This window comes from Ixodes scapularis, unplaced genomic scaffold, assembly GCF_016920785.2.
Source record: "Ixodes scapularis isolate PalLabHiFi unplaced genomic scaffold, ASM1692078v2 PGA_scaffold6__148_contigs__length_123643588, whole genome shotgun sequence".
Taxonomy (NCBI): Eukaryota; Metazoa; Arthropoda; class Arachnida; order Ixodida; family Ixodidae; genus Ixodes; species Ixodes scapularis.
In genome coordinates, this window is record NW_024609881.1 from 75,590,195 (window position 1) to 75,734,373 (window position 144,179).

General features: G+C 46.9%; 1 protein-coding gene across 1 annotated transcript; it reads left to right on the forward strand.

The window, feature by feature from the left end:
• The first annotated feature begins 22,430 nt into the window (after positions 1-22,430).
• Positions 22,431-114,635, forward strand: LOC120849885 (cytochrome P450 3A43). Its single transcript, XM_040222159.1, has 11 exons — positions 22,431-22,505; positions 24,472-24,597; positions 25,486-25,735; positions 57,168-57,298; positions 64,316-64,415; positions 66,446-66,524; positions 72,371-72,479; positions 95,873-95,961; positions 113,071-113,211; positions 113,858-114,023; positions 114,549-114,635. The coding sequence occupies exons 1-11, from the start codon at positions 22,431-22,433 to the stop codon at positions 114,633-114,635; spliced, it is 1,353 nt and encodes a 450-aa protein (XP_040078093.1).
• Positions 114,636-144,179: the final 29,544 nt, after the last annotated feature.

Sequence of the window (144,179 nt, forward strand, 5' to 3'; positions counted from 1 at the left end):
GCCCGCCTTTGAACCATTTCCAGTTTCGAAATGTACTTTTTTGTAAAGGGATCCCAGACAAGGCTGGCGTATTCAAGTATCAATCGCACAAAAGTGTTATAAGCTAAAAGTCTGACACTAGATGGTGTTTTCATTAGTTTGCGCCTAAGGAAACCAAGTTTACGGAATGCAGATGAGCAGGTGTTATCGATATGTGCATCCCATGATAGAGTCTTAGAAATCGTCAATCCTAGATACTTATACTCTGAAACTTCGCGCACAGGGGAGCTACATATATTGTAAATAAAATCAAGTCAGATTTTTTGTTGGTAACCCGTAATAAAACAGTTTTTTTTTTCTGAATTTAATTTCATTTGCCACTCGGCACACCAATCTGCAATTTTTGAAAGTGAAGAGTTTAATGCATACTGGTCGGATGAGCTTGTTATATACTTGAACAGAACACAATAATCCGCAAAAAGTCTAATGCTTACACTTTCATGGATGACTGATACAATATCATTAATGTATATTAGAAATAACAAGGGCCCCAGAACGCTGCCCTGGGGTACACCTGAAGATACACGCAACTCATTTGAAAATTCCCCACCAATATCAACGAACTGTTTACGCCCTTGTAGGTATGATTTAATTCATTTAACAAAAGGAATCGGAAGACCAATATTTTCTAATTTAAATACTAATTTTCCATGAGGGACCCTGTCAAAGGCTCTACTGAAATCCAAAAAAATTACGTCTACCTGACCAGATTTATCGAGACTAGTGGCGAAGTCGTGGACCGTGGTTAAAAGCTGAGTTGTGGTTGGAAAACCCCTTTCTGAAACCATGTTGGAAGGGAGATAAAATGTTGCGATCCTCTAAGAAGGAGGAAATGAAGTTTGAAATAATATGCTCCATGAGTTTGCAACATGTACATGTGAGAGAGATGGGACGATAGTTGGTTAGCGATAATGGGTCTCCTTTCTTGAATACAGGGACGACACGTGCTAAGAGCCAGTCATTCGGAAGCAGACTGGTGATAAACGAAGTTTGAAAGATTATTGTCAAAAAACGTGCCAGTGACTCTGCGTACCGTCGAAGAAAAATATTTGGAATCTTATCGGGGCCTACACCAGTCTTCGTTTTTAGGTTTAACAGCATTGACAAAACACCTTGATAAGAAATAAAATCAGCATTCATGGGTGACAAAGAACCGCGACATTCATACTCGTCTTTTTCTCCAAAAACTGACTGAAAATAAGAGTTGAAATGCTGAGCAATATCTTTTTTATCTGAAACAAGACTGTTATTTGTCATAATTTTTTCAACAGGACTATTCTTGTCGGCCAGGTATCTCCAAACATTTTCAGGGTCATCCCTCAGAAAAACTGACAAATAATTTACAAAGTAGCATTCTCTAGCCTGCACAATCCTGCTGGTTAACTCAGTCTGTAACTGACGTACTCTTTCAGGATTACCTTTACTTTTTCTCATTCTTTTTAGTCTACGTTTGAGATGAATGATGTTTCTATCAATCCACGGATTGGTTAGTTTTGGTGACCTCTGTTTATTAGGAATGAAGTTGTCTAAACAAATAGAGCACATTAGCTTAAATCTTTGCCAAAGAGCCGATACATCGGAATCATTTATTTGGAAGTCAGCAATCGCCGAATCTAAATATTAAAGAACACTGTCATCATCAGCACGACTGAAATCTTTGACAGTCGTCACTGTGGGTTTTTTATTGGCTGGAAGCGCAACCAAAGAGCAGCAAAAGTATAGTAACTTGTAATCCGACACACCATCTTCAACACTAACATGGCAGTCAGAAAATGCATTCGTTACGAAAATAAGGTCTAAAAGCGAACTACTTAGGCCTTATACCTCAATCTCCGGCTTTAATTCCACGGTTACATCGCCCCACTTCAAACACACACTTCCATACACGTTACGTGTCCGGTGCCAAATTCGTTCAATAGCTGAAACGACAGCCTTCTCTCTTGACGTCCATTCCTTTTTGTGAATATCAGCTGACCCATTGATATCTTTTTTTTTTATTATTTACACGCGTGAAAATGTTTGTTCAAAATGAAAAAAAAATTGTTTACAGATCTTTGTAATGCAAAATAAGAGCGCAGCTCTCGAGGAGGAGTACGGGAGGGTCGGGGGGGGGGGGGGGGGGGTATGCCCCTCCTCCTCTTCCGTACCCTCCCCTCCTCCTTCTCTTCTCCTCTCCTCCTCCTCCTTCCCTTCTCCTCCTCTTCTCCTCCTTTTCCTCCCTCCCTTCTCCTTCTCCCCTCCTCCTCATTTTCCCCTCTTTTCATACTTTCCTCTTTCTTCCCCTCTTTCTTCCTCCTCATCCATACCCTCCCCTCCTTTAATAGTTTCTCCGCTAAATTTAGCTGGAAAATTGACGCCACGTGACCTCAACACTAATTCAGTTTCCCCGCTATATTTAGCTAAGGAAACGACGTCACATGACTTCGTGTCACGTCACCCATGAACAAATTCAGTTTCTCCGAGAGATTGAGCCGTAAAATCGACGTCACATGACCTCAATACCAATTCGAATTCCGGCTAATTATAGCGGGGCTGTTACGCCGACGGCGACGGCGACGCCGCGAAACGCGGAAACGGGCTGCTAAGAGCTGCACTCTAAAACACACTAATTTTGAAGGTAATGGGCCTTTTTCAGAGTTCGGGCACAAGCGTGGCGCGCCCTCGCGGGAATCGCTCGAAACACTTTTGGAGGCTCCGCGATTGTGGCTCCGTCGTCTACGCCAGTGCGGGCGTGTCTCCTGGCCCGTGTGTTTAGGTGTGTTTTCTGGTGGCGTTGTTCCGTCTTTCGTTATGTGTCTTTCTGTAGTCGTTTCGCGTGTATCTTTGCTTCCAAATGACTGAAGACGACCCTGGACGATTAACGCAAGTAACTGTAAGGATCGCCGGGGGAGTTTATCGTATCATGGAAAGTGGGGTGGTCGACCTGCAACCGTTCAGTGAGGGGTGCCCCGACAGCTCGCTTTGAGGAGAGGACGATGAGCAGCTAGAGACCCTTCAATCTTTGGCCCGGAAAGGAGACAGAGACATTCTTCCCTGTGGCCGCGAGATGGCGGCGCCCTTCCCGACTTTGTCGTCCTGACGCGTTCTCAGTGACGGCTTGTCCAATCGGGAGGCTGCTACAATGGGGTTTTAACGATGAGAGGCGCCAGTCTGGGTCCAATTGGACTCGATGCCGCTTTACTCGCTGGCTTCGAAGGACACGGCGTTGACTTGCTTCGACGCCGCGAAATGGGGGTGTTTTCCCCGTAAAGTATCGCCCAGATGAGAAAGTTCCCCAAGGGTGTCATGATTGACGACACCAAACTCGAGTCTTAGTGCCGAATTCCAGCAGCAACTGCTGCCGCGCGTTTATTTATCAGGGTGTGCGGCGGCGCCCTCTACGAGGTCAACGGCTACAACACTTCTTCCCCTCTTATAAAGAGTCGTCCATTATACAAAACTAGCAGTAAAAAAATTAACAACATGCTGGAACAACGCAAGGTAACTGTTCATCACACTCTTCAAGGCGAGAACCGAACCACCGGCTTCCTTATCCATGTTCCTCGACGAACTGGAGTCTCCGGATGTATCGCTGGCTCTGGACGAACAGTGACCCGAGTCCAGTCCTTGTACTGGAATGGGCACCTTGGTGCCTGTTGTCTCCAGAAACAGTAGTCAACTCGGCGCCCACCTCCGGAGAACACGCAGCTGGAGCAGCTGTGGCGTCAGCAGCAGGTTCACTGGTGTCCACAGCAGATGATTCGACACTGGCCGTGCTTGGGCAAGTGGTGAGTGAGGGTCCCGGGCCACCAGACAAGCTGTCGGGTTGTGGTGCTCCACGGATGTGATTATGGTGCATTGCCCACACTCGGCCATCCGGTAGCCGCAGCGAGGACGCAAAACCCTGGTCGGACTCCACAGTAGCCGGCACCCAACTCGAGCCTGGTCGGAAATTACGGGTGTACACTGGCATCTCGGGCTGGATATCCACGAGTCTTGGTGTTTCGTTGTTCCGTACGTTCTGCTGGAGCTGCTTCAGATTCACTGCAGTTCGAAGATCTGGTCGCAGCAAGTTCCGTGCGGTCTTGAGCTTCCGGCGCAGCGTAAGTTCAGCAGGACTACAACCAGTCACTTCATGCGGCGTTATCCTGTATGAGAGCAACAGTCTTGCTATCTGTGTATGAAGATCTCCAGATCCGGCCTTCTTCAACTTCTGCTTGATAGTCTGCACCGCACGTTCGGCGGCCCCATTGGGCGCAGGATGGTACGGGGGCACCAGCACCTGTCTGACACCATTCCTCCGCAAAAACGCCTTGAATTCCTCGCTGACGAATGCCGGACCATTGTCCGATACAACCACATCTGGCAGACCTTGAATATCGAACATCCCCCGCAGAAAATTGACAGTCGCGGACGCCGAAGGTGTCTTCACTGGGAACACCTCAATCGGTATGAAAAATGCGTCGACCGCAATAAATAGATAGGTGTCCCTCAAAGGTCTGGCAAAGTCTACATGTAGCCGAGACCACGGCCTCTCCGGAAATGGCCATGGCCTGACTGGTACCGGCCTTGGCGCTCGCTGATTTTTTTGACAGGTACCGCATGCCTCCACTGCTGCCACGATGCCCTCATCGAGAGCTGGCCACCAAACGTGGCTCCGGGCCACTGCCTTCATCTTCGAGACTCCCGGGTGACTTTCATGTAGCAGCTGGAGAACCTCCTTCTGCAACGCTTGGGGGACAACCACTCTGCTTCCCAGCAAAATGCAGTCACTCTGAACGCTCATCTCCATGAACCGAGCCTCGTATGGCTTCCACGGCTGGTCGCGGGGTGCCCCCTGCCCCGTCCACAATGCAGCTCGCAGTAGTGACAAGAACGGGTCTCTGCTGGTAGCTGCAGCGACAGCCTGCGCTGACAACACTCTTGGGTAGCATCCTTGGAGCATGAACACCTCTGGAGAGCACTTGACCTGGACCTCGCTTGCAGGTAAGGGCAGCCGACTCAGCCCGTCTGCGTGAGGGATCTGTCCGCCAGGCCTGTACTTCAAAGTGTAGTCGTTACCCAGAAAAGAACAATGCCCAACGTAAGACACGTGGCGAACATGACTCGGGAATCGGTTTGTCAGCTGCCAGGAGCCCGAGCAGTGGTTTATAATCGGTGGCAGCCTCAAATGAACGACCCCAGAGATATTGCTTGAAACGTGTCACTCCAAACACCAGAGCCAGTGCCTCTTTGTCCAGCTGACTGTAATTCCGCTCGGCAACAACCAAGCTCCGTGCTGCAAATCCGATAGGCCGCTCTTATCCGGACTCCTCTCCTGAGCCAGAACCGCACCGAGACCATACGGCGATGCATCTGTGACCAGGACTGTCCTCTTCTTGGGATCAAATGAGCCAAAGCTTCTGCTGATGCCAGTAGTGCCTTGCTTTGGCAGAAAGCCTCCTCTTCAGGTGACGTCCAGGTCAAACGCACGTCCGGAACCAGCAGACGATTCAGCGGGTGCAGTACTGCCGACAGTCTGGGAATAAACTTGCGATAAAAATTAATAAGCCCCAGGTAGCTCTGAAGGGTCTTAACGTCCTGCGGCCTTGGAGCCAAGAGGACGGCTTCGGCATTCTTGGGGCTAATATGCAATTCTTTGCTCGTGATAACATGTCCCAAGTACTCTACGCGCTCCTTCATTTACTCGCACTTGGCTAGCTTCAGACGAAGGCCGGCCTCCTGAAGGCGCCCGAGAACCCGACAAACATTTCCCCCAATGATCTTCGTCACTTGCACCGGTGACGAGTATATCATCGAAGTAGACTGCCACGTGTAGCAGGTTGCCCAGATGGTTATCCATTTCTCGCTGAAACAATGCAGGGGCAGACACAACGCCAAATGGGAGCCTCCATTTGGACCTGTTGATAGGCGTCCTTTAAGTCAAGCTTGGTGAAATTTACACCGGTGCTCAGTTTTGCGAACAGTCCCTCAATCCTAGGAATCGGACAGCTTTCGCTGACCGTCGCTGGATTAATGGTTATCTTAAGATCGCCACAAAGGCGCATGCGGCCATCCTGTTTCACGATTGGAACCACTGGTGCGGCCCACTGCGATGTCTTGACGGGGCGTAAGATCCCTTCACGCTGCATGCGCTGCAGTTCCTCCACGACTTTGTCTCGGAGTGCAAATGGCACTGGTCTTGCTTTACAAATTTTGGGTTTTGACCCTTCCTTCAGAACAATCTTTGCAGACACACCCTCCAACGTTCCGAGCGTTTCGGCAAAAACTTCACCGAACTGTTCGACTAAGCTTGTGACAGAGCTGACCGCATTCACCCCCTCTGGCTTCGAAATGGTAATCTTGAATGCTTCCATCCAGTCTCTGCCCAGGAGCGTCGGGCATGTGCCTTTCACAACGAACAACGGCAGCGTCGACTCACGCGTCCCCAACTTGATCTGCGGTAATCTTTCTCAGGACCGTTGAGAGTTCGCCCGAATAGCTCTTCAGTCTCACTTCAGAGGGTTCCAACGACGTTCCCGGAAAGATTGCATTGAACTTCGTCTCACCGATTATTGAGACGCTGGCGCCGGTGTCCACCTCTATCACCAGCGGCACGTCGTTCACGATGGCTTCTATCTTCATGGTGCTCGGGTCCCGCTGTTCGCAGCGACCACAAAGTGTACTCGTCGACGTCGGGCTGTGTTTCCGGGAGGTCGTCCAATTGGTGCACGGAACGACAGTCCGCTCGATTCTTTGGGCCAGTCGCTGTCGCTCTGCATGCCCTTGCGATAAGTCCCTGCCGTCCACACTTGAAGCAGGTGCTCGCACGATGTCGGCATCGGGACGTCTGGTGTTTATCTCCGCACCGGACACAGCCCGCTCAGCTACGTGGGCAGCATGCCGTCTGGGTGGTTCGACGAAGTTTGCGGCTTCCACCGTGCTCGCTGACGTCACCTGCGGACACAGGGCGTGAGCTTCTTTAATTGCGGCATGCATTGCGATGACCACCTGCTTGGCGGACTCCAGGTTCAGGCTTGACGATTCCAATAACCGTGTCTGCATTCCCGTGTCGTTAATGCCGGACACTATCTGGTCCCTCATCATGCGGTCACGTGTAATGCCGAAGTTGCAGTCATCGACCAACTTGTTCAGCGCCGCTACGTAGTCGCTGACGGACTTGCCTTCCTTCCTTCGCCTTGAAAAGAACTTAAAGCTTGCGACGACTTCTGATACCCTTGGTTTGAATAGGGCGTTAAGAACTGTGAAGATTTCGGGGAGCGTCGCCTTTCCTGGTTTTCTTGGCGCAAGCAAACTTCGCAGCAGGGAGTACGTTGTCGTCCCGCGGCTTGTCAGAAATACGGCAGGCTGCTTTGCCGCGCCCACATCGTTGGCCAGGAAATACAGCAGAACTCGCTCCTGGTACTCCGCCCATTCAGTTGTGCTTGCATCGAACGCTTTAAGCTTCCCAACGGACGGCATCTCGCCAGCCCCAACCGCTCCGCGCTATCTCGCCGCGGCACCAGGCACCGCGTGACAGCGTGCTTTATTTCTCGTCGCCAGTTGTCATAATTGACGACACCCAACTCGAGTCTCAGTGCAAAATCCCTGCAGCAACTGCTGCCGCACGTTCATTTATCAGGGGCGCTGCGGCGCCCCCTACCGGGTCAACGGTTACAACAAAGGGGTTTAGCGTTGTTTTTTCTTCGTAGAAAAGGGAAAGAACGAGTTCCGTGGCGTCATTGTGATTCGGGAAGGACCCGCTGGCAGTGGGGCCGATACAATTGTATAATTGTCCTGATTGGACAGGCCCCTGTGTCAGCGGGGGGTTTTGTCGACCGTGCTGGAGGGAAAACGTTGAGTTGAACAGTCCCGAGCGCGGAGCAAGTTATCCCCCACGGTCCGCCGGTCCGTGTAGCTTTGCCGCGAGCGACAAGCAGTTACTTTGAGCCTCACCATGCGCGGTAGGCACTTTGTGCCGAGGCGCGTTTTTCGTCTTACTACTGCCGTGAGCGAACAGTGCAGTCTTGTTACCAAGCTTAATGTCGTCGTTCACTCAGTCCATTTGTGCGGAGCCACTACATACAGCTGATTTTGCTCTTTGAGCGCCCAAGTCATTGAAGCCTTTTCCGAGAGGACAGCTTTGCGTTCCGTCACTTCGCCGTCCCCTTGTACCGCGCGAGTGCACGGGTCGTCGCCGTACTCGGGGCAGTGTAAACAAACTCGGACTGGGTCAAAATCTGGGGTGTCTTGATATCACGAAGGCTCGCCTGCACCGCCAGAAAGTATGGGAAACGATTAGTCAGAAGCAATTCTATCTGAATTCAGCACGTCTGCGAGCCTCCGACAAAAGTGGGCACCGCAAACAGGAGAGTTTACGGTTGGTTGCCAAGGCGTTCCGTCAGGGCTCGTCGCCGTAGGGCTTGAATCCATTCCTAGGCTTTAAGTGTTTTGCCAGTGACTAATATTTTTTGTTTGTTTTCGTTTAACGTGCAAGACGTCAAGCGCCGTTCACACATGTGCAACCGAGTAACACCGAAAGAGACCAGACCGGTTCTTAAGCCTTCTGCGACGTCTTAGGACCTGCTCCGTTGCAGCTTAAGCCTTCTGCGACGTCTTAGGACCTGCTTCGTTGTAGCGTATCCAGTCCTAAGACGTCGTAAGAAGCTTAAAAACCGGTCTCGTCTCTCTCGGGCTTACTCGGTTGCATATGTGTGAACGGCGCTTAAAGCGCCGTTAACACATTTACAACAGAGTACGACCGAGAGAGACAAAATCTTGCGACGTCTTAAGACCAGCTCCGCAGCAGCGCATCCGGTCCTAAAACGTCGCAAGAGGCTTAAAAACCGGTCTCGTGTCTGTCGGTCGTACTTGGTTACAAGTGTGTGAACGAGCCTTAAATGGGTATAGTCCACACCTGAAGAACGGAAAGCTTTATCCAGTTATTCTTCAGTACCGGACGCGGCATGATTACGTTACACAAGGCAAAGGCAAATCCTGCCAATCACATCGAGGCGACGTCAAGTCCTGCTAATCGCGGCGAGGCAAAGGCAAATCCTGCCAATCGCGGCGAGCCAAAGGCAAATCCTGCCAATCACTTTGAGGCAAAAGAAATCCTGCCAATCACGGCGAGGCGAAGAAACATTCTGCCAATCGCGGTGAGGCAAAGGCAAATCTTGTCAATCACGGCGAGGCAAAGGCAAATCCTGCCAATCACGGCGAGGCAAGGGCAAATCCTGCCAATGACGGCGAGGCAAAGGAAAGTTCTGCCAATCACGGCGAGGCGAAGGCAAATCCTGCTAATCATGCGAGGCAAAAGCAAATCCTACCAATCACGGTAAGGGAAATAAAAATCTTGCCAATCACGTCGTCGAGAGGGCAAGTCCTGCTAGTCGCGGCGAGGTAAAGACAAATCCTGCCAATCACGGGGAGGCAAAGACAAATCCGGCTAATCACGGCGAGGCAAAGGCAAATCCTGCCAATCACGGCGAAGCAAAGGAAAGTCCTGCCAATCACGGCGTTGCAAATGCAAATCCTACCAATCATATTGAGGCAAGGCCAAATCCTGCCAAACACGGCGAGGCAAGGGCAAATCCTGCCAATAGCAAAGGCAAATCCTGCCAATCACGCCGAGGCAAGTCAATTCTTGTCAATCAGGCCGAGGCAAAGGCAAAGGAAAATTGTGCCAATCATGGTGAGGAAAATGTTAATCTTGCCAATCACGGCGTGGCAAGGGAAGGTCCTGCTAATTCCGGCGAGGCTAAGTCAAATCCTGCCAATCACGGCGAGGCAAAGACAAGTCCTGCCAATCACGGCGGGACAAAGGCAAATCCTGCCAATCACGGCGAGGCAAAGGAAAATTCTGCCAATCACGGCGAGGCAAATGCAAATCCTACCAGTCATATCGAGGCAAGGCCAAATCCTGCCAAACACGTCGAGGCAAGGGCAAATCCTGCCAATAGCAAAGGCAAATCCTGTCAATCACGCCGAGGCAAATCAATTCTTGTAAATCAGGGCGAGGCGAAGGCAAATCGTGCCAAAGATGGTGAGGAAAATGTAAATCTTGCCGATCACGGCGTGGCAAAGACAAGTCCTGCCAATCACGGCGAGGCAAAGGCAAATCCTGCCAATCACGGCGAGGCAAAGGCGAAATCCTGACAATCACGGTGAGGCAAAGGCAAATCCTGCCAATCATGGCGAGGCAAAGACAATCCTGCCAATCACGGTGAGGCAACGGCAAATCCGGCAAATCACTGCGAGGCGAAGGCAAATCTACCAATCACGGCGAGGCAAAGGCCAATCCTGCCAATCACGGCGAGGCGAAAGCACATCCTGCCAATCACGGCGAGGCAAATCCGTGTCATGACGTCGGGACCGGAAACTATCAGAGGGTGCCACCGAAGCTCGTCGCCAGGACCGGGAGACGGTGCAGGGTGCACGTGTCCGCCGCCCGGATGTTGTAGTTGGATGTTGACCGCGAAAGCGATGGGGTGCAGCTGTTCTCATTTTTCACACCGTATGCAGACCTTCTCACCCTTCGTCGCATTGGGCGCTGCCGTTTTGGAATCATGTGACGCGGCTGCCATAAGGTGGCTTCAAACACTTCAAATCGTCGCCACTCTCCCCTCCACGCCTTGGCGGAGGCGTTGTATTCTTTCATTTTTCGTCGCGTTTTCCGAAATTTTGTCTCTTTCTTTGTAAAGTTTCGTCTCCATAGTTATTTCTACTACCTAAATGCATTCCGTTGTTATGGGCCCAACTTCTGCGCTTTATTTTATAAGAGGTCATGACTATTCGCACCGTCGGATTATACCGGATACGTGCGAGGAAAGGAATCAAACAGTCGTGTTGCCATCGAGGAATTCGTGTGCCCGCATTTTCGAGCGGCGAGGCCTACACTCTTACAAAAATGGTCTAAATTGTCTTCTGTAAAGTGAGAGACGCTTTTGATACCTATGTTCTTTTAAAGAGGCTCTGCAAGGACTTTTTTACTGGTTTTTAATTGGCACCGAACCTGAGCGCACTGAACGTGAGAACTTAATGAAACATTTCTTTTCTCGATCTCGCTTTATTTTAAAAGTTATAGGCAAATCAAAATTACAAAAGCAAGCAAAAAATAGCCTCCTTCATGACGTCTTAGGCCGCTTGAGTGGCCGTGAACTAGAGGAGACGCAGTGACCTCAGCGAGCGCTCACGGTTGCCGCACTCCTTGTCAACGGCTCGAGAGGGCGCCACTAAAGCATGTTCTGGATAGGCTGCATGAAGCGGGCAGCCAGGGTGGCTCCCATTGCATTTGCTGCGCGATTAAACACTAATTAGGCATGACAATCCATTGGCCAGAAACGACAGCAGACACGGGGTAAAGATCAGTTAAGAACGGGAGGCACTTTGCGCTGCCACGCCACCAAAAGAACAAACAGCAAGCCACACCTGCGCCGGAGGCCTTTGGAACGCTCGGAACCGGCCGGGTCCTCAAGTCTGTAACCGACCGCAGCGTCGCCGCGTACATCCGGGACCTTTGTACGCTCGCCGCTCGTCGGTGCCTGATGCCACTACCCCTTTCTAGTATGCGCCGCCTTTTTTACCGCTTGGTGGCGGGTATGTCGACGGGTCATTTCTGGTTTCCGGACATTATAAGCTGCATTTGTTTCTGTTCTAATCTAAAATCCTGAACAAAAACTACTTTCATAAATAACTGAAACAGTTCGCGCGACTTATATTTTGTATTTAGACTAAAAAGAAGCTTTTAGCGACACTGACCAGTAGTAAGCCCAGGACCAAAGACCTCATGATTCGCGCGCTTCCGGCACCGTGGGTCGCCCCCGTAGCTGGAGGAGGTTTCCGCGCCCGTCCTGTGTTAAAATATGACGCACTGATATTTAGTTACTCCCTCCGTGCCCGCTTTCTTGCCCGAACCCCAAGAGAAGTGGAAACTGCAAAAAGGGCAGACGCTTAAATATGATTGCAGGGTTCCTTTCAAAAGTGGAAAATTTTCGTCCCTTAAAGCTCCTCCGTCGTCCCTGAAAGCTCCCCCGAATAGAGCGAATCGAGCTCAATAAGGCTTAACGATGACGATTGTACGGGACCAGAGAAGCAGCAAATAAAAGTGTAACACGGGCTTTGAGCGAACGTTATTTATTTTCGAAGCCAGCTTACCCCGCAAGTAAAGAAACTTGAGTTTCGAAAGAAGTCATTCAATCTGCTAGTCGTCAGGACTGCCTTGTTAAACGGAGGCAACAGATACCCAAGTACTTCGCGCGCTTTACGTCTCACCTTGGCTAAATCCTTGAGCCACGATTGCTTCGTGAGCACCGTATCACGTAGGAGTGGGAAACCATTCGCGAAACCAAAAGTCGCTCTCAAAAGAGATTCGAGGGAGCCTACTGGGCTCATTGTTGCAAGGCAACCAGAAAATATTTCAAAGCGTCAAAGAAGGTTAAATCGCTCGCCAGGAGATGGCAGGGTCAAGCAGAGTAGTTGCACGTTTAGCTAGTCTTGGTGGCGTCAAGTACCGACAAATTCATGCGTTAAAAATATATATTTATTTGCTCACGCCGCCATTACGCTTCCAGCACCTTTATTATAAATAAGCAGATACATTACGCGTAGCACAAGCATCAGCTGAACATGTACAACGAGCGCATACATATACACGTTACATACAAACATCAATACATCAGCACATTAACCTGATTACTACTTCCTAGCTCAGAGTTTCCGCCTTTTATACTCGTCGCTTTGAAGGTACGCATTTTCTCGGTGAAGATCTAAGCAATAACTAATACTTTGAGCATGGTATGGTATGGTATTCGCGTGGCAAATGGTATGGTATTCGCGTGGCTCCCAAAGAGCTGTGCTGCGCAAGCGCGAGGAGCAGTGACGTCACACGGCGCACAGCTGGCGCGCCGGAGACGCCGCCAGCTGTGCGCCAGCGGAGACGCCACCCCTCGAGCGGGCCTTTCCATGTTGCGCCACGTGACTAGCTTAGTTTCCTTTCCACGAATGCCACCAGTCTAGCGCTCCCCGGAGAAAGCCGCACGCTCGCGCGTTATAGACATATGCGCCGTCCGGAACACATTCCGAACAAAGAAGGGTGTACTTGAGTACGGCATCGTGCAACAGCACGAGTCAGTTGGTTCGGTGCCACACGAGAATTCCGCAGACCCCTGAACAAGCAAGAAAACAATCAACACAACAGGTGATTGAGTCAATAGCCTGACTGGTCAACGGATAAAAGCTAGCGGTATGCAGCAGCCAAACGACGACGGCTCGGAAAGTGAGTAGAGCAACCCACGAGGGAAGCGGCCAGCCGCTGCGGGGTCCCCCAGCCGGACCTTTTGTGACGTCAGTTGACCGGCTTCCTCCTCTCTCCCCTTTCCCTCTGCTTCGAAAGGGCGTGGCTTCAGCGCTACTTTGAAGGCGCTTTTCCGGTTAATCCGCGCAGAAAATGACCAAATGATTACGATATTTGTGATGGCTGAGGTCTAATTAACTAGGCTGAAGTGTTTTTTCTCACGTTTAAAACCGCTTCAGCTTCCCTTTAAACAACGCCAGCGACGCGCTCGGAAAACGAAAACGAAGAAGGCGGGAGGGCGGAAATTTTCTCCCGTCTGCATGGAGAAAGTGAAAAACGTCTCGTTCCTCCCTTCTTCTCGTGTCCACTTGGGGTGCGCGTCAGTAGAAGAGAGGAAAACGCACCGCTGCTACCTTTTTTCTCCATTTCTTTTATAGAGTACTGGAGCACATTGGGAGTATCTAGATGACTGTTATACGCTATTTACACCGCCGCTGACCATAAAGGCCCTTTAGCTGAAGATAGCTTTAGATAACCTTAAGATCGTATGAAGGGAGCATAAGACCGACGTGACCTGAGAGGCCAGTTATTTATGACGGCGGAAACTTTTTTAAGTAATGGTGGCTAAGTGTTAGTAGCGCAATAAGCAAGGTATATCCATGGTCACGCATTTATGAACTTAAAGAAGGTGTATATATTCAACGGAAATAGTCAATATGTGTGTTTCTAGAAATCATCGTGCTCTGCCTTCATAGCCAATGCAAAACAGTTGATTTTGATCATACAGGGGAATCATTTTGGCGGCATAAACATTCGCTTGATCTGCTTATTTATTCATTTAAAGAAACTGTAGATTGTGCTCGGTCTCATGTCATGCAGGCATTGAAGTTTCTCAAAATATCCAATTAAATTATTTATTTAGACACATAGGGTTGGCTCCCCTGGTGAAGACCATGTCAAAGACAAGTTGTGAGTACCTGAGAAAAGCGCCTGAGTCACGCAACATGTAACGCGGAAAAGAAGCAGTCCGCGTTAAAATCACTCGAGCACAGCGCAGTCGACGCCGAATTCACTCTTAATGGCGCTGAAAGTAAAAAAGCGTATCTGTTCAAACAAGTATATATCTGTCTGCCAAAATTCATGAAGTGGTGCCTTGCATTTTACTCGAGCCAAGCTTGCTAGAAGACAATTCTATCGCGCTATTTAATTTTATTTCACAAATTATATGAAAGGCAGGCGTCAGATTTCAATTTACGGGTTTGTCTCTTATCTCGTATTTTCAGTACGTTGTAAGGAAAAGTTCGTATAACAAAGAGTTTCCTAATATTAACACTGTGAAATGCTGCTAATGAATACTTTCGCAGCGCTGATCGATGAACAAATTTCTACTTGGCCTCTATGATGGACCATCAAAACGTCTCACGAGTACTTACTTTTTTTTAAAATCCGGTGGAGACAATATCGCTTTTTTTAGTGTTTTATGCCTTATTACAGGGTAGTTTCCCAGTCGACAATTTTCACAAAATGTTGGTGAAAACCGAACAGTGAGCACTAAACTTGCAAGTTCATCTGTTCTCTTCGATTCGTCGACCTGCTTTTTCACTGTGCCTCCATGCTTTAGTCCCTTCTTTTGTTTAATTTTATGAAAACTAGTACCAGCGGGAACGTCCAGTAGGGCCGTAGACATCCGTAATCCTCACCCACCATCATTTCAACCGTTTCGCCGCCGAACCTCACCGAACGAAGGACAAGATTAGATGACATCCGTAATCCTCACCCACCATCATTTCAACCGTTTCGCCGCCGAACCTCACCGAACGAAGGACAAGATTAGATGAAGGGCTTCTTAAAAATGTCCACAATTTAGGCTCGTGACTACGTCATAGTTCACAAGGTGACCCATTACCGCTGCATCATAGGCTCTGTACCACAAGGGATACATTTATATCACAAAACTAAGCGAAAACCACATAACACACGAACACAGTCGGGAGCCCGCAGAAACCGAAACCAACTAAATTCAAGCCCCTTATGGTGCCGCATGTGTCAGCGCCCTGTGTCCACCGGTCAGGTAACCACTCAGATGAAAATGTCTATATTGTTCAGGCCAGCGAATCAAATGTATTGCAAGCCTTCTTCAGCCATGATCTGCTATATTTTTGTTTCGGCCTTACAACCGACTCTGGTTGCAAGGACTTCTGTAGCGAGGAGAATGTTTTGTCGCCAAACGTTGCGACATTCTCACTGACGTATAAACTGTTTAGCATACTCTCAATTGATATGGATATGTCACGGTATATGATTCAGCTATATTCTAGTACTAAAAACAATTCCAAGGTACGTCGCACGAACCTATGACAGGGATTCTAAATAACTGTTCTTTTTCGGAAGCTAATCGAACGTTGCTGACATGATAACCCAGGGGAGGGAAAAAAAAGGACAGAAAACGCAAGGCTACTGGTTTACCGTGGCAGTATTGAACCAGCTGGCCTGCGCCCTTCCTTTAGTTTTCAACGTTGCGCTGGTATCGCTGTTACGCCAATTCTATAGGTGCCGAATCGTAACCAGTCCTTTCGCTCCTTCGCAATCATTGTCGCTTTCAAACAAACTAACTTCGGACATTGAGAAAAACGTATTCTATTGATGATGACACCCGGAATCACTGCCATTTGTCGCATTTTTAAACGGGACAACCCTCAATTCTTACGAAGGTTTCTCGCCTAATTGCTCTTCATGGAGATGAAGGCGGCACCGAATTCAGTCAGGGAATGTCCCCCCGCGAACTCGTAACACTTATGTTGCAACGATGGACCATATAATTATTATAATGTACACAAGGTTCAGCCGGTGCTAGTGTGCTGTTGCGAAATGAAGCAGACAAAAACCAATCTAAAAGTGACTTCTGGTAATGCATTCGTATGGGGGAAAGCGGATTAATTTTCTTTTCGCTTCAAGTGGTTGATTATAAGAGCAAGTATTACGACAACGCAATAATATACGTACTACATAGCTTGAAGCGATTGTCAATCACGTATTTGAAAATATTGTTTAGTTACAGTATTTTTGTTTTTGGAATTTATGGCATTAAGTACAGTGCTAAAGCTGCTTTATATATGCATATGCGCACTGTCGAACAATTTTAGCGCAAACACGGCGTCGGCGCTTTCCTGCAGAGGGGATTTTCGTGCCAAACGAACGAAGGACATTTAGCAAACCAAGAGAGACGGCAAGAACTACGTATTAACCCTAGATCACTAGCCCAGTGTGCTTAAGACGATCAAAGTAAAGTGAAAGGCAAGTAATTAAAGTCAAATTTGCAATATTTAGGTATTGCTTTATCCTCTCCGTTCATGGCATATGTGAGAAGGTGGTTGTATTGCGTCAAAAACACCATCCGCACGCTCGAAATTAAAAAAAAAAAATATGAAGTGCCAGAAAATAGACGCCCGGTGAAAGCTGCTCGGGATAGGAAACACAAACGTACACGCACGCACACGCACACACACACGCACACGGACACACACACAAACACAAACACCTTTCAAAGCCTACGTACTTCGTTCTTTACGTTTTTCATGCTTCTAACTCTACTTAAAAATGCTCGACGGGGTCGTATTCATAGAACTGACATATTAGCAATATATAAGCGTCATCTGAACGCTGCAAACCTTAAACACACGATACCTTCCTTGAAAATTATTAACGTGAAACTCTCTTTGGCTAGGTGCTCGGAATGTCGTGAATCCTGATAAGTGAAGCCCGAGAAGCGTGGCAGCAAAGCTCGATGCCGATTGGTTAACGGGGGAGGTCACGTGACCAGAGGGATAGGCGAGGAGGAGCTCCACCGCCTCTGCTCACTGGGGGAGAGGAGCCCCAGGGTATTGAAGGCTCTGGAAGGTCGCCGTGTTTATCGCCAGGTAGTTTCGCTTTATTCTAGGAACAACTTTCAAGGATATTGTGTTACGTACGTGAAACTCTGACTATTACTAAACGTTTATGATTCTAGAATGTTTCACGCATGCAGAACAATTGCGTAGCAACTTGCCACATTTTTTTTTGCGCTTAAAGTCGTCCCATGTTTCTACACACCTGCTGTGGAACATATGTTTGGTCCTGATATATTAAAAAGTTTAGCATGGTTCTCTGATAAATAAACACACAGTAATTCAACCAATTACACTTTTACAAAGATTATAAAGCTACAAACTATTCGGTACGACGCACTAAAAAGAGGGGTTCACATTAGTCTCCGCCGAAGAGACAAAATTCACTCTTGTTTTTCTATAAGAATGCACAGGAGCATCAGAATGGTTGCTGTCTGCTTCAGTTTGCATCACGGAAATTCCGTAGACACTAGCCACAGTTGAACCCCTAGCGTACATCATAATAACTCTCTGCGCTGGAAAACCCACACGGCAAGGTTTTTTTTCACGAAGACGCCCAGGCACCGATAACAGAAACCAAACCATTTTTCCTATTGGGAGCCGCCTTATGGAACAGTAAGCTAACCCGTCGATTATTTGGGTGTGCCGCCGTGCACCTCACATGCCCACACGGGTGCCGTGCCCGCCGCAAATAGAAATAGGTTAGTGCGGCTTCCATGGTGGCGTACGTCTCAATAGAGGATGCAGTAGATATTCGGTGCTCACAGAATGCGCACCCGTGGACTCAACGGAGAACGCTATATGGATGTACACCTTCTGCACACTCTTAAGGGTGACGGTTGTTTCTATTGCGGAAGGTAGCATGACCTTACCACATTGTTGTTGTTGTTATTGCTGTTTCATTATGAATATTTTGTTTTTGTTTTTTTATCAAACTCAGGTGGCGGAAACGAAAGTTCTCGCTCTTCGAGACTCTTGGAATTCCTGGACCACCACCAAACATTATCAGCGGAAATTTGCCCGAACTACTGGAGAAGGTACGATTGATTGCGAAGACCGATTGTCTAGAGACCCACCTAATTTTTTTATTTTTTTTCAATGACGGTTCTCGTTTTTTTTTTTTTGTTTTTTTTTTAATATTTACTATGCTCCGAAAAACTGAGGGAGAAAAGGAGACAAGAGCGGGCGGAGAGGTCAGCAGAACGCCGAGCTCTTGTTGGAATGATTCGTGGGTAGACCAAAAACTAGCTGCCTTCGCCTCCACCGCAGCGAGTGATAACTCGGAACGGGGGCGTCCAGCGTTTGCCTCTCGCATTCGAACGCGTTCGGCGAGTAGAGTGGAGAGAAAGGTAGCGTTAGCTTGAGGCCTACCCACTAATCATCCCAACCAGAGCTCGGCGTTCTGAAGTCCGTCTCGTGTCTTCCTCTTCCCTAGTTTTTAGGTCCGACCACAACCAACGACGCTAAGATCCATTTAGACAAATCAAGCACCTCCACAATTGCATTCTCACGGTGCTTGGAGAGCAAGTTTGTCTGCTTTTTCTGCAGGGGTCGTGTGGTGACGTCAGAACGCCGAGCTCTGATTGGCTCTGATTGGAAGGACGGTAAGTAGAACTCGAAGCAAGCTGCCTTGAGGGCTTTTTACTACCCTTCCAGTCAGAGCATATCAGGGCTCGGCTTTCTGGCATCACCAGACAACCCCTTCAAACCTTCAAAGGAAGCAGACGAACTTGCGCTCCTTGTATCTTTGTGCGTTTGCTTTTCCACACTAATCCAATTAAGCACTTTGAATACACAGCGATACCGCGCTTTTTCTTTCAGCGTGGGATTTGCTTAGCGTGGGACAAGGAACGCCGTGACGATGCACTTTAGACGTTGCTAGACTGAGTTTATCGGATCGTGGTGTTGGCTATGGTGGAACTTCATAGGAAGCGGAGTACGAGTCGGTTAAAATCTTTTTTGGCAAGTGTTCATGCCTCTAGGGAAACAAAAATGAGCAGCACAATAAAAGGCGTATAGAGCAATTGAAAAAGAAGCGAATGAAGGTAGCACTGACTCGCAACTAGTAATTCTTGGAAATATTTTTATATGTGTCAGCCCTCCTGTTACAGCCGGAAAACGGTAAATGTACACCACGTTATGCGCATACCTGAGTGCTTATTCGCGAGAATTCCTGAGCTCGGAAGACAAAGTGCAACATAACGTGCCATCCCGACTATAGGTTTTGCATGACTCTAATGCCGAAAAACACGGTGTCTTCGGCTTATATATATATTTTGTTTTCGTCTAGGTAAGTTTGAAATTTATGTGGTTACGCGATTACGCGCTTCTTTCAATACTGTGCAGGCTTCTTCTAGCTCCGATTCCCTCAGACCCTGTCTCCGGATGAATATGACACTTCAATGCTTCGCTCTCGGCAAAAGGGTCTATTCACTCACTCATTGCCTTGGGGGGTTTCGGGATCGGGGGACGGTCATCAGCGAGGCCGGGGGGAAGTCCGCTGCCACAGCAGCTTCTCCGAGTCCCAGCGGTGGTCGTCCACACCGCGTCATGGGGACATCGTCGTCCAGGGTCGCTGTCCGGCCCGCTCGTCGAGTCCGCCACTCGACGTAGTGCCCGCACTCCCTGCGCCAGCGTCCGGCGCCGTCCGAGCTCGCCTCCATGACCGGTCCCTTGTCTAGTCGGCCGCCCAAGCCCTCTTCCTTTGTCTCCGTTCCCCTCTTAAAGACCTTCCCAAGTCCTTGTCCCGCCGACCGTCCAATCGGGAACCTTGCTGCGAGCCGATCCTCCGACGTCAGCGCTGGGTGAGGGGGCGCTTGCCCCGTTCCTCCCGGAGAGCTCGGACGTTCCGCGACAGGACGGCGACGGGAAACGGGAAGGTCACGGGGAACGAAGGAGCGCCCGACAGAACTGCGGCGGGGACCGGCAAGGTCACGGAGAGCGGAGGAGCCAGGGAGAGGGTCCCCACAACTGGGACACCAAAGAATTTGCAAAAGCAGGATCACAGGGCAACTATAACTGCAAAAGTCATCGTAACTCCGCTGGCGCAGACCAGCTGGCGCAGCAAATGCAGCATGTAGGACTACTCAGAGGGGCTGGGTGGTTTGATTTCCTGACTCTGTTGCAAAGATTGTGACTTTTGTAAAAACTGAGGCTCGTTCAAAGACTGGATTTTGTATATAGCGTTTGTAAAGACCGTGGTGTTTGGAGAAGATCAATGTTTCTTCTTCGTTTTTGTTTTTTGTGCAAAACTGTGGCTTCTTTACATGGATTTTGCAGAGACGGCAGCTTTTGCAATTGCCGCGGGTATGACAAAGACGGTGGGTTTGGCAAAGGCTGTGGTTTTTGCGAAGACTCTGTATTTTACAAAGACTATGCATTTTGCAAAAACTGTAGATTTTGTAAAGACTTTCTTTTTAAAGACTGTGGTTTTTGCAAAAGCTGCAGTTCTTTCAGGCGTCTTTTTCAAAAGCTGGGGCTTGTGCAGTGGTTGTGAATTTTGCAAAGACTGGCTTTTCCAAAGACTAGATTTTGCCAGGGCTATCACTTTATCAACGGTTGGCTTTTGCGAAAACTGTCTAACATTTCGTGGCACTGTAGACTTGGAAGCCGACCCTAAAACAGGCATTGTTTACAGCGCCTACTAAAAAAAGTAACGACACTTCGCTCTAATCAAAATGTGTCCCTAAATACCATCGCCTTCTTGTGTAGATCAAAAATGTTTGACTGTTGCATTTCCATTTTCGGGTTCTTTCCTCCAATAAACGCTCACTGAAAGTCATCACTCGTCTGTTTTTTCCCCTTCGTGTAAAACTGTCTTTTCTCCCGCGCTGTACATTTGGTACCTGCATTATGACAACTGAACTTCTTTGAAACGCAAATGCATTTTATGTATTAAATATGGACCTACTGAAGCTGAGATGACGCTCCAGAACAACTGCCAGTGAGATTTTTAATGCAAACTAATTATTCATTCTTAAGTCACACCTGTGAACTGAATATTTCTTTAACGTTTATTAAGTTTGTAACAAGATATTGCTTCGTGTTTTGCTTATCGTACTTCACGCCATGAGGCTCCAACTTACGCATCTTGAGTATAGAAGGTACAACCAAAGAAAAAAAAATCAACGAAAGAAGGGACGAAGGGAATGCACTCTATATCACATTGTTTGCTATAAGGAAATATTGAAGCTTGATTTTTATTTTTATTTTACCTTTAGGGAATTGTGGTAACATTCAGACAATGGACCCAGAAGTACGGATCTGTCGTAGGGTATGTGAACGCTCTCACTATTATTTATAAAATTACAGCAGGCCTCTTCCCAGTTGCAAGCCCACAGATCGCGCAGTTAAACGTGCGGTTATTGCATTAAAAAATATTGCGTCCACCTAATAGCGATTTTCGTCTTTCGATCAGTGGTATTAGAGCCAGGTACGTGTGTACAATGGATATACATTCCAGGCAACTCTGTTTACGAACTTCACAAAATCTGAACGATATTATAGTTTCTAAGTAGAACTCTGTGGTATCGGTAAGTACCATTGGATTTCGAAAATAAACCATCAAGGTGGTTTTATCAATTTCGAAAAAAAACAAAATATTATCAGAGACCTTTATCTCCGAAGTCCCATAATTAATCAAATGTATTATGCAAAGAGCAATCGTTTAAGACTGCTTAGAATCCAATATTCAGACATTTTTTTAACAATATTTTCACTAAATTTACTAGGAAATTTTAATTTATGCATAGGTCACGTTATGCCAGGTAACGTGACATACATTTCCCTGCCACACTTAGCAGGTGAACTGAGCGAGTTTTTCGATCACGTTACGTTCATTTCCCCGCTATATTTAACTGGGAAACTGATTTGGTATTTAGGTCATCTGGCGTCAATTTCCCCGCTATAATTAGCGGGGAATGCTCAAACGGACGGACGGATGGGCCAAATCTTGAGATTGGGGGTTCCGTCAAAAAGCATTTCATGTTTAAAAAATTACGAATGTACGTTCTTCCTGAACAAGAAAAAACCCAAGCTGACGGGCAGAACATCTTTATCTATGCAGTTTAACATTTTGGTGACTGGGAACACAGCCCGGCTGGGGGTTTGCTTTCCGACTTTATTCGGTATATGCCGAAAACCGGGAACCCCATTATGAACCAAGTCTTAAAAAAACTTTTAAAATCAATCTTTATTTATTTTTTACTTTTTTTGCTTCTGGCGTTTTTTTTAGATTTTACAATGGAAGAGTACCCATGGTGCTGATCAAGGACCTCGACGCTATTAAACAAATTCAAATCGCCAAGTTTAAAGACTGCAGTGCCCGTGGGGTAAGGAGGTTTCCCGTTGTGGACGCTTCACTATTTTCATCACTCATATTGTTAGCCACTATTGATTGACAGCTCTTCAAAAAAGGAGGGCGCCCAGGCAGCACAGGGTTCTGGGCCGAAATTTGGCTTTTGTCAAGGAGCTTAGGGCATTTAAAAGCCCACAGAGGCCAAAGTTGAGCCAAACCTGACCTCGCTTGGTAACGGTTTGGGTATTTTGGCCCTAATTCGCCAAACAAGTGCCAAACTTAGGCTTCACTGCCTGGTAGTTCGGCTGTCATCTGGCATCTTTGGTCCTAAATCGCCTAACAAATGCCAGAGTTAGGCTTACTGCCGGTAGTTTGGCTGATATTTGGCATTATTGGGCCAAAATCGCCAAACAAATGTCAAAGTTAGGCTTCACTTTTTCATAGTTCGGCTGTCATCTGGAACCTTCAAGCCGAAATCGCAACATATGTGCCAGAGGTAGGCTTACTGCCTTGTAGTTTAGCTTACATCTGGCATCTTTCGGCCCAAGTCGCCAAACAAGTACCAAAGTTAGGCTTCGCTTCCCGATAGTTTGGCTGTCATCTGGCAGCTACGGGGCAAAGTCACCAAACAAGTGCCAGAACTAGGCTTATTGCCTTGGAGTTCGGCTGATGAGGTGTTTGATGTACGCGGGTGGTCTTCATCTTAATTAAATAAAAGTAAAAATTTATACGACTGGCCATTTTTTTATTTTGGGTTTTGTCTTGATTTTTTCAGTCCAAAGGTGGGCTGAATGTTTTTCCACGGCTGGACCAGGCTTTGTAAACGCAAATCATGCCGGGTACTGTACTCGCGCGTAGGTACACACGCCAATACCGGGACGCGCCGTGAGACTGGTTGGACGTTAAAAGTGCTGCCATCGAGCTAGCGCTGCGCGAGGCTGATGTGCGCACGTCTCCTCACCAGCTATAATTAGTAGGCGGCACATTGCAAAAGCGAGCTTGGCTCTGTACGTGTCTTGCATTGTGATTGAGTACTGTCAAATGTTAGCGATACCAAAAAGCGGAAACAACCGGGGCTCCGTGGCGCCGCTCCCGCATCACACTTGGAAGCGACGATTTCTTAAAGGTTGTTTTGAAACTTTTGAGAGCAATAACCTAGGCACACTTTTCTCTCATATTCTTTCAATTCCCCCGTAAACAAAGGTGACATTCCAAGCCTCAGCTAACCACGCAGTACAGCTACAGCTACAGGGGAGAGAGTGTATGCCAACCAGTTCAAAAGGAGGGAAAGGGGGAACGAAACAGAAGGGCTGGGATTCCCCCGTCCCACTGCCTTATCTGCCTCCTCTTGAACAGATCGGCTCAAGTCTGGCACTTACTTTGGCACAACTGTGGCGGACCAGAGAAAGGCTAAACTTGGCATGTCCGAAATACCAAAATTAGGCGTTGCTTTGGCAGTTATGGTTCAAGTCTGGCACTGACCTTGGAACAACTGTGGCGGACCAGAGAAAGGCTAAACTTGGCATGTCCGAAATACTAAAATTAGAAGTTGCCTTGGTAGTTATGGCTCAAGTCTGGCACTTACTTTGGCAGAACTGTAGCTGACCAGTTGAAGCCCAAACTTGGCAAGTCTAAAATATCTAAATTCGGCGTCGCTTTGGCAGTTATGGCTCAAGTATGGCACTACTTCGGCACTCCTTTGGCGCACCAGAGAAGAGCCAAACTTTGGCACGCCCTAGTATCGCCCAACTTGTGCTATAGTTAGGCAACGTACTTTGGCACTGATGAACGCCATGGTGGAAAACCTAACTGAGCCAAAGTTGGGCCCTTACGTTTGCCAGACCTTTGCCCAAGTTGGGCATTTCTCTGGCGTGCTACCTTGGAGTGGTTAGACTTATGCACAGCATTTTTGTATCTGTAGTCTGTAAGACTACGACATTAGCTGGTAAGAAAGCCGAAGGTCTCAGAACATCTTTTAAAGTAACCTTTATTTTTTTCAGATCATGTCCATGCTTTCTCTTCATCACCCTTTCCGAAAGTTCCACATCTTCAACGCTTCGGTTCAGAGATGGCGGACCATCCGTGGAGTGTGCACCAAAACATACAATTCCATCTACCTAAGAAAGGTAATAGACCTATAGGAAGTATTTACTGGCGGCCATAACCCTGTGCTCAACTGCTGAGAACGTGCTGACGGCGAGCTTCCACAGTTCTTTTGCAACTTGAATTCCGCACCATCAAGCTTGCCGGTCTTAGTGTCCTACTAATGTGAGCTCGTTCTGAGTATGCGCTCTAAACAGCGCCCTCAAATATGGCGTTCAGTGAATACCCCTAGTGCTAAATTACCGTAGCATCAAGGAGAATGCTAGGAATGTAAGTCTCCGGGCCACACACGCTCGCCTTCCCCGTATAAAAAAGTTCGAAGTCAATAACCAAAATAAGGCGTTGGTGAACGCGCGCGCAAGGCATCATTTGTTTCCTTTTCCTTTGGAACAGTTACTGCTGCAGACGTCAGTACTTTCGGCTCATAGACCTACATTCTCTGCGTTCTCCTTGTTGTTTGGGCAATTTAGCAATATGTCTATTTGTCTCCTGAGTAAAGTTCTGGCCGTGAACTCACTAAACGGATTGGGCTTCTGTGTGAACACCAACTAAGGCTGGTTCACGCACTTGCGTCAGCTTATGACCATAAAACCTCTTAAAACATCTTACGACGAAATAACACGCTGACGCCATCTATGGGGTAGCCGTGTAACATTTGGCATTTCCGTATATTTCCTTTTCTCTCGCGCACCATTCTTTTTTATTTGACTCGAAAAACTTTCGACATTCTTATAAACTACCGTTTCTCATAAATAGTACGTACATTTGATCCCGTAAACACTGCAAAACCTTCGCCCCAGTGAAGTGCAGTGTCGTGGCCACCTCATATATGGCGCGAGATTGCCAATGCGTTCACTAGTCGTAACAAATCTCAAGAAATCAGTCGACAGGGTATTATGCTTTCCTTACAGATGTCGCACCTCTTGGAGCACTGCACGGACGAATTCTTGGAAGTCCTCGATACGGCGTGCACTCAAGACGTGCCCATCAACACCATAGCCGTGTGCAGGACCTTTGCGGCGAATACGATGCTTCGGACGGGATTAAGCTTCAGGATGGACGAGCGAGACAAGACTGGAAGGGATGTCCGGGACAGCGTCAAGAAGCTCACGCTAGCGAACATCAGGGTCTTCCAGGGAGGACTCCTGCACTTGCTTTCAAGTACGCATTCGTTTTCTTTTCTCTCTCTCTCTCTTAAAAACCCGCCACAGTCACGGACAGCTGAGATGAAACCAGACTTGTACACGTTACTGAAAAATAGTAAAAAATTACATTTACAATCACTCAAAGCTAAATTGTAATTAATTACAATTACAATTACCCTCCAATAAAAGAAAGCGACCGTTACCCCCAAAAGAAATCTTTTACTTTCGTGGCGTTACTTTCAACATTATTCTCCTCAAGTAAGAAACAAAGGGAAGAGGGTTATTCAAGTTCTTATTGTTGCCACCTGTTCCATTCATTGCCCTTGAGTATTTTCAGCAACAGCTGGCTCCCAAAAGTCTCGTCAGACATTTTGCGTTATTTCTTACTAAAGATGTAGACTGCTACGCTGAACACCCTTTGGACTGAGGCCCTCGATGGGAGTGCCATATTGTGCCTCACTAATGTTTTATGCTCTGCATTGAGCTTCTTCAGCGAAGCAATGGAAGTACTGTTTACCTCGAAGATAGAGCAAAGCTTCATCGTTGAAGCCGTTGCCTGATATTTTAAAGTTTTAGTCGATCATTCCGATACCTCCAATACCCGCGATAACGGTACCTGAAAACGATATAATGCAAGCGCAAAGGCGGCTGTGGAGTATTGGATATTGTTATCGGAGCAATGGGAATGATCTACTAAAACTCTCCTATTGTCTAAGTCGTCATACGACTAGCCAAAACTGAAATAAGAATTGATTTGTGTACATCTTACTATACCGGCTAATATTGCCAGACAAAAGCAAAACATAGTTGTAACAATACGGTGATAAATACATAATAAGTAAGGTTGGGCTCGATATTTTTCTCCCTTTGCTTCTGAACAAGTCGAGCTTCGATTCAGACGTTAGCAAATAAGAAAACGTTTTCAATATATAAATATAAGGAAAAGAAAAAAAATGAAACACCAGGACATTTATAACAACAATAAATTAGAACTTTCGGTTAAAACAAGGAAATGTAAACGCACGTTTGCCTGTGTACCTTTCTTGATGCCGTTCAAAAACGCACGGAGCACGGACCGGATTGCAATTTACTCCGGTGTTCTCCAGATAGACGCCGCTGATGCCACGGGCAGCGAAGGGCGGAGAAGTAAGCCATACTATGGCCTTACTCATGAGTTTCAATCTCCCCTCAAGCACAGAATCTCAAGTCTACGTCAGTCACCATTATGTTTTACTTGTAAAAAAAACAAAAAAAACTGCAAAGATAAAAAAAAGTAAATCTAATACCATTTTTGAAGTGCTTGCAAAAAGCTGAAAAGGGTAACTGCGACGGAGATAGCCTGGCTGGAATTCACAAATAAAGTGGGCCAACCCTAGAAGTTGGACCCCAAAAAAGTAAGCAGCTTTTAAAGGGGCACTCAAGTGGTTTTTGGGTTCGTGTTTTGATGATCAAAACTGAATCTAGACGCCCTAAGTTATTCTAAAAAACAAAAAAGTATAGTCCTAAGGGGATTATTTTTTAAATAAAAATGTGATTAAAGGCCGCCGAACCTCGGATCCATCCGAAAACGAAACCACTCTCATTGGTCACCGCTCGCATATCAAAACTATCTCGGGCCAATGGCGTTGGACGATGTTCCGTCGCGCAGTGATCCCGAGGTAGCCGCACCGGCCGAACGTTTTTGTCATTCGAGCTTCGATCATGGCGGAGTTCTCTACGCTCGAGGACCTGACGCCGTTAGAGGTTGAAATTCTTCGGCGGACAGCCGACCTGGGGATGATTTCCTATGACGCCACTCCGACGTGCGATGTGGACGATAGCAGCGGTTCGGAGTCGTGTTCGGGTTCCGAGGACGACGAAACCCACACCTTTACGTGCGTTCTTCGATTTGCGGTTGGGGCAAGTCGTAACCAAACCAACGTTTGGCATACCAGCGTAACCTCTGGTACGTGATGTCAAACGATGTCGCCACGTTGACTTTCGCCTCGGGAGACCGGGAAAGGCTGGTTCAGACATGTGCAACGAGCTTACCTACGACTGCGTCCGTTGCAACCGGAGCGACCGACCGCTCTGCGCCGCGCGTACACACACCTGCAACCACTGCAACAGGCGCGTGGAGGGTCGTCAACAAGGCGACCGCTTTTACGCCACCGTCAGCTGTTTCAGCGGCGCCTCTAAAAAGGGGACGCACTGCCACTCAATGCCGAAACATAATATAGACAGTTTTCTATAGCCTAAAGCTTTATTATTTTTTTTTTCATGATAGGCTTGCAGGGTACAGTGGATGAAAAAAAAGGAAAGAAAAAGATGCAGTACGCCGTCTTGGACGATCACGACTCTAACCGCTACTTCACACTGGAAGCCGATCCGCGTTCGCAGAGCGGTTATGAACGCGATTGTATAAAGAAGCAGTACAATTGCAAGCGCACTCGATGTCATCGAGTCCGCGTGCAATTGTACTGGATCTTTATACAACCGCGTTCGCAACCGCTTTGCGAACGCGGATCCGCTTACAGTGTGATTGAGCGGTAATACACGACTTTGCCAGTATACTCCGTTCCACCTTCAGTCCGAGCGCAGTGGACGCCACGAGCCGTCCCAGCCGATCCAGCGCCGGGAGAAAGTCGCGTGACCTGCCGGTAAGGCGGGGCGACGCAGGGAGCTCAAGGTCGCATGACACTCCCTCAACGCCGCATTGGCTGGGATGGTTCCTGGCGTCCGCTGTGCTCGGACGGAGGGTGAAACGGTACAAATCTCGCCACACACCTTTTCTACGATTATAAAAGACGATGTAATCTTAGCAGCAGTATAGCAAAGTAGAAATATGATTTGGTGATCAGATAGACGTCGCGAGCGTTCAGGATTGCTAACACTAATCACTTTTTTCCGGTGATGAAAACGCGTGAAAATTCGCATCCTTTATACGGTACGCGCCAGTAATACCTTCAACTTGAGCGCACGCATAAAATGCGCCAAATAAGAAATCCGGGCTATGTTCGAGGACACAAATGCTTAGAAAGCACCACTGTAGTCGAAGTAAACAAACACGACGGCACGGGCGTTTCTGCTGTCTTGAGAGTGCCGCCACGACATCGCCGCACGAGTAGGTGGATCCTCCATTCTAGTACGTGCTGGGTTCTTATGTTACGTGCATAGCGACACACGACGAAAATTCACAGTAAAGGATAGCGCATTTACACGGATGAACGGGCCTGGAGACATGAACGCACTTCCCGAAAATCCGGAGAGAAAGAGTTCATGATACGTGCGCTTCCGCGTATCCCGAGTGAAGGGGAAATTCACCCCCCGCAGGGGAAGGCGAGGAGAAAACGTAGTCCCATGTTTGTGAAACGATAATTGGAGTATCGCGTATTCTAAACGGGAACAATTTTACGTCTTGTGAAATTATCATGCACAACATATCTAAGGGCCGGTTGCACCAACGCCGCTTACCTTAACCCAAAGCGGCGCTTTCCTAAGCCGGCTTAGCGCCCTAAACCGAGCTTAGGTAAGCACGGGTTTAAATTCCGGTTGCACCAACGTTAAGCCGGCTTTACAGACGCGCCCCTAGCTAAACGCTGGATTTGCGTAGGGAATGTAGGGACAAACAGAGCAAACTAGGGAACGCTAAGAGGGACGAATATGATTGGCGGAGAGGAATCACGTGATGTAAGCAAAAAAACTGCTGCTGTAGGCGTCGTAGGCGTCTGCTTTTCGCTGTATTTCTTCGGTGAGTAACGAATTTAAGGTCTCAAATATAATAATTTTCTCGCTTAACTTTTAAAAACAGGAGTCAGAGCTTTAAATAAACATGTACGCTCTTTACATCTGTGATTGTGTGTTTAATATCGGTTGATAACAGAATATCTTGACAGTAACAGTAGTTTTCGTGCTTACATTTTGATCGGGGGCCCCAAATCTCACTGAACGTGAGAAGGACGCTCCACTCGCTATGTCGCTGAAGACAAAACATCGTCGAGAATAAGTTGGCAGTTAAGATGAATACTAAAATCAAGTCATGCCTGAGACCGATGAAGTTCAAAACAGTGACGAACTCGCCACGGCAGCTGCGAAAATGCCTAGAAATCGTCGAATAGAAGTCGTCAAGAGATCGCCGCGAGGTCCTTGCAACGACCGTACTCGTTTCTATCAGAAAGGTGACAGAACGGCACTGTACCGTCGTTGAACATCCGCTGCAGCCTCAAACAGACTTCAGTTTCACTGTCGAGTTCACAAAAAAACAAGAAGTGAATTTTTTACTCGATGTGTCCCGCCGCGGGCACAGATTACTTGTCAACTTTATAAATGCCCCAGTACGCCAATATCCTGAAAACGGCAACTACGGTGACCGGTTTGAGCAGCCTTGGGATTCTTAAACCAATAACTCAAACCCTAGTTGTTTGGTTAGGGTATAATCGAAGGATGCACTAGACATATTACACAATACTTTCCCTGTAACTTCTTTGTGACCTTGACTGCATTTATTGCAAATTGCAAAAGGTTGAGAGGCGGTAGCTAGGCTGTTGACGTACACGAAACAAGCTAATACATTCACAATCGGGAAAATTTTGAGCTTTCTCGGTCACTGAAGCTCTTATATTATGAACTTGAAACTCTCCAATGTATGTCATCTCAAAAGGTGGCTTGAACTAGTCGGAATAAAGTTCTTGTTGTTGCTTATTCTTATGGCTTTATACATAAAGAATCGCCCTTTATTGAAAGCTTCATGCTGTGTGTTTTTTTTTATTTTCATATTTGTCTTTCTCACTGTTGTCTTTATTTGTGAATTACCAAATAACTCAAGTTACCATTTCATAAAAAACACATTTGTTGAACTATGCGAATATGTGCATGTGTAGTGTATATGTAATTAAAGAGATCTGATTGTCCATAAAAGTTACACACACTTATATAAACAATTATGTAAGCTTCCTTTGATGGTTTGTCTTATTGCACACTCTTGAAGTGAATTATACGAACTACACAATTGCAATTCTACTTATCAGGCTATTTTCTAGATAACACTGAAGGTCTCGCTTACAACATATTGCTTGGTCAGTCAGTCACCCAAAGTATTGAAATATAAGCTAACAACCCCCCAACACTTTCTTCAACACAGTTTTTGTTTAACAGCTATCGTTGAATAGCTTCACGAGTTTATTTTTCCACGGCCCAGGTTAGCGGTCTCTAAGCTTTGTTCACTTGATTTTTACCGTGATGTAGCAAGTCTTGAAGAGAATGCAGTTCGTACAAATTCAGTATAGTTTCATTACGGGAAAGGGAAATTCAGGCTAAGCCACCAAATATCAGAAACACCTAAGCACAGTGAGATATTACCCAGAAACTTAATGTGCTTAATGTCAGTGTTGCATCCGTAATATCAATTGAAGTAACCTCTCTCTTTTCAGTAAATTTTACATGATCTAGTTCCGTAAGCATCTATATGTTTGCACCATGTTAGGATTACATTTTCGAATGTAAATAATTATGAATAATTTTAAGTGATCACACTTTTTATTTTAAAAGTGAATCTACAATCTGTGGTCGATGACCATTCCATAATGGTTCTCAGCACTTCAGTGTAGTCTGGAGGCAAGTTGGGTCATCAGATAGAAAACTTTGTTGTAAAAGTACCGTCTAAGACCAATGAGTGACTACAATCTGAGGATGACAACCATCCCGTGGTAATTCTCAGCACTTCAGTGCCGTCTGGAGGCCAGTTGGGTCATCAGATAGAAAACTTTGTTGTAAAAGTACTGTCCAAGACCAATGACTCACTACAATCGGAGCATGACAACCATCCCTTGGTAATTCTCAGCACTTCAGTGCCGTCTGGAGGCAAGTTGGGTCACCAGATAGAAAACTTTGTTGTAAAAGTACTGTCTAAGACCAATGACTGACTACAATCAAAGCATGACAACCATCCCGTGGTAATTCTCAGCACGTCAGTGGCGTCTGGAGGCAAGTTGGGTCACCAGATAGAAAACTTTGTTGTAAAAGTACCGTCTAAGACCAATGACTGACTACAATCGGAGCATGACAACCATCCCGTGGTAATTCTCAGCACTTCAGTGCCATTTGGAGGCAAGTTAGGTCATCAGATAGAAACCTTTGTTGTAAAAGTACCGTCTAAGACCAATGACTGACTACAATTGGAGCATGACAACCATCCCGTGGTAATTCTCAGCACTTCAGTGCCGTCTGGAGGCCAGTTGGGTCACCAGATAGAAAAATTTGTTGTAAAAGTACCGTCTAAGACCAATGAGTAACTACAATCTGAGGATGACAACCATCCCGTGGTAATTCTCAGCACTTCAGTGCCGTCTGGAGGCAAGTTGGGTCACCAGATAGAAAACTTTGTTGTAAACGTACCGTCTAAGACCAATGACTGACTACAATCGGAGCATGACAATCATCCCGTGGTAGTTCTCAGCACTTTAGTGCCATCTGGAAGCAAGTTGGGTCACCAGATAGAAAACTTTGTTGTAAAAGTACTGTCTAAGACGAATGACTGACTACAATCGGAGCATGACAACCATCCCTTGTTAATTCTCAGCAATTCAGTGCCGTCTGGAGGCAAGTTGGGTCACCAGATAGAAAACTTTGTTGTAAACGTACCGTCTAAGACCAATGACTGACTACAATCGGAGCATGACAATCATCCCGTGGTAGTTCTCAGCACTTCAGTGCCATCTGGAGGCAAGTTGGGTCACCAGATAGAAAACTTTGTTATAAAAGTACCATCTAAGACCAATGATAGACTACAACCTGAGGATAACGACCATCCCGTGGTAGTTTTTATCCCTTCAGTGCTGTCTGGAGGGACGTTGGGTCACCAGATAGAAATCTTTGTCGTAACAGCATTGTCGAAGACCAACGATTGACTATGATTTGGGGACGACGACGATCACGTGATAGTCCTCAGCATTTTAGTGCCCTCTGGAGGTCCCTTAATGCCCTGCGGATGTGTCTCAGCACCTTGCAAAATGAGGCTACAAGAATGGTTCAAGCATGTCCAGCCTCTAGAGGCACTTAACACGACTATACTGATCCTTTCTCTCACTGTGGCAGTTGCAACTATCTATAGGGAAGAGGTTGCAGGTTCCGAAAATCACTGGCCTAAAACAAAAACCTGACTCATTGAAAGAGAACACCATTCAGAAATGGCAAAGCACAATCTAGCATCCATGCTCTCTGGTGGGAGCAGTAAATCTGTCAATAATAAACTGAAGAAAAAAAGAGGAAAAATCTTAAATACAAGGGTGATTAAGAATGATTCATGCCTGTAGATTTTATTTAGGTAAAAATGTTTAAAAACCCAAGCCTGCCATGAATTATGACATGCAAAAACCCTTGGCTGATTCGCAAATTATTTATCATCTTTTACTGCCACTCGTCTATCAGGCAGAATGAGCTCACAAGCACGCTCACTGTCGTCATCAGTCGTCGACATGCACGGGCATAAGCTCCGTTATGGCTGACACTTGTGGATCCTTCATATAACTTCTTTACCCATTCAAACACACTTCTTTTCAACAAAACATTTCCATGATATAGTGTGCACAAAGGTTTTGATAGATATCAACTACCACACAGTCACAACTGCCTTCACAGCAGTGACCGTAGAGACAGCAACCTTGTACGAAAAGGGCTGACAAGACAGAGTGACCAACTCTAGGTTCAAGATAACAGAAGTGCTAATAATTTTTTAATCACTGTCGTATAACATGAATCCTTTTTAGCACCTATATTCTGGCTCTGACCATACATATCTCTCGATTTCTTTATTTCATGAGCCAATTTTGGTAACTGAATATATATAGAATTTATACCAAGGCATCCTTGTATGGTCCTATCCACTACATATACATTTTATATCTTTCTATAGATTCAAACTTCTCTACTTTGACTTTATTATGATCATAAACGTCAAAATCAAATTGGATGTTTAATCTTCAGAGAATGTTGAGTCACTCAGCTATGAAATTAGATGGTTTCTGTCACCACTGTAGAGGCCAAACCTTCCATATGCAGCACGACTGCTAACTTGGGGTTTTTACATGCAACTTTCAAACGTGACCTTCCGATCTTCTGTGTACTAGATGAGTGATTATCGTTCTGCTAGCCCGTGGGCCACAGGTTGCCGACCCCTTACCTAGTAAATTATTTTCCCAAATATATAATTAAGATGCCCAAATCAGCCTTCGTGAACATTTTGTGTTTTTGCTAATTATGCAAATCACTTCCGTAAGCAATTTGACGATCAAAAGTTTGAATAAGCAAGGCATGACTCGGGCTAGTGCCGAGCTATTAGCCAAGAGTAATTTAAGCACAAATATCTATTGAAATGCGAACTGCAGCCAAAATACTAAAATACAGTACTCTCTCTGTCTGTCTGAAAAACTTTATTACAGGTATATGAGGGAGGTAGTTTGAGGTGGCCCGGAGCGGGCCACCTCTCACAAGCACTAGGTCGGCTCCTTAGATTAGGTAATCACGTCCTTCACTATATTCCATTTCATTATAAATATTAAATCGAATTTTTATCTCTGGGGCATGCTTTGTTGCAATGCGCGAGTGTTGTGTGGTGAAGTAGGTATCATGAAAACACTCTATACTCGGCGACAACTTTTCTTGGCAATGCAGTGAAGAGGAGGAGAGCCCGCGCACAGCTTTATTCAGCGCTCAAAATGGGAGAGGGAACGCGTGCCTGTACCCTCCACTGCATTGCCAAAAAACGTTGTGGGCCAATGTAGGGTATTTTCTTTATGCCTACTTCACCACACAACACTTGTGCATTGCAACAAAGCACATTCCATTGGTGAAAATTATATTTAATTTTAATAATGAAATGGAATATATTGAAGGACCTGATTACCTAACGATTGTTAGCTTCTACGATACTGAACAGCGTGTGGTAACATGTGTACCGAGGGGGCCATGGCATATATGCTGTGGCACAGTACACTGACCACAGGGTGAATATGATTCCGATACGGTGTGGTTCTAGGTACACATATGAATGCTGAATTCATTATTGTACCATTCAAGATGGTATCCTACATTAGCATATTCCCCACACTCGTCACTTTTACTAGAGGCTTGTAGGTATGAGTAAAATACTGTGACTATAGGTTTGGGCTGTGCCACATTGGACTTTGTATATGCAGTTTGGCCTTCATGCCATCACCTATTGATAACAATCTTATGTGCTTCTAAGCTCAGTATGAACCCAATTTTCACTTTCACAGCTTTCAGATATTTCCTAGTTCCAATAAACTAATGGATTCTCCTAACAGTTGCTGACTACTCCGTTGAAAATAAAAAGAAAAACCTATGGTATTTCTAACATTATTTTTACTATATGGTTAGGGAATTATTAACAGCTACAGGAAGAGACCGAGACAAACAACTGATAGCCTAGAGACAAGCAAAACACCAGCAATAGGTGAAACACCAAGAAAAACTGAAGCAAGCACTTACAACGTTGACAATCTAGTGCTCCATCCCAGTTGCTTCCTGTTTTTCTTTAAAGTTCCGATCTCCAATGAAAAACTTATCAATATTTTGTTTGTTTGTTTATTTTATTTTTGACACAACTGTCAGGGAGGTTGGGACAAAAGGCGAAAACGAATCACCTGACTAGGTCCCCAACCCCCGTTACAGCACTCAGCAGCAGGGCACAGGAAATGAATCAAAAACAGCATAAATAAAGAATAAAACAATATCTGAGAAGATAAAAATATGACACTCAAAAAATGTACAATCTATTTTGATGTGAACTATACTAGGAATACACACTAGGCACATTGAAGTACACCGTAAGGTATTTTTTGAAAAGAAACACGGACGCTATTGTCTGGGCTAATTCGAATACACAATAATTTCTGTTAAGAAGATCGGGTATCTGGTAGGATATTTTTTGTGTACCGTAATTAGTTCTTATTTTAGGTTTTGAAAACTGCTGGTGTCTCAAATTGTAATTTGTTTGCTTAAATAAATATGTTTCGTAAAATATTGCGCGATTCGTGTTTATTTGAGTATGAACTGAAATTGCGACCTTTAGGCAAAAAAGATTGTCTAACGTTAATATTCCATGTTTAATAAAGCTAGGGGAAGTCGATTCAGTCCAAGGCAAATTATCAATTAACCTAACTGCGCGTTTTTGCAATGTAAATAATTGCTTAATATTACTTGCTGTAGTCGTCCCCCAGACCAATAAACAGTAATGCAGCCTCGAGTGAATCAGAGATATATACCGTTTTTTTTTAACCAGGCTGGAAGAAGGTATTTTAGCTTACAAATTAAACCAATTGATCTAGAAATATCCCTTCGGAGTTCGTTCACTTGACAAGTCCAGTATAGATTTTCGTGAAAACGAACACCAAGAAATTTAAAGGATTCCACGCGTTCAATATTCGAGTTTTGAAAAGATATACTAATTTCGCTAGTTATGGGCTTATTTTTTGCTCTAAAAATAATGTACTTAGTCTTTGCCGTATTCAGCTCTAACTGGTTTGAGCCTAACCATAAATGAAGTTGCTCCAGCCAATTATTTGTTTCTCTTTCTATGCTATCCAAACAGCTACCAGTAAAGAATACATTCGTATCATCTGCATATAAAATTATGTTAGGTGTTTGTGGGATGTTTACTATATCATTGATGTAAAGAAGGAAAAGTAATGGCCCGAGAATCGACCCCTGCGGCACACCGTATCGAATTTTTGCTAAAGGAGAGTGCATATCATTGAGGACGGTATATTGAAAACGTGAGGTCATGTAACTGCTTATCAAGTTTAGCGCACTGCCTCTTATTCCATACAGCGGTAACTTTCGAAGTAGGATGTCGTGTTTTATAGAATCGAAGGCCTTCCTGAAATCTAAAAAAACACCCAGAGTATAGCACTGATTTTCAATATTGTCTATGATTTTGTTTTTGATATTTAGCAGTGCCATTCCAGTTGATTTACCTGGAAACCATACTGGTTGTTTGTAATAATATTATGTTTATTACAGAAATCACTTAAACGTTTGTAAATAACGCGTTCCACTACTTTAGAAAAGACTGGAAGTACTGATATTGGTCTATAGTTATTCATATTATTCTGGGGACCACCTTTATGGATCACAAAGACTTTCGCTATTTTCATTTTTTCTGGAAAGATACCGGTACTTAAAATAAGGTTGCAGATATGCGAAAGCGGAGTAGATACGAAAGAGGAAACTGCTTTGATTGGCTTAGAACATAGCCCATCTTCTCCACAGGCACCGCTATTCCCTAAGGATTTAATGATAGTAGTTATTTCTAGTTCAGTGGTAGGTGCCAGAAATGCTGAGTTATGTAAAGGGTATCCAACATAAGACTAACATGTAGGCGTTCTCGCTGAGGGCATAGTAGAAGAACCGGATTCTAGAAAGTGGGAATTAAATTTATCTACAAGAGACTGACCCGAGTAAGTAACCCGCTCGATTGTAAGTTCTTTTGGAGCATGTGCACAAGGCCTAGAAGAAAGTTCATTTACGGCTTGCCAGACTTTCCGCGGATTGTTATATATTGCATTAAACTTATTTTTGTAGTATTGAGCCTTAGCTTTCTTGATATCAGCATTGAGTTTGTTCCTCACTTTCCTAAATTCCTGTAATATTGAGATATCTCTTGTCTTGACGAACTTATCATATAATTTATTGCGCTCTTTTATACGCTTATATAACTGACTTGAGATCCAAGGTTTTTTGGACTTTATATATTTTTTAAACTCTTGCCATGGAAATGACTCCTCATAACACTTTTGTAGGAGGTCCAAAAATATACCTTATGATTTATTTGGTTCCCTTTCAGCTACTACCGACTCCCAGTTTATATTCGATACCTTAGAATGAAACAGCTCAATTGAACTATTATCAATTCTTCTAAATGTATCAGCCGCATTATTAGAGCTCAAAGCATGCAAAGTAAGTAGTTGTTTACGGCAGCAGTTTAGGTAGAAGCGGGTGGGTGCCAAGTTTTGAAGAGTGGCTCTAGGCAAGTATGTGATTCAGATATACGAAACTTCATGTAATCAAAGGAACACGGATCCAGAAGAAAAACCCAGAGAATGGAGAAGACACTGACCAATGATTACTAGAAGATATTGATAGGAGTAGACGCCTTCATAAAGAGAATTGTCGACTTCATCCTGACTGATATGTTTTGTGCTGCTCTGCTTGTCTGTGGGGTACTGCACCAACAAACAATTTTCATTGTGCTTGAAATGCATCAAAAATTACTTTACTACAACCAAGTTCAAACTTTTGTGCATCTCATCGTTAGTCGGCATTGTAGACCATAGTAACTTCAACCTTATACAAGTTGTTACAGAGGGGCTGTTGGTAACCACCATCAGGAATACCCTAGAACTGGGGTGAAACAATCTGTGCGCATGTATGTCTATGCGAGTGTAGGGGGAGGCGGCACTTTTAGACTGCCTAGGGTGGCAAAGTGTTAAGTCCACCACTTCCTTGTTGCAAATATGAGACTAGCCCAGCTTGGGCTTCTGGTCTATCAATTACAAAATGAGATTAGGGACAGTGACAACAGTGCAAATGATGTACCAGACCACTCGCACAAATGAATTGTAGGAGAATACGACTGCAGAAGCTGCCCCATTATACATGAATACAGTAAAATGTATTACTTATAAAAAAGCTAGTTGTGAAATTAATAAAAACTAAAGGTAAACATGATTCTCTACAATACAGAGCATCCACTTGTTGACCAGAAAACTTGTCAAAGGATGGTGTTGCTCATGATACCCAGTCAGCATTTTGAAGCAATGCCTAGGAGCACTTAGGCTTGTTGTAAACACACAGTTGATGAGAATGGTCTTAGTGTTGCTCTTATCAGAGCGTGCAAGGTGACTGTTCGCTTGGCATAGCTAGGAAAACACAACAATGCCTTACAGCTTCAGATCCACAGGATGTACTGCTTCGATTAGTTCAAGCACCATGTTATGAAGAATTGTTGTTGCCACAATGCCAGAAAGTGCAGTGTCCAGTTGTCAGGCTGAACTTGAAATCAGGAAAACAGCCATTTCTCTACATCCTACTTCCCTTCCATAAGGTGGATATGTCTATGTATGCATACACACAGCCACTGGTGTAGCAGGAATTATATTTGGGGGGGGGGGGCTTTCTTTCATATTTGCGTATAGTAGTCAATGTACTGTACGACTGACGGATACAGGCACAGCCGTCCCAAACCTTCGGGTGGTAGTCCTTTAATATGTGTCTTGCTTTACTAACAAAAAAAAAGAAAAAGTGATGATTTCAGAGAGGGAGTTTGGGGGGGGGGGCAGGTTTGACCTTTCAAACTACCCCCCTGCCTGTGCCACTGCACACAGCATTTTAAGCATACAAAATGGGAGCACATAGTTGAAGGGATGTTGAACAAAACTTTAATGCATGTGATAGTCACAGCATGCAACTGTTTTCAAGGGGGGTCTTAACCACCAACATTAAGATGCAAACATGAGCCCTGTCTTTCCTCCCTAAGGCAATCGTCTCTGGTGCTGCAACTAGTGTCATGATGTCGTGTAAGCAAACGAAGCCTTCATCTCACAGGAAAAGACCAAACCTGATCTCTTTCAACATCTGCCTTAAACGCCCATTTGTTAAAAACAATGCTGCTATCCAGTGATTTGGATACTGTACCAGAATGCTTCCGATCAACAGCTGGTGGTCCAACTTTTTCTGCACAGTGCGCCTACCGCAACTGAGATCGGCATGTTCTACCGTTGGTGACTGAATAGAAAGGGGTGTGCAGTCACCACAGAAATGACACCTTTAAATGGCTTGATTGTGTCAAACCCTTTGGTAATGGAACTACGTATATTTTGTTTCAGTGAAGGGAAAAGAAGGTATAACTACCAATACACCAAAGCGATACTACTGGTAGATAGATCCCTTGATGACCATACAAACTGTCAATTTTCGAACATCCAAAGGTCACCCAGAACCGTTTTTCTTTCTTTAATTTTCTGCTGATAGAGAACCAGAAGCTCGTTCGCGAGTGATATAGGCAGATCTGGAGTTCATACAAATAGACGGCGGCAGACTTCGAAGTACGAAAACTCCCACTAGTACATCACATCATGCCGATGAGAACGGTCGTCTCTTCGCATCACCGGCCCCAGCCTGCCCCATTACAGCGCTGAACGAATCTCGTATTGTAGTCGTTACGGTTTGTCGTCGCCAAAATATTCCTAAAAAGCGCGATCACCAGAAAAGTTACGGTTATGAAACGATACAGTTTTCTGAAGCCAAGATTCTACTCGCGAGACAAGGAACATTCACTGAAGATTGTTTCGAAACTCAGAAAACGACAAAAATTTAATTTTTGCTATTTCATTATTTAAAAGCGCCGCAATTTGATGCAAACGGCAGAGGTGTCGAGAATCAGCTGATCGCCGAGATCATGTACTGCCACTATTCAACGCGCTGATCGGATTGAAGGATATGCGTTGCAAGCAGAAATAAACAAAGTGGTAAATAACAATACGTTACAGTTATGCGAAAATCAGAAAGTACATACGAATAAGCTCGTTGACAGAATCAATAGAGTTGGTCGTGGACAGAATAACCAACGCGAAGACAGACGTGAGCCCCACACAGAGCCCCACAGCTCCGTACGTATCTCGGTTGGGGCTAACACGCACTGAAAGTGGAGAGCCAACTTGAAAACAGGGGTCGATAAACACTTCACGCGACGATATTTTGCATCCTTGTCACAATCGAAGGTCATTCTGTCGAAACTCTCACGCTGTTGTAGCCTAAAACACTTTGTACAACCAATTTCGTTCACCGCGTCGACAGCCACAAACCAGCCGCCATGTTTTTAATCCAGGATTAAGCAACAACCAAAAACTAAGCGCCCAATGTTGAGCGCTTAAGTTAAGCGTAGTTTAGTGCTGGGTTTAGCGATAAGCGAGTTTGGTGCAACCGAACAAAACCAAAACTTAGCTTAAGTTCCCGGCTAAGCTCCGCTTTGCGCTAAGCGGCGTTGGTGCAACCGGCCCTAAATGAACTGAAAATTGTTTCTCTAGCGAAACTTTACAAAGGCCGCCAAAATTTTCAAACAAACGATAATTTGATTGGTCGGCGCAGGAACAGAAGAGTCCGCACGTATTTTATTCCAGCGTGATCAATATGCGGTTCTGCCTTCTAAAACTGAAGATACTCATTCACTGACACTTCCTTAACGCCATCACACTAAAACGTAGCTTCACCAAAAACCACTTGAGTGCCCCTTAAGACAGGGTCAAATAAGGCGGAAGAAGCAAAAAAAAAATGCATCCGGTTTTTTGAGAGACGATGATAAGTGTGGGCATCAACGAACAAGGAGGCTTGTGGCAATAACACCTTCTCGTATTATCACATCTCTTTTAGTGGATTTTAGGGTAGACGGAGCGTCCTCTCCTGTTGTGACATTATTAAAATTGTCGTAGTCACTATAAACAAGAAGGACATTGTTTCTCGAAGAGGCACACAATCAGTTGGTGTCCTCCTCTCCACGTCCTCGATCGCAAAGAAAAAACAAAAAGCGTTAAAAAACACGGATATAGCTTGCCCTCTATCTTTTTCTTTTCTTCTTTTTTTTTTTAGAAATACCTATTTGAGTTTTCTGACATTGTTGTTAGTGTCTAGAAGATAGATTCAGGGGCTTGGTGTTGTAAAGAAAGGCTTTGGGGAACTGAGGAGTGCCAAGCCCCCCTTTGCGCTGGTCAATGGCGTGACAGTGTCACTGCCGTCGACTTCACGAAAATTAAAACAACCTTTCCTTAGAACGGGGGAAGGGGGGGAGGGGGGGTTCGTGAACAAAATGTAACGAATTGCAAGTAATCCGTTACGTACATATGTACGGGAATTACTTCAGAATTACTCTAGAAACTATGTAATTATTCCGTTACTAAATTACCGATAAAAGTAAGGGATTACAAGTAATTTCGTTGCTTGTAACGGATTACGTACAACTCTGGATGAAACGTGGGGTTCGGTCAATTGTTAGTACTAGAGCCACTGCATGGGTTCCCAGAATAACGAAACTCCGAAGGTTCGTTCTAGAACCGCGGCACGGCGCTGAAGCCGAAACCATGCGCCGCCATCTTGGGTCCACGCGTCGACGGGGGTATGAAGACAATAGTGACATGCATTGGAGCGTATTGAAGGAGCTGGTTCATTCTGCGATACGCGGAATGAACTAGCTGTAATCGGCCCTCACCTCACAAAGCTTGCTTGTTGCGGTGGGCTCATAATCTTTCGGTCTTACTATGGCCAGCCAAGCCTTCTCCCTCCGTCTTGCAGTTGCGTTCTTTCCAAGCAGGATCCGGAAGAGTCTCTTTCCATTTTCCGACCTCCTGCTACACCCGAAAGCGCAACAAGCAGGCACTGTGCCACTAACTACACAGCCTCGTTGTTTTTGACGTCGGTAACCGCGTGGAAAAGACGGCGCGTAAACGCTTGTTCAATGAGCAGTTGTTTGCTGGACCGAAGATGGTGGCGATTAGAGCCGCTTGAAGCGCTGATGTAGATGAGTCTAGCGGTACTTGTGTCACGTGATCGCTACCGTCCACTTATGCTCCTGATGCTCACCAAGCCAAAACATGATCGGCTAGAGTGAGTATGTTGTCGGCAAAACGCAAAAAGAAAGCTCGGCCGCAGCGTACGGCAGCACCATGTTGACAAAGTTTAACTTCGCCTCGATCCGAAGCGAAGATTTCGAGCTCAAACCCCGGCTCTGGCAAAGTTCGGGAACGTCACTTTGGCGTCAGCGATAACTTTGAAAAAGAGGTTTTTAATCACTTTTTTTTTACACAAACTTTGGAGGGATTTGGAGTGTCAACAGGTCGCCTAGGCACAATCTGCAATGCATTAATTTTAGCTTGGCGTAGGCATGTAGGGACAAACGGGCGCTACGTCATCAGCGAAGCCGTTCAATCAGCGGGCTCCTCGCGCCCCTCACGCGCTGCACGCGCGCCCCGATGAACTTTGCTACATTCTGCCGCTCTCAAAGAAATGAGTGTTCTAATGATTGACACCTTGTTCGGCGCGACGTCAGCATCGCGAGAGTCCAATTTGCGCGTTCTGCAAACTTCGGGCACAAAGTTGTGCTCGACGAGTTTAGCGACGTCGTTGTCGAGAAGTGGGTTGATTGAATGTTTTGATCTCAAAACGAGCCTCGATCAAAAAGAAAGCTGTTATTCCATAACCTTAAAGGGAAACAATGGTTTGCCCATGCCGCCTCTTTTAACCAAAAAACTCGCTTTTTTATTAAAAAAATTTGGTATAGGTCAGCCTTTGGAAGGCCGTCCCGTAGAGGAAGAGATGTTCGATAAAGAGGTTCAGATCGACCTGACAAGGATTAAACACGTCATGATAAGGAACAAATTGAGATCCTCGAAGGCTTTCACGAATCGGTAGAACACCTCCTTGACGTGGTAAACAAAGCATACCAATCTACACTCAAACTCCCTTGCTCAAAAATCCTGCTTCGTCGTAGCCCTTATACAAAACTCAGTGTTGCAGTTGGATCACAGTGGATATATAGTGATCAATCAGCACTTGTCACACGTGCTCAGATTTGGTGAAACGACCGTGAATACCTCCTTTATCTTGGCACACCGTGAAGTCATATTACATCCCAATTATTACATTTTTACATATTCCGATAGCATAGAACCAGAACACGTTGGTGATGTGAAGGCCCAACTTTTGAAAGTCCTAGCTTTCGTGGTTACCAAGCGAAATGGGATGATATTGCCGCGCGCACAGCTGATCAAGTACGCAGCGCCACACGTGGCCTGATTCTTCTTCCGGCACTCGAAGTGAGCGGACGGCGAATCATGAACTCCTCCGGAGTGGCGATAGCGGCCCATCCGGGCCGTGGTGATAGGCATGACCCTGACACATCGGACTATCAGATGATCCTGCCTCCACTGCCAACTGGCTCTGCGGTATTGAACCTCGATTTACTGCATGCCGACGTCCGTGGGCGCCCGTACCGTATCGAGGACTTCCGCGACACCCTGGGCCAACTGGTATTGCATCCCGAGGTTCTCGCCTTGGGGGCGTACCAGATAAACCACGTCTGGGCCGTGACTTTCAAGTCATCGGAGGGCAAGCGGAGAGCTCTCGCGGAGGGTGACCTTGTCAAGAAGGGAACGCGCTGCCTAGTCATCGACCCGTGGGAACGGGGACGTCCGGCTCAAGCTGCACTGGCTGCTTTTCCACGTTCCCGACGATGAGGTGAGGGTCGCTCTTTCACCTTATGGCAAGGTCATCAAGGTCGGGACTGAGAAGTGGGGGGTGCTGGGCATTACGGGCTGCGGGTCGATGACGCGTACTGCCGTCATTCGGCTCAAGCCCGGTGTCAGCCTAGATGACCTGCCGCATCAGCTGAAGATCGCCGGACATTTGGCGCTAGTTGTGGCTCAGGGCAGGGCACCGCTCTGCTTGCGTTGCAAGCGAATCGGTCAAATCCGCCGGGAGTGCCGGCTGCCGAAGTGTGAAACCTGCAAGCGGTTCGGTCACGACGCAGACCACTGTGTGAGGACGTATGCAACGGCCACAGGCCCCGGTGGAGGCGAAGCTGACGCCGAGCTCGTCAAGGACGAGGCAGTTGCGGAGGTGGCGAACGAGGGGGCGGCTCGCGCCAGCGAGGCATCGGATGGCATGGCAAAGAGTGACGCTGTCCGACCCGTGTCAGCGTCCACTGACGTTGACTAGCACTGCGCCGTTCAACGTGACCGAAACGACACCTAAAGAGGCGACTTCGAGCAAGGACGAGGTGACAGTGCCGCCAAGCAAAACGACGCAGACGGAGGAAACCGAGGCGCAGCACACCAACGAGGTCCACATGGCTGACGCCAGCGCGCTGAACATAAAGCGGCCACTAGAGCAGGACCCGGATTTGTTCAAGGGCAGCAATGTCTCGAGCTTCTCGGAGCCGCCAGCGAAGACGGTGCCGCACAGACGGAAACCGACGCTAAAGCTATCACCAAGCCCTGCGCCCGATCCCAGAGGCCCAGAGAAGCCGACCGGCTGACGCGGCACTGAATCATCATATGGTGAGGTTCTCTAGACCAGGGTGTTGGAACGAAATGTTTTTCGTTCCGTTTTCATTTTCGTTCCATACAAAAAAGTTCCGTTCCGTTTCCGCTCCGGAACGAAAAAATAATGCTCCGTAACGGTTCGTAACGGTTTCTTTCTATATAAAAAAAAAAAAAAAAAAAAAATCGCAACAAAAATTAAAAGGAACGTAACGTTTATTTTTACACAAAAATAGATAACTCAGGCGCTCCAGAGGAATCCGCGGAAACGACATTGCTTCTGAGATCATGTTCATTGCCTTGAGAATGAGATCATGATCAAGGCACCGAGCATGATCTCAGAAGCAGCGCGTCATCAAGTGTGCTCGGTGAAAGGCAGGACCTCTGGTCCGATAAAATAAATTTCAGCGCCGAAAAGGCCCTGAAGGCCCATAGGGATGAAGAAGTACACTTTTGCAACAGAGTCTCAGACTGCCGTATCCGTAGAAAAACAAAAGATGGACTTCTACAACGCCGGCGACGCCGGGTCACAAACTTCCCGCGCTTGCCGTGATCTGTTGTCTGTCTGTGTCGTCCGAAGAAAGCATGGAGGGAGAGGGCGCATGTGCCAAGGAGAGCATTGCGAGCGTGTGGAGGCGTCGCGTCACCGCGCTCTCATTGGTGGGAAGCAATGGCGCCTTGCGTCATGTTTTTTGTTTCTCGTTGTATTTTTTGTCTTTGTTTTTGCTATGCTTGTTCGCCCGGAGTTTAGACGCGGGGGCGATGGCTTGCTTGTCTTCTCTTTAATTATGGTACAAACCAACGGCAGTCTTTTCGCTGCGTGAAACGAATTACTGAAATACCTGATACTTTCCCTTGAACCGAAAACCGATAAGAAAATTTTTCGGTTTCACTCCGGAACAAAATAATAAATAACGTTTCGATTACGTTTCCGTTCCGCCAAAAAATATCGTTTTTTTCGTTTTTCGTTTTTGGTTTTCGTTTTGTTCCGATACCCTGCTCTAGACTAGGCAAGAACATGACCCGCGAGGACGCCTAACCTTGTCGATATGCTGAAGGTAGATACGCTCAACGTCCGAGGCTTTGCCTCGCGACGTAAACGATACCAGGTGAAAAGGCTCCTAATCCACAATGGCATTGACGCCCTCGCGATTCAGGAGACCAAGGTAGAAAGCGAGGAGGAGACCGCACTTCTGGCGGCGTCATTTTTGCAGTTTCGAAGTTTGTGTGTCACATGCAAACGGCGTATCCGGAGGTTGTATGTTGTTTTTAAGGAAACCTTTAAATGCACATGTCAAATCAGTGATAGTTACAGTGATGGTCGGTTCGTTATTTCTGATTGCAGTATCAACAATGTTTAGTATAGAATAATAAATCTGTGCGCGCCGAACGAAACAAATGCAAGGAGAAGGTTTTTTGAGCGCATTTATCCATTTTTAGACTGTCAACGAAAACTTCTGATGTTAGGGGATTTCAATTGCGTTAGTGACGTGAGGGATCGTTCTAGCAAACACGACACTCCATAGTAGCACAAGAATTTTAATCGAAATGACAACGGAATTTACCTTACAGGATGTTTCGGATTATCAAAGAAATTACGCAAATTTATGGTTCGCGCATTTTCAGTCCACGAGTGATGCTCGCCTTGACAGAGTATATGTGTCAATTGAACTTTTAACTGGTTTTGATGAGTACACTGTGTTGCCAGTTTTCTTTTCTGACCATGCACTGGTGTCTTTTGTTGTGGAAGGGAAAAATATGAAATCTTGTTTTTGTTAGGATCTGTGGAAACTTAACAACAGCCTTCTCGAAGATGAATTTTTAACTAGATGGTGGATAAATTAATCAGTAGGATGCTGAATGAAAGTGTCAGCGTGAGCGAGCGATGGGAGTGGTTTAAACGCGAGATGAAATTATGTGCTATGAAACGTTCCGCCATGCTTGCCTATTGAAAGAGGGCCGAGGAAAAGCTGCTAAAGGATGTCCTCCGCAGACTATGTCACCTGGAAAGCGAAAATGAGGGAGGGTTTGAGGCCCAGCTTAAGCAAGTCAAGGACAATATTGCGTAAATAGAAGCAGATAAATATAAAGGTGGTCTGATACATGCTCGCGCCGAGAAATACATTCTTGGTGAACAACCAAAAAAACGGGCATTAAGTGCCGAGGCAAAATATGTGAAAAAGAAAAAAAATGTAGTAATAGGACATGGTGGATTATTGAGCAGTCGTCCCGATGTCATAGAAAAGGCACTTACTGAATATTATTGCAACCTCTTCGCGCACAAAAGACACGGGAGTGACTTGCAGCTTGCCGATTGTCTTAAGGTGATGCTACGACTAAGCGACGAGATAAAGGAGCGGCTAGAAGAATAGATTAGCGTGGGCGAGATCGAGAAAGCGATTGACGAACTGCCGGCAAAAAAATCTCCGTATCCTGATGGCTTGACTGCCAGCTTTTTATAAGAAATACAAACATGTCACCGCCAAGCACCTTGACGCAGTAATAACTGAGGCATACGAAACGAAGCTATTACGACCGTCATTTATGAACACGTATACGGTACTTATTCCTAAGGAGGACGACGAAAACAAGTTAAAAAATATAAAGAATTACAGGCATATAGCACTTGGCAATGCCGACTATAAAGTATTAATGAAAGTTTTAGCCCGCCGATTGCAAAACTTCGTAAGTGAAATCGTAGGGGACCATCAGACATGTGGAATTAAAGGAAGGTCCATTTTAACAAATGTTCACGTCGCGGCGAGTATAGTAGATCTTTGCGACGAAGATCTGGATCAGGTTGCCATGCTCCAGATTTATCTGGAGAAGGCATTTGACCGTGTGCAGCATCAGGTACTTTACAAAATATTAGAGTATGTACGAGTAGGTGAACTTTTAATCAGCTTCGTTCAAACGGCATACACGGGGTGCACTACGCAGCTTATAATCAAAGGTAAGTAGTTGATTATAATATACACCCGTATTAGGGTTAACTCATCTGTTAAGCAAGGATGCCCTTTATTTCCATTGTTATTTAGTATTTATTTAGAGCCGTTTTGTAGAAATGTAATAAAGATAGTAAGATTCTAGTTTTTCCCTTAATAATAAAACATCATCTGCCGTATGTGGACGATGTTGCTATATTTTGTAAAGATAAGAGTTGTATTGCCGAACTGAGCGGGGAGGTGAATCGTGTTGTGAACTGACGGGAGCGGCAGTTAACTGGCAGAAGTGTTGTGGCCTCTGGCACGCTACATGGGCCACGAAACCCGACGTTTTTGAGGACATAAATTTTATGACCACCCCGCCTAAATATCTGGGTGTTGCACTACAGCATTACAAAAGGAGGTGTAGCGCCTATCGGTCAACGATAGTTAAGGAAACGCACGAGAGGGCTGGTAAATGGGGTGGGTGGGAGACGTCTATCGTTACACGCGCCACTGTTTGTAATATTTGTTTTGTAGCAAACTTTTGGTACGTTCTTCAAGCTTTGGCATGCGCTCGAGTAAACTTGCGAAAACTACATCGTATCTTTGCTGTGTTGATCTGGCGGTTCGGGTGGGAAAAAGTATGTCGCGATAATCTTTTTCGTCGCGTGAGTAACGTCATTATCACATGTGTTCATCAAGCAAATAGTTTCGCGTTTCATGTTCCTTAGAGACCAAAGTAATCCTTACCTTCGCGATATCATTCAAACAAGACTGCCAGAGGAAATTCCTTTTGTTTCCACGTATTGTCGCCAACGATTTACAATTGGTAGTTTTCTGAGCGAAGTGGTAGACGCGTACCGTTTTTGGTTTGTCCGTTTCTTAATGGAATATTTGTCCACTGTCACGCGCTAGCGTTTATCGCGTGACAATATTGAGTGTTTCCCCCGAACCAGTGTATCGTTCTATGTTCCATGCAGGCCCAGGAAAGAAAGTTTAGTGAAGGGTTAAAAAGATGGTCGTCCAGCCTTCCATAAAAAAATTTTTTCAACTACAGACAAACACGCTTCCAGTAAAAACTTGGCTCGTTCAGAAAAATATTTTTGCACTATAGGGTGTTAACTGTTTTCTGTGCAAAAAACCTGAAACTGTGGAACATGTATTTTTAGACTGCTGGGACGCCTTTTTTCTTGGGGGGGGGGGGGGGATGTTTTCCAGCGAACTCTTAAAAAAGCCTTGGCCCTATGAGCACACGGCATTAGGTTCCTCCCTTTGGAAGAAAATAATGATATCCCTGTTGATTTGGTCATGTTCTTGGGCCTGCATGCAATATGGCAGAGCAGAATGGCTGTGCGGCACGCTGGTGTTAACGCGCGCCCTGTACGGTCGTATTTTATAGAGAGTGTCCACAGACTGAAATAGGTGTATGCCACGATGGTCTGCCCTCCTGATTGGGTGCTCATTCTTGATGTTCTGAAGTATGTGAAGGAAATTTAAACTTTCATGCTCGCGCACCACGCGTCGTGCATGCGATTTTAACATTGTGATTAGTTTTGTATCCTCTCGTTCAAGCAGACAATAAAAAATAAAAAAAAGCGCACTCGTGGCCTAGCGGCTATCGCGCTTGCTTTCCACGCAGAAAAGGCTGGGTCCAATTCCTAGCAGCGGGTACGCATTTTTGTTGACTCTAATGCGATGTTCTGGTAAATTCGAAAACCGTGTTACTGATTCAATTTTGGAATGTTCTACACGCCGAACCTTCTACGCCGATTGTTCCAGAAGCCCTCGTGTGTACAAAAGGTTCTCTGCGTGGCAAGCCGGAGTCAGTTTCACCCCAGCGTTCAATCCAGCTGCTACGCCGACTTCGACGCCCGCGACACTCTGTTGCTATCCGCTGTTTCCTTTTTATTTTGGACACAAGTTCGTCCCATTAAACGTTCAGTTTACTCAATTATTCGCCGCCTCATCACTTGTCATTCGTGACATTTTGGTGGAGGTGCGGAATAACACATGTCCCTGCAGCGTACCCCTCCGAGGGCCCGCAGCGCAAGTCCGACACCAATCCCACGAAGACCCAACGAAGATACCACCGAGACCCGAGTAAGTCGCCGCACTCAGGGCCTACACACAGAATACGGACTGCTGCCAACAAAGACCAAGCAGTCAACGAGGCCGACGATGAACCACCAGTCGTCGCAGACCCCGACCTCCTCCGCCGCCGCCGTCGTCTACCTGTCCGCCGCCCAGCGAACCCCGACGACCTTCCATGGCGAGACCCACGGGGACGTGGAGGACTGGCTTTTGCACTCTGAACGTCTAGCCTGTCGTAATGGATGGACCACTGAGCAGCGCCTCCAAAACCTGTACTTCTTTTTGGAGGTACACCGCGAGGCAATGATTCTAGAACCACGAGGCTTCACTTACGTTGCGGGACACCTGCATCGCCAACCTGAAGGAGACTTTCACGAACCAGACACGACGACAGCGAGCAGAAGACCTTTTGCAAATACGGACCCAAGGGCCCAACGAAACGGTCACCAGCTTCGCTGAGGACGCCCTCCGCCTGAGCAGCGGCGCCGACCCTCAGTCCACCGAGGGGAAGAAGCTGCGCGTTCTAATGAGAGGAGTTAAGAAGGACATCTTTGGCGGCCTTGTTCGAAACCCACCAACTACTGTCGATGACTTCATTGCCAAGGCAACTAACATCGAGCGTGCCCTGTCGATCCGAGCCAGCCACTACAACCGACTCGCCGGCACGTCTGTTGCTTCGACGCTGGCATCTTCCCGATTCGACGAGGGCGGCATTAGCGCTGAAAATCTTCGAGGTATTGTCCGCGACATCATTCGAGAAGAGCTTCGGAAAATTCTATCCGACGATGATTGTCCCGCCTCGATCTCCATCGCCGAGATCGTACGTGAAGTAGTCCCGAGCCATCCAACCAGAGGTTCCCATAAGCGTGGCAGTCCCCGAAAAAACCACGCTAACTTACGCCGCAGTGTCCTGATGGCCACTGCCTCCTTTTTGCCCGTATGTCGCGCCGCCCCGACGTCAGTCTCCTGCCCCGCAGCACGACCGACGCCACGACGACCAAGTCCAGTACGCCTGCCAGGAGCCCCGGGCACCTCGGAAAACCGACGTGTGGTGAACGCCCAACCGACGCCCTCTGTGCTATCACTGCGGGGAAGCAGACCACACCTACCGCCGATGTCCATACCGACGACTCGGGCTGCGCGGATTTCATCCAAACGACCCACGTCCCGGTTATGGTGAGAGCCCTCGGGTGATCGACGAGTAGTTGCGACGACCTCAATCCCCCGAGCCTGCGTCCAGCCGAGAGTTCCGGTCACCGTCACCACGACGCCCAGCTTCGCCCATGCGCCGACCCCGACGTGATTGCCTGTCGCCCATCGCTCCTCGCCGGGGAAACTAGGCGCGGCAACCCCTGGAGGTGGAGTTGCTGAAGACGACCGACGCCAAGATCCTTTACGAATGTCGGAGGGCCCCCACTCGAACACTACCAGAGACCGAAACGACGCTCCTGCAACTGGTAGAGAATAACCTAAACGTCGTTATCGACGGCCACGACGCGTCGGCTCTCGTAGACACCAGAGCACACTACTCCGTCCTGAGTGGGAGGCTCTCCCAACAACTTCGGAAAGTGACGACGCCGTGGGATGGCCCACAGATACGGACCGCTGAAGGAAATCTTATCCCGCCAGTCGGAAGATACACTGCTCGCGTGAAGATTCACGGCGAGATGTGTCCGGTAAAGTTCGTCGTTCTACGAGACTGTGCGAGAGACGTTATACTCGGAATGGATTTCTTGTGCGAATACGGCGCCGTCGTCGACCATGAAGCAAACGAGTTGAGGCTGCGGAAACCTGTCGTAACACCCGAGGATAAAAAACTACGGCAGCCACGTCAGCTACAGTGCGCGTACTCTCCGACCACGTGCACTTGTCACCACGTTCGAGTGTACTTGTGCCTGTCGGGGCGGAAAAAGGCATCTGCGGAGAAGCTCTGCTGGAAGGTAGCGTCAAACTGCTTTTAGGAAGAGGAATTGGCGTCGCAAGAGGCATCGCAGAGCTGCAAAACGGACACACTGCTATGAACTTCTGACAGGAGGCTCAGCACCTTACAAAAGGTACCGCCGTGGGTCACGCCGAGGAACTCCCGGACTCGGCCGCAATCTCAGGAATATCAGAAGACTTCTCTTCATGGTCACTCGAGACAACGCCGCCCTCGCAGTTCAACATTAATCCGACTCTGCCTGCCCCACAACGACGACAGCGTTTCGTCGATGGACCTGAAAATCAAATCGGGTACTGGCAGATTGAGGTCAACGAACAGGATCGTAAGAAACCTGCCTTCGTCACGCCGGAAGAACTCTATGAATCTAAAGTGATGCCGTTCAGACGGTGCACAGCACCGGCGATTTTCCTTCTCACCGAGTTCAATGAGTGCTTCTCCACGTCGTCAAAGGTACGCCAAACGACGATAGCGGAACATCGAATTGTTACTGATGACGACGCGCTTCCTGTTCATTGGTTGCCGTACCGTGTCTCTGTGAAAGAGAGAGAAGTCATCCAGAAACCGGTTCAAGAAATGCTCGATGACGACATCATCCAACCCTCAAACAGTCTGTGGGCTTCACCGGCAGTCCTGGTGGAGAAGAAAGACGAGACTTTTCGGTTCTGTGTGGACAATCGTCGACTGAATGCCTTAACCAAAAAGAACGTCTACCCGCTGCCACGCATCGACGACACCCTAGACCGGCTGCGGCACACCCGATACTTTTCGTCGGTGGACCTGGAAAGTGGGTACTAGCAGATTGAGGTAGACGAACGGGATCGTGAGAAAACTTCCTTCGTCACACCGGACGGACTGTGTGAATCTAAAGTGATGCTGTTCAGACGGTGCAAAGCACCGGCGACCTTCCACCGCGTAATGGACACCGTCCTTTCAGGCTTGAAATGGCAAAGCTGTCTCGTCTACCACGACGAAGTCGTGGTATTCGCAAGCGACTTCGACGAGCACCTGAGACGTCCGTGAGCCGTGCTACAGGCTATCCAAAATGCAAAACGGACATTAACACCATCACAATGTCGGCTCGCTTACGGTAAGCTCAAACTCCTGGGCCATGTCGTGAGTGCTCAGGGTGTAAGCTCTGACGTTGAAGAGATATCCGCTATCGTCGAATTTTCGAAGCCATCGGACAACAAGTCCGTACGAAGACTTGAGCTGTGCGCTTACTACAGATGTTTCGTTCGCCATTCTCCTTCGACCTGAAGTGCTCTGTGATCACAGATCGCGATCATTTTCATGGCACAGCTGACTCAAGAGGTTCTTCGACTCGGTCACACCAGCCATCGACGAACCACCGCTTATCGTCCGCAGACCAACGGGCTAAGGGAGCGGCTCAACAAGACGATCGCCGACATGATCTCCACGTACGTCGACGTAGAGCACAAGGCGTGAGACGAGGTGTTGCGTACGTAACGTTTGCGTATAACACAGCGGTTCAAGAAGCCACGGGAATGACGCCGTTCAAACGGCCGGACGGTTACCACAATGTTCGACGCCATGCTGCCTCACGTGCCAACCGACGATGGTAACGACGACGCTCGACTCATCTCTCAACGCGCGGAAGAAGCTCGCCAACTGGCAAGAATCAAGATTGAAGACCAACAGCGAATCGACGCACGCCGGAATAACCCTTGTCGCCGGGACGTCCACTTTCAACCCGGAGACAGGGTATGGGTGTGGACACCGATACGGGCCCCGCGGCCTCAGCGAGAAGCTTCTGAAAGGCTATTTCGGACCCAACAAAATCATCCGACGCCTCGGCGATCTGAACTACGAAGTTCTTCCCGACGGAACGCGCCCATCTGCAAGACGCCAGCCACGAACCGAGGTGGCGCACGTCGTCCGGCTCAAGCCGTATTACGAACGATAGAACTTTGGACTCTCGTCAAAGAGAGAACCGCGTGGCTCGCAATTCTGGTGTCCTTTCTTTCTGGATTTGTGTTTTCATTTTGTGCTGCATCGGGACTATGCTGTTTTTTTTTAGAGGGGGGAATAATGCCACGCGCGCAGCTGACCATGTAGGCAGAAGTGGTTGAAGCGTGTCGGTTTGTGTCTGTGCGTTTTTCTCTTTAATACTTGTCGACGGTTAACGCAAGCGCTAAACTAGTGACATTATTGAAAGTCTTTTTCTTGAACTGTTGTAGTGATTCATGTTTCATGCAGACCCAGACCGTATTGTGGTATCTAGAGTTAAAAGATGACCGTTGCTCCTTCTATTAAAACATTTTTTTTCAGCTACACACCAATACACTCCCTGTCAAAATCTTGGCTTGAGGGGAAAAACATCTACGTACCATGGGGCGTTGATTGTTTTTTGTGCAAAAAATCTGAAAATATCGATCATGTTTTACTCGACTGCTGGGACGCTTTCCTTTTCTGGGGCGTACGTCCTCCAGCGAAACATTAAAAATACTTGCCTTTAACCCCGTGCGGCATTAGGTTTCTTAATGAGGAGAAACAAGTTGAAATCTCTGTCGATCTAGTTATGCTTCTGGGCCTGCATGCCATATAGTCTATATGGCATGCAGGCCCAGAAGCATAACTAGATCGACCTCACTGCCACTTTACTTCTCTATATGATATAGAGAAGTAAAGTGGCAGTGAGGCATGCCGACGTTGATGCCCGACCCGTACGTATGTATTTCATAACTCTATCTGCAGACTAAAATCTGTATACGCCACTTTGGTTTGTGCACCTGATTGGGTGTCAATTCTAGATGTACTTGAGACCTTGAAGAATTTTAAATTTTGCGACCGGGCAGAAGTGATGTTTATGAAGTGAATTTAACAGTGTGATCCTTTTGCATTGTACATGTCCGAACAGGCAATTAAAAAAAAGCGCACACGTGGCTTAACGGTTATCACCCTCCTTGCCTTCCACGCAGAAAGCCAGGGTTCGATTCCTGGCCGCGGGTACGCCTTTTTGTTGACTCTAATGTGACGTTCTGGTAAATTCAAGAACCGCGTGTTGCTGATTCGAGGTTAGAATGTTCTACACCCCGAACCCTCTACGCCGATTGCTCCAGAAGCCCACGGGTGTACAAAAGGGGCTCCGCGTGGCAAGCTGGAGTCAGTTTCGCCCCAGGGTTCGATTCTGCTGTCACGCCGACTTCCACGCCCACGAAGCTCTGTTTATATTTTCTGTTTCCTTTTTGTTTTCGGCACAAGTTCGCCCCATTTAACGTTAAGCTTACTCAGTTATTCGGCGCCTCATCACTTGTCATGTGTGACAATATAGTATTCATTCAATTTGTTAAAATATAAGAGGGTGACCGTAAAGGAAGTTAACACCGTTTGTCTGGGACTCGTTGAAACAAAAATTTTAACTTGCATTCCATTTCTAGGCGGATCCGGTGTATTAGGTGCAGACTTTACGTGTATTAGAAAATACACGTAAAGTCTGCACCGTGCTGTGTGAACCATTGTTCAGGTTCCAGAGAGAAACATTTGGCGCATTTTGTGTCCGGGCCTTTGTTCCAAGTGGGGAGCGGTCTACTGTCCGACATCTATCAAAGAATATCGCCGGTGTTTACGGAGCCAGTGGCTCCGTACCTAGGTCAAAAACTTGTCACCGGCAAAGATGTAGCAGAGCGCGTCAGGCAAGCTTCCGCGTTTCCGGATACCCTCAAGAAAGCTATTGGCCAGACGTATCGAAATACGAGGGACGATCTTCTGCAAGAGCTCTGCGGTGCAGGTCATAAAGGAAAAAAAGTCCAAGAAACCTTTCTTAGTCTGGCCACGAGAAAAGAAACGAAAGGTTCTAGACTTTTTTTCATACCTTAAGAATGTCGAGCGGAATTTTTGCCCTCCACGAACAATCCCGTTTGTCTAGAACCGGCGAACTAGAACATTTCTCGCTGCCGCCTACTTCATTTGCCCAGGAAAAATCGGAATGTCTTGAGTTCTTTCCCGTCGCTGGTGCAAGCTCCACGTCCGTTTCGACATTTCGCGTCCCTTTTTGGGGTCTACACTTTTACGATTTGAGTTCGAGCTTCCTTCACATTCAATCTAAAATCGTTCGAGCTAGAGGTGATGCTGCGAGGACTGTTGCATCTTACAGGTCGGTTACGAACGATGAAGTGATTGGGGTTGAGGCCTTTAGAAGCTCCCTCTTTTAATACCCACACGTTAATTTGAATTAATCTCTGGTCAGCACGTAGGAAGACTATGCCTATCGTTCCTACCTTGATATTCTGCTTAAAGCAAAGCAGGTAAGTAGAGATAATTATCTTTCTGCGATGCTCTACAAAAATAGACTATGTGAATACATCGGAAAAGCTGAAAATTCCGCCGGATGTGAAAGGATTCGCCGCTCGCTTCAAGCTCACCGACGGGTCTACCTTTTGCGACATGTTCTTTCCGATATTCAGCGACATTTGCCAGCAATAAATGCTCCTTCTTAACGGCGTAGACATCCGCATTGTTCTGTGACAAGCCTATAAGGTCTCCTCGCCTCTTTCCTCTTGACCTTAGTTGCTACTCCGGTAGGTCCGCGCTCTTGTTACTGCGGACATAGATTTCTTTGTTCTCGATATATTTTCTATGCAGAACTAGTACCCTGCTGCTTGCCAGGTAGTATGTCTCTTTGTACTTCCGAGGCGGCTTCTTGAATTCTATCTGTCGAGAGGGGCTGCGTTGCGGGATTAATGAAGCCTAAAGTCAGCTTGTCCGGGTCGTACTCGGTCACGGAACCGAACACGAGAGGTTCCGGTGGAGTTACTTCTATCTTGTGTTCTCCTTCGCCACAGCCGCGGCGGTCCCACGCGGTATGGCTTAGCCGGTTAGGCCTAGTAGGGCGGCCGCACCGAGCAAGCCCGGCTCAGCGCCCCAGTCGAGCCAAGCCCAAACAAGGCCCAGCGAGGCTCCTCGTAGGTTTCAACTAGAAGCGTCTCTAAAATAGAAAAATATTCTGCACACCTACTTGAGGAAGGTATCCAGGTGAACCGGATCAATAACGCTGTCGATTACAGCCCTTTCCTTGTACAAAAACAAGAATTTCCGCATAAAACATCGATTTCTCGAGAAGCCAGTGTCAACATATGCGTCCGCGCGCCGCGCGTCGCGGCCCCAATTGGAAATACCGCAGAACCTGTGACCTAGTGAGATGCAGTGCGAGGGTCAGCTCATCGATGGCGCCACCGACCCGCCATGTACTCTCGCCCTAACATATTACAAGAGCTAAGAGATCAGGGGGAACTACTCCCACCTCTTTCCACTTTAGCAGAGCGAACGCTAGAGAGGAGGCGACCTCCTATCCAGAGTTCGCTATGCTAAAATGGAAAGAGTTGGGAAAACCATCCATCGAACCCTTTTCGTTACTCGAAAACCTTTTGTACTTTATTTTTCCCGCAGATTGCTTCCCGGAATTCACTCTCGTCTTCCAATTTGTGCTGAGGATGATTGAGAGCGTCCAGAAACCTGCTGTCTGTGAGCTTCTAGATGCCATGGCTCCAATTATATACGCTCGAAAATTGGATCCCCCGGTGAGTCAAAAGCATATCAGAAGTCCGAGAATAAAATGCGCGAGTCAATTCAATAGAGCCTTTTAGCAAACTGTTAACGTCTTCCACTTACCGCACTACCGGAGCTTTTGAAGCAGACTTGGGAAATAATCCGTTACAAGTAACCGATTACTTGTAATCCGTTTTATCAAGTAATTCTGTTATTGTCACGTTACTGTTTTTTTCGGAAGTAATTTGTAATGTAATTTCATTACAAAATATTGGTAACGGATTGCTTTAATTACTCGTTACTTATTAAAAATAAGAGCGCAATACAGTAACTGGAGCGATACGAGCAGAACATGCAACAGCACAACGAGAACAAGTTCAACCAAATAGAAAACGTATCAAGAGGGAGAAAATAGCCGAAAAGAAAACACGATTTTTTGTATGACCGGTCACTACAACCAATAGAAAAACGGGCAAGTCATGTACAAATATACGAAAGACAAAGCTCAAGTAAGACAACGCCGAGTAGGCTCTCCGTCACCTTCCATCGTATTTTTCTTCGTCTCCAGGACAGGAAAAAGCTCTTCGCGTTTATTTGTTTTTGTCTTTTACACCGTTTCACCCTTACCGAATTCTTCGACGTCTCTCGCCACCTGCACAGACATCAAACGTGGGTCCGTACCCCCTCGATTTGTGGGTTCACAACTCGCGTAACAGGCGATATGTAGCATAGCACAAGGGGGTCGAATTCTCTTTGTCTTTCATGTCCGCTGCTTTAGACAGGCACGCTCTCGAGACACGAACGCTGATTTCTATTGTAGTAGGCTGGATCGCGGACCGCGGCCTCGGCAGCTTGGGCCAAGTTTCGCCACTGACGGCCATTGATTGGCACTATCAAATGCATAAGATTCTATGGGGAAAACGAGAAAAAGTGCCGCTTCTAAGCTGTTGTCGGCACTGAAAATTTTTGGTTGCTGTTCAGGAAGCCTGCCAGCTAGCTTGTGCACTGACATTAAAACTGATAGCCCTCAGAGTTTTTTTTTATGAAATAATGTTAGCGGTCGAGAGTGACTCCGCTGGGCGAGAAATGTAGTGCAGCTCAATGAGACGAGAGTTATACCTAAAGTTAGCGCGGAATCGGTGGCGGTCCCGACAAGTTGGGTTTAGCATGTGACAATTTTGAAGGCTTTGCTACGCGGAAATTATTGCGATAGAGATCTGTGGGCACGGCTGAAAGCGCCCGGCGCGAGGCTGCGAGCATCGTGGGCGTGGGTACGGATGATGCTTTTTAGGTTTACTTGTCTGGGCATGGTGGTAGAGTCATTTCCACACTCTACAGTCAACTTTTAACATAGAAAGGGGAAAGGGGGGGGTCAGGCCATCTAAGGAGTGCTGACAGAGAGAGAGAGAGAACGAGTAAAAGTGGTGTGATTCTTCATTGTTTCGTGAGACCGATGGTTACCGCTATTCTCGCTCTCGATGCCCTCTCCTCCCCTGTCCTCCACGCATATTGGTACGAAGGTGAGAACCGATGAACGATCTATAACCCGTAACCGCCACTTTTTCTCTGACTGGTCGAGTTTTCGGACATGGAGTGTTCGTCGTCTTCATAGCCTTCTCTTAAGATGTTCGAAATTCAGGGCATTAAGGAGAACGGAAACCTAGAGTTTCAGTGCATACTTTGCTTGCCAAAAAACACGCATTGTCATCAGCAAGAACACAAAACCTAATCTAAGGAAATACATCAAGGTAAGCTTTGTACACCTGCATTCTGCATTGGCTATACAATGAAACGTTAGAACCAAGCTTTTCTTTTCTTGTGAATAACAGTCGAAACACCCCTAAGGAGATCGCTCCTTTAGCTCCGAATCTCGTAGCGGAGATAGACGCTGCTACTGAGCATGAGCACCGCTAGCTTTGTCTGCCCAATTCCAGGGATCATTTCCGGAAGCCCTAAGCTAGCAAGATGGCGGGTGTGGTTCCAGTTTTCGGTGCCTTGTCAGCTTACATGTGAACGGAGTGCACCTACACTCCTTCTCTTAAATATAATATTTTATTTTTACAAAGACTACCATTATGGGTGTATGAGAAATTAAAAGTAGTTGGTCAGAACAATTTTGAGATTATCAAAATTGCTTTTATTATTTTCTGGATAAGTGTGCGGCAAAAAGTAACGTTTAAGTAATTTGTAACGTAACGAGTAAAGTCATCCGTTACTTTACAGCGAAAGTAATTTGTAACGGTAATCCAATATATTCGAGGCTCGGTAATTCGTAATTGTAATCCATTACTTTTCTAAAGTAAGGAGCACAAGTCGGTTTTGAAGCATGCTTTTAAGTGCTCGCTTGGGTGATACCCTAAGGGTGGGAGGGTGTGCTTAAAAGCATGTTCCAAAGGCTCCAGTTGTGCGGTACGCGGAACAAAGGTAACTGTTAGCTAAAAGACCCCAATGAGTGCCTGGAGTCAGCCTTCGACTAGTGTTGTTACCGCGTCCTGGTTTGTGGTCCCTTTATTTTTTTCGAGATGGCGTCAAACACGTGCGGCGCTGTTGGCTGCCTCTATACTGGCGATGAGGCAACAGTTGTGGCGGATGCGCTGCAGGCGCTTGGTTAGAGGTTGAGAGAGGGTAAATGAAGCCCGGTTTCTTGTTTCACGTAAACAAACTACGCAATGCAGAACTGAAACTTCGTCAGAATGGGACGCTGGTGTGCATTGCATGCCAAAGTTTGAAAACATAACGTTACCTAGATAATATATATATATATATCCCTTTCCCTTTCCCTAACTTTAATGCAATAAATTCAAGAATCACCTTCTCCCCTCTTCGTTCACAATATTACTAGGCTGCACTTGTCAATCTTCACTCATTCCCAATATATATATATATATATATATATATATAGTCTTCTTGACGAAGGCCGGGTTCCGGTCGAAACGTCGAAGAATAAATCGTCCGTTGTTGCTGTTTTCACTAAGGTGTTTTTTTTTCTTTCTCAGTTATATCCCTACCGAAAAATTTGGTATAACTTTTCGCTATCCGGATTATGGAACCAGAAATTTGTTTCTGGAAACTCAAAATCCAGATTGCAGACAAAGGAATAATTTCTGAAAACCTAAATTCAAGATAGAATCCGGATAGAATTCAGATAGAATTCAGGTTCCATAATCCGGATAGCGAAAAGTTATACCGGATTCTTCGGTATGGATATATATATATATATATCGGTATGGCTGCGCTTCCCAACCTGCGCTGCGCTGTCCTCGCTCAACGCAGCAGATGCTGGTTGCACTATTTCTCCAAGGGGTGCGGTGCCGTCGGGGACGAGAAGCGCTCTGATTGGAAACTGAAACTTAAAAACCTGTCGAATTGGTGCGGTTTTTCAGAAAGCCGTAAAAATGCTGAGCGTGCCTTCTATCATTCTGCAATTTGTTGATTTAGTGTTTTTTGACGATACTGAGCAATCGTCTAAATAAAACCATGCTTTCAATCACAATATTTACAAGTTAATTACTCAAAAATAATTGACAATCTAATTATCCCAAACTGCAAAAATTTTCCTAAATAGGCTCCTGGCCCAGGACCTAAACGACAAAATACTTTTTTGTTTTTGTTGCGACGCGGAGTTTTTGCAATATGAAATTTGTTTTTTTTTTTTTGTGAAACACCCTGTGCATATATAAATACATTTCTCTGTGAACCGACATCCACGTAATTTCGTCAGCAAAAGAAATTACATTATTTCAACCTGTGGCATTCACTGCGGTAACACGAATAATTTTTCACTCTGGCAAGTTTTTTTTTTTTAATAAATTCCACAGGCGTAAACAATGAAATTTCATGTTTTGGCAATATTAGGCTATAGATGAACGTCGGGCACATAGGAATATTTCGCCTTTCTTTTTTAAATGTTGATCCAAGTAACGTCATAATCTCAAACTTTGGCACCCTATCCCCACCGCTTGTGTGATAGTCTAACGGAGTTTCAGCTTCTTTGCAATGCCTATAGTTTCTTTAAGAGGGCCAAAAAAAAAAAAAACAGAAAAAACTAAGAAACGATTTTTCCGAACAAATCCGCTAATGTAGACCGCGCTCCAGCTCCACAGTTTACGGAAGCTCTACCGCAAGAAGAAACATCGCGGGTTAGTGTGTCGTTTTTCGAAATCGTAGAACGAATTGAATATTGAGCCTAGGCTGGCCAAATTAAATCTGGTATTTTCTTCCTGTAAACATAGTGCGATGATATTTTTGTGTGTGTTTAGCTTTTTTCCAAAACAAACGAAAAACAAGTAAGTTAAAAAATTATAGATCAAACCATGCAAACACTCGCGATAATTAAACAAAAATAAATGATTTAAAAAACACCGAACTGAAAAGCATCTTCATAATCATGCAGTATGCTAAATATGAGTCGTTGAGCAAACATCCCCTAATATAGTAATCTTATATGTGTTCGATTACCTTCATGCGGTAATAAGAACGCGAGTGTCAGGTTCGTCCGGGAGGGTGAGAGGAAGGCTCGGGAGCCCAAATATCTGCATGAACTAAAAAAAAAAAAATTAATCCAAGTCCGGAAATAAACAAGGAAAAAAAAAAGAAGCTCGTTCGGTAGGCAGTATAGTCACCACCCGTGTCGTAGCTCGGGTCGCTGGTGCCCTTGAATGTTGGTCCCTTGATCGTTGGTAAAGTAGTGAGTGCCGGGATGTCGGAAAGGAGTAGGTTGTTTCGGGTCCGTGTTCCTCGATCCCAGGAAGGAGCCTGTTACGTTGATGGTCACCGTGCTGAAGCCGGGACGAAGCCGGTTACGTTAACGTTCAACAACACTGACGCCGGGAAGGTGCCGGGTAGAGCACCGTTCGAACAGCCGACCGTCGTGGCTCTCGGTTCAGCTTTAATGCCCTCGCACTGCTCTACCAATCGTCTTGCCCTTCATCTCTCTTTCTTCTTTTTCTTTTTCCGAATCATAACAGCGTGTAGCTCTAACCTATGTGAATAGTAACAATAACTGTTACATCCTTCGCCATTCTTGTTAACATTGGACGTTCTTTTTTTATAACGTCTGCAGTCCTCGTGTTTTGAGCACATGTTTTTATCAAGATATAGATTTCCTCAGGTTTTGCATAAAAATGTCTTCAGAATGCAATAAATGGGCACTGCTGAAAGCGGGAATCCCTTTTCCTGACCGTTTAGATCGGTATGAGGATCATGGCGGCATATGAGGTCTTGTATCATTAATACCTGATGCACGTTCAAGGGAGCATGAAATGAATTCTGGGCTGGAAAAAATGATATTTGATTGAGATTTTACTAATCACATATCGTTTAATGGATTAAACAAACTCGTACAGGTGGGTAGAGGGACAAAAGCTTGCTTTTTTACGAAATTTTGAAAAATATATAGGACTATTTTTTTTCTCTCTTCGTTCAAAAGCTTTCCGCCTTTTCACTGTGATACATCTGCGGTACACAAGCACGTCTGCCGAACCCAGCTCACTCCGACGTATCCGCTCGTCAACAATCAATGTGTCAACGGATATTGTTTGTCGAGGGATTGATTGAATGAGTGGCGTGACGGCACTTATCGTCACTTGCCTATGACCAGTTCCTTGGTGAGCTTAAAAAGCTCGGCGGAAGCTCGGAGTCGTCGTATTTCGAGACCAAAACCGTCAAAGTTGACCATCTGACAATGCTCTTATTTACGTCGATGAATTAAAAATCAATCAGACTGGCCAGGAACCGTGGGAGGTCGACCACGGCAACAAGGCTGGAGATGTTGTCGCCGTGGGCTAGCATAACATTTATCGGCGATTGCATCGGACACAGCGAACACGAACGGCTAACCCCGCCAACCCTCAGACGGTTGGGAGAACTTCCGGTTCCGCTAAAATACTACGTCACGATCACGTGATTTCCTAACTCGCTTTTGAGCTGAGGCAGAATGCTAAGGAGGAAATTAAAATATGATTGCATGGTCCCTTTAAAGACTCCTAGCTAGCGGTGGGACCACTGATCTCTATAGTAACAGGCTGGATCGCGAATCGGAAGCCCATCGGTGGCACCACTGGCGGCCGTTGCTTGACACCAGGCAATAAACGCAAGTCTATGGGAGAAACACAAAAGAGTAGAAATCTTGGAACTTGTACACGGCCCTCAAAGGCAAGTATTTTATGACGTGCTGCGATCATAATATCGGGTGTTTGGAGATCGAATCGGTATTTGTCGAGTCTTCGGACGCCCATAAAAAAATCAAACATGCCGGAGTACCCACGGCTGAGCCGACAAGCTTGCTCTCGTCGTGGACTGAGCGAAGAGCCTTGCCCCCATTAAGGCTGTCCTCGGGGAAGCCCAGAAGCTGATGAATGTCAAAAAAGTTTGACGGTGACAGCGGCCTTCCGGGAGTAAGCGAATTCCACGTAGCAAAGCCTTCAATCTTGTCGTCTGCTAAACCCAACTCATCGCAACCGCCACTACTCTGTGGTAACTCTAGGAAACTCTTACCCGACTGAGCTGCACTACATTTCTTATCCAGCGGAGTCACTCTTGAGCACAAGATATTTATTTATAAGAAATGTGAGGGCTGTCAGTTGTAATGTTTGTGCGCTAACTATTGGACAGGCTCCCCGAAAAACAGCCGAAACGTTTCAGCGTTGACAACAGCTTAGAAAAGCGGGATACGGCACCTTTTCTCGTTCTTCGCATAGAGTTCCATACATTGGCTGGTGTCAAGTGATGGCTGCCGGTGGTGCCACTCGAACCCAGCAAGACAATCCTCGATCCGCGATCCAGTCTACTACAATAGAGATGGGTGGGTCAGGCTGCACCGGCTGAATTCATTCACTATAGAAACACCGGACCAGGGTCGCTACTATTTCAATTTTTGGTTGGCGGATTATCTTATCTCTTTAATATTATTAATATATATGAAAAGGAGGATACAAAAAGATAGAATAGAAAAGAAACTGTTAATGCACAGCGCTAAGAATTCACCTTTATAAACACATATAAAAATTGCTACGGCTCAATAATTCTCTCTTTTATTCCAAATGGTGCAGGAACGCAAGAAAAAGGATTTGCTACAGTTTTTAATCGACGCAGAGGAGAGTGATGGCGGAGGTCCCAATACAACTGGCGTCCGCAGTGGCGCCGATGAGGGTATGAATGATCATTTAGACATCCGGTCTTATTAGAGGTGTCTCAATTTCGACCGCCTTTTAACACAGAACGCAAACTATGAAAGGCTGTCTGGAAAGAAGTGATACGAAAAAGTTCTACCAATGTTCAAGTGAAGCATGACTATTCCGCGCATGCGTGGAAATTGAATAAATAGACGGATGGGTAAGGCGAAACCCCTTTAATCGGGCGGCAGCTTGTGGCACCTGCTTCGAGACTCAACAATTAAATAATCTCCGATTAAATTCTGATTTTACGGAGAATTGCAACGAATCCCATATCGCAGCTAAGCACATGCATTCATCTACCATTTTTACAACCATCAATAACGAGCTGGCGCGCCACCTAGCGGAGGAGGGGTGAAATTCTCGTAGGGTTCATTTCGCATTAACGAACGAACAAAATCACTTGAAGTTTTCGTGAGTGTATATTTTTTGGTTTTCTTTCGTCGTGTGTAAAATAGATAACGAAACACCCGCAGAAATTATTTTTCCCGTGCGTCTCAATTTTTTTTCCTATGAAAATGGTCGTCAAAAGTCTATGTTCATCGACAACGCTCCTCAGAAGACGAACTTCGTTAAACTTTGCCAAAAGTTCGAAGGCGCGCCGAACAATCAGGCTCGACAAGTATTCTTCAGGTTCGGTAACAACTAACGTCAGGTTCGAACCACCAGATTTGACAGATATTCGTCAGGTTCGAAAACAGTTAACGTCAAGTTCGACGAATATTCGTCGCATCATACTCCAGTTCCCTTTAAGGCCGGTTCACACAGCACCGTTTTCTTAGGTTACGTTCAAGTCAGCGAAACATTCGTGTCTCAAATGTTGCACGCTAGTGCGTCTCCCCGAACTTGTAGCAGCCACGCTTAGCACGAAGCACAGATGCCTCGGTGACTTATGCCGGAAGCAGGCGTAAGATTTAGTAACGTAGCATAACGTAAAAAGAAAAACGGGGCTGTGTGAACAGTCCGACCGCAAACATCGCTACAATCCAATAAAACCAGAATTAGGCAGCGTCAAAAGTGGAATTGCACACTTGTCGCTTTTATGTGTTTGTCATCGCCGACTAAATCAATTACGCACACTAAATCCAACGCGAATCTGGGATCGTTTTTGTTTTTTGTGCGCGTTTTTTAATTAGGCCGTGATGGCGGACGGACAAAACCGACGAGCACAGTGACAATGCACTTTTGAGGTTTCCTGATTGGCTCCACCGGATCCAGACTTAAAAAGTAATCCGTTACAGGTAACGGATTACTTGTAATCCGTTACTTTTTTAAGTAATCTTGTGACTGCCACGTTCTTTGTTTCGGAAGTAATTTGAAATGTAATTTAGTTTGCAAAAATATTGGTAACCGAATATTTTCATTACTCCTTATGAGCCTAATACAGTAATTGGAGGGAAACGAGCGGAACATTCAACAGCATAAACAGAGCAAGTTCAACAAAATAGGAAACATCAGGAAGGGGAGAATAACCGAAAAGAAAACACGATTCTTTGTATGACCGGTTACTAGAACCTCTAGAAAAACGGGCAAGGCATTTAAACATATACGAAAGACACAGATCAAGTAAGACAACGTCGAGTAGTCTCTCCATCGCCTTCCATCGTGTTCCTCTTCTTATCCGGGGCAGGAGAAATATCTTCTTGTTTATTTCTTTGTTGTCGTTTCCACCGTTTCACCCTTTCGACCTTCTTCGACGTCTCCCGCCACCTGCAGACGTCATCACAATGACGATGTCGATGACGCCATCGTGATGACGTCATTGTCACGTGACCTCACAGGGTCACGTGACACCGGTGACGTCGCATGACGCCCGTGAGGTCACGTGACCCTCGTGAGGCGACGGTGACACCGCTCGGAGGGAGGAATAGCAGACAGGATGAGGAGCTGAGGAGGACGGAGCAGGGCTATACCTTCCCCTCAGTACGCTTCCCTCTTCGTCCTCAAGAGCTGCGCTCTGAATCGGTGTTACAGGTAGTTGTAAACGGCGTTCATTTTTTTCAGAAGGGAAAACAACGCCGCCAAAACAAGCCATCATGAGTCTTGTGGAGGTAGAGAGCAACGTTTCACTCATCGTGTCATCAGGGCAAGTAACAAGAGTAATCATCCTAATAGGAAATGGATGTATGATCGAATGGATGCATGGAGGGACAGTATGAATACAAACAGCTGTACCCTTTAGAATGAGCAGTAGCCTGCGCAACTTAGTCTAGAATCATAATAAAAAGACAAACTTCTTCCCCTTTTAAGTTAATACATGTATGTAGCTATCACCAGGCACTGTGGGATATCGTCAGGTTAACCATTAAGATACCAAGCAAAAAAAATAAAAAATTAATCTTCCTTCCCCCTCCCCATCCCCTCCCCGCGGCCAGCGAGGGAGTCGTCAATTTTGAATTTTCACAAGCCCTGTCGGCTCGTCACCCTAACACCGAACCCACGGTTGAGACCTTGGGCCGGAGCCACGCGAGAGTCACAATTTTCCTCTGTCTTGCGTGTCCCCAGCTGAGCTAGTCAGTTGTGAATCAACGTTTTATCCTTTATTGTTTTGTACTCCCAGAAAAACCCAGCGCCCACGCCAAGTATGAGTGCCCTAGTGTTATTTTTTTTTGTTCACTCTAGACAGTTCAGTACGTCTACTTTCTCGCAAAGCTTTTGGCAAAGCGAATCGCTGCAATCTACGGAGCGAACCCGGCCAATGAGGCGGCTAGAAATATGCTTAGACCTAAAAAAGACAGCCTGCTCACCGGCACAGAATATGACGTGAGCACGTAAAACGTCATATTCAGTATCATAACGCCAACTTTCTTTACAAGATGAAAACATATTTTCAGTCGCGTCATTCGCTGAACGAGTACCCTAGATTGTAGAGATTGATTCTCCCAAGTGCTTTGCGGGAAAGGAGACTTGCAGGCGCAGTCACGTCGCTCAAAAATCACACGAGGGGGGACACAAAATTAACCGGAATGAATTTGTGGGGGGCGGGCCGTTCGTTGGACCAGCGTCCGCCCCTGGCATCGCTTAACGGAACCCCTTTGGAGTTGGTTTGACGACCGGCGTCGTCTGGTAGAGCTCTAGCGGAATGTTCTAATTGTTCTCCTCAAGCGATTTAAAGTCATTCCTCTTTTTTTTCAATGTCTGGCTTGAAGGAACACCGCGCAGCCGTGACATTACGGTGCCTTTTAGGTAAAAAAACGGCGACGAAAACTCGTGTATTGCTTTAGACACCATACAAAGAAGATGGTATTAAGAAATCGCAGGTATACGAGTGGTTTTCTTTCATCAAGGACGGTGAATTATTGATACAGGACCAACCTCGTTCAGGGTGACCCTAAATCTCGCCAATTAAAGAAAACATCGAGAAAATTTGGACAGTGTTTACTCCGAGTTTGTTCCTCTTGATGAAACTGTCAATCGGGCATTTTACCTGGGAGTTTCATGAAAACTTGCGCAACTCAGTGAGAGAGAAACACCTTGATTTGTGGGGAAAAGGGGGAGTGGTGGTTGCGTCATGACAATGCCCCAGCACACACTGCCCTGTCAGTGCTAAAAATTTGAAACAATAATGGCATGAGATCGATCCCCCCCCCCCCTTTTCCGGCTTATTCACCAAACCTCCCCCCCATCTGACTTTTTTAAAATTTTTTTTTTTTGTGTGTGAAACAAGTTCTGAAAGGACAGCAGTCTGTGGACGTGGAATTGGTGCTCCCAGTCAGGCATTGCCAAAAAAACAAGAAATAATCTTGAAGCACTCCGTGATAAAAAAATGCAACACGTGCTGTTAGATGTTTTAGCGGACGACGCCGGTCGGCAAACCGACTCGGAAGAAGTACCGCTAAGCGCTGCCAGCGGCGGAAGCTGGAGGCTACTACGAACGGCCCGCACTCCAGAACAATAATTCCGGTCACTTTGGGGTCCCCCCTCGAACAAGAGACAAGGGGTTCGCTGCACATAAGATGGCAGAATTATTCGCGGACAAGCTTCTCGCGCATGCTTTAGGCATTGCTTTATGCATATATGGACGCTTCGAACGTGACTGCAGATGGACCGCCATACAAGAAAGAAACGTACGCCTCGGACAGTGCAGAGAGTTTTAGGGAACCGTTTCTGCACATCCGATACGGTACGATAGGGCGTCCGCTACAAACTGCGCATGTTCGAGTCTACCGTATCGGGTGTGCAAAAACGGCTCCCTAAAAATCTCTAGTGCCTGCAGACTCTTTTTCGTATGATGGATTGGAAGCGCGACGGAGGGTTCCGGTTTCCTTTCAGCTCTAAAGTAGGTTTCACATGAAGCGATTTTAGTCCTAGAGCGGCGCGATTTCTGCCGTCACGGCGCTCTGGCCAGCCGCAGCGGCTGAGCGGCACGGTTCCACCAGGTTGGAAATTTTTAACCGCGGCGGAGTGGGAGCTTCCTTGCTGGCCTCCCACTGCGCGGCGGGAATCACGTGACGGAAGGAAAGACATTGCGGGAAAGCTGGCGCATAGGACGTCCGCTTTTTCGCGTCTTGAAGCAGACGACAAGCACAGAAAGTACGCAAGTGACTGGTTTGCGGTTTCGTTTTTTCCGGCGGGTCGAGGTTCTTTGCTTCAGCAGTCGCGTCGGAACTGTTCAGGAGATTATAGAGGAGGGGGATTGCTGGCCCCTTCCTCGGAATTCGTTTTCTCAACGAATTACGCGGCTCTTTTTTACCTTCCTTACCTGAGTACCAACTGTAGAGAGCGCAAGAGACGCTAATCGTAAACGGCTTGTGCGAGCGCTACTAAGAAAAAAAAAAAAAAAGAAAAAGAACTGAGCTACATTGACGTGTCTTTTCCAATAGAGATCGTCACACCGATTACGACAAAATATGTCGCGCCCAGTTCAGTGAACTGATTATCAGTGAAGTTTCGAAGCGTCGGGTTCTTATCGACGCTCACCTCAAAGAATTTAGGAGCAATGGGACCAAAGAGAAGCTCTGGCAAGAGGTGACTAAGACCGTGAAAGTGATCGAAAAGACCGGTATGAAGCCACTGCACATTTCGGGAATACCAACAATTCCAATGCCGTCCAGTAGGTTCGGGTCGGCCACATCAGTTAGAGTCTTTACATCCGAGGAAGGCACTGCCCGTGACGCTGCCGAGGATGATGCCAGGTTTCATCCTCCGCGACAACAAAGTTCGAAAAAAAAAACACAAACAAATAAGACCAAGGCTTATTTAGTATTTTAAACGCTTTTTTTGTTTTATTAAGGTGAAATTGGAGGAGAAACTAAAAACTATGGCTTTAAAATTGTTGTGAGAAGCCGTGTAACCGACTGTGCGCATCTGCTTGTCATACTTGGGTAGTAATTCAATTACAGTTTTGAATTACTATAATTAAATTACTTTTCTTGATAATTTGTAATTGTAATTAATTACTTTCGGCTAAAAGGAATTGTAATTGTAATTTAATTACTTTCTAGTGCCAGTAATTGCGAAATTTCAGGCACAATTACAATTACTTTTGCAAGACTTTGTTGAGCCGACGGAACTTCTCTGAAAGCTTCGGCGCTCGCACAAGCGACCTAGCGCTCGGTGACACACTCGCACACATAGACACGCATGCACATACACGCGTAACAAAAATAGTATTGCGTTGTTTGTTCTTTCGTTGCTTACATTGCGGGCTGAGAGACAATCCTCTTTGGAGTCTACCTCAACGGCGCCGTGTGGCGCTGTCTGTGGAGCGTGCAAAAACAGTAGTGTAAATATGCCAAAATATTGGAAAAAGTAAACAATTGAGCTTCAGCTTTCAGCCGAGCTTAGAAGTTTTATGTGTCTATGTTGTTGTTTTTTTTGCCAGTTTCATATGTTTTTCTTCCAGTACTGTCACATATTTGTGTCTCTGTATTATTTTTAAGTTAATTTCCAGTTGGTTTCACTTTGGATATTATTTGCATAAGCATTTTGGAGACTGACCTCGCACCTGTGAATGTTGTCACCAGTGACTCGGAAGTCTGGATTCGGTTCTTATATAATTTCTGAGCCGTTATAATTTCAACTCAGGGTAAATAATTTACAATACCATGATATTTCTATGTGAATGCAGTCGTATTAGCGCGTTTGGAATAATACTTATAAAATATTCATATATGACCAATTGTCGCATTTTTACTTGCCGAGCTAACAAAAGCGTGTCAACCCAATTTTTTCGTTAGCTGTCTGGCGTCTTCCAGCGTAGGAACTAATTTATTATTATTTATTAAGAATATAAATATATAGTACTTCATTGCCCCAAACTGTCAATTTCTATCATGAATTTAACAAAATTCCTAAAAGGAAAGTACAATACGTTACATGTATGCCGCGGTGCTTAAGCCTCCTCAACCATTGGGGCAAGGAATGAACAAATACGTTGCACTCTATACAACTTGTTTAAAGTTATATGATCCAAGTCGGGTCACTCTCAGAAACAAGTAATGGTAAAGTACTTTCATTCCTTTTGAAAAGTAATTTCTAATTGTAATTAATTACTTTTCACGTAGTAGTAATTGTAGTTGTAGTTAAACTACCTTTGAAGCAAGGTAATTGTAATTGTAATTAAATTACATTTTGAAAGTAATTTACCCATGTATGCTGCTTGTTGCAAACAACATTGGCCATCGCAAGGGCAGAAAACGCTCAAGTAAAATGAAACCTCGCGATCCGTGCCGCTGCGCCGCTAGCGGCAGCGATTGCGACTGCGGAATCGCTGCATGTGAAACCTGCTTAACAAAGCCAAGCCTTTTAGCGAAGCTTCGACCGCTGTTAGGGTCCTCGCGAAATTTAAATTTTATTGCGAAGCCTGCGGCGTCTGTAACCGAGCAAAACGTGCAAGAAACTCCCAGTAGCCGACGACGTCTGTAACCGCTGTAACCGCGAAAGAACGCGAAAGAACGTCCCAGCGAAATGGCTTCTAGATAGCCATTGGCAGGGACGCGTATAGCTCCAAGGAACGCCACCCCACAGGGAAGCCCTCTTCATGCCGCAGCGGCCCGGCTGCCGGGAAGAGAGAGACAAGCTGGCCAGGCAGCCTCCGCAGAGGTCGCCCGGCCGTGCTCAGCGCAGCGTACAGCTTGTAGGAATTCGCTATGTATACGAATGCTTTCGCTTTCGTACACGTTAGCACTCTTGAGTGTCCTCCGGTCTTTTTTTTTTCTTATATTGCTTCTTACCAGTTTTGGCAATTTTTATGATTTGTATCGGCATAGCTAGTAGCTGACGGCTGTAAGATCCGACAGCATGAGAACGGCGGGGAGGAGCTTCGGTTGTCCAGCCTCCAGAGCGAGCTTCCTACCTTCGACGACGCTTCGGCCGTCTCGTGAGCCTCGAGCTTGCACGGCCAGCCTAGGCACGGTGGAAGGTAACGAGAGCGCGCCTTCTGCCTTGCTTAGGCTAGCCGTGCCCAAAACATCGGGGTGCTCGAAAGGGGCGCCCTGACGTTCGCACTTTGTCAATGATTACGGGAGATTGGTAGGCAGCCTGGAACGCGTCTTCGACTGGCGTGTCTCCCGCGTCCAGACAGTGGTCCCTCGATTTACGCCCGATGACGCCATAGAAGTGTCACGCTGTCGCTGGCCGCGATCCTGGCGGTCTCGCAGGTGTGGTGGTGAATGTAGCAGACGCGCGTTCTATACCGCAGGGCACTCTTCAGTTGGATGGTCCGCGCAAGCTTCGGCTGCCGGGAGTTGGGAACGTCGGGACGACAGGGACACTCGCGTTGGCTCCTACTTTTTTGCCGGTACATCTTCGACCAACTAACAGGGTCGCGACATCGTACAGCAGAACACTCGGGCTTTTTGTGACGTCATTTGTTATCCTTTCAAGACCACTTTGTATGCGTGGGTGGAATAGGAAGCTAAACACACCTATCGGGGACTCGTTTCAGGCACCTTGTATAAATATAATCATCGAGCGTATGTGCTATTTCAGAACCGTGAACCTGAGCAAGTACTCGTCCTGGCTGCTGTACCTTCTGGCAAGACACCGAGACGTTCAAGAAAAAGTCCGGAACGAGATTAAAGCCATACTTCAAAATGGGGTGAGTCAGCGCTTTTGTGACTCAGACTTGTGGTCGGCCGAATTTACTTCAGACGGCCGAAACCCTTAAAAAAACACTGAAGTAAAATAAAAAAAATAAAAAAGTCAAAAACATATCTGGGATACGTACTATTATCATTTTTTTTTTCATAATTTTTGCACGAAAAAACTATTGTAGTGCAATAATTACGTTGTGAGACGCAATTTGGGCGGAGGTCACAGCCACTGATCTCTGCTAGTGCCACTAAATAAGCTACGCAGCTCATTTAGTGACTCTAATCTCTACTATAGGGGGCTGGATGGCGCTTAGCTGCTCTCCGAGCCCGGCGCAAGTGAAGCCACCGGAAGTTCGGTGCTTCTCCCGGAAGTCGGGCGTGCGCTGGGCTTCCTAGTGCATTCAGTCGATATTTTGGACCATGTTTTTTTGTGCCTTTGATTGGGTTTTAATACTCCCGTTCTGGATTAAATCCCGAGAATGCGGCATTTGAATTTGGGACATATTCACAATTTGATCAACTAGAATCTCAAAATGTTTACATTGCATGGCTTCCCATGATATTTCTCGGGTCCGCATGCGCTCTTACTGCGCAACAAGCAGGCTTTCTTGAGGGAACAAGCGAAAATCCAGCGCCCTCGACACTTTTCGAACCAGCACTCGAAAGGGTTGCAAAGCCTGCCAAGCGCTCACTTCCGGGACAAGCCGCACACTTCCGGTGGCTTCATACCTGTTTGCTCAATGCGCCATCCAGCCCCCTCTAGTGGAGATCAGTGATCACAGCCCGTTCTAAGCCCCGCCCACATATGAGTGGCAACGCCCGTTACTGCTGGATTGGCTTGGCTGCTCGATCGAATACGCTTGGAAGCCTATTGTCTCCATCTTCCCGACATCCGGTACGTCTAGTCAGGAAGTCTGACACCGCCTGCTGGTCATGCAAACAGACATGCGGCAGTTTTTGGCATCGTCTGCTATTCCCAACGTTGCCAGATTACCCCACTTGTGGAAATCCCGCAAAAGGCAGTACCCCTCCCCCCCTCACTCACTTCATCAATACCACCCAGAAGGCAAGGCCTGCGCATGACATTTCCAGAGCCGTATATGTAGAGGGTTCTGCCCTTTGTTGGGAAGTATAGGAGACAAGTGAGGAGGCACCATTGGCCGAAAGCGGGCTGGGCGTGTTCCAGGGCGTCTTCAGAAATTCGAATTTAACCAACCAGAAGCCGGAAATAATACCCTGGCGGTGGTCGCGAGAAACAAACCTGATAAGTGCATCGGAGTAACTTTTGGTGACTGAAAATATGATACACGTGATGTTTCAATCACGCTCATTCAAAATGATGGTGGAAGAGTGCGATTAGGGGATCGATCGACATAATCCTTACGCCAAGCGCCGAGGGCCGGGAATCTGCCATCCGAGTGGTCACACTCTGTCCGAGCAAAGCAGAGTTGAGCGACGCATTCGTTTCTTACATCTTTCTCTATGATCATGATAGAAGCCTCACGCGCACCCTATTTTCAACCACGAAGAGTTACTACACTTCACTCTTACGTGCTTATTAAAACCATATACGAACATATACCTTTGATCAGAACTGTTTCTCGCTACCACCGCTAGGAGATTCTTTTCGGCTTCTGGTTGGTCAAGAGAGCACGCCAAGCCCTCTTTCCGAGTCTGGTCCATGCCCTGACTCTGCCCGCGCCTCCCATTGACCAAACTATCTCTATACACGGCTCTGGACATTTCCTTAGTAGCAGATCTGTATATAGACCTATTGCTATATTACCCAAGCATCAAGGAGAATACAAGGATTGGCCTCAACAGTAGTAAATTTTCTAAAGCAAAAACCTGAAAGAAATTGTATCTTGCACGCGCGTTCGTCAACGCTTTATTTTGGTTATTTACTTCGAATATTTTATACGGGGCAGGCGTGCGCGTGTGGCGCGTGGAATACCAACCCCTGCATTCTCTTTGATGCTTGGGGAATATAGCAAATGGTCTATTGGGAGAGTTTGACCAATAGGTGGAGCAAAGGCCGCCACCAGAGCCGAATATTCTCCCCGCGGTTAGAGCGTAAACTAAATATGTGACAACGCGTCGACCAATCGGCAAACCGCGACGTCACAATATTGGAAACGACATTTAAAGCGTGAAATAAAAGCGTTCAATCTCGCAGCAGCACGACGACGACGACGACGACGACGTTTAGAGGATGCCACACCGGAGGAGCGCGCGCTTGACCGCCGACTAGGAAGGACGTGTCCTTTCAATGCTCCGCAACCCAACCCAGCGCGCCCAAGTCGATCATGGTCGACAAATTTGCAGCCACATTTGCTGCAGTTCTACGCCAGTCCTTGGCCCAGCCACCGGCTCAACCAGGAGTTGCGACACCCATCAGCTCGGTCTCTTCGCCATGGTTCCGGCAGGCTCCAACACCGGCCGTATCCACCGCCATGACAGCATCCCAGCGCCAGCCCGCCCAGGCCCTGCCGCAAGGTATGCTCAACTTCTGCAAATCGATGGTAGGCCGCTACCTCGAACAAGTATCGGAAGCAGACATGCACGCCTGCCTCCAGACGGCGATTTCTGAGATCCGTATGAAACGCAACTCGAAACTCGGCCTGACTAAGGATCCATCACACCAAGCCTCGTCTACTCCCAAGCCTAACACGGGGCAAACCACTACCATCCCGTCACGAAAACCACCGAAGAAAAAACTCGACAACGCCGACGTCGCGATTGAAAACCACGCGCCCGGCGACCAAGACATGGAAGCGGGGTCGTCAGAAATGACCCCGTCGGCGACAACAAATGCCCAAAATCCTTCCTCAAGTGGGCTCTCCTCTTGCTCTGATGGCGCTGCCGCGGCCTCAATGTCGCTGTTCACCTTCACAGCTAACAGAGAAGAAAACACCGACAACGATCACAACTCGCCTTACCCATGGGTGACAAAGCTTTCAAAAAAAGCGGCCAAGACAGCACGCCTTAGCGCGAAATTCAACACGCGCACCGTGGACTCCCCGCTTAAACCCAAAACGCAAGAGCGCCACATAATCACATTGCGCCCAAAGACCAAGACAGACGTCACAACTCTCCCAAAAAAAGGGCTAATTGAGGCCATCACCGCCTCCGTCCAGCTCGCACCGGGTGCGGTCTCTATTAAAACCACCAAGGAAACTAACACAATAACCGTCATGGTAAACTCCGAGGCCACCGCCCAAACCCTTCTTGGCATTACCGAAATCCATATTGCTGGGAAACCACCTCTACCCATCCAGGCGTACAAGCCAGTCTGTGACAACCAAATCCGCGGTGTCATCTATGGCATCGACCAGGGAGAAGACAATGTTTCACTGATGGCAGCCCTGGAGACTGAGGGGTCAGTGATTGTGGCAGCTCGGCCGATGAGCCGAGGAGGCAATACTGCACTCATCACCTTCCAGGGAACCCATCTACCCAGACACGTCTGGAACAGGCGCAGCGTGCTGCAGGTATACCCATACAGGGCACGAGCTGTGACCTGCAGCAATTGTCATAAGATCGGCCACAAGCCGGACATCTGTCCAGAACCCCAGGTCTGTTCCACGTGCGGCAAGCCCCACGAAGAGACAATGGACGACCAAGGAAACGTGACCTGCCCTTTCCCCATTCCTTTCTGCCAAATGTGCCGAAAGAATGGACACCTGGCTACAGACAAATACTGCCCAAGGAGACTTGATATTGTCCGCAAAATTCGAGAGGCGGCGCGACGGCGCACCACTCCTCCGAAATCTCAAGACAACTCAAAGCGCATCCGACAGGACTACCGCAAGACGCGGGGAAACAGTCAACAGCCTGCGCCCCAGGTAACTGCTCCTACAACGATTACCATCGACCCTGCCATGCTGCTCCAGCTCTTCACGGCCATCGCCGCCCAGACCGGCACTGCCGTACAGAGCAACCTTAACCCCCCAGCATGGCAGTAAACGTTGCCCAGCGGAACTGCCGAGGTTTGCGGTTACGTGCCGCAGAACTCAAAGCCACGCATCATAACAAACCACAGGAACGCCCAGACGCCTACCTACTGCAAGAAGTCTACTGTACCACCGTCAAGCTGACCGGCTATAAGTCCTACGCAGATCCCTCGATACCGTCCGTTAGGGCGGGCCAGTTCGGAGGAAGGGAAGGACAAGCCATGGTCTACCTCAAGAAACACTGGCCGCAGCACAAGGTCGACCTTCAACAATGGTGCACGGAACATCAGGAAGTGGTAGCCGTCCAAACCACCCAGCAAGACATTCCTGTCATTCTGGTGTCCGTGTATTACCGACCTGGGGCTTCCGTCAGGGAACCCAGGGACCACGGATGGATTTCTCACCTCGACGGCCTTTACCCAAAAGAGCAGAAGATAGTCGGGGGAGACTTCAACCTCCAACACACAGCGTGGGGCTACGCCCAGGACACCTCGGCAGGCCAAAATCTTTTGGATGAAATGACGCACCACCGCTACACCCTGATGAACACCGCAGGGATGAAGACACGGCTGAGCTGCAACGCTCGGCAGAAACACACCACCCCAGATACCACCTGCACAAACAGCCCACACACGGCCAACCACACTTGGAAGCCGGAGGCCGACACTCGCGGGAGCGATCACCTGCCCATCAGGATAGTCCTGGCCCTCAACGGATCGGCGGCCTCCAAGCCCGGGAAACGGCTCGTACATGTCGTGAACTGGGACCTGTACCGGAGCAAACTCCAAAGCAGCACAGCACCAACGGTCTTCGAGTCCATCAAGGAGGCCCTCCATGCCGCGACCACGAAGAAACAAATAAAGGTCGACACTCCCATCCCGGACCTTCACCTGTTGAATCTCTGGGCTCGGCGGCTGACGGCTCTACAACGCTACAGAAGAGGCCCGAAAAACGCGAGAGCCTTGAGGGAGGTCACAAGAGCCACGGTAGCTGCCCGCAAATATGCGGTTCAGCTCGATCGGCAAAAGTGGCTAGAGTTCAGTGCCTCGCTCTCGGAAAAAACATTCGCTCAAAAACTATGGGCAGTCAGCAAAGCCATGCTGGGCAAAACAAGAGATCGCGCAGCGACCCTCACGCTTGCACTGACGAGAAACAAGACGGTTGAAACACTGGCGCAAGAGGCTGGAGACACGCTCTTCCCCCAGCCAGCGACGACCAGCACCCCACCGGCTCGGGGGGGACCCATACGAAAGGGTCAAGATCAACGAGAAGGACCCCATGAACCAACCTTTCACCAGAGGAGAAATGGAGGACGCTCTGCACCACGGGAAAGCAAACGGCGCTCCAGGTCCGGACGGAATAACCACCGCCATGCTCCGAAACCTTCCCGAAGCCACAAAAACTCGCCTTCTTGAAGACATTAACGAAGTGTGGCGCACTAGCAACATTCCAGACCAGTGGAAACTCTCCACTGTTATTCCAATTCCTAAGCCCGGCAAGAAGCCGACCACCCTAACCAACTTCCGTCCAATCTCTCTCACCTCCTGCGTCTGCAAGCCGGTGGAGAGAATGCTACTTGGCCGCCTCTCCTGGTATCTGGAGCGGACGAAAGCCTTTCATCCGACGCAGACAGGGTTCAGAACTGGCCTGGGCACGCAGGAAAGCCTTATCCTACTCTCCAAAGATCTTATTCCAAAGCCCATTCCACAGAAATTTAAAATCAGAACAGTCGTCGCGATGGATGTCAAAAAAGCCTTCGACAGCGTCCCACACTGGGCAATTGTCCAAGAAGCGCGCGCCCTCGGCATTGAAGGCCGCGCCCTAAATTTCATCAAGTCTTTCCTCGAGACTCGCACCTTCGCGGTCCGGATCGGCAAACACCTGGCAGCGCCAAAACCGAACAAAGTAGGAGTTCCACAAGGGTCAGTTCTGTCCCCACTCCTCTTCAATTGGGCCATGGTGCGTCTCCCCGGTCGACTGCAACAGGTATCCAACCTCCACTTCACCATCTATGCGGACGACGTTTCCCTCTGGACAGTGCGCGGCGACGTTCCGCAACAACAGCGCATCCTCCAACGGGGGATTGACGTCGTGACAAGTCACCTTCAAAGCGTAGGCTTAACCGCCTCGCCGGATAAGACAACCTACGTAGTCATAGCCCCCAGACGGGAAAGGGACGCGAACACCAGCTCAACTCTTCACTTGACTCTCGCGGGCCAACCGATCAGATCAGCACCTGAGGTACGCATACTAGGACTCCAATTCCACGACGATGGCACCGCAAAGGCTGTCCTAACAATGGTCACCCAACAGTGCCAGGCAGCACTAAACGTCATTAGAAGGATCAGCGGCACCAGAGGAGGCGCTGACGAGGAAGTTGCCCGCCGCATGGTGAAAACCCTTATCGTCTCCCGCATCTGCTACGGTGCCCCCCACTACCGACTTACCAACACACAATGGAAGAAATTGGAAATCCTTACCAACAACGCAGCTCGAATTGTCACTGGCCTCCCCCGATATACACCGCTAGACAAGCTCAAGGCACACGCGAAGCTCAACATGGCTCGAGAAACCGTAGAGGAGAGAGCAGAAGCTCATCTAGAGCGACTCCAACACTCAGCCTCCGGACGACAAATTTTAGAGATGATCGGCTCAGATATCATAGCCCTTCCCCCTCTCCCGGAGGTTGACCCCCCATGTAGCGACGATGTGTGCCTCGTGGACGACCGACCGGTACCAAGGGGAGCCGGGCCCAGTCGCCCTGGCAGCTTGCCAAGTGCAACAGCACTGCAAACTCGTCCAAGGGTGGACGGACACCAATGAGAAGCTCGCAGTATACACTGATGCGGCTTTCGTCTCCTTCCCTAAACCGATTTGCTCCGCTGCGGTTGTGATTCCCCGCCTAGGAATCACCATGGCCGAAACATTGCCCGGCGGCACATCGGTCAAGGGCGGAGAACTTGGAGCTATCCAACTGGCACTGCGCACCGTCATCGAGAAGGAAGTTCGACCGACATACCTACACATTTCCACTGACTCTGCGGCTCTATTAATAGAATGTCGCTCTCGCCACTCCCCGAACAAGCGAGTTAGGGCAATCCGAAGGATGGCCTCCGACCTAATTGCAGCCGGTACAACCATCGAAGTGTCCTGGATACCTGCCCACGCAGACATTCAGGGCAACGTACAAGCTCACTGCATGGCCCGCGCACTTCTGGATTCCCCCCGCGAGCCGAGTAGTGTGTCAAGTCACCTACAAGAACACGGGTACTCGCTCCCGCCTGAGCTTGGCGACGATGGCGAAGACCCAGACTACGACCCTGAGGAGGCAAAACAGCTCGTTAAAGAATCTTCAAGACAGCCCCAGTTTAGCCCTGACCCCCTGCGTAAATCCGCTCCCGAGCGGAATGGGCAGGGGATCAACGGTGCTGCTTCCAGAGGATAATCACAAACACCACATGCACACCGGCACGCAGAACGCGTTGGACCAAGCCACCCACATCACCCCATTGCAGCTTCTGTCAAGACCCCAGCCTTCTTACCGACCAAAGCCACTTACTCTGCGACTGCCCGGAGCTGAAAGAGATTCGTCGAAAACACATTCCACCAGACGTATCCAGCATGGAGGAATGGGTCCATCCTCAGGGCCCTCCCGACAAACGTCGGGCGGTTATGACCACGCTCGTGGATTTCATCCACGATGCGGGGTTCACCGCCTTTCTATAACCCCCCTCAACCCCTCCCCTTGGCCATAGATCCAGGCTTGTAAGCCACCGATCTCAGCCCCATTCTCCCTCGCCCAAAGGCCAATAAACGCTTTCTGAACTGAACTGAACGACACCGGATCTCGGCCGTGCCTCAATCTAAAGCTGGTTTCACATGCAGTGATTCCGCGGTCGAAATCGCTGCCGCTAGCGGCGCGGCGGCACGGATCGCGAGGTTTCATTTCACATGAGCGTTTTCTGCCGTTGCGATGGCCAATGGTGCTTGCAGCAAGCAGATGCGCACCAGTCGGTTACAGCGGCTTCTAACAAGTTTAATGCCTTAGTTTCTAGTTTTCCTCTTAATTTCACCTTAATAAAACAAAACAAAAGCGTCTAGAATACTAAATAAACTAAAGATGTCCGTCCTTGTCCGTCCTTTCTGTTTATTCTTTCTGTATTAAGTCTTAATCTTATTTTTTTCCTAAACTTCGTTTTTGCGGAGGATGAAACCTCGGATCATCTTCGGAGGGTCACCGGCAGCGCCTTCCTCGGATGTGAAGACTCCAACTGATATGGCCGGCCCGAACCTCCTGGACCCTAACCTCCCGTAGTAGTGCAGTGGTTTCATACCGGTCTTGTCGATCACTTTCCCGGCCTCAGTCACCTCTTGCCAGAGTTTCTCTTCGGTCCCATTGTTCCTAAATTGTTTGAAGCTGCGCGTCCCCAAGAACCCGACGTTTCGACACTTCACTGATAAAAAGTTCATTGAATTGGGCGTGATATATTTTGTCTTACTTGGTGTGACTATCTGTGATGGAACATTTACGTCAGTGTCGCTCAGTTATTCTTCTTCGTCTGTTTTTCTCACTAGCGCTCGGACAAGTCACTTCTGATTAGCGTCTCTACGCTCGCTCCAGTTGGTACTCAGGCGAGGAAAGTAAAAAAGAGCCGCGCTATTCATTCAGAAAACGAATTCCGAGGAAGGGGACAGCAATCCCCCTCCTCTATAATGTCCTGAACAGTTCCGACGCGACTGCTGAAGCAAAGAAGCTCGACACGCCGGAAAAAAGAAACCGCAAACCAGTCGCTTGCGTGCTCTCTCTGCTCGTCGTCTGCTTCAAGAACGTGAAAAGGCGAAAACGCCGTCGTCCTATGCACCAGTTTTCCCGCAATATTTCTCCTCCTGTTACGTGATTTCCCGTCGCGCTGTGTGAGCGGCCAGCGCGGAAGCTGCCTCTCTGTCGCGGCGAAAAATTTCCAACCTGGTGGAACCGTGCCGCTCAGTCGCTGCGGCTGGCCAGAGCGCCGCGACGGCAGAAATCGCGCCGCTCTAGGGCCAAAATCGCTGCATGTGAAACCCGCTTAAGCCCTGGGTCTCGGTACTTCGGAGTGGGCAGCTTTCTGCTTTGACTGGGCTACCCCCTTGGAGCCTGAAGCTTCGACCCCAGTGAGCGACCGCACCATCATGCTCCTGGGGCTCCTTTGTGCAACCGTGCACCGATGGAACGGCAGGCTGCAGATCCTCTTGGCCCGCTGCTGACCCAACTCAACGAAATGTGGACATCTTCAAATTGAACTGACATCCTCTACAATAGCAACAATCCATCTCGTCGTCATCTTGCTTGTATATACTCATCGCATTATCATGTTCCTTAGACGCGGCACCGCGGGCCTCCATGGTACGGGCCTTTCCGCGGTGCCGCCGCTCTCCAGAGCCAAATAAAGATATTATTATTATTATTATTTAAACAGTGCAAAGGGTGGGGCGCGCGAGCGTCTTGAGACGCGGTTTGCTCGGCTCGGGTTGAGACAAGGGTGGTGAAACGGCCCATAGAAGCCTACTGCAGCGCCGTGACCGGATTGTGTACTCGTCTGCTTGCGGGTACCCCCGATTTGCGACAGATGGCGCTGCGGCGAGAGAAAAAAATCGGAATCGGATTTGCGTGGAACTCTATGGGAAAGTGCGCAAAATAAACCGAAAGCACGACAGTCCTTCATTGAAAATCCACGAGAAACCCTCTCCGTCAGTTTAGCCGGTCGCCACCGGTCGCCCACCCGGAGTGAGAGTTCGCGGTGCTCCACATAGCTGGCGCCACAGAAAAAGAGAAACCCAAGGGGGACGCAATCCGGTCGCTTATTTGGCTCTCGTTTCCCCACCTGTCTATCTTACAACTTGGTTGAGACGGTCCCGCACGGCTCGTGCGCTGGCTTTGTCAGTGCTTTCTTTCCCCCAGTCTCAGCTGAGACGCTGTTTCTAGCAAGTCGGCCCTGGTTTGGACCGCACGTTCGTTTATTCTACCGTTCAATATGGACGTGACGAAACCCTAACATGCGCCAAGTTTTCAGTCACCTAGAGTTATATCTTCTTACTCGAGCGACGCTAAAACGACTTAAATTAGTCGTGTCATATATTTAGAGCTCACGACCACATCTAGGGGATGTTTCGAGGCCTGTGGTTGGCCCCGAGATGCTCGCCTATTCAAAGCAATGTATGGCCAAACCCTCCCAATAATGGGGTATCCACAAGAAGGAGAAATCCAACACTTTCCTCCGTGGAGCGCGCATCACGTGAGACATACGTCATCCCTTTTTGACGCCTCGCGGCGCCGTTCTCCTCCGTGGCGGAGGCGCGGAGGCTTCGTGCTGTCAGCACGAAAGCTCCGCAGGTGCACGCGGCGGAGCGGGGACGGAGTTTCCCGGGTTGCTGACGTCACGACGTCCATCCGCGGAGTTCTCCATCGTGTGGAGGGGGTATCCACACGAAATGTTTTCTTTTTTTCAATTAGCGAGCTTTAGTTGATTTTCGATGGCTATACTAGGACACATTTTCAATCATGGTCGTCTGAACAGTTGTTGAGGGGTACTCAGAAAATATAGTGGTGGTATCTTGAAGTTTTATAGCAGATCGTGAAGTTAATTTTGACGCAGGATTTGCTATATATTGCGGATTAGAGTAGTAGCGTGAAAAACTGTTCGCAGGATGGAAAAGTGTTCAAATTTTATGACTACACTTACACAGTTATCTTTTTGGCATTTACAATTTTTTAAGGAACTATGAAAACTATACCAAGACAGTCGGTGCTGGCGAGTTATACGGTCAGGGCAACATAATATAGACGGCTAATCGTCGCGATAAATCGGGTAATTGAGTAAGCTTTACTAGTGAGTAAATAATTTCAACAGCGAAATATACAGGGAGTTCACGAGAAAAGAAAATCGCGTTTCTTGGCCCGGGTATATAAACAATATGCATCACAGAATGCTCAAACTCCGTGAGAATGCGACGCTAGCGGTTGAGATAGAACGCGAAAGTTTGAGAACATGACGTTAAGTGGATCAAAAAATAATTGAGAAAAACGGACTTTGTTTATGATCGACGCCTACGTAAGCTTTTTGGTCAAAACAAAAAATGGCATTGTGGGCGCTTGTAGCATCTACTTCAGTGAATTCGACTTGTCAGGAAAAAAAAAAACATTCTTAACTTTCTTCCCGACAAGTGTTTTTCACTGATACAAACCCCACGAGCGTTCACAATATAATTTGATGTTATCAGGCTTGGGTGGACGTTGGTTCAAAGAGATTTTTAGTTTTTCCTCAAATATATTTTAATCCAGACAAAAAGAAAAATCTTTCAAACCTTCGGGCTTGTGGAAAAGACGTCCGAGCTCCACGGTGTTCTGGCTCGAACTGTTCGCTTTTATTCTCGCGCCTCAGGAAGCTCGCGCAGCGAGCTTAGAAAAAGAAGACAAATTATTTCATATCTCGGAGCTGGCACCTATTAGCGGCGAGATGTTTTGGTGGCGCCCTCCTATGGTTCCCCCTTGTTACGTCATTACCTTGCAAACAACAAGTTCGATGGTGTTTGTAAATAGCATGGTGGAAGCTTGAAATCATTGCGCTCTCAAAGGAACACTGCCAACACCGTCGAAATTAAAATTCTTTCATTCCTCTTATTTCCGTCGATGATAAATCCCCTTTCCTACGTCATAGTCAGCGTTCGGCCAATTGTGGAAGGCCGACCACAGCGACGCTTTCGGTCGCGCACGGGGCTAATAGGGCTCCCCCCTGGCAGCATGGAGCACGGAAATACAAATGAAATTGTAGTTGATCCAATGGTGGCAGCAAGAAGAAGAAGGGTTTTGGGAGTTATGTGGCCCATGAAACAGTTCTTGGTTTCTTGGTTTCCTGGGGTGTTACAAGTTGCTCCGAGTATGAAAGATGAGAATTTGAGTCCTGAAATGCGGGTTTGATTCGGTCCATGGCGACGATTTCTCGATGTCCGTGAATGTCAAGAGTCATGGTCTTGTCGGTGCGCTCGAGTATCTTAAAGGGTCCCTCGTAAGGTGGCGTGAGACTTTTCTTCTTGACTTCCTTTCGGACGAATGCGTGGGTGGCAGTTTTCAATTCTTGACTTACGAAGATCTTCTGAGAATGGGGCATCCGAGGTTGTGTATGTGGTCGAAGACCTGCCGACGAAGTGTCAATGGGACGAAAGGTCGAGGATGTCCCATGCTCATGTCGCAGAGGATGGTACCGGTGGAGTGAGGGAGGGGAATCCGCCTCAACACCAAAGACTTCACCGTCTCAGGGTGGTTGTTCAATTCAGGGTCGTCTCGTTGCGCGGCAGCGATGCGTTCGAAGTCTACTCTTCCAGAGACTGCTGAAAGTGCTTCGACGCGGGAAAGAGCGTCCGCTGCTGAGTTGTCTTCTCCTTTGATGTGGCGGAGATCTACCGTGAACTCTGAGATGTAGGCGAGTTGTCGGATTTCTCGGGAGCAGTAGGCTGTGTGATTTCCATGAAACGCGTAAGTCAAGGGCTTATGGTCCGTTAGGACGTGGAACTCATGACCTTCCAGGATGTACCTGAAGTGCCGAAGGGCTTAAGGTAGATGGCAAGGAGTTCTCGTCCAAACGTACTATATCGTGTTTCTGCAGGTTTCAGTTTCTGAGAAAAAAAACCTAGTGTCCTCCACTGCCGTCAAGAAGCTGTTGTAGTACAGCACCTACAGCTGTACTGGACGCGTCGGTCATGAGACGGGTAGCAGCCTCCGTCTGTGGATGGACCAGCAGGGTTGCGTTGACCAAGGCTTCCTTCACGGCGGAAAAAGCTGATGCAACCTCATCGGTCCATTTAAGTGACGATGATGGCGCTTTTTTGGTCTTCAGCAGGTCCGTCATAGGCTGTAGAATTTCGGCACAGTGGGGAATAAATCTACGGTGGAAATTTACTAGCCCGAGAAATTCGCGAAGCTTTCGAAGCGAGGTAGGTTGAGGGAACTCGCGTATTGCCCGGACTTTTTCTTGGAGTGGTAGGATGCCCGACGATGCTATGCGGTGGCCGAGAAAGTCCAGCACGTCGGCACCGAAAACGCACTTCTTCGCGTTGATGACGAGGCCATACTCCTGCAGTCGGTCGAACAAAAGTCGCAGATGTTGCTCGTGTTCTTCCGGAGAGGAGCTGGCCACGAGAATATCATCAACATAAGCGAAGATGAAGTGAAGGCCTCTGGTGACTTCATTTATAAGGCGTTGGAAAGTTTGCGCAGAGTTTCGGAGGCCGAAGGGCATCCGGACGTACTCAAAAAGTCCGAACGGAGTTGTGATGGCGGTTTTGGGCACATCCGCTAGCTCGACTGGAATCTGGTGGTAGGCCTTAATAAGGTCTACCTTGCTGTAGATGTTGGTGCCCGCTAGGCCAGCGGAGAAATCGTGAATGTGTGGCAAGGGGTACCGGTCAGGTACCGTGCACGCATTCAAGGCGCGATAATCTCCGCATGGCCTCCAGTCGTTTGGATCCTTCTTAGGGACCATGTGAAGGGGCGACGCCCAATTGCTGGAGGAGGGGCGGATGATGCCAAGCTCCAGCATATGTTCGAATTCTCTGCGTGCGATGTTAAGTCGCTCGCCGAAGAGTCGACGAGGTCTCGCAGAGACTGGAGGGCCGTTGGTAATGATGTGGTGGGTCACGGCGTGCTTGGCGGGTACCTCCGTGTTGCACGGTCGGGTTATGGCAGGGTATTCTGCGAGGATGGCTTCATATCTTGAAGACGCCGCCAAAGGGCGCATCGGAGAAGCTTGAAATGACGAAAGAATACCTTGAATGGTGCACGACGTCGTAGCATCCGTGAGGCTTCTGCCACGCATGTTAACGGCCAGGCCAAAGTTCGCCAAGAAGTCCGCTCCCAGTATGGCCTCGCGAAGGTCTGCAACAATGAAGACCCAGCGGAAGAGTCGTCGCAGTCCAATGTCGATGGTGAGGGATCTCTGGCCATAGGTGGCGATGGCATAGCTGTTGACTGCTCGCAGGGGTCTGGTGTGCTGCGTCTGCTGACGGTCTAGTCGTGATGCTGGCAGGACGCTAACCTCGGCCCCCGTGTCCACCAAAAAGCGTTGGCCAGAGATCTTATCCATGACGTAGAACAAGCGGCTCGGGTGTTGGCCGTAGTCACTTGCCGCTGTTAGTGACGGGCCGTGGGGTTTCCCGACCAGGAACATGGTTGTTGGCACCGTGTGGCACGTTCTGCATACCGCCTGTGGTACCAGCAGAGCGATCTGTCGGCTGACCGTGAGGTGCGTCGCGAGGATGAACGGGTTTGAGACATATCTCGCCTCGTTCGTCGGGAAGGTGCCTCGTGCGACGGCCTCACAGCGGCAACAGCGCAGGATAGCTGTTCCATGCGCGCCTCGAGTCTTGTAAGGGCTGTTTGCCAGGCAGGCGGTTCGTGCGATGTGATTGTCGCGATGGACGGTGAAGCCTACTCAGCGGTGCGGTCCGCAAGCATCGCCAGGCGGTCTAGCGGCATGTCGTCCGCAGCTGCCAGGACCATACGTATTCCTTGTGGAAGTTTCTGGAGAAATAGCTCTCGCAGAATAGGGTCCTGGGAGCCGGAGGCTTGGGGACCGAGGAACTGCCGCATCTGGTGAAGAAGTTGAGATGGGCGGCGGTCTCCCAGCTCCTGGGCTGTGAGCAGCTGCTGGATCCTTGTGCGCTCCGAAGCTGTCGTCCGCTCGAGGAGGACGCCCTTCAGGTGGTCGTAGGCGTCGTCAGGTGGAGGCCGGGACAGAATGTCGTCCAGCTCGTCGGCGAAGGTCGGAGGAAGGGAGGCGACGACATAGTAGAACCGAGACAGCTGGGATGTTATGCGGTGGAGATGAAACTGAGCCTCGATCTGGGTTATCCAGACTCGTGGATTTTTCGGCCAAAATGGCGAAAGCCGGAGCTGGATGGCCGTGAGGGCAGTGTCGGGGGAACGAAGAGGCGCGCCGTCGCCAATAGTGTCACCGTCTTGCGCCAGGTTCTGCATGCTGTCTGCGGCTGTGGTACGAGGCGGCGGGGGCCTTCGGATTCCGGGTCACCAGTTTGTGGAAAAGACGTCCGAGCTCCACGGTGTTCTGGCTCGAACTGTTCGCTTTTATTCTCGCGCCTCAGGAAGCTCGCGCAGCGAGCTTAGAAAAAGAAGAAAAATTATTTCATATCTCGGAGCTGGCTCCTATAGGGCTCTACCCCATCCGCCTGTTACACATTTTTGCAAGTTTGCGCTGTCTGCGATGCGTACCTTGCGAAAGACCCAGTATAACTTTTCGCTATCTGGATTATGGAACTGAGAATCTATCTGGATTCTATCAGGATTTCAGATCTTTTTTTGTCTGCCATCTGAATTTCAGGTCTCCAGAAAGAGATTTCCAGTTCCAAAATTTATACTACACAAAGTTATCTCTTTTTTTTTTTTTTCGGGGGGGGGGGGGGGTTGTTTATTTATTTCGGCCGAAACTATTTTTTTTTTCTGGGGAACTCCCGGTACCTTAGGTTTAAACGAGAAGCTTGATGATCCTCATAAAAAAATTGTTAAAGTAGGTAAACTTCGTAAATATTCGGAACGCGTAGGAAGCGCGGTGGCGCGCTAAAGTTACCACTGGTGCAAAGGGCCCAATATATCATTCAAGAAATGCAGTGTCATCTGGTGGCTTATACAGCAGTTTAGCTTTTGCTCTACCAATGGCGTAATGAACTTGTCTTTCACCGGGCACCGCCACCTCAGCGAGTCAGCGGAAGGCAATAAAGTGTTCACTGTGCAGTTCTTTCTCGTGACTTTCAGTTTCGATGGTGACAAAAGTACAACCGGTCAGAGCTCAGCTCCAGCCCTCAGATAGGCCTCAATAAAATTATATAGGGTGTATTCACTGGCGGCCATAGCTGTGTGCGCGATTGCCGAGCGCGTGCTGATGACAAACTTCCACAGTTATTTTGGAACGTGCACTCCACACCGTCAAGGTTGCCGGGCTTAGCAGCCTATTAATGTGAGTTCATTCTGAGCATGCGTTCGAAACAGCACCCACAAATGAGGCGTCCAGCGAATGGACCCTATGCACAATTGCAAGCATGGCGGCCCGGCTGGTGCCCGATGTGTGCAAGAAGGTGTAGCAGGCGCGTGGGCGTAGCTAGAAGGCCGCTATTAGAACGGTACAGATGCCATCCTTCAGATGATGATTGTTATCAATGTGGTCGAACTGAATTTCGGAAAACGTGCTGGCGGTTTAAAAACGCGGATGATAGAGACAAATAAACCGCGCGGGCAGGTTTTCGCAGCCATTACGCCTGATGCACCAGTGACAGCTTTGGCGCCCCACGTACCGCGCTTCACACCCACAATATATCTTTCTAAAGTTTATTTATTTTCAAGGCATTCGATGACGCTCAGCAAGTCTCTGATTTGAACATGCCTTTATCTTTAATAATAAATGAGATAACAGATTTTAGTCATGTACCATGCATGCTGCGATGATTATTATACTGTATTATATCCCATTGATCGTACACCTCGTCTGCAAAAAGACCTCATGAGTGCAGATTTCACGGATTTCTTTTAAACAACGCTGCAAAATCTTCAAAAAGAAGGAAAGACATTTATATTTAACACATCCCTACTGAAAAAAAAAACATTTGAAATTCAAACGGGTGGCAAACTGGTAAATCAAATAGGTGCAAACTTGTCGACCCGCTTGGATCAAACGCGATCATAGGATACGGGTAGCCGTTTGAAACGGTACCCGCTCGAAACGGTACCCATTTGATACAGGTGCCCGTTTGATACGGGTGCCCGTTTGATACAGGTGCCCGTTCGACCTTGCACGTGACCACACGTTGGAACGGGCCATTCGAATCGGGAAATTATGCGCTAGCCCTAAACGGGGATAGTCTGGTAGGTTGGTTATCTTAAACTTATTTAAGACGTTCCGAAACTCATAAACCTATTTATAACATGAAGGAAACACGTAGAACAAATCTGCTCACGTAGGTGCTTGCAAATGGACAGGAAAACAGACACAAAAGGTTGTTTTCAATTCTCCTCAAAGTTTATTACGTCTTCCGTAGACAAGTACAAACGTGCAAGCGATCTGTGAATTGTGAGAGGCACTCTAAGCTTTTATACAACTGAGAAGATAGCAAACCAAACAAGAACCGAGGTAATTCTAGACTATGAAGGTAGACTTTCGGGAAATTATTCGCCCGGCTGCCGCGAGAATAGTGGCTGCATAATTATATGGCAGTCTCTATTCTGCCGGCAGAATAACCGGGGGGAAAAAGTGCCGGCAGTATTTGCCTATTGGGTCTCGTATAAAACGGATTGTAAACAAGCCTATTCTAAGCTGTGGATTAACTTAGTGGGTAAGATGTGCGCCTCATACACAGCAGGATCTTAGTTCAATCCCCCGAGGGAATTTTTTTTTTCTTTGTTTTTTGTTGAGGTATTAGGCGATATTTACGACATCTCTCTTTTAGAATTAACACTAAAAAAAAACAAAAAAGAACACGAATTTTGTTGACGAAACACTTCCTTTTTTGGGGGGGTGAATGGAGGACAGCGGGGCTTGGGCCGGCCGGCACGCCGCCGCGACGCGGTGGTACTGGTGGGCCAAATAGGTCAATATATTTCTAATGAGCAGCCGCAGACTGTCGCCGCTAAAGGAGGGGGAGGGGGGGGGGGGGGCTATGTTAACGAGCTCCCCACCGATACACGCGCCGTCCGAAACTGCCGGCATTTTTTTCCCCGGGCTATTGTGCCGGCTGCCGGCACAATAGTCTCACCCAAAATACAAATTTCATTATTTTACCGGCAGGTGTCACGTGACTTCAAGCAGCCAATGGGAGGTGACTGCCGGTAGAATATCGGAAAAATTATTCTGCCGGCTGCCGGCAGAATAGACACTGCCTAATTATATAGATAATCTGGAAGAGTACGAGTAGAAGAACGGTCAATCGTTGCCAAGAAGTAGGTTGCAGTGCACTTACCATAAAAATAGCGGACTTGAAAGATGTAATCCGTGATAGTTGTCGACACGGTCAAAGCAGGACAGCCACACAAACACAAATGAGAGGGAACGGCTTCTTGGAAGTTTCAACACGATGTGGCGCACAAGCTGCCAGTTGCCGAACCCAACAAAACCACAAGAATTCCTGACTTTTTTGAAGAATCGCTTGTTGCCGATATAGACGTAGGACTTTTTGAACACTGATAGCTTTGGTGCACATCCAATACGTTGTCGAGAGGCATCCTAATAAGACCGCAGGGTTAGGCGACAGATCGAAGCAGGTGGACGCGCGAAGTTCGAGCTGCAACTGATAACGAGACTTGTACACGTTACTGAAAAATAGTAAGGAATTACATTTACAATTACTCAAGGCTAAATTGTAATTTATTACAATTACAATTACCCTCCCATGAAAGTAACTGACCGTTACCCCAAAAAGTAATCCGTTACTTTCGTGGCGTTACTTTCAACACTATTGTCTTCATCTAAGAAACAAAGAGAAGAGGGCTATTCAAGTTCTTATTGTTGCAACCTGTTCCATTTCCGCACAGGCGGCGGCGGAGTATCGGGTATCGTTAATGGGAATCCCGGAGAAAAGCTCACCGGAGAAAAGCTCACCGGAGAAAAGCTCACCGGAGATAAGCTCACCGGAGAAAAGCTCACCGCAAAACCGGCGGATGCGGAGAAAAGCTCACCGATTTTTTTTTCTTTTTATATGGAGGCTGTTGGATCATGCGTAACATATATCAATTTATTATCATTAAAGTTCGTCAGCTTTGTCAAAAAGAAAATGTCCTTTTTTTGTATTATTTGCCAAGCTTATTAAGTATATTGCTTCCAAATTAATAACGGCGGGCCAGTGTTTTCTGCGGCTTACTTTCTAGGCAACTAAAGCCTAACTGAAAACTTTATGAACTTGAATAACGTGAAAAAGTTCGAAAATTTGTCTCCCTAAAACCTAAAAATCAAAATTGTAAACACCGAAAATCCGAAAGTGCATGCGCAACAACGCGGTGCCTGAAATTCTCTTTGAAGCTTTTATTGACCTTTGAAAACAGGATAAAACAGTCAGTAGGATATCGAGGCTTCTTTCTTCCACAGACATGCACGTTTTCTAGCCGTTCGTGCTGGTGTGTCCGCACGTTGCCTTTAGTGATAGTGCCCTTCTAAGGTGAGCCACTCATGACTTTCAGAGCTGCCCACTGGCACCGTTGTTACTCGTGACCTATATACGAAGCAGGCTTCTGTAAGGTAGCGAGTAGGGCGAGTTGGTAAACGGTATGCATGATGAAAACCGCTCAAACGACGACGACGGAGTGAAGACAACGAACACGACAGGACGAAGCTGTTCTCGCAACTAAAGTTTTCTTAGTGAAATTAACAGAAAGAAAACAGCGCAGCCGACACTGATTGCATCAACAAATACCTATTTAACTATTAGCCACTACAGAATATTTGGAGCTGAAACGGTTCACACACCGCTATTCATATTAGCTCACAAAGAACAAACCTCTTTATTTGACAGAGCTACCGACGGCGCACCCTCAGTTGTCAATAAATTGTCTTTTTTACCAGTGTACGATGTTTTGATATCATTTTTGCGGCTTCAATTATATACAGATGATAACCAATTCCTGAGGAATCAGTAAATATGCCCAATGACCTTCAAGAATATTACAAGAAAATGGATTTTTTTTTTTTTAATGAAGTGGCGATTGCGAATTGTGTTAAATTGCCACGTTTGACGCAGAATCCGATAAGTAAAAAAAAAAAAAATCGGTGAGCTTTTCTCCGCATCTGCCGGTTTTGCGGTGAGCTTTTCTCCGGTGAGCTTATCTCCGGTGAGCTTTTCTCCGGTGAGCTTTTCTCCGGTGAGCTTTTCTCCGCCGCCCCGTTAATGGAGTCATCGGACCGATCGACTAAAATCCTCCATTCTCGAAGTCGGAAATCTGTAGAAGTCATCATACATCTAGCCAAAACTAGAATAAAAGAATTGATTTATGCCAGACAATAGCAAAGCATAGTTATAACAGTAAGGGGATAATTAAATAGTAAATAAGGTTTGGCTCGATATTCTTCTTCCTTTGGTTCTGAACAGGTCGAGCCTCGGTTGAGACGTTAGTGAATAAAAAAAAGTTTCCAGGAAATAAATATAAGTAATCGAAAAAAAAGGACACTCATAACAACAATTAATTGGAACGTCGGTTAAAAAAATGAAATGTAAACACACGTTTGCCGTGTGTACCTTTCTTGGTGCCGTTCAAAAACGCACGGAGCACGAATCGACTGCAGTTTACTCCGGTGTTCTCCAGATAGACGTCCGCTGATGCCACGGGCAGCGAAGGGCCTAAGAACGAAGGGCGAGGGTAGGACGGGCCGGGGAGGAGGAAGCAGACAGAACGCTAAAGAGAGAAAGAGGTTTCCCCGTCTCTTCTCCAGCGTTCCGTCCGCTTCCTCCTCCCCGGCCCGTCTTACCCTTGCCCTTCGTTTCTCGAGTTTCACACTCTCCCCAAGCCCAGAACATCAAGTCTACCATAGTTTTGTTTAACCCGAGACTGGGGTATTTCGAAAATTCCCCACTCTCGGGTTAAACAAAACTATGGTTAACTTCCACCAGCTCGCCTGCACCCTTACAATTTTTTCACTATCAAGTCTACGTCAGTCACTATTATGTTTATTCTGCTTCAGATAAGATGCGTCCTGCTGGGGGAAAAACAGGAAGAAGAAAAAGGAAGACTATTACCATTTTCAAAGTGCTCGCCAAAAACTGACTCACAAAAAGGGTAGCTGAGGTGCAGATAACCTGGCTGGAATTCACAAATAAAGTGGGCCAACTCTAGAAGTTGATGAAAGAAACAGAGAAAAATGCATCCTGTTTTCGAGAAGATGATAAGTGTGCAGCAAGGAACGAGGATGCTTGTGGCAATAGCATCGTCACATATTATCACATCACTTCTAGTGGATTTTGGGTATACGGAGCGTTGTCTGGTGTTGTGACACAATGAAAATGGTCGTAGTCATTATAAACGAGGACATTGTTAATTATTATCTGTGCACTTACCGTCTGGAGCTTCTCGAAGAGGTACACAATCACTTCGCGTCCTCCTCTCCCAGTTTTCGATCACAGAAAAAGGACTAAAAAAAGCGGATATGATTTGCCGCCCCCATCCCCCCTCTTTTTCTTTTTTTTGTAGAAATGTTTTTTTTTTTTTTTTTTTACATTGTTGTTAGGGTGTAAAAAAATAGATTTAGGGGCTTGGTGTTGCAAACAAAAAAGGCTTCGCTGAACTGTAGGGTGCCAAGCCTCCCTTTGCGCGTGACAATGTCACTGCGCTCAACTTTACCAAAATAAAAACAACCCTTCCTTTATAAAGGGGGGGGGGGGGGTTGGTCCTAAAAAAAAAAAGTAACGGATTACAAGGAATCCGTTAGGTAAAAAATGTAAGGGAATTACTTTAAAATTACTCTAGAAAATATGTAATTATTCCGTTACTAAATTACTGATAAATGTAAGGAATTACAAGTAATTGCGTTACTTGTAACGGATTACTTGCAAGTCTGCTGATAACAAGCAGAAAAAGAAAAAAGCGGCTGCTGGGCGCACCCTTCCGGGTCTCGATGCTTATCAGCGTGTAGCTCGCGCGGGGCTGTGGGTCTCGTGACGGGTGACAAGAGAGGAGGGTGGGGGCGAGGACCACAGGGACAGCCCCTCTCCCTCTCCCCAGGCATTCCAGAGAAATTTATTTCTGTAACCTCGAAAAAAAAGAAAACGATTTTAGCGCGCTTGAACCTTGGAAATGGCGGCAGGGCGGCCAGAAGCTCGGCTTGCGCCCGAGCGAAGAAAGTACTCAGCGCGAGCTCGCAGTTTGACTGCTGCAACGGCAGGCGTGCTCTCGCAATGCTCGATGTTCTTGCAGGCGTGTACGCATGCTACCTTCGCTGCGTCTTGAATTAAAGTGAAACGGAGTCTAGACGTACATTTTTTCACGTGGTCGCGTCTTCTGCGAGAGAGATTCGAGCTGAATAAGTAAATTGAGGCAACAAAGATGGACAAAGTTTTAAAGTTCTGTCAAAAATATCGGCTCACCAGCGTCGCGCGTTTAAGTAAAACAACAACAACAACAAAAAGCTGTTAGTTTTAGTTGCAGTATAAGCGAACATCAGCGCAATTGAAATATAAATATAATTACTTGCATTACGCGGACGATCTGAAATCGATGAACCGGCGCTCCCAGCCTTCCGGAAACATTGGCTGCCACGGCTGAAACGCTAGGCGTGCCCACGCTGCCGATCTGTACGTTCAGTATCAAGCGGGCTCCGGAGAGCCGTTTGATTACATCGGTACAGTTTGCAACATGGTCACCGGTTTGAGCAAACGTGCAACAACTTTTCCCAAACGAGTCGCCCATTTGCCCAGACGAGCGACCCATTTGCCCAGACGAGCGACCCGTTTGCCAAAGGAGTGACCTGTTTGTCCAAATAGGTGACCGTTATGGCTCATACGGGGGACCCCTTTGAGCCATACGGGCGACCCCTTTGACAAACTGGTGACCGGTATGGTTAAACTGTTACCGGTATGGACCCGTTTGTTTTCATATAGGCGCCAAATGGTTTTTTTCAGTAGGGATAGGCTTTTATGGGAGCGATGCAGTAATCTGCCTAGAGGTGGCGCAAGCGTACGATGGTACAAAAGTGCTGAATACCCTGACTTACAAAATTATTTTATAAAATTATGGTAAAACTTTATAATATGAAGTTTATAAAATTCATCCAGCGCTTTACGATGGTCTAGTGTTCTGGGAATAACTCGCGGAGATGCTGCGGTGCTTCTGCTTTACTACATACGAACAGTGCTATAGCTATAGTCGCAATTAAAATTAGTTTGATTCGTATATTTGTTAACCGAAGTACCAGGTGTTTAAGGGAAGCAATAGTCGGCGTTTTCCTCGTCTCAACAATAAACTACGCATATCCGAACGCTCCGTCTCCGGCCACATACAGTGCTAGTGGCTAGAATGAGATGGCGCTTTAGAGTGTGCCGTTACCTTATTCAAAAGATACGAGCAATGTTCTCAAATCTTCAATAATAAAGCAGGTCCCGTTCACAATAGCAGACGTCTTTCACCTTCATGATTCGTGGGCTTTGTCGACTGTCACTATATTGGAGAAATTCTTTTAAAAATCGCATTTAACAATTATATCACGCAAATGTAATTTCTAAAACGCTGGCATACCAACCACTAGCGCTACATTTGGACGGAGACTAAGCATTCCATCGATGCGTAGTTTATTTTAGCGGTGGAGAAAAATGTGGGTTATTTTTATCGCAAGAAACGCCTGCAGTGTTAATATTTTTGTTATTTATATATTTTACTAACAATATTTTAGACTACTTCCCTTTTTTAACCTAAAACTCCTCCAATCTAACAGGATGCCATCAACTACGATGCCGTGAAAAAAATGCAATATTTGGAACAAGTATTTCTCGAGTCACTGCGGACACATTCGTCTCCATCAGGGTAATGTATACGAACATTTTATTATTATTATAATACTATTAAACGCAAAGGTGAAAGCGAGCTGGACAAGAATGACGAAAATAATCCCTGGTGAGGAGGAACAAGAGGGACCAAGGACAAACACAAATCTCCAAAAACAGCTAGGTGACTGGTGCGCGACCGAACAAATCCGCCTGGTTCGGGTATCGAACCCGGGACCTCTCCATTACACGTGGAGCGCTCTACCAACTGAGCTAACCAGGGGTTAAACGTCAGTAGAGCAAACGGGTTTTATCAGCTGCCACCAGTCTAACACCAACAACGGTGAAGCTTGCAATTTTAAGGTTATGATTATAATGCGATTAAATGCAAAGGTGTAAGCGAGCTGGAAAAGAATGACGAAAATAATCGCTGGAGAAGAGGAACAAGAGGGACAAAGGACAAACACAAATCTTCAAACACAGCTAGATGACTGTTGCGCGATTGAAAAAATCCGCCTGGTCCGGGTATCGAACCGGGACTTATTTTCGTCATTCTTGTATCAAGTGTATCAAATATAAGCTGGCAACAGTGCTAGCCAAAGTTTATAAAGAGAGCTCGCTGGCCATATACGGCAGCCAGTCTCGTGCCACTATCAGATGCCACGTCTTCTGTCACAGTGCTAAACATGGCGTCAGAAGTGGGATATAACGCTGGTCTTGCACCCTCGTCACGGAACAGTGGTTTTTGGTCAGCTGAATCTACTCGAAGCATGGAAAGACTGCCGCCGTCAGATCGCCTCGTGTGGTCAGAGAATGCTGCTGAAAACTTCAAAAACATTTTGCCAGAGCATCGAATTGTACTTCAAGGCCACGCCTATTTCCAACCCACGAGCCAAGGCGCAGAAGGCAGCCGTGTTTTTACATGTTGCAGGTCAGAAGGTTATTGATATTTTAATGTATTCCACCTTCCGGCAGAAAGGCAAGACGACTACTTCATCATCGTACTGAGGTTCGAACGCTACTGCGCCCGAAGGCGGAATAAAACGTACGAGCGCTATGTCTTGCGCTCACGGCAACAGCAAGCTGAGGAGCCCTTCGAGCCATTTTTGCGAGGCGTGCAACTAAAAACGCAAAAGAGTAATATCGGTGATCTCAAAGGCTCCATGATACGTTGTCACCTAATTTCCGGAACGGCAGAAACAAAATTGAGAATTCGACTTCTGGGCGAAAATGACCTCACGCTTGAGAGAGCCATTCAATTTTGAAAGCCATTGAAAGCCGCAGAACTGACAGCAATTCAGAACCGATCGTGGGAAGAGAACGAAGTGAAAGTCAACGCCATGCAGAAGGCGTGAAGAGAGCAACGCAATACTGCGACCACGGTGCAAGAAACATTTAGGTGATGACTCTCTGTCCGCCGCGGCGACCACATTATGTTCGACGCACCGAGCGCGCTTCACTCGCACGGGGATAAATGGCGCCCAAGTATGGGATCCCTCCCAAACCGACTGCTCCGGTTGTTTCTTCCAGCGCTGGTCCCGCATTCCCTCGCTCACCGCTTCTTGTTGTACCTCACCACCGCGACGCCGCCACCAAGTCGCCAGAGTCCGTAAATCTGTGCTCTATTTCCACTTCTTCTTCGGCTTAAGGCTCACCTTCGTGCACGATGGCGGCACCTGTCATCGACACTGTAGTGGTCGCTATTTGTCCAGCTAGTGGCGCCCTCTTAGTGTAGAGGGGCGTGCGTGTTCTTTAGAAGAAGCAAAGGGGAGTTCTTCACGAGCAGCCGTCGGTGTCGGATGTCTTTTACTGAGCTCCGCCTCACAGGGTTTGAGAGGTAGGCTCTGAATCCTACATGGTGTCAGAAGTGGGATATGGCAAGCTCTGATAGCACAACCGATTCCACACCCTGGAGGGGCATCGCTGATAACACACACCACAGCGCACTATAGCAATTAACACTCACACCTAACACACGAAAAATAAAGCAAAATTCAAACAAACCGCGCTGACTGACAACTCTTTTTATATAACTTTGTCTTCTTCAACCTCTAGCACCACCGAATTTCCCAATTCACGCGCACCGATCTCCTAGATGCCTAAAAATGTTTTCTATTTTTCTGTCAGGTGTAAAAATGTGTACTTATACAGTTGTTATAGTTCCTGGCGATATGTTCTGCTTCGATAATTTCTCGAGTTAATTGGTTTCTGTTCCTGCCTAAAATTGTACAGGATGGCAAGTGAACGTCGCACCCGCAATCCCGGCAGTGTATGCCTAGATGCCCTGAGTTGGCTCTGGAGCTGTTGTTGTTGTGTTCCCGGAGCCTATCGTTAAGGCATCGTCCGGTCTGACCAATGTACACTTTCCCGCACGAAAGGGGAAATGAGTACACCACTTCATCGGCACACTCAACGAACCTGTTCTGATGGTTTTTGGTGCAGCATACTGTTCGGTGGAAATCAGGTGAGTTGACTTGTTTACACAAGTTGCCAAGCTTATTGGGAGCAGTAAAGACGACAGTGATGTTGAACTTGTTTGTAATTTTCTTGATTCCATGGGAGAACCTGTGGAAGTATGGAAGCACGACCGGTCTCGTAGATCTTTCTCTGGCTCTTGGTGTGATATATGATGTCGTATTTTTTGTTTTCAAGATGCTCTCAGCAATCGATGTTAATAATGACGTGGGATATCCGGCGGATGTTAATCTGGAAATTTGGGCATCGAAGCTTATTGAAATAGAATGCTCGGAAGATTTTTGAAGAGAGTTACTTAGACATAATTTGACGATTCCTCTTTTTACTAGCTTAGAATGTGCCGAATTGTACGGAAGAATTGTTTTTATTCCTTGGCTCATATTTCCAGCATATATGAGTGTGTTGTAAATTGAGCCTGAGATCGAGGAATCGGATTGATCTTTCTTCCGGAAGCTCATAAGTGATTTCCAGTGGTTTTAGGCAGTTTATAAAAGTAGATAGAACACCGGCAATAGTGGTTGGAACATTACTGTTCTCGGCGTCAAGAATGATCAAATAATCATCGACGTACCGAAATACTCTAGCAACTCTGGTGGAGTCAAGCCAATTGTTCAAGAGTCTGTCTTGGTGGGCGAGATAGAGATCACTTAGCACTGGGGCAATGCACGACCCAATGCAAACACCTTTCTTCTGTAGATACGTTTTTTCTTTACAGGTAATAAAGGTGGAGTGTAGATAAACCAAGAGTAGATGTAGAAAATTGTCTTCGGAAGTACCCGAAGAAGTTTGGAACGCTATGCCACCAAAAGAATCAATACTCTCTTCTACACATCGCAAAAGACCGTCCTGGGGCAGTTCGTAGTACAGGTCTTTTATGTCGATGGAAAACGCTTCTAGGTGATCATAACTCTGCTTTGACAGGAATTGGATGACCTCGTTGGAACTCTTAATTAAGAAAGGGTCGTCAATTGTAAGAAGGTTTAGCTTTTCTTTGAGAAAAAGGGCGAGCGATTTTTGCCAAGTTCCCTTTTCGGATACAATGACTCTGAAGGGATAACCGGGTTTATGGGTTTTGGCACTGAAAAATACACTGAGGCCTAGCAACTTGTTGCGATCGATGTGGGTGCAAAGACTTTTTAGTTCACACGACTGGCACAATTGTCTAGCATATTTTTTGGCCTAACTCAGGGAGGCATCTTCTTGACATTGAAAAACTGACTCAATCGCTGAGATGGCTTTTGTCCCATACATATCTTGGTGCATGACAGCGAAGCCTCCTTCCTTGTCGGCAGGCAAAAGAAAAAAGGAATTCTCTTGTAGATATTGAACCACCTTCCTGGTAGAAAGAGAAGAGGCCTGCGGTACTTTTCGGAGTAGCAGGTCAACTCCTTCAGAAGTAACCCGGTCGACTTCCAACTCAGGAACACGGCGCGAGACCTGGCGGACAAACGATAGCATTTCATGCGGTGACCTTTTTGGTTCCACTATTGGTTCCATCTAGGCATACACTGCCGGGATTGCGGGTGCGACGTTCACTTGCCATCCTGTACAATTTTAGGCAGGAACAGAAACCAATTAACTCGAGAAATTATCGAAGCAGAACATATCGCCAGGAACTATAACAACTGTATAAGTACACCATCTTTACACCTGACAGAAAAAGAGAAAACATTTTTAGGCATCTAGGAGATCGGTGTGCGTGAATTGGGAAATTCGGTGGTGCTAGAGGTTAAAGAAGACAAAGTTATATAAAAAGAGTTGTCAGTCAGCGCGGTTTGTTTGAATTTTGCTTTATTTTTCGTGTGTAAGGTGTGAGTGTTATTTGCTATAGTGCGCTGTGGTGTGTGTTATCATGTGCAAGCAACTCGCCCAAGCTGCTACGTTAACAAGGGGCATCGCTTTACGCCAGCCCGACAGCTTCGACTTTTCGAACGCGGAACTGTGGCCCTCCTGGCTATCGCAGTATGAAGACTACGCCTTTGCATCGGGTCTTTCCTCGGCACCTCAAGATGTTCAGCTACGTCTGCTACTCTACTGCATGGAATCGGATGCCCGACGCTTGCTGCAGTCCTTTTCGCTGTCCGCCGAGGCGCCATACAACGCCGTGGTACGGAGTTTCACCGAGTACTTCGTCCACCCCGTCAACGAAGTATACGAATCGTCGCGTTTCCATCGGCGGGTCCAACAAGCGGAGGAAACCGTAGATGCGTTCTACGCGGAGCTGATGCGTCTAGTAAAGCGCTGTAACTATGGCACCCCGGAGGTCGAAGAACGTCTTGTCAGGGATCGTTTTGTCGTCGGTCTTCGGGACTCTCAACTGTCTGACCGTCTTGGACGTAACCCAAAGCTCACGCTCAAAGACGCGTGGGTACAAGCGCGCCAAGCCGAAGACGCCGACAAAGAAAAGGCAACCAAGGCAAGCACGGGTCAATCTGAAACTCCAGGAGGTCAAGGTGTCAATTTTGACGCGACCAAGCTCGCAGGTCGTCTCAAGCGGCGCGGCACTAAGCCTAACGCCACCAACGCTGCTCACGACCAGTCGTCTCGCGTCTCTACGGGCAGGCCTGGTTCTTGTTTATTCTGCGGACGTTCACCTCATCCTCGTGAGGACTGTCCCGCACGCAAATCGAAGTGTAACTTTTGCCGTAAGCAAGGCCACTTCGCAGAGGTCTGTCTCTCCCGCATGAAAAAGCAAGCCAAAGTAGGCACTCTACAGCTTTCTGTAGTCGACGCCGGAGAGAAGGCTAAGTACATTGACGTCACCGTGAACAACAGGTCGGGTGCGTCAACATAATTGACGACATTCTTGTCTTTGGACGGACGCGCGAAGAACATGACGCGCGGCTCAACCAGGTACTTTCCCGACTATCGAAGGCTGGCATCACTCTCAACAAAGACAAGTGCGTGTTCGGAGTGTCCGAAGTCAGCTTCCTTGGAGTCGTCGTATCAGCAGAAGGTGTGAAGCCTGATCCTAGCAAGATTCAGGCTGTCCAGGCGATGGAAAGGCCTGAGGATGTTGCAGGGGTCCGAAGGCTACTTGGCATGGTAAACCATGTTGCGCGTTTCGTGCCGCACATCTCCGAAGTCACCGCTCTTCTCCGAGCACTTTTGTCGAAGAGCAACGTATGGGCCTGGGGTCCTGAGCAGGCGGCTGCATTCCTACGGGTGAAGAACCTCTTGAGTTCAGACTGCTGTCTTGCCAAGTACAATCCAGTGTACCCCACAACAGTTTCGGGAGATGCCAGCTCCTTCGGTATCGGTGCCGTACTCCTTCAAGACCAACCTTCGGTAGAAAGGAGGGCGGTGGCCTTCGCATCTAGGGCCATGACCCCGACGGAGATGCGCTATAGCCAAACAGAGAAGGAGGCTCTGGCAACGGTGTGGGCTGTACGACGTTTTGACGAGTTCGTAAGTGGTTTGCAGCTCAGTGTGGAGACCGACCATATGCCCCTGGTATCTCTCTTCGGCAAGATGGAGTTAAACATGTTGCCTCCTCGCATCCAACGCCTTCGTTTAAAGCTGATGCAGTACCAATTTCGCATGCTGTATGTGCCGGGAAAACTACTGGCAACAGCGGACACACTCTCCAGAGCTCCCCAGAGAATGGGGTCTGAAGACAAGGGCAAGGACTCCCTTGACACATTTGCAATTGCAGCACCTGAAGACACGTCTGTTGACCTTCCACTCCTCCCCGAGGAAGTCCAAGCTGCGCAACAGTCTGACGGAGAGTGCAGTGCACTCAAACGCTATTGCGAGGTTGGATGGCCGACGAAGCACAAGCTGCCCGTCAATTTGTCCAAGTATTGGTCTGTCCGAGGCGAGCTGTCGCTGTGCAAAGGAATTCTCCTCAAGGGCCCGAGGCTCCTCATACCGGCCGACCTAAGACAGGCAATGCTGAGGCTCATACATGAAGGTCAGCAAGGAGTTGTCAAGTGCAAGGCTCGTGCTCGTGACTCTGTCTGGTGGCCAGGCATTAATGCACAGGTCACTTCCCTGGTGAGCGGCTGTGAGCAATGTGCCAAGACAAGAGTGCAGCCGGCAGAACCTTTCATATCGTCCAGCTTTCCTACTCGCCCATGGGACGTCGTCGGTGCCGACCTGTTTTATTGGAAGAAGCAGGACTTCATCGTTATTGTGGACTATCACTCGAGGTACCCGGAAGTCTTGACGTTAAGCAGCACCTCGAGTGGAGCTACGATCGCGGCAATGAAGTCAGCCTTCGCTCGGCATGGTATCCCGCGATCTGTAAGAACAAATAACGGCCCGCAGTTTGCATCGGGGGATTTTGCGAAGTTTGCAAAACATTACGGCTTCCAGCACCAAACAAGTAGCCCCAGATTCCCGCAATCAAACGGCGAAGCGGAGCGAGCTGTCCGCACCATCAAGGAACTCTTAACCAAAGCTGAGGATCCATACTTGGCACTGTTGAGCTACCGAGACACCCCCGGTGTTTCTGGAGACAGCCCCGCACAACTTCTGTTCGGGCGTCGGTTGAGGACACGGCTTCCTAGGACTCAAGATGAAAGTCTTCCGCGGCCACCATCGCCCGCTCGCGTGGCAAGGAGGAATGAGTTGTATAAACGGAAACAAGCTCAGGCCTTCAACCAGCGGCATGCTGCCCGCGAGCTGCCTCCTCTTCGTCCTGGAGAAAGAGTGTGGGTACAGTCGGAACAGTGTCCGGCCACGGTGCTCAGCCCAGGACAGCCTCCCCGCAGCTATCTGGTGGAAGCTGACCACAGCGGAGCGGTCCTTCAGCGCAACCGCAGGGGACTGGTTCCTTTTGCAACCCCAAGGCCGCCGGTTGAACCACCCGCAGCTGACGGTGTGCCGCCAAGCCCAATAGCGGCTCAGCAGAACATTAGTAGTGACCCAAGAGGGCCGCCTGTGTCGACAAGTCCCTATCGGACTCGCAGCGGAGGAGCCGTGACCCGCCCCAGGCGTTTAGACTTGTAACGGCGGACAGTTTGAAAACGTCGCAGTTGATGGGGTTATTGTGAACAATAACTGGGTGCGTTTCGCCGCAAGAACTATTTAGCGAAAACGCAGCCTCTAAGAAGGGGAGATGTAGTGGTCGCTATTTGTCCAGCTAGTGGCGCCCTCTTAGTGTAGAGGGGCGTGCGTGTTCTTTAGAAGAAGTAAAGGGGAGTTCTTCACGAGCAGCCGTCGGTGTCGGATGTCTTTTACTGAGCTCCGCCTCACAGGGTTTGAGAGGTAGGCTCTGAATCCTACAAGGCTCACCTTCGTGCACGATGGCGGCACCTGTCATCGACACAGAACCAAAGCAAAACAGGAGGCCAACTGCTGTCCGCACACTACCACCACACCACCACACCGCGAAAAGGCGAGCACGCTACGCCGCCGACACTGTGGACGGTGGCCGCCGAGGAGGAACCTCATATGCCTCAGCGCCCTCCGCGGCGGTGCGGAACTAACTACCCCTGGTTCGAGGCTAGCTCTGAGCACGATCTGGTCCACGACCTACTCTATACTTACGACCACTCCATCTGGAAACACTCCAGCACGCACCTCCCGGAGGGCCGAGTTTCAGCGGCGCATCGTGGCGGGCCTGGAACTCGGTATTTTTTTTTTTCGTCTTTTTCCGCGCTGCATTAGGTTGTGTTGGCCTCTATGGCGTTGGCGGCGTGCGAGCGCAGTCATTACCATCATATGTTCGCTGCGCAAAGTAAAAAAAAACAAAAAACTACTAAACGAATTGGATTTCTCCAGTATATTTTACATAGAAAAAAACATTTTACAGCGCGAACGAGCTTGAAAGCAGAAAGCGCGATCAGCTGGCATGCACCCATAAATAACAGAAGAACCCGACGAGATAGGAGTAACGTAGGAGGACCGAGTTTTCGTGCCGCCTAGTGAGAACGCCTCTCACTAGGCGGCGCTAAAACTCGGCCCTCAGCCGGGTGAAAGAGAATCCTACCCCCGACTGGAGCAAGCGCCTCTCTAGCAACGACACATAGAGTATATATAAGAGAGGAGAAAGCGGACAGCCTTGTCGTAGACCTCTTGTTACAGTCACTTCTCCGATTTGGCACCATTCATCTCTGTTGTCACCGCGTTGCACGAATACAGGCATCGGACGAGGGCCAACCACTGCCGTGGCATGTCTAACTGTTCTAGGTGCTGGAGCAATAACTCGTGGGGTACACTGTCGTAAGCTTTCGCAATGTCAAGGAAGCAGCACAGGAGTTTTCTTCCTTCCTTGCGGGCGACCTCAATACACTGGGTGATCGTAAAAATGTTGTCCTCCAGTCGGCGACCCCGACGGAAGCCTCCCTGCAGCTCCGTTAACACCCCATTCTCCTCTACCCATGCTGCCTTGTAATCTTTCACTATATGTGCGAAGGCTCTGTAGATGGTGGAAGTCACTGTAAGTGGCCGATAGTCCTGAATATGTTGTCGGTTGCCTCCTTTCTTAGGGACCAAGACAACCCGACCAAGCCTCCAGTCTTGGGGCACGGGTTCTGAGCCACTGAAGATTGCACTGAAGGTCTCTGCCATCTGCTGCCTTGTCTTCGTTCCCATCGATCTAAGAACCGAAGCCGGAATCCCGTCAAGGCCCGGAGACGTAGACGTCTTCAAATGCGCGAAGGCCCGTAAGACTGTCACCCACCCGATGACCTCCTCCTGCGAGTGTTCTGCTGTGTGTAGCGTCGGTTGAGAGGATGTATCCTCTTCGGTGGTAAAGTTCTCCCTCAGGTAATCCGAGAGGTGGGTGCCAAGGTTGCTAGGTTCCTCCCCTGTGCTTTCGTCAATAATGACTGCTTCCTGGTCTCTACCATCCAACGTTCCGAGGTAGGCCCAGAACTTCCTCGGTGCGTCCCTGCCGCTGCATCTAATGTCCCGGACAATAGCCAGATCCGCAGTCCGTATCTTCTGTTGGACCAACTGTTTAGCACTGTTTTTCAGTACTTGATAACTGTGCCATTTTTTGTCAATCTCGTGTGTCTCTCCTGTACGGAGCGCCATTCGGTGATGCAGGTTAGCCTCCTGCCGGGCATGGATGGCTGCCTTGACCTCACCATCCCACCATCTCTTACGTCGTCTGCGTCCAGCGAGCCTTTTTGGTGCGTGTCGCTTAATCAGGTCTTTAAGCACTGTGATGTAGGCTTGATATCCAGTCGCCTGTTTCCTGCTTTCACTGTTCTCAAATGTCTCCATGATAGTCGCCACTGTCCGCTTGCTCAAATAGGTTCGCCGTGGGCGTTGATATCGTTCCTGTGTCTTTTTCCAAGTGGCCTTGCTGAAGTCCAGCCTGAGGCGATTATGATCACTGCCAAGGCTGTGCTCGCCGCCCTCGTCTATCAAAATTCTAGCAATGCTTTTCCCGAGACGGTGAGACGCTAAGGCATAATCAATACAGGTTTTGCTTCCTCGAGCGCACCATGTGAACTGTCCCTCACATGTTGACCGCAGGTTGAGTACCTCAAGTTGCAGCTCTTCCGCTAGCCATAGGAGCCGCCGCCCATTACTGTCCTCCCACCCGTCCAACTCACTAAGATGGCCGTTGAAATCTCCCATGATCAAAATATTCTTACCGACGCCGAGGGTCTTCGCATCACTGGCAATACATGTCACACTCGCTTGGTTCTCATCCTCCCGCGCACTTCCCACAGCAAGATAAACCACGCACACTGCCACTGGATACTGTAACAGTTCTCCTGTCACCCAGATGTGGTCTTGGCAGGTCTTGTTTTCCCTCTGCCAGGATGCCGAGCAGCGGCATAGGATTCCTACTCCCCCTCCTTTTCGCTGACCTTCCTGCCGGTTGCACCCGGTCCACTGCCAGTCCGGGTGAATAGGCGGTTCCTCAAGGTCACGAAGGTGTGTCTCTGCAACCCCAAACAGCACGATGCTCTGAGTGTCCATCGCTTGATAGAGCTCCTGCCATTTCTGCTCCCGTCTTGCCCCCTGGAGGTTGAGAAACCCAACTCTTTCCGTCACCGTGTTTTGGTGTTTCCGCCGTCTTCTCCTCACAACTCGGCCCTTCACTACATCACCGTCGTTACAGCGTCTGGGTTGTCTTACTCCTGTGCGGTGGTCTCCAGCTGCCTCCGAACAGTCTGTGCCACCATAGCCTGTATTCATGGGGGTGGGTCCAGTGGATAGCACCCTGGTATACTCGAGTTGGGCACAAACGGGTATAGCCCCATATTCATTTGCCGTGGGTTCGGCATCGCCACCCATGGTGGGTCCATGCAAGTTGATGGTGGCATTTGTCTGAGATGGAGGCACGTCGATGCTGGGAGAAAGAACCCGCTGGGGTTCTTTCTCTGGATGGTGCTAATTCCCCCATGAGAGACTTCTTTTCTGGGAGCACGCTCCCCTGCATTGTGGCACATTTCATGATTGGCCGCACCACTTGACCCCTGGTGTCCGACTTGAATCTCGGCCGTGGGGGGTATCCCATCCAGGTCTCTCTGGACGGCGATGGAGCTTCCGGTCTGCTGTCGTGCACCTGACTTCCTTCCAGGCCTCGGCGGCGTACCTGGCGGTGTACTACTTCTTCTGTATTTTGTGTCAGGCTTTTTTCGTCCAACTGCTTGGGATACCAATGACCTCCTGTGTTTCTTCTCTTCTTCCTCCGCTCGCCTAGAAAAGTTTCCGCGACTTCTGCTAAGCAACCCGTCACCACGTGGGTACCTTCTTTATTGTAATGCAGCCCGTCCTTCTTCATTGTGGCTGTGATCGCTAGGTCCCGAGTTAGGTCCACATATTTGGCTCGTATTTTTTTGCACATTTTTTTGAGCCGGGCATTTAACAGCATAGCTGCTGCCTGTATCTCCTTGCTTCTGCTCGTAACTTCGGGGATAGAGCAAACCACCAGGGCACCTTGTCTCGTTCTCCACTTATTTTCTAGGCACTCCACAATTGCATCCGGTTGGTGTCCTTGCAAAAGGTCGTTCACCCCAACATGTAGGATGTACATCCTAGGAATTCTCCTCGCCTGTCCTTCATACTCTGCGCTCATTGCATGAAATGTTGCCACGGTCGCCTTTCTGTTCATCAGTATTTCAAAACTTTGGTCATCTGTCATCTCTCCATGAAGAGTCTGTGCAAATTGCCCTACATTGTGGTCTCCAGCAATTAAAACCTCGCGTTTTACGCCCCAGGGTGGTCGTACGAATCGTTGGGTGGATTTTTCATGGCTCATTAAGGTTCTGCACGTCTCCCTGTTGTTACCTGGGGGACACAGGAGTGACTGTCGTCCTAGTCTGTCCTCACTACCGTCAGCTCTATTGATGCCTGAGGCACACTTTGGGCGCGTGTCATCCACGCTTGTCTTGTTGCTCTCGGCTTCTTGAGCTTCATTTGCTTTCTCGACGCCCCTAATACCCAGTAAATCTGTCTGGGACGCCTGCGTTTTATGCGCCGAGGTAGAGAGTACCCCCTGGTCGTCGCAGGTGTCTTCTTGTGACGCCACATGCAGGTATGTTAACTGATCATTCAGCAACCTGTTGAGCCTTGTTTCGAGTCCCTCGCATCGGGCCATCAAACTCAGCAGTGCTTCCTTGCTTTCCAACCTTTCTTGCCACATATTTTCAAGCCTCTTCAGCCGCTGAGCCATCTGGACAAATTTTTTCCTCTCTGCATCAGCGTGTTGTAGACGATTGGTCAGTTCGCTCATTTGACTTTCGAGCTCTTCAAACCTAGTTTGCTGCGATGTTTGTGCACACTCGAGTGAGGTGCAAACACTGTAGTTATAGCCTGCGCGCTCCTCTGTCCACCCCTTGCTCACAAGCCCTCTGTCTGACGATGACATGTTATTTTCGTTGGCCTTCTGGGTCATCTCTTCTACTACCAGGTCGTAGGTCCACGCAGACGGGTGAAGCTGGTTCTTATCTGTACCTCTGTCCTTGTGTTCGTACAGACTTTCCTTGGCAGTAGGTCCAGAGTTCGTGAACGTGTTGGTTTCTGGAAATTGCACGGGGGTATGGCACTGCAGCCCGTCCTGGCCCTGTGCATCCCCTAGCAGCGTTGGGGGGGCCGGAAAAGCCGGGGACTCTTCCGCACCCTCAGGTGCGGAAGAGAGTGCGCGAGGAAGAGGCTGTGCAGTGGTCGGAGGCGGCCCGCTCAAAGTCAACCCTGCAAGTGTACAACCACTGGAAAAATGAAATATCGACAGAGACAACCCTGTATGATAATAGCCTGGGCAGCCGCCTGCTTTTTGAAGCACGTGCGGGAGGGCTAAGAGCGCTAGTGTACAGGCAGCGTTTTGACCAACAGGTACAATCAACATCATGCCGGGCATGTGGCGAAACCGAGGAAACTATCAAGCATATTGTGCTCTCCTGCCCAAGTCTCGTACCAAGACACCCGGTAGATTGCGGCCAGGCGCCAGACAACGGGCTGCATCTAGACGAGGCACAATCACACGAACAATTTCTGGCAGAAGCCCTCGGCTTCCGAGTTGGGGACACGGGCAGGGATGCTGTTTGCTGGCCCAGTGCGGACTTAAATCGCGCTGCAGTGGCACTGCAGCCCAGCTGGAAGTGCAGCGACGCAGTCGAGAGGACTAAAAGGAGGCTGGAGGACTGGTGGCGAAGAATGCAACAGTAGTGCAATTATTTCTCTCCGTTTTTATTCGGCTAGGTCTGATTTCTCTTCAAACCGCCCGCTTCAAAGGGAACAGCCATAAAATCATCATCATCATCAGCAGCCGGGAGCAGGCTCTTCCATAGGGAGCGCTCAGATGGAGTGGTCGTAAGTATAGAGTTGGTCGCGATCTGGTAGCTCGCTCCCCGCGGGAACAGTGGCCAGAGTCATCACCTAAATGTGTTTCTTCCACCGTGACTGCGACAAAAGAAGAAGCGTTGTAGCTACTGTAACAAAAGTCACGAGCCGAGAAACTGACCACCCTGGGGAAAGACGTGTGGATTTTGCCGGAAAAAACCCGGCATTGCTGCATGTTAGAGTCGAAAGACAAACATTCAAGAGGTGAACCGGCAAAAGCGATCATCTGAAGAAGACTGCGAGCAGCAATCATATGATGAATCTAAATACGACATTTACATCTTGACTGTCAACATTTGCGAAATGTCGAGTGGTCAAGATGTCTGGATAATCACAGCCCAAGCTGCGAGGCACGCAATGCATGTGAAAGTCGACACCGGAGCCCAGGCGAATTTCTTGCTCTATTTTTGGCTTCGCAAGATCTGCCACAAAATGGATCCAAGCCCCTGCAAGATGGTGCTTACAATCTATGGAGGAGGACTAATCCAACACTTCAGAACGGTCACCTTGTCGCTGCAAATTGGAGGAAAAGACATTGCGACGTTCCTCGTCATGCAGAAAGGATTGACGACCTTGTTGGGACTGTACGCGTGTAAACACTGTGGGCACCCTGGCGGTTCCCCAACCTAGTTGCCCTGCTGTGGGGCACTGGTGACGACCTTTTCCCACATGGCGGCGAAGTCACGCCAGCCACGCGCACATCGCACGCGCCGCCTTGATAAGGCGGATCAGAGGCGGCCCAGAGGCAGTCACTGCCTGAACTCAGGCGCTGCTGGTAACAATGTTAATCGTCTTGTCCATATGCAATTAAATGTAGTTTCTTTTTGTTAAAACCGTTGGCCCCGTGTTCACCGGGTCAGGTACGCATCAAGGCAAACCGACCACAACACTTCGGACTTGTTTCGCGTGTCCATTCAGTATCTGCATCAGAAGACCTCAAGCGAGAGGTGATTACCTAATTTCCTGCGCTGTTCAAAGGACTGGGGTGCACTAAACGAGCCTACACCCTGTCCCTCAAGTAAGGATATGGCCAGTGTCTCTGCCGCCAAGAAAAGTGCCGCACGCCTTGCGGGCTCCTCTACGCAAGGAGTTGGATCGCGTAGTATTTGAGGATACGATAACCAAGATAGAGGAGCCCTCCGACTGAATAAGACCTCTTGAAATAATAAAAAAAAAAAGATGAATGCCTCCGAGTGTGCATGGACCCACGGCCCGTGAATCAAGCTTGAAGCGCGAGCATTATGAACTACCCCGTCGGAAAGAAATTGAGGCCGAACTTGCGGGTGCCAATTTCCTCAGCGAATTAGATGGTAACTTCGGATTTCAGCAATCCCGTTGGATGATGCAACCTCTAAGGTTTCCACGTTCAGCACATCTTCTGGCAGATACCCCTTGGAAATAATTCCGTCAAGGAAGTGTTTGAAAAAACGAATAGCCGACTTTTGGTTGACCTTGAAGGGACGCGTGTCTACATTGACGATGTGTTCAGTTGGGGATCTCTCCAAAAAGAAAATTACTTGCACCTACGTGCAGCCCTACGAGCCTGTTACAGCCTATTACAGGACAAACAGCTGGGCTTACACTCAGCCTTGGAAAATATGTTTTTAGGGTTGAAAGTGCGTGATCGGGGGGGGGGGGGGGGGGGGTTTGGAGACGTGATCAGCATGTGGTGTAGTCACCGAGGCCCAAGTGACAAGCAAGCGGCTCCAGTCGAAGAACAAACATTTAATACGTCAAAATATGTTTCTATAGACAACAACACTATACTTCATTCGCCCTTAAGCTAGGACTAGAAGCTCCGCCTTCAGCGCGAGCTCGCTAGCTCCCGCAGTGCTTTGGTTGCGCGTGCCTGCGCGTTTACACTTGTGGTAGCAAGGGCAGAAAGCTCGCACTGTAGGCGGAGCTTATAGTCTCAGGTTAAGGATGAAAGGAGTATAGCGACGCATACCAGACACGGTTGACATATCTTATACAAAAACCCAAACTACGATACATCTACAACCTCCGTCCAAAGACGAGCGCTAAGAATATCGAGAAAAACAGAGCCCATTCTAGCCCTCATCAACGTTTGCCGCAGCAGTAATTTTTTTTTCAAATATTTTAGTAGGGTGGTCTTATCGTCAGCATTGGAGAGCGGAGGCCGTCGTATATTGCTTGAGCTGCTCTCGAAGTTACATTCATGCAAACGATCTTTCGAAAGCGAGACGTAAATCGACTAAGTGAAGGTCAAGTATTAGTTTAGACATGACCGTCGACACACTGGTATTCGTTTTTGATATTACATAGTTTTAGGGACCGGTTCTTCAGCTACATTAATATACGAAAAAACCGTTGCCTGGTATGTTTGTCAAATGTTTAGAGTGCAACTGTTTCTCGCAAAAGAGGTGATGAAGACGTTTTTGTAGCGTGAGCTACACTGGCGGAGATTGAGCTGTTTCGCGTGGCTCCTGGAGAGCCGTGCTGCGCATGCGCGAGGAGCAGTGACGTCACACGGCGTACAGCTGGCGCGCCGTAGCCGCCGCCGCCGCGCGCGCCTCGCCAGTCTGCGCATTCCAGAGGAGTGACGTCATAGCCGCGGCAGACGCACTGGCGCCGCCGCGTGCCCAGCTGTGCGCCTCCGTTGCGCAGTAGCCAAGTCTGACGCTGCACCGGAGCCGCTTGATAGCGCCTCTCATTTTGTTTTATTTCATTCTATTGCAGATAAATGTTAAATAGAGTTGAAAAGGTTTTAAAACTAGAAAATTTTTAAACGTCGTTGAGGAGACGCGTGTGAATTTACCGCTGATAGAAGCTGCGACAAACCAAAACTTATTTTTAGAAATACTTTATATGAAATAAACCGGCCTCACTAAGCGTTCCACGCATGCGAGGCGCCGCCGTAGCTGTAGTCCGCCGGAGGTAGGAGCCAGTTGACAAAACAGCTCGTGCTGTCGTTCTGCTCGCGGACACACCCAGAGGGGTTGTCGGGCGTACAGCAAGACTACAGTTCCCGCGATGCACGGTGACAGCGGTGGCGTAGCAAAACTAGCTGGTGAGATTGGTAAACTAACCCCTTACCCTGTGAACACTCGTTTTCGGTTACCTTATATTGAATTTTAACATAATGATGCACTTCTGTACTTTAGGCACTATTGCATCTTAAATAAGCTATCCTTTATTTGATTTTGAATAGTGTACTTGTGTGTTTTAAACAAATGTCATTGCACCTTGATGTTTGGCTTGGTGGCTACGGAGTTGTTTTAATTTTCATTTTAGCACTATCTTCGTGAAGAGTAACCTGCCGCCTGCCCTACACGAATGCGGTTTATTCCATTCTTTACGCCTTTGAATGTTTTCGAGAATTACAGTTCACGTATGTTAAATGACAGCCCAGCACGCAGATGTTCGTCACTTCGAAAAGCGAACAAGGACGTAAAACACGCACAAACGCTGAAAATGGCACCGTCAAGAAGCGCTTTTCTGGTATGGTTTATAAACGTCCTGTTAAATTGTCCGAGCACCAAGGGACATATGCATTCTACAACAGTAGTTACACCGCGTCGCTTCTGCAGGAGTAACTTTTCAAAAGAAAATCTAAAACAAATTATACGTTCCTTCAGATAAGACGAGCGTGTGCGGCACATCTATCCACATTTTGAGCATTCTCTGTTGTGCTTGGGTAATTTGTCAAAGAAATAATGCCAAAGCCTTCGCCGTTTTTTGTTTTTTTTTCCTAGCGTAATTGCTAGTTTGTGATAAAGGTAGAACGGATTTACGCCAGCGAATTTGCGCACCTAGTGAGTCACGACACTAGCGTACCGAGTTAAAAAAACGCAAGTGTGAACGAGCCTTTAAATAGTGCGGAGTTTCTTTTTTTTTTTTCTCTTTGCTGAACGAGAAACAATATTTTCACCCGCTGACACGCTCCGCCCCTTTGCGGTTTCAGGTTTGTTACTCGTCTCGTAGAAAACGAACTCGATGTTGGCTGCGTCAAAATCCCCGAGGGAGTGAGCATCATTATCCCGACCTACCTCCTCCATCACGACCCGGAGCTATGGCAAGACCCGACCAGCTTCAATCCCGAAAGGTGACATAGCTAAACGATCTAACATTCGACATTGGTTAAGCTGCGGACAGTGTCTGTGGCTTGCGTTTTACTTACAAAGAACTGTCTGTAGAGACATAGCCTCCTATATACTGACAAAGCCTGGCAGGTCGCAACGAGCAGCGGCCGCCAAAATGGAAAAGGTGGAGCGGCAGACAACGGATGAGAGGAGAGCCACGTGACTGGCACCCCGTTACGGCGAGATGCCGAAACACACTTCTCCCGAGCGAACAAGTGTGTTTTTGGTCCTCGCCGCTGCAAAAGTTCTTCTGTGACATCCAGGTTCCCCGAGAAATGGCTCTTTGATGCTCTGTGCTACCAAATCCTCGCGTTCCAAATCTGCTACCGGGCACTCTATAGCTCTGTCGTCGAACTGACAGGCTTTGTGAGTATAAAGGAGGCTATTTTAGCAATCTCTGAAGCATAGAAATGCAAGAAAGCAAAAGATTGCTGGAACATGCTTGAAGGGGGCGGGGGGGGGGGGGGGGGAAGGGGGGGGGGGGGTCCACGGATAATTCCGTCATCTTGTCTACAACGAATGTCTCTTCTGTTGGATGCAGGAGCAATAGCATTTTTTAATGCTAATTGTTTCATTCTCTCAAGTATGTAATTTTTTTTCGGCCTCTAGATTTTGCCCGGAACATTTTGAGCATGAGGATGCGGGTGCGTTCCAGCCTTTCGGCGCCGGACCCCGAAACTGTTTCGCGATGGCGTTCTCAAAGAACGTCATCATGCTCCTGACAGCCAAGGTGATAGCGAAGTACAGGCTTGTTCTCACCCAGTCTGATCACGAGGTGAGCTTTGCCCTCTTTTGTAGCTAGCACGCTCTAGAACTGCATTCTTCACACTGCTCAGGCATTGAACAAATACCCGATGTATTACCCCTATGCACTTTAAAACCATGCTGCTCGTACATTGTACAGATTACACGATGAATTATCGCTAGTCCTCGTTGTGCCACTAGTACACCCAGAAGTCGTAGTCGCACTGCTCGTATACATCATACAAGATACACGATGCTCACTTCGCTCAGAATGACATAATTATCCACGAACACGACACCAGGAACATTCGGGGCATGCTTCACACATATGTATCTTCGAACATTTTCGTAGACAGTTTTTGTATGACTATTGGGACTAGTATCGTCATTCAAGAGAGAAACCTTCCTCAGACATTCTCTGTAGATATGACTATTGTATGATGGATTAGCACTATGACAGCGGCTTTAAAAAGACACCCTTCGGCGATATAAACGCGGATTAAATATTTATGGTCAGACTGGATTTGCGATATATTTGCTCCACGCTTTATTACAGGCGGACATGAGTGACAAGGACATGGAAGAGATGCTTCTCTTGGGTTATTTAAAGCGAGGACTTTGGGTGAAGTTTGAAAAGTACTGACACAGCTACCTCACGTTTGCAAGATTAATAAGGACAACAGCATCATTGGAGTTGTATCCTATTCCATCGTAACATTGGAATAATTGTGCACGTAATAAATTCATGAACAAAAACTGGAGATTGCTCATAATTGATAGTTTATGCAAAACCGCGAATAAAACCAACATGTGGAGTGATAGAAATATTTTCATTGAGGGCTGTTCACATTCTAAGCCTTTACTATGTGGCTTAGATTAGAATTTAGTGCGATGTTATAGTAAATCAAGAACGAAGATCCGAATTAACCCGGAAGACAAAGAAAGACTATCCAAACCTATAAAAGAACTTGTTGTTGGGCTAGTTGGTGTTGACTGAATTGAACCATGGTTAAAAGCGCTAAAAAAGACGTACACAAGAAAGAAGACGCCCGTGTTTGTCTTCTTTCTTGTGTACGTCTTTTTTAGCGCTTTTAACCATGGTTCAATTCAGTCAACACCAACTAGCCCAACAACAAGTTCTTTTAGTAGCGCCCGTGTTTGTCTTCTTTCTTGTGTACGTCTTTTTTAGCGCTTTTAACCATGGTTCAATTCAATTATCCAAACCTAGTTGCTGACAGTGAAGAAGACAATTTCGATGCAGCCAGATGATACGTTCGAGAAAGAAAGGTTTGTGCATTCGGTTTTCTACAGAACGTAAGACAGGCGAATTGGGGCAAGTCATAAAAAGATCCCAGAAAATGACATCGTTTAGAATACGATCTAGTTCGCAAATCGAGACGATTCTAGCGGCGTAGTGCCGCGCAAAGCATCTTGCATGGGTACCTTTTGGCCACCGTTTCGGTTTCGATTTGCCAACCTCAATTCACGACATCCCGTAACGACAAAATACGGTACATACCTTTTTGAATTGGTGACATTCCTCAAATTTATAATTTTGTGGGTGCGGTCTACTAACCCAGATAAATTGCTGGGACCCTTTTTTTTTTGGGGGGGGGGGGGGGGAGCGGGGGAGTTTTCGACGTAGCAGAGGTTGTGCGCAGGTAAACAAAGGAGAAGGTTATGTGTACTGCGCCGATCACCCTATTCCATCGTCTCAATCGCCTTCTTAAGTGATCCGTGATCCTATAGGGTTCATATTGCACTCCGGAGTGATAGCCAGGCCTTCAGAAAGATGTCCCATAATGCAACGCGCAATGTTGCATTCAGGGATTTTTGGAAGTAGTGTATTCCGAGTGCGCGCTCACCCTGCTTATTTTGCCAAGCGAACGGATAATGCTGTTCTTTTACTTTTATGCTCATTATCAATACATCTACTCAATCCTTCTGACGTCACGGCATCGCGGTGGCAGTCCGCTCGGCACTGCGCCTACACAGGAACCAGACTCGCGTAAGACGTCTGCGCATGCACACTATCAATAGCAGCGCCACCGCGGCGAAGTGACGTCAGGGACGCGAACCTGACAGTCTTTGGGCCGTCAGGTTATGAAAAAGGCTCACGTCAGATTTGATCTCTCATTTATGACCCACGCGCTGCAGTGATTGATCAAGGTCCCTCGACGGGTCGCCGGGCCAGACAAAAGAACCGATCGCTGATCACAAACCACGACGCGATGATGTCGGCGTTCACGAAGAGGCAAGCAAGCTGGAATCCTTGGCCGCAAACTCCAAGTTGTGAAGATTGGTTTTAGCTCGGTCTATTGAAGTCGTCGCTAATGCTGCATGAGCGAGACTTAGTGCAGCTAGATTCAACAAACCACTAAAAGCAGAAGTATTTTTTTTAACGCGCGTTATTTAGTAGCTGCTGCTCCAATAATTCGAGTCCACCAGTGCGTGGTCACGTACTCTGAGCACGTTGTTGACACGAGGGAGTTCTGTCAGCGTACGGCGTAAGCACAAATCAGCTCGTAAAAAAAGAGTAATGCGTCATCGTTCAGCGAGGACGCGAATCCAATCACTCGCTTCGTGCCTCAAAAAATGGTGATTGTCAATGTTGCTCGCTGGGGACTTGAAAGGGGTGTACTAACTTCCAAGATTAGCAGGCATTTCCAGAACGATGCCTGGTGTGTGAATTTCCAGAACCAGCAAACAGAACATTTAGTTTCCTCTTCTACGCTGCGTCGTTTTGCCAAACAGCTTTTCCAGTTCGAAGGGGCGCACGCCCTTTCGAACTGGAAAGGCTGAGTTTGGCAAAGAGAAAAAACGAAGACGGGGAGCGCATAGAGTTGCATGCAAGAAATGCAGTGCACAAGCAATATTAAACACAAAAAAAGGAACTCAAACAAAAATAGGCCATATTCGGAAATTCCTGCCAGGTATTATCATCGTGCCTTTTGGAGCCGTCATATTCGGGTTTGTTTTACATCTCTGCATCAATCATAAGTTTAGTGAGCATTCATATTGCCTATTAAAAATTGTCCTCTGTTTCCAGTAAACACTTTTCGCGACCCATTTTAGTGCGAAGGAGCCATGCCGCAGAACTCTTCGACATATGTTTTCCTGTTTTTACTTGCTATATTTTTTATGGAGAAATAATTATTAATCCTTGTGTGCCATCGCAATAAAATGTACCAAATTCGATAAAATACGATTGCGTGAACGGGCTCCATTTTAAGTAGTTCTTTTTTTTTTAGATACGTGCGCACCACGTCTTGGAGCCCTTCAGCAACAAGAAAAGTCACTATTGTAATGACAAAACCGGAGAGGGGTTTTATATTAAAATATTTCTCATTGCAGACCAGTGTTTCTTGTTTTCTTTATGAAGGCCAATCAAATATTTTCGCCCAGGGTGCTCTCAACGGTATCAATTATGTTTTTATGTTTTCTTTTTACTAGTCATGATATTTATTTAACAACGCCTAGAAGACAGAGTTTTCCTTTGGATTCCTACTCTGCGCATGCGCAGTACAGACAGAAGCGCCACCGCAACGGTGTGACGTCAGAGGGTTGAGTTAGTCTAAAGTCACTGACAAAGTGAGAACGGCAGTGCGTGTCTTTCGAACGCCCGGCCTCCAGCACGCGCTGCTTCATGCCTTCCGGCGCTGCGCGCGCGCGCTCAATGCCTCAGCATAGCCTCCTCTATAGGGACTATTTGCTGAACGCCATAATTGTGAATGCCGTTTAGAGCGCATGCTCAGAACGAGCTCACATCAATAGGCTGCTAAGACCGGCAGTCTTAATGGTGCGGAATGCACGTTGCAAAAGAATTGTGGAAGCTCGCTGTCAGCACGCGCTATGTCAGCCTTCGCGCACACAGCTATGACCGCCAGTGAATACTCCTTGTACTCACAAAACGTGGCAGTTCGACAACGGAGTCATAGAGTGCCCGGTCGCAGATTTAGAGCGCGAAGATCTGGTAGCACTGAGTATCAAAGAGCCATTTCTCGGGGAACCTGTACGTCAGCGCACAGCTTTTGCAGCGGCGAGGAGACGAAACACACTTGTTCGCTCGGGAGAAGTGTGTGTCGGCGTTTCGGCGCAGCGGAGCGCCAGTCACGTGGCTCTCCTCTCGTCCGTTGTCTACCGCTCCACCTTTTCCCTTTCGGCGGCAGCTTGTCGTGGTGATCTGTCAGGCTTTGTCAGTATATAGGAGGCTATGGCCCCACGCGCCGCCGAAGGTAGGAAGCTTGCGCTGGAGGTGGGACAACTGAAGCTCCTCCCTGCGGCTACGGAGTGGACGCGCAGGCTTTCATGGCGCCCAGATCAAACGCAGATTGAAGTCGCCTAATGGATAACACCAAACCTAGTTTGGTCTGACGTTTTTGTACGAACCGTAGTTGATTTCGATGTGCACAAGCTCTGCACCGGTGTGTGTTCGTGAGATGACTGCTGCGCACCTGACAGGCTTCCGGTTTGAGTACATTACCGGAAGCCTGACAGGCTTCTGGTAATGTGGTACAGCCTGACAGCTCGTAGCACATTATTGGGAGGAGTAAATTACTTCCCGAAATTTGAACTTCCGAAACAAAGGACGAAGGATAGTTTTAATTTGACCTTTTACAACTAGTAAAGATATTGTTTAAACGAGTGCAAGGAACTGAACCTAAGTCAGCAAATGAATATTCCAAAATCTGTTTAAATAATGCTTAACTGTAAGAATGCGCTAAAACCCAAACCGAATCTAACCTGAGAATTTACTGGTTCGCCATTGTGTTGTAACGTCAGACGTTCTGTGAACATCAGAACGAGGGCAGCATGAGCCTCTTTCGCCTAGCCTCATAAGCAGTCACAAGGCCGCCGCGATCGTCCGTGGGAAATGATGTTCTACAATTCATCAACCTTGCCTGAGTCAAGCAATAACCAGTAATTCTTATAATAATTTCAAGACGGGGAAAGAAACGAAAGCTACATGGTGAATGATATTAATAGTAAGCCCAAGACAAAGAAATCATATGAAAGTCGCATTTTTCACCCACATCTTGCAAATAAGTAAAAGCGATAGCTGTATCAATTTTTCGCAGCATATTCTCCCGATAGAGTTCAACGTTTGATGTTTCTAGCTGAGATGCGTCCGGATTGAAACGCCGCCCACTCACGCTCATGGGAAGCCTCCACCAGAAGCCTCCCTGATCTCCTTAAGACACGCAGTGTCTGTTCCTGCCCGGAGAATCTAAAAAAATGACTTTCATTAGGTTTCAGTGTTGCTTTAGGTACAAATTTATATGTCTACTAACATCGTTTGAAGTTTCTAGCGTGGACCCTGAACATTGAAGTTCCTAAAGTGGACTGATTTTAAAGTCTTCTTGACATCCGGTGCGTCTAGTCTGGCGTCGGTCACCGCCTGCTAGTCGCGCGAGCAAACGAGCGGCAGCCTCCGTATCGTCCGCTATTCCACGACCATCTATCGTGGCATAGCCTCCTTTATACTCACAAAGCCTGGCGATTCGACGATTCCACGACAGCGCCATATATAGTGCCCGCGGTTCCAGATTTGGAGCGCGAGATCTGGTTGCACAAAGCATCAAAGCGCCATTTCTCGAGGAACCTGGACGTCAGCGCACAGCTTTTGCAGCGGCGAGTACCCAAAACACACTTGCTTACTCGGGAGAAGTATGTTTCGGCGTCTCGCCGCAGCGGGGCGCCAGTCGCGCGACTCTCCTCTCATTCGTGGTCTGCCGCTCCACCTTTTCCATTTGGGTGGCCGCTTCTCGTGGCGACCTGCCAGGCTTTGTCAGTATGTAGGAGGTCGTAGTCTGCAACTACACGTGGGACGCGGGCATGAAAGCTGCGCGTCGGCGTGGTGTCAATTTTCGCTTTCGTTCGTCTGTTATACTTCGTCTCATCTTAGCATGGACTATTATTAGCTGCTCATGCTAAAAGCGAGAGCTAGTTGCTTTGGATGAAGCCTCGGTGGCCGCAGCGGCGCTCATGCAGCGAGTGCTCCAGTCAAGGCAGTAAAGGCTAGCCACTCGCGCTTGCACAGCCTTCGCAGTTTGTCCGTGCTAAGGTGAGACGAAGTGATCCGCCCTGTCCTGAAATTCTGCCACGCTCGCATGACGCGTTGATGAAAGCGGCGTTCAAGCGTTCAGCCATGCACAAGCGACAGTCCAATACAAACGTCTGTCAGAGTCTGTCGATGTGCGGGAGTAAGCAACCGACAGGAATAAAAAAAATCAACAAAATAAATATGCAGTTCTTCCAGCTTTGCTGCTCTTGTTATTTTTGTTTTCGCATGCCATTCGCGAGCAAGCTGGCTGAGCGTCATGACGCATAATTAAAACGCGACGTAAGGATATTCTTATTAAGCAAGCCAGGTCACTGCAAAACGTGAGAGCTACTTTCCTTTTGAAGCGAAACGACGGGAACATACCTACAGAAATTTAGTGCGAGCCGAACCCTCAATTTCCTCCAGCCAAGTAGCTCGCAAATTTTTACCTGTGTAGGTATCTCATCGGTATTGAAACCATGGTTTCAATCACGACGGTTACAGAATTCGCAAAGCAGCGGGGCCGCTTTTACGGGAACCAACATTTTTCTTCAGCATCAGCACGCGCCAATGAACAAATCAACCCAGATTAAGCAGCATCGTTGGCGTGTGACGCTAAGATTAGGCCAGCCCAACTACGAAGACAAGTAACCACACAGCGCTTTTGAAGGTGCGTACTCGCGACAGTTGTTTGCGGCAATTCTATATCCGTTGAAGAGATCTCCCTCTGAACACCTCGGTGAAAGCGGAACTACTCGCACCCATAAAAATAAACGAGCTCAACGAGTGTAGCTCTTTGAGCACGCCTGAATCGCCGGCAGCCATGTTTATTATCGCTTAAAACCAACGTTACTAGAACTCTCAGTTGGGAAACTCGCCGTCGAAACCTGGGCCGCCGGCGTCCACCGAGACCGAGCTAAATACGACAACAGCGTCACTCTTTATCATTCGTCTCTACTATGGTCACCTTGAGCCTTTAGAAAGCATGTTTTTGCGTAAAAACAAACGGAAAAAACTCTTTTTGTATGAAATTGTCTTTGGAGTTTAGTACAAAATGAAGAGTGCGTGATGTTTTTATAATCTTTAGTTTGCAAGGTATTTTGGAAAAATTATTATTATTTTTACACAACCATGCCTCAGCGGTCCTTTCATGTAGCGCGTCCCGACCTAGGTGCATTCTAACTTCGGTATTTTAACCGCTGACGAGACGCGGGTGGCACCCCTGTAACCTCTTCCGTTGTATCCGTTTCGGCGCCAAAATGGCCGATTAAACCCAAAATAGAAGTAAAGTGCAGTTCCTCGAGTGGCCGCTGCGGGAGAAATGGCGGCGTTGTATTCGTCATTAGCTCGGTTCTGGTGGACAGATTGGGGCCACTTTTTCAGAGCAGTCTCTATGGCAGTTTCCCAACTGAGTGGTTTTAGTAACGTTGCTTAAAACTGAGGTGTAAAGGGAATAAAGTGATATATTTTTAAAAACAAATATACCTTTATCTAGATTTTTTGTTTCTCAAGCACGAAATATTATCCATGAAAAACTAATGCGGCACAGAGAAACAATTTTACAACGAACATTTCACACGTCAATCGCCTCTCCAGTCAATGAGAGATGTAAGCACGGGGCGGTGCTTAGCGGGCTGGACCTTCACCATCTCCATCTCAATTCTGGCTGACAATGTATAAATAGCGCAAAAAAAAAAAAAAAAGAAATTCCCGACAAATTAAAAATAAATTTGTGTCCCATCTATTCCCTTAATTTTTTTTTTTTAGTTTCAGTGTTTTTATAAAGCTGAAGCACATGCAGAACGAATTACTCTAAATTTACACGCATTGCTACTACAGTGACAATGCGTCTCTTTTGTGTATCCCCCCTTTGATCTGAAACTTAAATCTATCTTCCTTATATCAAAGCCGTAGAAGAGCGCATTCGCTATTATTGTTCAAAGGTTTTTACGGCATTATTGACTCCCCTGACTTAGGAGTTCAAATAATTTTGGGAGTCCCACGCGTTACGCATACCTACTTGCCAACACCGTTCTATACTCCCTATTCAGGCAATATACAACCAGTTCCTCATCTAGGACATTTCTTTTCATTAAATTTCCTTCAAGTTACTCTCACTACCCGATAGAATTACAGACATGAGTGCGTTAGTTATTCAAAAATGCAACAATACAACGTTAACGATCCAAAATACATTAATACCATTGACCAACGCAACAACTACTTTAATACATAAACAAGAACGAGCATCGCTAAGGAACATTATTCAAAAAATTGTAATTGCAGTTTTAAAATAAGCGCCGTCTGGTTATTGAGCCTATTGATGCGGGAAGGCGATTCCAATCAATGGATGCCTGGAGAAGAAAAAAAAATGAAAATAGAGTTGCTGCAATGGGGGATAGAAACTGTTAGTTGTGATCTATGATCGATGATATGCAAGATGGTTGTAAAAATAATGTTCTACGAAGTGTCGGGCTATAGTGAAGAATCTTGTGAAATCAACATAAACGATATATTTTTTTTTCTGTGAGGAGAGAGTCTGGACAATGAGAGAGATGCTTGCATAAAGGTGACAAAGGCTTTGCGTTGGCATTTAAAAAAAAAATTAAAACGAGCAGAACGATAATGAAGACTCAAGAGCAGATGCAAAGGTGAGTCTAGGGTCTCAGATAGAGGCTGCATACTCAAGTTCAGTACGAAAGGTCTTTATACAAAATTAGTTTTAAAGAAACAGGAATGAGCGGAAAATATATTTTGAGATAACCTAGCAAGCGATTAGTGTTGTTAGTGGCGTATTCAACATGGACGTTCCAGAAAATGTCATTGGCATTATGAACAACGCGGTATTTATAGGACTAAGTAGAAAGGAAAGTGGAATGGCTAGTGTAATAAATGCGACAAGCGTTTTTTTTTTGTTTTTGTTTTTTTTGACGAGGCACTTTTATTCCCTGCAGTTAGAAATGTTAAGTTTCGTAAGCCATTTTGTGCACTAGAGAGTTTCGTTATTAATATCAGTTTGAAGGGCAGAGATTTCGGAATCGTTTTTTGTTTTTATGAATAACGTTGTTGTCAGTATACAAGCTACTAGAAAAAAGGATACGCCCATAGATCGTCGTTAATACATATAAGAAATAATAGTGGAAAGAGTACGGAACATATGGTTAACTGGAGTTAACTCGAGATACTAAAAAACTGGTCGCGTTGACGAAAACAAATTGACAAAGGTTTGTAAAAAACAATCCTATCGTAAAAGGAGTACGTGAGGAGCCTTGTACGAAGCTTCTGAGAAGTGAAGATATATACAGTCAGTCCCGGAGCCCTACTCGAGTGTGATGTGAAGATCGTGAGTAAATGTTAGAAGTTGAGTTTCGCAAGAATAGAACGTCCAAAACCCATGCTGGGCTGAATTAAAAAAAAAAATAAGTGGAGTCCAAAAAGTTAACAAGATAAGAATGAATCGCGTGCTCAAGAGTTTTGCACGAAATGCTCGTTAAAGAGTTGGGACGAAAATTAGAAAAATTATACTTATCGCCAGCTTTGTGCAGAGGAATCACCTTCACCACCTTCCAGTTTTTTGGTAGTACATTTTGTTCAAGAGATTGGGTAAACGTTTTGGATAATATAATTCTCGAATTTACTTTAGTATTTTTCAAAAACTTGGCACTGATATTATATATCCCTGCTGTAGTTGATGTTTTCATGTTTTCGATAATGTTGCCTATACCTTCATTGTCTACAATAACAGGATTCATTTGAAGAAATTCACAGTGTGGAAGTATTTGACAGGAAGATGTAAAAGGTATTGAAAAAGATCTAAAGAACACATTATTGACTGCAAGGGGCCCCGATTACCCGGCACATCTACTCCGTCATTGTCCTTGAGCATTACATGGTAACTGGCTGTGGAACTAATAATTTTCCAAAATTTCCGGGGAATACTTATTAGCAAGGATGGCAACGTAACATTGCAAAAAGTGGCTTTTAAATCACCAACTGCTTTTTATACGCCTCAGAAGCAATATAATACCCTGCCCAGCGCCGTTCATTGTGCGAGAGCATAGCAGCAGGAAATATTTGTTTATTTTTATCTGACAATCTCTTCAATGTCACGCTATATCATGGTGACTCAAGTGATGATGATACGGTGCGGAAGGGCATATGAGGGCTCATATGTGACTCTACTTTTTATTTAAATAAGCACTAGTTTCCTTCCACTGAACGCTCCTCAAAGCATAGTATGCAGTCATCCAAAAAGAGGTTCAATTAAAGTCAGCCCTCGCATAATCATTCTTTTTTTTTTTTTAGCTTCCTTTGACTTCTAACAATTAGGAATATTGAAAAGAAATGTAATACACAATGGTCACTAAGATCAGGCTTGTGCGTCAATGAGGAGATAAGTTAGTGCGATGTTGTTAATATAAGGTCTAACAGAGAAGCGGTAGATGTAGTAATACGTGCAGGTTGTTTTACCATTAAAGACAAAATGAAATCGAAGCACATATTAACAAATTCACTGCACTTTTAAGACAAATGACTGTCGGATGTACGCACATCAAACCAATCTATGGAAGGATAGTTGAAATCACCCCAAAAAATTAATGGTGCACTAGGAAAACGAACGATGAGAGTGTTGATGGCATTGTGAATCTTTGAGATAAAAGTGACAACTGCAGTGGTTGGACAGTAACAAGCCCCTATATATATGTTCAGATTTTAAGTGAAGACCAATCCCTATTAAGTCACGTTCAGAGGCGATGTTGATTTAAAATGATTGTATATTATCTGCTACTGTAATCAACACACCACCACCGTTTCTTCCCTCCCTTTCATGACGGCATAGGTTGAAACGTTTCTGACAGTCTATACTTTTACTACTACGTATTTTACTTGATAACCAGGTCTCGGTGAGAACAAGAATGTTCGCGCTAGAGGAGTCGCCAACGAACGACAGATCATTGCGCTTAAACATAACACTCCTAATATTAGTAAAATAACATAAATATAATTCAGGCATAGTACAGCATTGGCCCTAACACTTTTCTCAGAATTTTGTGAAGGACTTGAAGCTTCATGAGAAATTCTGGCGTTATTATTACTTGAACTGTTTAGCTAAACAGGTGGTACGTGGCTTGAGCTTCTTGCGTTAAGATCTAATGAGCTTGGCACTGGCCTATGAAAGTTTAATCACGCTAATCGAGTCTGTGCTAGGCGAGTATGCTAACGTTTTTCTCTAATAAGTAGTGTTTCAAGGCGCAGTTTGAAAGATACACATCGAGGTTTTGCAAACTGCAGCAGTTTTTGCCGAGCAAAGCGCACCGACGGAATGATGTCTTCGCTAACAGAAAAATGTGTTCCCTTGAACTTGTTGTGTAGGCTTTCAATAGCACTGACTCATTATCTTTAAAGGAAGACAATTTCACGATAACTGGGCGATTCGTTTGCGGTTTGTACCTGCTGAGGTGGTGTGCCGTTTCGATGGATGACTCCGAACATTGAATTCCCAATCTCTCAAGAGAGACGTCTCGACATCTTTTTCCGATTGCGCCTAAGTTTTCTTGACGGCATCGAGAAAGCCTAAAAATGAGGAGATTAGACCTGTGCGCCCTGCCTTCCGCGTCGTCAGAGCGCACTGTGAGCACCGATATCTTTGTGTTCCTGCATAGGCTCCCTACGGTAGCAAGGGTTGCGCGTCTATTTTCGACGTGCCGCCACACCGCTATTCGCCGAGATGCGATCATGTGAGGAGCAGGATCAAATGCCTTGCAGGAAAGTAGACTTTGCACGCGCCCCGGCGACGCTGCCCTGCTTTTAGCGCGCCGCGCGCCTCGAAAGCGCGGTGCCGCTATTCACCAAATTTAGTCGTGTGGGGGGCAGGATCAACATGTCGTGCACGAAAGACGGCGCTACGAGGATGAACGCGCAACTCTGGGTCCCGTAGGGAGCATTACAAGAACTGTACGGTATCTCAGTAACAGCGAATGCTATCTGTGGATCCGATACCACGCTTTCGGTGTCGGCCACCATTTTCGTAGTTGAAATTTGGTTTTCCAAATTATACAAGCGTATTAACAGAGTATTCACCGATTCCTCGGTGGCGTGCTGTTTTACTCTTAATTCACGAACTTCCTGAAGGATATTGCTTCGGCCTTTCTGCAGAGTCTGAACGGTATTGAAAACCTAATCAAGTAGTTGTTTGTGCTCCTTGGTCATGGGACCAGGGTTAGTTTCGTTATCCCCTCCGAGGAGAAACAGGATACCGAATCTAGCACTTCGGAAATATGTAGTCAAAGATACACGCGCACTGATTTGCAGTGATAAAGATTCAAGGTACATCGCAAAACATGCCTTGGGGCGAGGGAGCAAGAAAAGACACACGTTGTTATTTTTTGAACCAAAATATTTGAAAATACTATCCTGTTAAAATAGGATAAAAAAACTTTGGAATCCTTGCCGAGCAGTTTCTGCCTGGCCCACTGACGTAGTTGATGGTTTCTGCCGCTTTTCTATGTAGTGGCGCTGAATTTGTTGCGGTGGTTAGACGCGACTGGCTGGGTGCAGGCAAAAACAGTGCCGACGAGCGCCCGTGTTTCAGTCCACTCTACAACAGGCAGCTAGGTGATGACGGGCACGTTTGAAAAAAAAACACAAAAAAAACATCTGTAGATGCTGCCGATATAACGTTCCCCCTTATGATGACATTTGGTTCTCTGCTGGTGAAGGCCACGTAGGCGCCAAGATCATTGACAGGAGCTGTAAAGATACGATAAAAAAACTTTGGCATCCTTGTCGAGCAGTTGCTGCCTGGCCCACTCAACATACAATGGCCACGCTGGTCAGGCGTGTAGCTCAGGTGTCAGAACACCCCACGAAATTTTACTTCATTATATGTGTATATATAATATATATATTTTTTTATTGTGTGTGCTATTGCAACCGCACCTTGAAACACCCCCGGAAAATATTTTCTGGCTACGCCACTGACGCTGGTAACCTGAATGTTTCTAGTAGGTGTCAAGAGAGCTTCGTTAAAACCACATTTGCGCTACACCTGGCTTCCGAAAAGTAATACCGCTATGAGTTCTACTGTAATGAAAATGTCCACAGTGAAAAATTTTATTTGAACGATAAATGTTTTTGTCTAATAAACGCATATGATCAGATCTGATGATATTATAACATATAAGAATCGTACACGAGTATATAAGATGTTATAAGAAACTGACCAGAAGTTTCTTATAAATTCTTATATAATTTTATATTGCTTTTAAAGGTTCCTATAATGTTCTTATAAGCTCATATGATTTTATTTTAAGATATGTGTTTGCTGGACCGAACAATTTCTTATCAATATTGCATTTTTAACTAGGGGTTATTTTATTCGACAACTAGAAAACACACACCTCTCAGTGAAGTTTACCTCCAGTTTCTACTTCAGCTACCTTTCTTGGCCTCGCTATTTCTATCAACAACAACCCCTTTAAAGCGTCTCTTCATTACAAGATCACCGACTCATTAGCTACCTTCAGCCCTCTTCTTACCACCACAAACTGAAAGTCGGCTCCATCCCGTTTTCATAAATTCTACGCCTCCGACGCCTTTGCAGTGACGATTTTTATAATGAGGCGCTTTCCATGTCCACATTTTTGTGTGAACCAGATATACCCTCGCTCTATTCTTGACAAAGCATTAGACCGCGTTTTCCACATCTCCCATTCCGGCACCCTATTCTCTCCACCGATACCGGGAAACCAAATGAATCCTTTTGTACTGACATATTACCCTTCTCTTCCTAAACTCACCCATTAGCGTTTCTCTGCCCACTGCCACCTCCACCTTTCCAAACACATGTCTAAAGCCCCAATGTTCGCCTACCGCCTCATTCCAAACCTCCGATCTCTCTCGGTGAAAATCCGATTTCCATCCGCCTCCCGTAAATCCCCCACACAACAATCACCCAGTTCCACACCACGCAACGGCCCTGGATGCCGTACCTGCAAGCATGTCGCTCCTCCTCCCCCAACTTAGAGCACACAATTCCCGACACCCATACCTACAAAGCTGCTAACATCGCTTCTGTAATTTTATGCAGCGCATGACCCGACACTTTTTTTATATTGGCGAAACCAGTCACAACCTTCATGACATTTCAGAGAGCACCGCTTCCTCGTAACACTGAAGGTCACTAACAAACTAGGTCCTCACCTCTCTAGGCACGTTTCCGACCACTTCTCTAAAGATGGACACATTGAACTCTATATGCGCGTCTGCGTCATTAAATCTGGCTTGCATTGCTCTCCAGCAACCGTGTGATCTTTTATCTCCGCACTGAGTTCTTTACTGACTTAAACAATAGACTCATCTTCGGCTATAATACTACCACTTATTTCTCTCAAGTCCACACTCTCTCTCACTCTCCATCCTTCCCCTGATCTTCCTCGTTCGCTCGGTATCTCTTCATAACCCTCCCCACACTGTAAAAAATGTTCACCCCATTTTACGGGCAAAAGTGGCAGGTTCAATATTGCCGGTATGGTTTGCCGTAATCTAGAAACTGGACTGTCTGTAAAAACAAGGCATATAATTTCGTAAAATGACGAAACGTCCGTAGTCCACTTTACAGACAGTTATCCGTTTTCCATTTTACGGATAAAAGTTGCCGGTTCAATATTGCCGGTATGGTTTCCCGTAATCTAGAAACTGGACGTACCGTCCGTAAAAACAAAGCATATACTTTCGTAAAACGACAGAACGTCAAAAGCCCACATTACGGACAGCTATCCGTAGGAAATGTGAAAGCTGTCCGCACTAAATACCACAGGACTATACCTTTCCGCCTTATAAGACCAAAGCCTCGAGCCATCCGTACCACCTGCACCTCCGATAAATCAGGCGACTCACCTGGCAGAGCTCTAGATCTGCCAGGGTTGTCACCTGACGTATCAGAGGTGCAGGATTGGTGCGAATGACTCGTAGCTTTTGGCCCTATATAAGGCGGAAAGGTATAGTCCTTCGTTATTTAGTGTGGACATCTTTCACATTTCATATGGACAGCTGTCCATAATGTGGGCTACAGACATTTCGCCATTCTACAAAATTACATGCCTTGCTTTTACGGACAGTACAGTTCAAAAAGACGTAAAGGTCAAGTGCTTCATTATTTAGTGCAAAAAGCTTCCATATTCAAGCAAGCCTAAGTCACATGAAGCTTTTGGGGTAGATTGGTATGGAGAGTTCATAGCTTCGTCATTTAATATATGAACTTGAATAATTTCTCATACTCAGCCAAAAAGTTCATGTTTTGCAAAAGAGAAGGAGCACACAACCTGTACTTCTCATTGCCAGGATTTTGTTTGTGTGGGCGCAAATACATCTCTCAAATTTATTGTCACGACTCAATTTGCTCATCCTAAGACGTGTCCAGAGCAGGAAAAAAACTACGTTCTGCACCGAATGCAGTGTCTCTCAATCATTCACAAGCGCTTAGTGACTTCGTGATTACGGAGCTAGTCCAGGGCATTAATAGTGACGAAATCGACGTTCACAGGCAAACTGGCTAAGTAAGTGCCTGTGACAACTTTTGATGCTTTCCAGCCTGATTTCCATTCACACTTTTGCCTGGAACATTCTAAATGCGCGGGTCATCCAGATTTTCGTAACTGGTGCGAGTTGCGACAATAAAACATTCTGTAGCTAGTGCTGCCCGTCTTGATCGTCTCGGTTCTTTGTTGGTCTACACCAAAATGTAATTGACAAAAAAAAGCTGCTTGAAGCTCTGTAATTTCTTCACCTATTCCGTCCAAGCTGATTACATTTTTTTTGTGAGTATATTTCTATTACGTTACTACAGCCTCGCACACTAACTCCCGAGTGTGCGATGCAAAATTAAAATGAGATACACAGAAACCCGTTGCAGGTGCCCTGAAGTCGCTGACGCAAATTTTGAGGAATGTATTTGGAAATTTATTTGGAGGAGACCTAATACATTTGGTTGTATTTGTATCTTGTACTTAAATGCTTTTTTGGAAATGTATTTACATTTGTGATTAAATACATTTTTGACGAAGTATTTTGTATTTGTATTTCGATACATATTTGCATGTATTTTGCCCATCCCTGCTATCTGGGACGTACAGTTATCTTTACTTCGTTGCCCCTCGCCACCATAACAAGTTTGAAAGGAACATGACCTAAAATAGTAATGTTAAAATGTTCTTCATTGTACACCGAAAGTTAGGCCACTACATATTTTCACCTGATTTGCTCATGGTGAGGTGGGTCATCTCTCCGGATTTTAAACTGTTTTACTAAAAGAGTGCGAGAGATAAAAGGGGGAAGGGCTACCGGCGCTTTCCCCCTTGCTGGACCGTTAAAGACAGTGAAAGCCCTAGATGAGAGGCTTTGCCGATGTTCGGTGTAGGCGTTGCCCGAACTTGGTTCGTGCTTTGTTCTCTGTTTTTAACTCTGAAACTTAATTAGAGCCACGGGCTTGGATGGCAGCAGTCCCCCGGTCATCAAGACACCATTGCTCAGTTATACGGTGCACGAATAATGACAGAAAGCGTCGAATACTGTTTTTAACGCGTTAACCTGTGTAGCTTGCACGAAATCCGGCAAGGCGAGTGCGACTGCTGTGTCTTTACCCTTACAAAAATGAACAATCAGTTTCAATTGAGCTTCTAATGTGTTTTGATAGAGTCAAATGAAACTCAAAAGAAACTCAGCGGTAAATGAGTTTTATCATTACAAAACTAATATTTATTATTTTGAACTTACTCATTACACATTCAATTGAGTGTTATGATTACCCACTCAATATATATTCTTTTGAATTTACTCATTACAAATTCAAGTGAGGTTTATCATTAGCCAATCAATAGCAAATATTTTGAGTTTACTCATTACACATTAAAATGAGTGTTATAAAAAAAAAAATCTACTCCCTACTGGATTGCATCCGAAACAAATAGCGCGTCGGTGCTAGTTCTGATACACAAGTTTATTTCCTGTGCTTATAATAATCACTGTATTCACCCTTTTTTACTCCTAAAGCCTCATTCACACAATGCATCTTTTCAACGCGCCACTTGGACGCAAATGGCAGTGTAGCCCTGAAATGAAAGGCATTTGGAAGTGAGTTGCATGTGTTTCTCGCGTTCATACAATTCAAGCTGAACCATATGTACGCGATTTAGCGAGCGACGGCAATGAGCGACGGAGAGTTCTCACTGATCGGTTTTTGGATTTCTAGAAAGCTTTGCTTATCGCCTCGGTCGCTTGCTCCCGTCGCTTTCATGTGGCTTGCCTCGTCGTGCAGCTGATCGAGCGATAGCAAAAAGGGCCGCCCCATCACTTTTCTTGTTGCTCGCTAAATTGCTTACATGCGGTTTATACTTTATAGTTGTTGGCACTTGCCAAAATGTGAAGCGTGAATTTTATTAAAGGCTTTGCCCTTGCTGACCCTCAGACTGCTGGGAAAACTTTGGGTTCCAGTGAAATACGACCACGTGATTTCTCCTTTTGCTTATGAGCTGAGGAGGAAGTAGTTTAAAACACCTTTTTTTTCTGTTTCTTTTGACACTAGTCAGTGCGCGTTTTTGTTTTTTCTCTTAATCTTTACAGTGAAGTACTGCCAGAAGGTTAATAAAAAAGTGCACCATATACATAATTTTTTTATAAAAAGTCAGTGCTCCAGTCGAGGGAGAACTCGTTTATACTCTTCGCAAGCAACATCATCAATACAGACCCTAATTCTAAAGGCGCACGTCACGCAATGTTTCGAGTAGTTTCCGAGGACGAAAATTGAACTTGAATCTAACCTCCCACAGTGGAAGCGAATACAAGCGCCATCACGCTAACGGGTACGTTTAGCAGTCATGGGTTCCGCAAAACACACCGCCTCGCTATCTGGTACGAAGCCGCCACCCGATTTGCAGTAATCAAGGTCTCTGACACACTCACCAAGTGCCTCGCTTGGCCCCCCTTGCCTCCGGTGGGACCTTTGCCTTTGGTTGCATTCCGCAATCTGAGTGCCCGTGCAGTGACAGGTCGGTTCCGTGGCTTCCTTGGCAAAAGCTCGAGGGTCATCCCATGCGGAAAGCACCTGCGCGACAAGGAACCGCACACGTTCGCTTTCACGCTGACTGCACACAAAAGAATCACGTCATAAACGCTCCGAACAGAAAGGACTCAAAAAGTAAAACGAGTGGGCGAGCACTCACCAATTAGACTCATATCCACAGCTGGTTCCAAGGGCACGCCGGCACCTAGGGCACTTCCTTTTTCTAAGACGTTCTTCGATGTTTGTTCATAAAGTCTGAAAGCGCCCGAAAGTTGCGAAAGTTTTGAAACTCGCTTCTTTTTTGAAAGTGTTTGCGTTTTGTTACGATGGCGATGGCGATGCGGCGATGCTCGTTGGTTCCGAATTCCGACCAAGTTTATTTGACGCAACGTGAATTTTCTTGTTTTATTCGACTTAAATTAAAACTTTCAGATACAAAAAAAAATTGTTTTAAGATTTATAAAATTATTTATAATAAAGCATGTCGAAGCGCATTCTGTACTAAACTGGAGCTTGGCTTCGTTTCAATTTAACATGGCGGCGACCACTATTGTGCCGTGTACCGTGCTCGACCTGTTTGCCGTGCATTGGTTGTCCTGTTATCCAACTCCTGCGATCCTCATCAGCCCCAAGCATGCTGCCTAAGTATTGTGTCCTCGCCGGAAAGGATATCCAGTCTTCTTGGAAGCGTCGCTCGAATGTCGTTGGCACCCCCGAACCGACTCGGCAAGCCTCACGTCGTTGCTCGGTTCCTCCACGTTTCCGGCGATGGATCCCCCAGCCCTGGCCTCAGCCCTACATCACGTAGCCGGTGAAAAACAATCTACGGCAACGCAGTGTCTTTGGAATGCGATTGCTACGATCAGTGGCTCTTAAAACCTCAGTAGCCCCCTTTCAATAGTGAACTCTTCGATGTGAACGCCCATACCTTCAGTGTCCGGAGACTGCTGCAAACCTCCCACGAGAGCGCACGTCTTCTCCGGGCGCCGCAAACCACAGAGATATGTACGTGATCCTGGTATAAACATCGCCGCGCTCCGTCGGCCCGCCGCATCACGTCCGCCGAGAGATCGGTTCGCTCGAGTCCTGTTCTGCGAGCGGCACAGCCGTTTCTGCTTCGAATATGACTACAGCCGACATCGCCGCTTCGCAGCTCACCAATATCTCTGCTTCCATACTGAGCCAGGACATGAAAATCTTTCTAGAGCGAGACGACCAAGGTGGGAAATGGGTCACCCCTGGAAAGCCCCGCAAATCTCGTCTTCCAGCCGACTTTGCATCTCCCAGTCCGTCTTGCTGGCGCAGCTGCGCAGCCTCTTGACATTTTGCCGGCGTTCTTGTAAGCCGCACAGCTCCCTGCTCATACATGTACCGACGTGTCGCTTCACCTCCGTCAAAATAACCGTCCTCCGCACCCCTCACGAGGCGATCATCAACTGGCTACTTCGCATCACCAATATCACCTTACAAAACACTTCCCCTCCCGTCCACTCCTACCTAACCGCTCCAAACAACTCCTGCCGGGGTGCTATACGTGGAATCGCCTCGGGGGCCACCCCCGACGAGATCATCAATGATCTGGAGTCTTATCAAGCTGACATCCTTCACGCAGGGCGAGTAGGCACAACAGGTTCAGCCATCATCACCCTCATCGGAACCAATGTCCCTTACACAGTGTACTACCGCCGCCTTGAATTTCGCTGCCGTCCTCACAAACCTCGAGCCCATCATTTCAACAGCTGTGTCGAGTACGGACACCATACTCTGGCCTGCCCGGGCAACCAGCGACGCTGCCCTCCGTTTTCCACCACCCTGGCCCGCCCAGACGAACCCCATCCCTGTACTCCCTGGTTTGCGTTGCTTTAACTCGCAGTGTGGTTCTCAAACAGGGCACTTGGTCCCGAATAAGCTGCTGCACCTTCACTCACTCCATGAGACGCATCATTCAACAGTTCTAGCGGTATGTAAAGCGTGGATGCAGGATTCGGTTTATGGCAGTCACCTTGTCGATTGCTACATTGGAGCACACTGCTTACAGAAAGGATCGTGCTAAGAACTGTAGGGGTGTGCTGGTCGTGGTACCTATTCTATTATCCTTTGGCGACGCCATGACCTGGAGCTGGAACCTCTCACAAGCCTGGCAAGGGGCTGCTATGCTGTGTGTGCTACCTGGCTTCCGTGAAAGCTGAGTCCTATGACCTGCCCAGCGAGCTACTGGTGCTCATTAACACAATTTAATTAAATGTGTGCATACTAGACGTCTTCAAGTTGAGTCGCTCAGAGTGCAGTGTATACCATGGAACCATTTCCAGTGGCCCAAACGCTCGATAGTTCGACGGTATACAGTGTGCTCAGTCCAATTATTGTCAACATGTGTATTAATCGTGATAATGCCTCCCTGCAATCAACTCTACTGCTGTTACGGATGGCCTGATACTGGTGCCGCTTATCAGGTGGCCCCAGAAACAACATCGACAAGGTTTGCTATAAACAGCCAGCTATGCTTCTTCGCACAGCCTGATGACAGTTTTGTTCAAAACGTGCGGAACGCTGGGCTTTGTACTTATCGTGTCGAATAGACCAGGCCATAACAGACTAGCTGCCTTTCACCAGTGGCGTACCTACTTGGTTTTGAGGGGGGGGGGGGGGGGGGGGGAGCAAACTACCCATACAAAAATGCCCTATGGTCGGCTATAGAAAATTCTTTGAATGATCGGCTTTAGCTATTTTGCCCAACTAGCTAAAGAATTTTCTATGGCTGTCTTTAGCATTTCTTATGGTCGCCTTTATGGGCCTCTTTAGCTTTGTCTATGGCCCTATCGCTGTCCAGCCATAGCGTTCTTTAGCTATTGTAATGGTCGGCTAAAGACTTCCCTATGGATTTCCCTATGGCTCTCTTTAGCCAGCAAACCCTAAAAAAAAAATTTTTACTTCAAGTTCCCCGACTTGGGAACGCTACATGCTGTATGTATATCTATGTATAGATATATGTGTAAATCTATGTATAGATGATATACATACATCTCTGAACACACAGAACACAAGCAGAACACTTCCCCACAAAGCAGCAACAGCGCAGATCGACAAACGCTCTGTTCGCACTAGCTGTATATATGGCAGTCTAATTTTTGAATCCGACTTTGCCGGTGACCCATCATTTGTCGCAAAAACAGGGAGTGGCAGAGAAAATATTACTCGTACTTAATACATTATTTGAATTGTCTCTAGGAATAGCCCCCATCTCTTAATTCAAAACCCTGAAAAAAGCAAATGTAGATCATTAGGCTAATTAACTAAAATTTATTAATTATCTTTTTAATAAGTTTGATTAATCACGTTGAAAATGCAGTGAGGACATGCAGTACACTGGTACTGAAGATTGCAATCAATCTATTGCTTGATTGCAGTGTTCGGCGCCAGTGTAAATCATTTTCACTTTTGGGGGGTAATACTTCATTTTAATTGTTGTACAAGTAATTTAATGAATTTTTCAAACAAACAATATTACTGGTTTTCACGACTCGTTGCAGCAGCAGAGAACATATCTTGGGTAATGGTTTGTCACCGGCCTGAAAGAAATTTAGTAGTGATTTAATTTTCTAACGTGGAGTGTTTTTACTAAAAAAAGTAAGCGCCGGTAGTGATTTTCTGAAGGCGTGGAAAGCAAATTTATTGGTTCTTAGTCTTTAGACTCGGGGCCATCAATTTTTCTATAGACGGGTAAAGACCATTTATTGGTTTCCAGTCTTTAAACTCGGGGCGAAGGAGTTTTCTATAGGCGGTGAAAATAACATTTATTGGTTCGCTGTCTTTAGACGCGGGGCCATACAATTTTCTATAGGCGTCTAAAGAAATTTTAATGGTTCCCAGTCTTTAGACTGAGGGCCAAAGAATTTTCTATAGGCGGGTAAAGAAAATTTATTGGTTCCCAGTCTTTAGACACAGTGCCATAGACTTTTCTATAGCTGGCTGTAGCTGTCTTTATGGATTTCTATGGCGGACCATAAAGGGTCATAAGGGGTGAAAGCTTGCCATATAATTTTCCATAGACGACCATAGATTATTTTTGTATGGGTACACCCCCTCCCCCTCCCCTCCCCCCCCCTCCCCGGGGCCGAGGAGCGGTGCCCTTGGTATCCCTTGGGCGCTGCCAGCCAGTGTTTGCCCTGCCCAGTGGCGGCTGTTTTAGGGTGGGGGGGGGGGGGGGGGGGGGCGGCGAAACACATGACTTGCCCCCCACTCTGAGAAGTGGGGGGTAAGCGCCCCCCTTGACCCCCCCCCCTCCCCCCGGTTGGTACGCCCGTGCCTTTCACAGCCCTGGTCCTGCCACACCTAGAGTATCGCAGCTCCATATGAGACTCCTATGAGGTTGATCTTGTAAGATCAGTTGATTGATCTTGTAAGATCAATCATCAAGTGTGCACGTCTACGTTTTTTTTAAGGTTCCCTTTTATTTTTACATGTATTTCATTAGTATGGGAACATGTGTATACATACTTTATTTACCTCATATCCTATCTGTGTCCTGTTATGTTTCGTGTGCCAGTACTACGGCTGCAAGACGGTCCCTTCACGCCGAGTAAAAATAATTCTAAATTCTTTATTCTTATTTTTTTTTCTTTAAAAATTACCATGATGGCAACGCATTTGTATTTGCGATTAAATTTCATGTGAAAAGTATTTAAGCAAGTGTGCTCATTAGAAGGTGAGCGTTGATGTAGTTTCATTTCACAATGCCAAATTAAGACTTGTGTACTTGCTACAGCGACGATATCCGACAGCAACTCGCGCTTCGGTCAAGAGGCGGACGTCGCTCCATTTTACTTGAGCCTCGCGCCAAACAAAGCCTACCTGCAAAAAGCCTAAGCGCGCTAGTCCTGAAAGCAAATTGGAGGAGTAGCATCCACTCTCTGCTTCAGTAACGTAAATGCCAGTCCTTTCGGTGGTGCCTGCGGACGATGGAATCCTCTTGCGGCCCATCAGAACTGGCGCACAAGGTATATATAACACCCTATTATAACGGCACGCAAGGTCGTAATAATATAGTTTTCGGCATTTATCAACCAAAAATTAAGCCCTAAACAAACTTTAAAAAATATTATAGGAAAAAAGAAACAACAACGAATTAGAGTTGTCCTAGACAAGAAATACACAAGTCTATTAAAAAAAAAAAGAAAAAAACGTATCTACCGCAATGATCTTTTATTACCCGGAATACAGCGCGTACTAGACGGCCCGCCATGATGCTTATTACTTGTTTGAACACTTGCATTTTTTTTATTCGTAACGGCGCGTTTTTCAAGTATTCGAGTCACGCGCATATTCCCTGATTTTGCTGAATCATAAGCTCATTTCTTGTTTCTTTTTGCATCAACCCCAACACACGCCGATGCCTTGTCCGAGTCCGAATACTAGTAAAAAAAAAAAAAAAAACAGAATACAGGACAGGATGTGGTGCCTCGATTCCATTGGAATCACCGACTCACCAACAGTACACACTGAAGAGTGTTCGACGCTTTTGAAATTTGAGAGTAACATCGTTAAGGTGAACAGCCGTTACGAAGTTCCTCTCATAATAAGGTCACCTGGCTTGGGATTCGACAACAATATTCGCACCGTGGCAGAATTGCGCCTTCGAGCACAATTACGACGATTCAGCCGACACCCATAAACACTTTTAGAGTACGACAACACAATCGGCCAGTATTTTCAGGACAGTCACGCAAAACGTGTTTGCCCACCACAGCCGATGTCAGAAAACGCATATTATCTACCACATCACGCCTTAGTTCGACGAGGAGCAGTCAGCACAAAGGTCCGCATCGTGTTCGATGCATCTTCACATGCCGCCGGGAAGATCTCGTTAAACTGTGTTCTACACAAGAGCCCCAAGATCGATACAGATATACTTCGTATGCGTCTAACGTTTCACAGTTCTCCGGTCATCACCACAGCCGACATGCAGAAGGCGTACCTCCAAATCAGCATTCGTCAACAAAATCGGGACGCGATTCGTTTTCTGTGGGTAGAGCAGCTTCCAACAGATATCAACAAGTTCCAGCCTTTGTTGATTGGCGAATGACCCGAGTACGCTCCGGAGCATCTTTAAGTTCATTTTTTGCTAGCAGGCACGCTAAAACATCATTTTAAATCCCCTGAAGACGAATACCCGGAAATGGCAGTTCGCCTCCGAAATTCATTCTACGTCGACGATCTCATTCTTGGGAGCCCGACTTAATCCGATGCGTTAATTTCGTATCATGAAGAAAAGACAATCCTGTCAATGGCAGGCCCTGGGCTCCGAAAATAGAATCCTAACTCAGAATCTCTCGGGATCAATTCCGGCGAGACGGAGTCTCTTACGAAGGCACTGCAACAAAAGGCAGCACAGTAAAGGTATTAGGTGTCTCATGGGACATGAAAACAGATGATCTAATTATGAGCGCGCAGAACGTTTCTACTTTTCTGAAAACAACACTAACTACGAAACGCTCGGTACTTCATGCATTTTCTAGGCTGTATGATTCCCTGGGGTACTTGGCACCGTCCACAATTCGTGTAAGACTGTGTCTTCAAACCTTGTGGAAACAACAACAACTCTGGAATGAAGACCTCCATGGAAACGAGAAAACAGAATGGAATTCCTGGTGCACAGAATTAACCCATCTGTCATCACTAAGAATTCCTCGATGCGTGTTACCCGCGCAATCCCAGGGCAGCGGTCAGCTACACGTATTCACCGACGCAAGTCCCCGAGCATGTGGAGCAGCAGTATACAGTAGAGTCTGGCCGTCACAGGATTTATTCGAAACGCGACTTCTAATCACCAAGAATAGAGTAACGCCGGTAAAACCGCTCACAATACCTAGATTAGAATTACTCGCATGTCTGATCGGTGCGCCGATGTCCACCAAGATTGGTGGACATCGGCGCGTCCCTACAACTTGCGCCATCTATCGGCTACCAAAAGCGGGGGCCACCGTAACTCAATGGGCGAAAGCCGTTTATATTCACTTACTCAAAAACTCGGCCAATAATCGCTTTGCACTCATTAAGGTTGTGTTAGGTGTGGTGTTCGAACTTTTTGGGAAAAATTTAGAAATCGTACGATCACGTTATACACAGCCAAATGACGATCAAAAATATTTACATTGCGTCTATGGCAAGACCCGAAGAAAAAGACCGAGTTTTAATGAAAGATCGTTGTTCTACAGAAAACATCCTCCCATACTGGATTGCACTCATCAGTAACAGGCTGCCAAGGGACTCAGCTATCTTTTAGTAACTTTCATTTTTAGTTTAATTAACTTTAAAGTAGACCGCCATTGCTCCGAATATTTAAAGGGAATGCTGCCCAACCTGTTTACGGCTCGCAAATAGCATACTGAAGATTGTGGTGCGCCGAATTAACACATGAGAAAAAAACTTCTTAACCATCACTTTTACATAAACAAAGCCTATAATACCACAGTCACAGTACTCAAGGTTTGAGCCCGGGTTTAGAATTAATAGTTATTTTATCTGTATCTTAGTTCGATTAAAATGTACCACCGTCTTACACGTGGCCGCTGCGTGGAAAGTGGCAAAACACGCAGATACCGCACGAGGTTTGAACCCCTCGTGGGGTTCAAATCTCGGTAAGACAGCTAAAAAGGCGAGATATGGATCTGAAATCCCAGCTTTTCGATGAACGCGCATTCCTATACCCAAAGGCTAGAACTCCTAGCTGTGGCAAACCTTGAATATACTGTAGGCTATGTATTTTCCGGTTTTAACCGAAAAACACCGATTCGCATTCGCCGGTGTCGAAAGTATGAAATCGGTTAAAGCCCAAAAACACCGGTTTTTACATATTTTCGAGCAAACGCTGGTTTCTTTTTTTTTCTTCTTTTTTTTTCACTGATAAATCCTGTAGTTTTAACCGATAAACATCCGCCGGCGACCGAAATAAAAAAAATCGTTCAAAACAAAAGTACCCCGGTTTCCATATAATTTTTCTCTAGCAATGTTTTTGTCGTTTTTTTTTTTCACTTAAAAAGTCCAACACGAACTTTCGTCAAACACATTGTCTTGCCCGGAATCATGCATTTTGCCTGTCTTTCTTTTGTGACCTACGTGTTCTTGGACTCTTGGAGAACAGTAGCTTTCTTCTACTGTTCCCTAAGGCCAGCGACCCTCCTGGGTCATCGACCTTGAAGATTACTATTAGTAGACCGAGAGGCCAGCTACAGCCGGTGCTCTTGTTCTCTTGAGATGACAACCTCCTCAATGCCCTTGTCCTATACAAGTCAGAACAGGAGAATTATGTGAAAGAGATTCTGTAAAAGATGTAAATAAAATTTGAACTGTTCTTCGTCTTCAGTGGTTGTTTACGTTCGCAATTTTTCCTCCCGATAATCACCGTTTTAGCACCTGCACGAGAGAATTCAGCGAAAACCACTGGTATGCTAGAAATAAATAAACACTGATAAACATCCGCCGATTTTCGTCATAAATAAACACCAGAAAGTATACACCCTAGATATACGATAGTTCCATGTTGCACAAGAGTGTCACGACGAGTGCAAACGCAATTTCTGTGTAAATAAATTAGAGTAGGGTCATAAAAAAAGTTCCACCAGCCAAGAAACCCGGGAATTATATCGGAAAGACCACTTCTTCGACATACGCGGAATCGTCCTGCCCAAAGGCTAGAACCCCGAGCCGAGTCAAACCTTGGTTTTAGGAGAGTTTCATGTGTGTAAAATAGCGTCCCGCCGAGTGCAAACGTGATTTCGGCATAAATAGATTAGAATCTGGTCATTTAAGAAAGGTTACTCTGCCAAGAAAAGGCGCGAATTATATCAGAAAGACCACTTTTTCGACATACGCGCAATCGTCCTGCCCAAAGACTAGAACCCCGAGCCGAGTCAAACCTTGGTTTTAGGATAGTTTCATGTGTGTAAAATAGCGTCCCGCCGAGTGCAAACGTGATTTCGGCATAAATAAATTAGAATCTGGTCATATAAGAAAGGTTACTCTGCCAAGAAAAGGCGCGAATTATATCAGAAAGACCACTTTTTCGACATACGCGCAATCGTCCTGCCCAAAGACTAGAAACCCGAGCCGAGTCAAACCTTGGCTTTAGGATAGTTTCATGTGTGTAAAATAGCGTCCCGCCGAGTGCAAACGTGATTTCGGCATAAATAAATTAGAATCTGGTCATTTAAGAAAGGTTACTCTGCCAAGAAAAGGCGCGAATTATATCAGAAAGACCACTTTTTCGACATACGCGCAATCGTCCTGCCCAAAGACTAGAAACCCGAGCCGAGTCAAACCTTGGTTTTATGATAGTTTCATGTGTGTAAAATAGCGTCCCGCCGAGTGCAAACGTGATTTCGGCATAAATAAATTAGAATCTGGTCATTTAAGAAAGGTTACTCTGCCAAGAAAAGGCGCGAATTATATCAGAAAGACCACTTTTTCGACATACGCGCAATCGTCCTGCCCAAAGACTAGAAACCCGAGCCGAGTCAAACCTTGGTTTTAGGATAGTTTCATGTGTGTAAAATAGCGTCCCGCCGAGTGCAAACGTGATTTCGGCATAAATAAATTAGAATCTGGTCATTTAAGAAAGGTTACTCTGCCAAGAAAAGGCGCGAATTATATCAGAAAGACCACTTTTTCGACATACGCGGAATCGTCCTGCCCAAAGACTAGAAACCCGAGCCGAGTCAAACCTTGGTTTTAGGATAGTTTCATGTGTGTAAAATAGCGTCCCGCCGAGTGCAAACGTGATTTCGGCATAAATAAATTAGAATCTGGTCATTTAAGAAAGGTTACTCTGCCAAGAAAAGGCGCGAATTATATCAGAAAGACCACTTTTTCGACATACGCGCATCGTCCTGCCCAAAGACTAGAAACCCGAGCCGAGTCAAACCTTGGTTTTAGGATAGTTTCATGTGTGTAAAATAGCGTCCCGCCGAGTGCAAACGTGATTTCGGCATAAATAAATTAGAATCTGGTCATTTAAGAAAGGTTACTCTGCCAAGAAAAGGCGCGAATTATATCAGAAAGACCACTTTTTCGACATACGCGCAATCGTCCTGCCCAAAGACTAGAAACCCGAGCCGAGTCAAACCTTGGTTTTAGGATAGTTTCATGTGTGTAAAATAGCGTCCCGCCGAGTGAAAACGTGATTTCGGCATAAATAAATTAGAATCTGGTCATTTAAGAAAGGTTACTCTGCCAAGAAAAGGCGCGAATTCTATCAGAAAGACCACTTTTTCGACATACGCGCAATCGTCCTGCCCAAAGACTAGAAACCCGAGCCGAGTCAAACCTTGGTTTTAGGATAGTTTCATGTGTGTAAAATAGCGTCCCGCCGAGTGCAAACGTGATTTCGGCATAAATAAATTAGAATCTGGTCATTTAAGAAAGGTTACTCTGCCAAGAAAAGGCGCGAATTATATCAGAAAGACCACTTTTTCGACATACGCGCATCGTCCTGCCCAAAGACTAGAAACCCGAGCCGAGTCAAACCTTGGTTTTAGGATAGTTTCATGTGTGTAAAATAGCGTCCCGCCGAGTGCAAACGTGATTTCGGCATAAATAAATTAGAATCTGGTCATTTAAGAAAGGTTACTCTGCCAAGAAAAGGCGCGAATTATATCAGAAAGACCACTTTTTCGACATACGCGCAATCGTACTGCCCAAAGACTAGAAACCCGAGCCGAGTCAAACCTTGGTTTTAGGATAGTTTCATGTGTGTAAAATAGCGTCCCGCCGAGTGCAAACGTGATTTCGGCATAAATAAATTAGAATCTGGTCATTTAAGAAAGGTTACTCTGCCAAGAAAAGGCGCGAATTCTATCAGAAAGACCACTTTTTCGACATACGCGCAATCGTCCTGCCCAAAGACTAGAAACCCGAGCCGAGTCAAACCTTGGTTTTAGGATAGTTTCATGTGTGTAAAATAGCCTCCCGCCGAGTGCAAACGTGATTTCGGCATAAATAAATTAGAATCTGGTCATTTAAGAAAGGTTACTCTGCCAAGAAAAGGCGCGAATTATATCAGAAAGACCACTTTTTCGACATACGCGCAATCGTCCTGCCCAAAGACTAGAAACCCGAGCCGAGTCAAACCTTGGTTTTAGGTTAGTTTCATGTGTGTAAAATAGCGTCCCGCCGAGTGCAAACGTGATTTCGGCATAAATAAATTAGAATCTGGTCATTTAAGAAAGGTTACTCTGCCAAGAAAAGGCGCGAATTATATCAGAAAGACCACTTTTTCGACATACGCGCAATCGTCCTGCCCAAAGACTAGAACCCCGAGCCGAGTCAAACCTTGGTTTTAGGATAGTTTTATGTGTGTAAAATAGCCTCCCGCCGAGTGCAAACGTGATTTCGGCATAAATAAATTAGAATCTGGTCATTTAAGAAAGGTTACTCTGCCAAGAAAAGGCGCGAATTATATCAGAAAGACCACTTTTTCGACATACGCGCAATCGTCCTGCCCAAAGACTAGAAACCCGAGCCGAGTCAAACCTTGGTTTTAGGATAGTTTCATGTGTGTAAAATAGCCTCCCGCCGAGTGCAAACGTGATTTCGGCATAAATAAATTAGAATCTGGTCATTTAAGAAAGGTTACTCTGCCAAGAAAAGGCGCGAATTATATCAGAAAGACCACTTTTTCGACATACGCGCAATCGTCCTGCCCAAAGACTAGAACCCCGAGCCGAGTCAAACCTTGGTTTTAGGTTAGTTTCATGTGTGTAAAATAGCGTCCCGCCGAGTGCAAACGTGATTTCGGCATAAATAAATTAGAATCTGGTCATTTAAGAAAGGTTACTCTGCCAAGAAAAGGCGCGAATTATATCAGAAAGACCACTTTTTCGACATACGCGCAATCGTCCTGCCCAAAGACTAGAAACCCGAGCCGAGTCAAACATTGGTTTTAGGATAGTTTCATGTGTGTAAAATAGCGTCCCGCCGAGTGCAAACGTGATTTCGGCATAAATAAATTAGAATCTGGTCATATAAGAAAGGTTACTCTGCCAAGAAAAGGCGCGAATTATATCAGAAAGACCACTTTTTCGACATACGCG

Coding starts and splice junctions, on each gene's coding strand:
- LOC120849885 (XM_040222159.1), top strand. CDS start 22,431: ATGGTGCTGATCAAGGACCTCGACGCTATTAAACAAATTCAAATCGCC. Junction 24,598..25,485: donor ATTCCATCTACCTAAGAAAG/GTAATAGACCTA, acceptor CTTTCCTTACAG/ATGTCGCACCTCTTGGAGCA. Junction 72,480..95,872: donor AAGCCATACTTCAAAATGGG/GTGAGTCAGCGC, acceptor CCAATCTAACAG/GATGCCATCAACTACGATGC.